General features: G+C 43.0%; 1 protein-coding gene across 6 annotated transcripts; it reads right to left on the reverse strand.

Annotated features, from left to right (window-relative positions):
• Positions 1 to 8,074: 8,074 nt before the first annotated feature.
• Positions 8,075 to 118,941, reverse strand: POU2F2 (POU class 2 homeobox 2). 6 transcript variants are annotated; one of them, XM_075190756.1, is made up of 17 exons: positions 118,427 to 118,941; positions 107,096 to 107,170; positions 31,865 to 31,924; positions 29,450 to 29,484; positions 29,324 to 29,365; positions 28,171 to 28,335; positions 26,043 to 26,240; positions 23,774 to 23,879; positions 21,316 to 21,407; positions 20,577 to 20,723; positions 16,574 to 16,715; positions 16,315 to 16,463; positions 15,018 to 15,194; positions 14,453 to 14,516; positions 13,232 to 13,394; positions 11,297 to 11,370; positions 8,075 to 10,606 (listed from the first exon to the last, which is right to left on the reverse strand). In XM_075190756.1, the coding sequence occupies exons 3-17, from the start codon at positions 31,914 to 31,916 to the stop codon at positions 10,317 to 10,319; spliced, it is 1,896 nt and encodes a 631-aa protein (XP_075046857.1). In that variant the 5' UTR covers positions 31,917 to 31,924; positions 107,096 to 107,170; positions 118,427 to 118,941; the 3' UTR covers positions 8,075 to 10,316. The 6 variants fall into 6 exon arrangements, with proteins under 6 accessions (XP_075046857.1, XP_075046855.1, XP_075046856.1 ...); XM_075190754.1 differs by lacking the exons at positions 107,096 to 107,170; positions 118,427 to 118,941 and adding an exon at positions 87,676 to 88,201; XM_075190755.1 differs by lacking the exons at positions 107,096 to 107,170; positions 118,427 to 118,941 and adding an exon at positions 35,514 to 35,580.
• Positions 118,942 to 144,179: the final 25,238 nt, after the last annotated feature.

A 144,179-nucleotide genomic window follows, 5' to 3' on the forward strand; every position in this document is an offset into this window, starting at 1 on the left:
TTTTTTTCAAATGTAGACCAGAGAGGCCTAACTCATAACAGAACAACAACAAATACCACATAATATACAATACACATTGCTTGCTTTCTTCCGGGGCTAGAACATTCACTGAGGACCAGGCGCTGCGTTAATTCCAGGCTGTGGCGACCAGGACCAAGATGGCGAGCAGCTCTTGAGTTATTAAATAAAAAAAATAAAAAAAAGCCGCTAATTGTTGTTTTTTTTTTTAAACCCCTCCTCCCCCCCCCCCCCAAAAAAAAAAAAAAACAGAGAGAAAAAATGTTTTACATCAGTTATTTCCATAAAGCCTAGAAAAACAACAGCAGTTTTCAATGAAGTCAAGAGAAGTTATTTATACAAAAAAAACAGACAGAGGTCAGACAGCACCATCAACCTCGTCTCTGCTACCGCGGCTGTACAGTGCATTGTGCCTCAGTAGCAGAGAATGAAGGGTTAATTTGGCAGGTATCTACATTTATTTGGTGAGTTTGGTACATTAGTACACCTCCGTTCAACTGAAAATGTTGCTAAACCATGCCTCCCACCTAACCCTCTGCAGTAAGTCATTCATCCCTCTATTCTATACAGAGTATGTCATTTTTGGTCTAAATTCAGCACTTGCAATCGTTTCAACTTTCAATTTTCTTTTACATTTGAATAAACTTTTACATTAAACATTAAGCTCGGGGCAATGCAGAAATCGGCCTCTAAAACAATGTACAGACATTAGTAGTGATCATAGTGTAAATATAATGTGAATGCGTTTGTGTTGAATGATGTTGATCTTTGTGCGAGAGCTCTGTTCCTGCTCTGCGGTTGTAACATTTTGCGATCTATGTATGTCAGTATGTGGATAAGGTTTACACTAGCGATTAGTCTTTGGCGAGTTCTAGAACATAGGGCTCATATGAAGCTGGCTACATCGGCGATGGACTATTGCTTTATGTTGCGACAGTAGGAGTGTGTTGCTGCATGTTTGTTATTTTACACTTTATTTCCTGACAGATCTCACCCAACGACATCAATAGATGTGATTTGTCGCAACCATGACTACAAAAGACAAACTGTCAGTGACAGATCAGATGCGGGTTCAGACAGTGCGAAACAATGAACAGATGTAGTTTGTTACATGCAACGCTAGTCGTGCGACACACATCGTTAGCACAGTCATAGAATCATGATACATAGAATGTGACCACCGTATAGGCAAATTACATTAGTGGATGGTGCTAAAAGGACATAGTTCATTATTTGGAATCAGCTTTTTTACATATAGTTTGACATTTGACTTCGTGGTCACAGTTTATACAGTCTGATTTTGCTTTGACCGTCTCCAAAATACAATCTAGAAAAGTTGATAATCACATTTTAATGCTACAGTAACCCTGAAACATAGACAGTAAATTTGTAAAAAATATTAGAACAAACATGACGTATCCCATTCGCAGCCAGTCAGTAATTAGTCTACTACAGGATACAGTATATAATTGCTCTTTACACTAGGTTATTAAATAAGCCCCAAAAAGGTATAGAAAATATAAAAACAAAAGAGGATGCATACAGTGTTATCGTTATACGTGATCAAGATCACATTCAGTACTTGGTTCATTATTTGTGGTTTTGTGTAATTATGTAATGAGGTCTTGTTTGAGGTTTTAAGACATTAATCTGACATGGAATGGGTAACACAGTGCAGACACTACACTACATTATACAGATATCATGGGCTGGTGTGCGATGCACTACACATTTACCCAGTACAGGTTAAAAGTGTTGGTAATCTGACACTGAAATGCGTGATGCAGAGTATATACTACACTATACAGATATCATGTGCGGCGCATGACACATTTATATAATGCAGTACAGAGTAAAAGTGTTGGTAATCTGACACTGAAATGCGTAATGCAGAGTATATACTACACTATACAGATATGTGCTAGTGTATGAAGCATGACATTTATATAATGCAGTACAGAGTAAAAGTGTTGGTAATCTGACACTGAAATGCGTGATGCAAAGTATATACTAAACTATACAGATATCATGGGCTGGTGTGCAGTGCATGACACATTTCTAGAACCCAGTACAGAGTAAAAGTGTTGGTAATCTGAGGCGACATCTGTTGTATACTAGAAATACAATTCACCGGAAGTGAAATATCTCACATCCTGGCAGTAAGAGGAGCAGAGCTTAATCAGTGTATATACAGCGACATATAGGATACAAAATATACACACATACAATGGCGGTCAGGCCCAGGACTAAATCAGGAACAGAATATTAAAGATCTTAAGTACCGCTCAGTGCTACTCCCTTGTGATATTAATAAACTATTGTATTATTTAAGCAGCTCCCGTTAACCTATAACATGAACAGTGAGCGCAAATTCTTCTATTTGTTAGATTTCTAAAGATAATGCAGTGAATTCCTGGAAACTGTACAACAATGCTATAATAATTCTTCTGTACTTTGTCAGAGGAAGAGTGTCAGCCTCATTTGTACCCCACACTGGGCTGTATAAATGTGCCTCAGTCTTTTATATTGCTAGTTCTGGATGTGACTGTGTATGAAAACTGACATACGGAGAAGAGGCACAGAAGCGAAATGCGTCGGACATTCTCCAGCTATAACATAGTTGCCAAAGTTGGAAATATAATATCCAGGGATATATTGGTGCTGAGCAAGTGCATCAAAACACGTCCTGTATGGTACAATCTCGGTATACATTCATGGATTACATTCCATAGCATGAGATGTTTACTGAACTTGCTTCCAACGTAATATTCAACAATGAAATTATTAAGACCAGTCAATAACAATGACTACTGTATATTGCATTTAGTATACAAACATTGCACTGTGCCGATGGTTAATATTGAAAAACCAGAAATATTTCCAGGGACAAACATTTAATAAAACTTAGAAATTTGGGAGAGTTGACAGCTATGACGTGTGTAAAGTATCAGGAAAGCTATGTGATAACTGTGTAAGATACAAATACTGGCTTGTACAAAGCTTTACTATTTACGCAACTCCTCCATAATACAGCTACTCCGTGAGCACAACCAGAATATACAAGACGGTAATAGATGGCTTTATTCAAAGTGTAGTATATATATCCATATTCTATTTAAGGGAATATTGAATTTACTACATTGTGGGGAAGGTTCTCTCTTTTCATATTGTTTATAATGAACTCGGACGAGACTAGTACCGTGAAAATCCATGTTTGCCAAACCTGTCCTGTACCATGTCCTAAGCAGGCCTGGGATGTTCTGGTTTACCTCCATACTCCCAACTAACCGAGCGTTGGCAGTCCCGGTCATCCAGTGAAGTCAACAGGCCACATTGCTATTGGCTGGGCCACAAACCATACAATCAAGCTTTCTAAATAGCTAAGAATAAGATTTCCTGGAGGGTTAAACATTACATGGGTCGTATCTTGGGATCTGTTCCGGGGCCGGTACCTCACTATAATGCCTATGGGGGGAATGGACTTCTGGTCATATAGGACAGGTATGCCAACCACTGATGTGGACCGGTTGGAAATCTGCAGAACTAAATGGTGCCTATCACTGACATACATCACCACAACACATTTAAAGGATAGCCACCACGCACCCCATCTCTCAGCCTTCTCCCCCGGCATGTCTTAGTAGTGTAGTGTGATAGTCATTCTTTTGTCTGGTAATTGGTTGTGTCGGTTCCCAGAATGGTTGCAATATAGAGACTTTTCTCTACCAAGAGACAAAACCCTTTTAAGTTTGTTCTTAAAAGGCTCTGACCTTTTACAGCAGATCAAACGCCTCTGATCACAACATATGAAAGGGTGTTAATGCTGCAAGTAGCAACGGCCTCGAAACTCTGCCAGCATCACACAAATCTAATTGATCATTAAGCCTACTCTTGCTTTGTTTATTAGCCCCAAAGCGAGTACATGGTATTTCAGCAACATAGGAATTATCAGATTAATAGGATGAATTCCTGGAGAGCGTATTACCACCAGTTATCCAGCATGTGGCTTGCTGTACTATCTATGCAGTCTTGTGTCATTGTGCAGACACTGTCCTTGATGCATGCTACTATGGTGCTAGAGTTTATATACTATTCACAGTTGTGGTGTCTGCACCATTCGTTGTGACTCCGTAGCATGCAAACAAAAGAGAGAGCCGACAGCCCTTGTTTATATTAATTAAAACAGATATCAAAGACTACTGATTCTACCTTGGAAAACTTTTTTTCAATTAAAATAAATCAACACTGTGCAGCAGCTCTTATCCATACAGGTCTGTGATGCTTGTTAATTACTACACGCAGCTGCAGAGCTATTTCTCTACTGTTCTAGACTGTATTTCTGGTGTTACTTTACTATTGGCCCAAATTGAACAGTTGCATTTTAACAATGATAAAAGATCAAACTATGACAGGAGATAAAATATTAAGCTATTTTGCTCTATTCTCATCCACCCCAGGCTCCACACATCTCCCTATAGCATCCTTCAGTAGGCTTATATGCAGGAAGTCTAGTGTGCATAGGGAAAAGACATCCGCCATAATCAAAGCCTTGCAGACAACTTCAATTTACTGATTTGCATGGTTTTCCTTACAAATTTTACTAAATAATTAAATGGAGTGCTTTATGGTTCTGGCTTCTGTTATTTGATGACCTGGTATATGACACAGAACTGCATTGTGGGTAGAGTTATATTCAATGCACAGTACAGAGCTTTTCTGTGTCACATGCGAGGGAAACTCTGCTGGATGACAGAGAAGGAAATATTTAGTAAAAGTTGCAAGAGGTTACGCACAAAACCATTTATTAAAGTGGTAACGATGCAAAACCATTCTTATAAGCTCCATTAAATATATATGTGATGGATGCTGGTAGAATTTAGGGGTATCAGTCCTAGGCTTAGTGACTCTGTACTCTGAGGTCTGGAAGGACACAAGGGATAAAAACACAGCATTAACTGTGTGTCAACAATCTATATGAGTATATTTTACTTTGCACCGTTTCCCCTTTTCCAATACTGTAATTCTCATTTAACATTCAATCATATTTAAGTAAAGATGTGTTCATGGAAGTACTGGTCTGTACTGCGCTGGGAGTGAGCAAAGAAAATCGCTCTGCTTGTACACAATGGAGGTTAATTACTAAGTGCAGTTGCTGTAACAACTAGGTAATTAGCTTGATTGATTTAGTACAAATTAGACAATGAAAGGATATAACGGCTTATTTGCACCATGTTAGCTGATTTAATCTCCAGTGATTTGTTGTGGTGTTTGTACTCCCTATATTCTACGTGCTATTTATATTTCACAGTCTGCCTATTCTGGCTACCATTCTTTTATAGTTCAGTGCCGTCAGTTTCTGACATTGCGTATATACCCCCTTGGAAAAATATGACGTGACGCACACCCCAGAGAAACAAGATTAGATTAGGGTAAAACAACGTACTCTCTGCAAGGGGCAAGAGCCGGGTTGTGGGGAGGAGATATAAGCCACTGTGGCAATGGGAGAGACCAGCAACTGAAAAATGGATTCTTTGGTAAGAGCGGCTACTGAGATGGGGGTTGAGGAGCGTTGCAGGTGGCCGGGTGAGAGGACCTGATAAAAGAAAGACAGCCAGGAAAGGGATGCCGGAGGCTAGAGAGAGAAAAGCAGCCGAGAGACGTGAGAGGACGGGTCCTGGATAGAGACAGAACCAAGAGATAAGCTATGAAAGAACAGATAACCACCAGATGGGCAGGCAGATCGCTGAGCTCTGGCTGATAGAGATATGTGCAACACTGTTGACCTTTCCATTGTATATCTACTGTATACTGTAATGTAATGTTGGTTAATTACTACACTGGAATGCATGTAGATGGATCTGCTGATGTAAACGTGCCTCTGTGTAGCGCATCCCCCTCTTTTAGTTACACATGTGGGACAGAGCATGAGACAACCTATGTACATACTGGTGTGAAAATTCAGCATTTAATGATGTTTCTAATACAAGATGAGGTCATTTAAATGTCAAAATAAAATTCACTGTACAAAAGGAGTACATATTAAACTTAACTTGTATTGTATTGCAGTTTGAAATGTCTGTTCTACCCTTTCAGTCTCTCTGACACGTGGAAACGCAGCGGAAAACTTGCCTACATCACACTGGGAGCACTGTGCAAAAGGAAATCAACATTCCCACGTGTGAATGAAAATAACTTCCTGTTTTGTCACACCATGTATCAAATACATACATAAGCACAATGTGGTTTATACTCACTGCTGATCCTGCGTATAAAAAAACATTGCAAATGCTAGTGTGTATGTAGCCCAAGTGTGTGTGTGTGTGTGGTCACTGGCTACCTGCAAAACTGTCAAAGTACTGAAACGAGATAGTGTCTGAAATGAGTTACATAGCTCTTTAGTATCGGTAAGATAGGCAATGTTCATGTTAGATTAGGTACCAGCAAGCAGTGTTGTAAGGTGTCACCTCATACCCACTCTTGCATCTGTAATTCCATAAAATATAATATACTTATGTTCTAATGACACAAATCGGATCAGTACACCTCAGCCCAAAGCCACCCACATATGAAATGATATGATCAGCCAATCTACTCAATTTCAATCAAATTGGACAGAACTCTGCACGTGCAGATAACAATCCATATGACATGAATGAAAAGCATGATAGGTGTTAAGTTGTGCTTGAAGATTCTGGTTGGCCAACTATGTCTTTGTGCAATCGTACCATCAGATCCTATTCACAGTTACAATGATCACTTTGATTTTAAATATCACAGTGTTGTTTTTGAGCAATAATTTGTACACATCCAATTTCCTTAACGAAGGATCAGATCTTTTGCAGTTGGATCACACTTCTCATTTTTCAGCAATTAAATTGGTTACACATTGTTCTGTCTTTGTGAACACACTACATCATCTGTTTCAAGATCAATGAAGCAATTAATCTGTTTTGGAGTTTGTTCCATAAAAATACTTGAGATGCACATTAATATTTGATGAACATGGTGTGGCCGCTGATTAATGAACATGAAATACACAGGCTTGGATGCAAAAATAATGGTACAGCGGCTTCCTCAAAACACTGTATTGTTTGTTAGGTGTGTGATTGTGTGTGTGACAGATGGTGTATGCAAGTGTGTGTAGGTGTGCCTGTATGTATACATGTGAAATATACAGATATACAAGGAGCCAAAACCCTGGTATGCAATAATCCTACATTTAGAAAGTCATTTTTATAGATCGCTATGGCTGCACCTCTATGCTTTTCTGATGGTCTCCTGGCCCTAGATTACTCTGCCACTCCTTGCCGTACATGTCATGGCTAACGTCAGACACTTAATAATGTTGACATTAGCCAGGCATACTCAAGTCGTTCCGATTCATATTTTCACAATGAATTTTATGCCGGGTGAAGTGCAGAAAGAAGTGGCAGGATTGAAACACATTAAGTCTGTCACTGTCTATTTCAGTAAAACCACGTCAACAGCAATCGGATCAGTTTACAACATCACAATGTCCCCGCATCAGCTTAACATCTACATTGCAGATCTCCAGGGGGGGGGGATAAAATACCCTTATAACAATATAATATCTGACATTACCCAGGTAATGTCCGTACAAGCGCTAACATTTTTGACAATATCCATAGCACACCCTCTCAGGCAGGAGTCTGTACTGTGTGACTATAAAAAAAGAAGGTCATGGGTTATACAGTAAGCGGTGACTGGACCCCCCATCGCTACAATAAAGTAGAGGTGCGCTACATCCAGAGAAAGACCTTCATGCAGTCCTCAGCCCCATCTTTAGTCTCCCCTATTAGCCACACTTCTAGTGCCTCTGTCCTCCTACAGTCAAAGTCTTGCCATTTTAATTAAAGCAGAAGGTGGTTAACCCCTCTACTGCAAGAAGGCCTGCAACACATTTCGATGCAAGCCCCACTGGCAGCTAACAGGCTAAGCAACTTTAGACAGAATTTGGTAAAAGCATCCCCCTTTTCACAGTATCATCTTTCCTTTAACCCGATTATGTTCTTCCCCCCCCCCCCCCCTCCCCGAAGTTTTTTTTTTTGTCCATCACGTCTAAAGCTAAAGCTATAATGAGGCCCATGTCCCTTTAAGAAAGTTCAAAGTTCACATTTCCAAAAAAGAACAACAGCTAAAAAAAAAGAAAAAAAGAAAAAGAAAAAAGAAAAGAAAAAGAAGAGAGCTTTTCAAATTTTTTTTTTGGTCTTGTTTGTTTCTCTCTTTTTTTCTTTTTCATTCATCTCTCAGTTATGTCCTCCCACCGGATGTGGAAATTTTTTTTGGTATACGGTTTGTTCCCCCTCATTTCCATGGCGCTTTCTCTGAAGTTTAAATAGTCTATAACTTTTTTTTTTTTGTTTTTTTGTTTTTTTAAAACACTTTGGCACAGAGGATAAACAAAAAAAGAAGGAAAAAAAAAAAAAAAGAACTTTCTTTGTAAAACCCACAAATAAAAAATAAAATGGAAAAATAAAATGAGAGGTTTTCAAAGAGGCCGTTAAAGCTTTGTGGATGAGGATGCAGGAGGGACAATCTGAGCTCCTCGCACCTCACCAGAATTTAAGTTTTTTGGTTTCAACAACACTTCCTCCTTGAGTTTCTTTATTTTAATAATATCGGCTTCTTCAGATGAGGTATATAAGACAGAGAAAAGACGCGCTCCTACAGCCCTCACCCTTTTTTTTATCTCTCCTTTTGACTATTGTCCACGGGTGTTAGGGCGCAGGAGGGGGAACATGAGATTTTTGGTAACACTATTTCTTGGTATATATCTTTTACTCTGCTAACACTCAGAGTCTGTACTTTGGCACAGTGTCAGCAAAGATTAAAGTTTTTTTTGTTTTTGTTTGTTTTTTGGTATTTCCCTTGTGTTTATTTTGGTTTAATTTTTGGTTTGCTTGTTTTTTTTATTTTGTTTGCTTTTTTTGTCCATCCGCGGAAACGTGATCCTGGCAATGTATCCCATGAGGAAGAAAGGCAAAAAATTAAAAAATAAAAGCTTGGCAGCATTATAAATAAATAAATAGAAATGAATAGCAATAGCATAGGACCAATCAAGCGAAGTAGTTAAAAAATATACAAATACTAAAAAGCTATTGTGCACAATAACACAATAAGAGTTAAAATATATAAATAGCAAAATAAGAAAACTAATTTGTTAGGGGGAGGGGGGGGGGGAGTAGGATTTAAAAATGACTGGAATGGAAAGTAAAATGTAAAAAAAATCAACCTCTTTCATAAAAGAAACAAAAAAGATTAAAATAAAACATCAGGGGAAAAAGGAAATAAAAAAAGTTTAGAATTTTCCGTTTGCTCTGCAAAAATAATAGCAGTTTTCTAACCGCACGTCGAGCTGGAAAAAGTAATATAGATCAAGTTTTCTGTAAACAGAATTGTGAACGCTTGATCGGAGTAGCATTTGTTTTGGAAGAGGAGGGAAGTTAAGGGAGGGAGAAGTTTTCTAAATAAATATATTGTAGACAAAAAGGGGATTGCAAGGGGGCGCGGGGCTCAGTGCTGGCTAAACGTAAAAAAAGGAGGTTATAAATAAATCTATGTGTGTACTTTTCAATATGGACTTCACACATATACACAGAGATACTCTGAGGTTCTAGAGATATGTTAGGCTTTGGATAAAGCTGTTGTTTTGGTACTTGGTGTAGAAGTGGGAAGTGGTGACTATATTGAAGTGGGCTTTAGTTCACCCTGTCCTCTATATATCGCCCACTCACCCCACCCCACGAGCGGACTCCGCTGCAGCCTCCTCCCCTTTCTCCTAAAATCCGTAACACTAATTCTCTGTAATAGGAGAACATAGCGCTAGAGGAGGAAGGAGGATGGAGTGTCTCCCTGACCGCCCCTGTATTCATCTCATCCTTAACTAAAAATGGCACATAGCTCGACTAACAAAAGAGAGCAGGGGCGTTCAGTCTTTGGGAATTCCTTTGGTTGGGGGAGCTCTGTAAACCCCAGAAGGGCCACAGCATCTTTTTGGTTTCTCTGAAGTATTTCCGAGGTTTGGGTTTTTGGTTTCTTATTTGGTTTAGGAGTTGGTTTTTTTTGGTTCTTCATTTTGGTTCCAATCCCCCCCTCCACGCATTTCACTTCTTCACTGGGAGGGTTGAGGGGGAGAGAGGCAGCGTCTTCTAAAATGTAGTCATGCCTCTAGCCCCCCAATGTTTCCAGGAGCCTCCCTGTACCTGGAGACTCAGCGTTGGTGCTGGTGGAGGTTGAAGGGGGAAGGGGGCAGGGGGGGGAGATGGTCGTTCTCTCACTCACTCACTCTCCCCACTGTGCTGAGAGCCTCCTGGGCTGTGCTGGAGGGTGGGAATAACAGCCTCTCCAGAGGAAGTGGTAGAGGCCGGAGAGAGACTCGGGGTGCCGCCAGCAGATGTGATGCGTCCCATGCCAGAACCGATGAGAGGGAGACCTCCGGGGTTCAGGAAGAGCGGAGGGCTCACCAAACTGGGGGTGTTGGAAATGCTGCAACCGCTGCCAAGGTTAAGGATGAGGTTACCGCTGGCATCAAGACCGGAGAGAGGCAGAGAGCCACCACTGGTCAGAGCTAGAAAGAGAGAATGGAATTAGAATAGAACATGGTGCGGGAAACAAAGAGAAGAAGCAACCACGGTGAGTACAACAAGACGGACACACTAAGTAAGGATCACTGTCTCATTCCTGCGTCACCTCAGCTGTTCTAGAATCTGTCTATTGCTATATGACAGGGATTTCACACTTCCGGTACTCCAGTTGTTACTAAAAACTACATCTCCCATGATGCTCAGCAAATGCAGACCAGCAACCGTGTAAAATAATCATATCCCTGCTCTACTATCACATATGTAATATTTGTCACCACATAAATCATTAATACTCTCCAGTCCATCGTGTATGTATATATATATATATATATATATATATATATATATATATATCTCTATCTCTTCTATCCTACAAAATAGATAATCAATACTCCGAGGCTGAGGATTATGGGTAACTGGACAGCAGCTGGAGAGAACTTGGATTTCTTCTGTTCCGTACGGTTTCTACCCCTAAAATGGGTCCCCAACTCATAACACTACACATATTTACAGATTATAGTGCCTGCTCGTGTCCACAAGTGGTGATATGGCATGGGGCTGGGATGTGGTGGAAACTTCACAGTCCATCAATACAAACAGTGATGTGATGACGCATGCCATGAACGGTCATGTGACACTGAGAACGGTCATGTGACTCATCGTGTCCTACAAACCTTGTATGGTGGCCAGTGGGTTTCCTGCCATGAGGGCTGAGTTGAGCCCTGGGCTAACCCCGAGCACTGTGCCCCTGCAAGACCAAGAACATGGATAAGATGGGAGAGGTATTCTCTAAATATAAACGGACACCTTGAGGATTGGGACACAACATATTTGAAATAAAAATACATTTAGAAATTTAAAAATCCTTAATTACCAACACGTAATCTTTTTTTTTTTTTCCAAAACGTATCTGCATCCATGTGTTTTATTATCACTTAAGGCAATCATTTTATTCTTGCCTTAATTTATCACTCACTTCTACAAATAAAAAAGTACCACTCGTCCCTTTTGTGACCAAATTACTGTAGTGAGAGCAGAAGTGACCGGTAACGGTCTGTAACTTCGTAAATCTTCATTCACTGGAGTGTAGGAGAAGGAAAGTAACACTTGCTGTATGAAAAGCACAAATTCTCATGATAAATCAGGTACGATTTACCAAAACTAGATTTTAAAATGAGCTTTAGAATTCCATGTGGTCAGATCACGGATCGGACACTCACAAGGAGTTTCTGTCACTTTGCAAGCGATTAGATAACAAACGGTTTACGTATCACAAAGGACATGTAATACTTATACAGGGCTCACACAGACAGGCACTTAAAAACAACCTTTGTTGAAAGCATATTTGGTCCTCACTTGCTCTGTATACGAAGTACGTTCATCGATGAGTCTTAAAGCTTCCCTGCAGCATAGTGTACTATGTACTAATATAGAGCTACAGAGTGTTTTTACCAAGTGTTAATGCTTCTGAATGCCGCAGGCACAGTCTAAACGCGTGCAACAGAAAGGGAACAATTGCCATAAACGTGTAAGTGTACACTCGTTGACTATCTGGGCCATCAGTGTCAAAAGAGTGTTTAATACGTTAAACACTTAAAATTAGCACCCATGTGAACAAACGCCTTAATGTGCAATTGTTATCTATACATTTTGAAAGGAGCTACAATAATTCGTGAGGATTCCATCTATCAGTTCGATAAGAGCCAGTGACATTGTTAAGGTACTTCAGGACAACTGTTTCATATACGTCATTTTGGCACTATAGTCAGGTACAGAAATGGGTTGGGTAAGTTTTTACAGTGTGGAAAATTCCGACACCGAGGAGTCCCTACACTTAAACCCCGAATCTGTGAAAAAACGATTGAAATATAAGCAGACTTACCTCCATACCGACGCTGTAGATCTCCGATCGCAGCCGGATGATGACCGCAAGTGATTCCAACTAGTCAGGTGTCCGTCACTAGACTTTGACGTCATTGCGCCCTCTCTATCACTTTTAATTTAAAGCGGCAATGTCGGGTTAAGTGTTTAAACACTTAACCTGCGGAGTCCAGACATTGGCATTTTAAATTAAAAGTGATAGAGGGCGCAATGACGTCAAAGTCTAGTGACGGGCACCTGACTAGTCGGAATCACTAGCGGTCAGCATCCTACTCCGATCGGAGATCTACAGCGTCGGTATGGAGGTAAGTCTGCTTATATTTCAATCGTTTTTTCACAGATTCGGAGTTTAAGTGTAGGGACTCATCGGTGTCGGAACGGTGGTAATCGTGAAAACAATTACCACCGTTAGAGATTTGGTGTGCTTTTGTCCAGCAGAGTTTATAAATACAAGCATTTTTCTTTTAATCTAATTATTTATTTTATCCATTCTATACTTATCACTGAGAAAACGGTGATTTCAGTAATTTCACTATTTATTTTTTTTCCAAAGGTTTGAAAAATTGGTTCGATTTGCCGATAATAAATTGTGTGATTAAGACACTGACCTGTAAATCACCATAAAAAGGCTGCGTACCTAGTAGATGTCAGCCTAGTATTACAGCAATGACGTTATTACAGGACGGGCACTTGGCGAGTGCGTCATTCCCTCTCTGCCCACCACTTACCCTGCATTTGGGCTGAGTCCCGTCAGGCTAAGCCCAGAATGGGTGCTGCTCTGTGGACTGGTGCTTGTGCTGTTGCTTGGAGGGGGGGTGGCAGACGGGGGTGCTGTGTTGGAGGGTGGACGAGGGTGGACGAGAGACCCCATTGCGGAAGTTAAGGTAGTCACTAAAACATACAGAAGGAGAGTGAAGCAGCAATGCATTGACAGAGATAGGAGAGAACGGATCAAGGTTAGGATCACGGAGCTTCTAATTTATCCTAATCCTTCTATATGTAACATATTCTGTAGTTCTTAACAAAAAAAATCTCATTAAAATGTATTTTAAAAAGTGCATGAAAAAGAAGACAGGAAACATATATATCTCTACCAATTGTGTGATTTCTGGGACAGCCGTCTAACAACGGGGGGGAATTCAGTTGACAGTGTTATTCTTGATAATACTGCAGCCCGCCCACTATTACCGTTAATACAGTCATTTTAACCAGGATTTCTGTTCACGGAGCTGCGAGCAAAAATCAGCGTTGAAATTACCGTATTAACTGTTATAAAGCGCACTATTACCATAGTAACAGTAATACTGCGCGAGCCGAGTTATTCTCAAGCATAATGCTGTCAATTGAATTCCCCCCCTATGGGTCTGTTCTCCATTAGCTAGCAGGGCCGCCATCAGGGGGTTACAGTTAATACAGCAGTATGGAGCCCCAACATCAGTAGGGGCGCGACCAGCCCTCGACCCAAAATCCACAGTGAATAAAGGGACATGGCTGGCTCTATTTCTAGGCAGCAACTCCTCCTGAGATTTGAGGGACGGGGAGAGGTCTCCCTGATGAACTAAGACACAGCAACAGGCCCCCTTGTAGGCAACAGAGCCACCTCCACTACCAAGCGTGGGTAGGGAGACCCCAGGTTGGGTGGGGGGGGGGTGTTTGCAGGAGCAAAATATTGGATAGAGGATAATTTCAAAATAGAGCTGGGGTGAGAGAAGGAAGGAGGGGGCCCTGCCTGTTACATTAGTACCGGTCGCCACGCTTTCTTCTGGCAGCCCTGTTAGCGAATATACATGGACTGGTATATAGCGGAGGAGCGGACTCTGCATATTAACGGCAGTAAGCAGGGTATGTGGGATGTGCGGAGGCATGGCGTGCCCAGTGCTCCCGTGAACACGTATTACGTACATACAGGCTGTAATATGCAGCTCAGTGAGAGGAGAACGGCTGGTTACCTGTTGTGCTGAGATTACTTGAAGCCAAGGAAGTGAGCATGGGGGCAGACACCGGGGGGGACACCTGGATCAGATCAAGGAGAGGAGGAAATATGAGACAGTGAAGGGTGGATGAGGAACAATAGAGGATAGAGACAGGAGGAAGATCAGGTTACTGCATGGTGCATGGCATATAGGTCACTTCTACCTGGTGCTCTCGGCATACATACACCAGGCCTGCTTTTATGCAAGACTGGACCAGTCCGCTAAGGGCGGCACACGTGAAGCCAGACTGGAGCCCATGGTCAAATCACAAAATAACCAAATTTTGCCAACCATTTAGCAAAATATCAAATGTGCCAATGTGTGATCAGCTTCAGATTAAATGACATACTTGTGATATACCAAACAACCAGAGGATGGCATATGGCATAAAAAGCATGCCTGGATGTTACCCAGATAACCCACAAAAATAACTGGTTGTGAAATATAATCAGCTTATCGCTGTGACTCGGAGTGCACCGCGCATGCTCCATACAGCTCCCTCGTATCTAGGAGGTTTGGGGGTGACTGACAGAGTCATTACCATGTGTGTCCCATACAGCTGCCCTTTGCACTGGTTGGGCATAAGTGGCATACTGCTGCAAGGGTTGATGCGCTTTTCCTTCTGCCGACGGTTACAGAACCACACGCGGATCACTTCCTTCTCCATGTTCAGCTGCTCCGAAATCACAAGGATCTCCTCAGAGGTAGGTTTCTGGTTCTGTACAGTTACAAACAAGCAAGGAACGGAAGAGTCAATCATATGATCTTACACAGGAGAGTAGAAGAGGAATCTAGTAAGCCAAGTTATTGGAGAAAGATGGGCGAGTGGGACAACGTCTCAGCGCCTTTGGCCAGAGTATGACATAAGGACATTAATAAATTAGAGATTGTCCAAAGAGGGCAACTAACATGGAGTATGATCTAAATCACAAAACAGACCAGAAAAGACTAAGAGGTATATTTACTAAACTGCGGGTTTGAAAAAGTGGAGATGTTGCCTATGGCAACCAATCAGATTCTAGCTGTCATTTTGTAGAATGTACTAAATAAATGACAGCTAGAATCTGACTGGTTGCTATAGGCAACATCTCCACTTTTTCAAACCCGCAGTTTAGTAAATATACCTCTAAAGATCTAAACATGTAAATAGCGCTGAGCAGAGAGGGGAAATGGATCTTTCAATTGTCTTAACAAGGTATAGGAGGAAAGTATTATGCAGAGGAAGAGGACTATTAGAACACAAAAAGGGTAGTGAATATGTAGAATATCCTCCCAACAGAGGTGGTAGAGGATAATACAGTAGGGGAATCGATATAAAATTGAAAAAAGTTAAAGGTTATAATTATGGACTAAAAAATGGGCAGATTAGATGTTCTAAATGATTCTTATCTGACATTAATTGTATGGGGAGCAATAAATATTTGATCAGCTCATTATCGGGCATCTTGGTAAAAGCTTGTCTGACCTGACAGGCCCCAGTCATTCTGGAAGTAATCCATATGGCCAGATGTCACCCAGTTTGACCATTAGACATAATCCTAACATCAGTCCAGGGGGTATATTTACTAAACTGCGGGTTTGAAAATGTGGAGATGATGCCTATAGCAACCAATCAGATTCTAGCTGTCATTTTTAGAATACACTAAATAAATGAAAGCTATATTCTGATTGGTTGCTATAGGCAACATCTCCACATTTTCAAACTTGCAGTTTAGTAAATATACCCCCCAGGCCATAATCCAAGCTCTGAACGTATCCCCAGTTCAGGTTTTAATTTTATATATAACATTCCTGACCAAGCTACAGAACCTACAGGCATTTCACCCCCTTCATCTCACCGCAATAAAACTTTTCTCCAGTGCGAATCGCACGTTGGTCTCGATGCTGGTGCGTTTCTTGCGCCTACGGCCAGGGAGCCCGTCGTATCCTCCCCCAGGGCTGCTCAAGGTGTTGGGGCTGGGCAGAGTGCTGTCCACAGACATAGTTTCTGCGCAGAGGGAATCAGTGTTAATAAGACGCATGAAGGAGGACAATAGACAAGGGAAATGAAAGTACGGTGAGGTAAAGCCTCCATTGTATCCATGCGCTCCAGCCTACCTGCGTCGCTCAGCCACTTCTGTAGTAATGGTTTTAGTTTGCACATATTTTTGAAACTCAGGTTAAGTGCCTCAAATCGGGAGATGGTTGTCTGAGAGAAATCATTTCCATATAGCTTTCCCATAGCCAGGCCAACATCCCCCTATAAGAGAAGGTAAGACTCATTATAAAATACTACACCATCCCCTAATATACTAGGTACTATAGTACTGCAGGACACCACCTCATAATAACATCCCCCAGTAACACAGCGCTCCCTATACACATAACAGTACTGCAGGACACCACCTCATAATAACATCCCCAGTAACACAGCGCTCCCTATTCACATAACAGTACAGCAGGATACCACCTCATAATAACATCCCCAGTAACACAGCGCTCCCTATTCACATAACAGTACTGCAGGATACCACCTCATAATAACATCCCCCAGTAACACAGCGCTCCCTATTCACATAATAGTACTGCAGGACAACACCTCATAATAACATCCCCCAGTAACACAGCGCTCCCTATTCACATAACAGTACTGCAGGATAGCACCTCATAATAACATCCCCCCAGTAACACAGCGCTCCCTATTCACATAATAGTACTGCAGGACACCACCTCATAATAACATCCCCCCAGTAACACAGCGCTCCCTATTCACATAACAGTACAGCAGGATACCACCTCATAATAACATCCCCAGTAACACAGCGCTCCCTATTCACATAACAGTACTGCAGGATACCACCTCCTAATAACATCCCCCAGTAACACAGCGCTCCCTATTCACATAACAGTACTGCAGGATAGCAACTCATAATAACATCCCCCCCAGTAACACAGCGCTCCCTATTCACATAACAGTACTGCAGGATAGCAACTCATAATAACATCCCCCCCAGTAACACAGCGCTCCCTATTCACATAACAGTACTGCAGGATACCACCTCATAATAACATCCCCCAGTAACACAGCGCTCCCTATTCACATAACAGTACTGCAGGATACCACCTCATAATAACATCCCCCCAGTAACACAGCACTCCCTATTCACATAACAGTACTGCAGGATACCACCTCATAATAACATCCCCCAGTAACACAGCGCTCCCTATTCACATAACAGTACTGCAGGACACCACCTCATAATAACATCCCCCCAGTAACACAGCGCTCCCTATTCACATAACAGTACTGCAGGATAGCACCTCATAATAACATCCCCCAGTAACACAGCGCTCCCTATTCACATAACAGTACAGCAGGACACCACCTCATAATAACATCCCCCGGTAACACAGCGCTCCCTATTCACATTACAGTACTGCAGGACACCACCTCATAATAACATCCCCCCCAGTAACACAGCGCTCCCTATTCACATAACAGTACTGCAGGATACCACCTCATAATAACATCCCCAGTAACACAGCGCTCCCTATTCACATAACAGTACTGCAGGATACCACCTCATAATAACATCCCCCCAGTAACACAGCGCTCCCTATTCACATAACAGTATTGCAGGATACCACCTCATAATAACATCCCCAGTAACACAGCGATCCCTATTCACATAAAAGTACAGCAGGATACCACCTCATAATAACATCCTCCCAGTAACACAGCGCTACCTATTCACATAACAGTATTGCAGGATACCACCTCATAATAACATCCCCCCAGTAACACAGCACTCCCTATTCACATAACAGTACAGCAGGATACCACCTCATAATAACATCTCCAGTAACACAGCGCTCCCTATTCACATAACAGTACTGCAGGACAACACCTCATAATAACATCCTCCCAGTAACAGCGCTCCCTATTCACATAACAGTACTGCAGGATACCACCTCATAATAACATCCTCCCAGTAACAGCGCTCCCTATTCACATAACAGTACTGCAGGATACCACCTCATAATAACATCCCCCAGTAACACAGCGCTCCCTATTCACATAACAGTACTGCAGGATACCACCTCATAATAACATCCCCCCAGTAACACAGCACTCCCTATTCACATAACAGTACTGCAGGATACCACCTCATAATAACATCCCCCAGTAACACAGCGCTCCCTATTCACATAACAGTACTGCAGGACACCACCTCATAATAACATCCCCCCAGTAACACAGCGCTCCCTATTCACATAACAGTACTGCAGGATAGTACCTCATAATAACATCCCCCAGTAACACAGCGCTCCCTATTCACATAACAGTACAGCAGGACACCACCTCATAATAACATCCCCCAGTAACACAGCGCTCCCTATTCACATAACAGTACTGCAGGATAGCACCTCATAATAACATCCCCCGGTAACACATCGCTCCCTATTCACATTACAGTACTGCAGGATAGTACCTCATAATAACATCCCCAGTAACACAGCGCTCCCTATTCACATAACAGTACTGCAGGATAGTACCTCATAATAACATCCCCCAGTAACACAGCGCTCCCTATTCACATAACAGTACTGCAGGACACCACCTCATAATAACATCCCCCCAGTAACACAGCGCTCCCTATTCACATAACAGTACTGCAGGATAGTACCTCATAATAACATCCCCCAGTAACACAGCGCTCCCTATTCACATAACAGTACTGCAGGACACCACCTCATAATAACATCCCCCCAGTAACACAGCGCTCCCTATTCACATAACAGTACTGCAGGATAGCACCTCATAATAACATCCCCAGTAACACAGCGCTCCCTATTCACATAACAGTACAGCAGGACACCACCTCATAATAACATCCCCAGTAACACAGCACTCCCTATTCACATAACAGTACTGCAGGATACCACCTCATAATAACATCCCCAGTAACACAGCGCTCCCTATTCACATAACAGTACAGCAGGACACCACCTCATAATAACATCCCCAGTAACACAGCACTCCCTATTCACATAACAGTATTGCAGGATACCATCTCATAATAACATCCCCAGTAACACAGCGCTCCCTATTCACATAACAGTACTGCAGGATACCACCTCATAATAACATCCTCCCAGTAACACAGCGCTCCCTATTCACATAACAGTACTGCAGGATACCACCTCATAATAACATCCTCCCAGTAACACAGCGATCCCTATTCACATAACAGTACTGCAGGACACCACCTCATAATACCATCCTCCCAGTGGCACAGCGATCCCTTTTCACATAACAGTACTGCAGGACACCACCTCATAATAACATCCCCCAGTAACACAGCGCTCCCTATTCACATAACAGTACAGCAGGATACCACCTCATAATAACATCCCCAGTAACACAGCGCTCCCTATTCACATCACACTACAGCAGGATACCACCTCATAATAACATCCCCCCAGTAACACAGCAACTTCTCTATCACATCACACTACAGCAGATCATAACACAGTGTACCCCATAACATCACATTACTCTTATTCAATGATTAAATAAATAGACAGCCTTTCGTAAATTTCACTTGCAATGTGACATAATGCCACCAAATATAACAAATAGTTACTCAATGAGAAACAAACAATAAACAAAAATACACCGGTCCATCAAGTTCAACCTTTCATAAATTCTACTTGCACTGATCCTGAGTTAGAGCTGCCAAATTAACCTCACAGCGGTAAAAATTCCATCCTGACCCCAAAATCATCAATCGGATACATCACCCCCATAATGCCCTCTAAAACAGTAGCTACTGATATAATTTGCCCTAAGAACCTTACGTAGTAATACTTTCCACAATCGTTAAAGTAAAGAACGGCTCCCTATGCTCATGGTGAAGTCTTTCTTCCATTCACAACTGATTTCCCCTTTGTCCTCAGAGTGGTCCTTGGTGCTTCACAATTCCCCATTCCTACATCAAAGTTACAACCACCCTGTCACCAGTTATGTTCTCACTAATACAACACAGTAGAGCGAGTGTACGGACACTCATCAGGAGTAGAGTGTGCACCAGTAGTAAGACGTAGACTCTTCTCCCACCTGAGTGAATCCCAGCTTAATTCTACGCTGTTTGAACGTTCTAGCGAACTGTTCCAGCTCCTCCAAGTCACTGGGTTCTTCGGGGTGAGACGCTGGCTCTGTATGTGACAATATTTGGGGATCCTGGGGGCCTGGGCGTGACACGGCCTGCAAGAGACAAGAAATTCCATCAGAACAGGACACATTGGAGAACGGAGACATTATGTTTTTTCTGAATATGACTTAAAGGGGATTGTCACTGCAATAAACGGGTAAAGAGAAGGTTTTGGGCACTACAAACTTATAAAGTGGCTTGTTCGCCATGTTAGGAACCAAGTGACTCCAAATAAAAATGAACCAAAAATCACAGATAACAGGGATCGTGCTCTCCTTGTTATTTGTGATTTTTGGTCCATCATTTTAATGTACTTTCTAGTTTAACATATAGTTATATAACTTTAAGATACAAGTCGTACTTGTGTAACAAGTGTAGTTTATCAATGTGTGTATAGCGTTCGTGGTGGATCTACCATGGGCGCAGCCGCTAAGGGCCGGAGATGAAGGGGGCCAGCAATGCTCCGTCCATCTCCCCCTCCAGGTTGCCCGCACACCCCCTCCCCTTCCCCCACAGCATTCCTTAAGGGCTCTAGCTCAGCTCTGAACGTGCAGAGTCCTCGTCTGTGACATGCTGAACTGCACATGCTCAGAAGAGGCCCAATATTCTTTCATGCCAGTTGTATACCTTTCTGGTCTCCTTTACCTGAGAAGGAAGGCCAGGCCTTGGCTGACCCGAAATGAGATTCCCCTGGCTTTGTTGAGGTAGCTGGAAGAGATTTGGTGCAGATAAAAGGCCTGAAAAAGAGAGAAACAGAAGTAAGTCAATAATTGAGGAACACAACCAAACTAGTAGGACATGTGGTGTATGTTGACCGACCTTCACGGGGATTTGAACCCACTCATGCAGCCACTAGTACCAATTGGTCCAAAAATCTTAATAAACACATCCACGTCCATCTGTGCACTTTCATACTAACACAATTTTAATGCACAGGCAAGATACAAGCATCACTGGAGCCAGCAGGAGTAAATGTCTCCTGAACTGTGGGGATTGTGGACATGGGACCTCCACAGCTCTACCAGTTGGGGGAAGGTGTGGGGCACCTATCTTGGAGGCCACAAATACTGAATTCCAAGATGTCACTGGCCACATCACTCCTGGGGGGGCCAATGTGTCTGGACCTTTGTGCGAGTGAGAATAGGAAAGTAATCACAAGTGGGAAATAAAGGATAGCGGTTGAGTAGCCCGAGGTGGGGAAACTGTGGGAAGATTGAAGGAGCTTTAGACCAGGCGGCTAGACATTGGTTGTGAAATGTAATATCTACTGGTAAGCAGACGAGTGCTGGCTCTGCGGGGGCATTGCCCTGAGGGCAAGCATTCCTCAGGGGCTCTTATAGAGTGTTAGGTTTACAAGTATGCTTAAATAAACATGGCGTTCACCACTTATCCCTGGAATTGTGTTGTGTAAATCAATGGGGTAGGGTATCCAACACCATAACGACTCCTTCACTGCCCTAATGTGGACTCATCGAAAGATGGACATGACTCCTTTTGAAGCAGGTGCCAATGTACAAAATCCCAATATAGGTACAAGTCACAAAATAAAAACTGGTGCTTTTGTGCACAGTAGTCTGCCCTTTAATTGTGCAATTTTGGAAATATCAAATACCTGATTTGCGGCTATGGATCACCATTAGTTAGCCATACACCGTACACCGGCAGATCCGGCTGAACGTAAAAGATCCACATACTCAGTACCAGGACTGAATGTCCGTTTCTGGCAGAGCTCCATTAGTGCAGTTTAACAGCGATAGCGGACAGGGTCAGAAGCAGCCATTATCTGACCTCATCTACCATCCATGCCATTCCCCAACATCAAGATCCGCTGTCACAGCAATATGTGAATCAGAGGGGGGATTATAAGTCTATCTCCCTCACTATTTGTCTTTGCGTATGACCTCTGGAGGTTAAACAGCTCCAGAGGTTTTTATTTGAGATACAATCATAGTTAATGATGTTGGTGACTTATTGGATGAACAAAATCTAATCCAAGGTTTATCATTTTTAAAATCAATTGTATATATGTCTGCACACTGGATGATCATAATAAAGCAATATTATAGCTGCACATACACTTAATCTAAAACCTACCACTTACCCACAATGCCACACCAGTATAAACTGATGGATTAAAACATGCTTTGGAAAAAGATAACTTTATGCAAACTCATAAGATTGTTATGGGTGTGGTCAGTTTAACGTATTGTTTTTAAACACTTAACTTTTGTATCAATAACTCTTATAATAATCTTAAAATCTATATATCTCTATCTATAGGTCTCTCTCTCATATATATATATATATATATATATATATATATATATATATATATATATATATATATATATACATATATACACACACACACACACACACACACATATATACAATACAATCTTACAGCCCTCTTCCGCTTATGATACTTAAATCATCCCCAACAATTAATCGTCCAATGGAATTCAGTGAATGAGAAGAACCTTTATTTCAGATTTCCAATTACCAACAATTCTTAGGGCTTGCAAACGAAATACAACGGCAGTATACTAAGTACAAGGTACTAATCTCTATGCTCTGTACACACAGTCCACACAGATAACACTGAAGTACACGGCAAAGAAGTCTGTCATTTTGTTGCCCCTATGAACAGGGCGCGCAGTAAAGAATAATGATCAACAGATTCCTATCAGAGCTGAACTTGCATAACGTGGACAGGATCTTGTGTTTTCTATCTCAGAAAAATCAGGGCTGTCGGTAAGAGCGGTGTTATTTAAGCAAAGCAAAAAAAGGAGTAAATGTTCTCCAGATCAAACCATGTTATAATACAGGCGGTGCGTGTTAATTTATTATTTGGCACATAAGTTAAATACTGGCTGCTTGTTCATGTAGCACACAAATACTTGATAGCTTTATTTTTACACTGAAGTGTAAAGTTGATCTAGGACATGCCCTACCCCAACTATTAATCTGTCCCCACATTTTAAATTCACCTCCCCCTCCAATGCAACATGGTTTTGCCCAGGTGCAAAGTTACTCCTTTTTTTGGCTTTGCTCTCCTTAATTACTCAGGCCCAATATCTGCAGACAGAAGTTAAACTCTCACCTTGTTGGCCTTGTCCTGCCTGGGGGAGCAGGAACTGTGTGTGGGACTGAAGGGGGTGACCAGGAACAAGGACCAGTTGTTGGAGTTGAAGCAACTGCTGGATATCCTTAGTTGAAAGAAGATAGGAAAACATGAGAAATACTAATAATATTGGTTGTTGCAAAAAATAACAGATGGATGAAGCCCTGTCATCTACACACAGAGGAAGCAGTCATTTTGTAGACTGAATCAATATTCATGAGGAAGCTCACTAGGCAGCCATTTTGTGAACTGAGCCTATGATCATGAGGAAGCTCACTAGGCAGCCATTTTGTGAGCTGAACCAATATTTGGCTTATACATTCACCAGGAATTACTGACAGAAAGTGGTTTATGCCCCAGTGATGTCAATAGTGAATTGATAAGCTTCATTCTTCGTTTGCTCAGGCCACAAAATGGCTGCTTCCGCTATTAGCAACCGGTACAATTTGAGAGCAAACGTGTTACAGAGATAAAATAATACCTAATTAGGCTGACAATATGTACGGTAGCATGAAAGCGTCAAGTAATCTATAGGTCTGCGAGTCTGACAGGAACACTACTGAAATGAAGGCTTTTTAGATACTTATTAGTCACATACTAATATAATCTAATATAGTATAATATAATCGCTTAATATAAGAGAGATCAAGTCAAGCGGGCCTGAACTGTATTATTTCAGTGTAACAGGGTAAAGGTGGATCTTCAGGTTATAGAACAGTGCAAGGATGTAAGATGTTCTCTGGGTTAGTTCAGGTAACTAGACTGACTCAGACAAACACTAATCCGCATATATAATAATAATAATAATAATATGTAGCTCGGCTGTGGGTTATAGATTGGTCTTAGTCAAAGCTGAATGTGAATGCCGCAAAGGATGAAAGGTTGTAGGATAGTTCTAGGACTCTGATGTTTTTCATATCCAAACCAATCATCCGTGTTTGAAAACTTTTTTTTTTTAATACTCATCATATATTAAATGAAGAAAGTCTAAATTTCGATGTCCTAGAGATATGGGCCTTACAATTAATCACACAATCTTAAATGTGTCATGCGGTTTTAAAGGGAAACAAACAGCTACAAAATCCTGTATTCTAGTACAATATACGTGTAAAAGTTTCTGAAGCTCATGATAACAAAAGATATTTGAGATAATTGTTATGAGGGGGGGGGGGGGAATATATTAATTTAGACAGTAGACTTCCTCTGAAATACCTTACACAATCATGAAGCCTCTCTCAGTCTGACATCACTGATAATAGTGACAATGTCATCCCACAGACTGTAAAGTTAATATATTGGCAAGTACCAACCTACTCCTTCACTAAACCCTCCCTGTTCATTATACCAGTTCCCCCTTATTGTTTTGCACCAATTTTTATAGTTTTGGGTTGTTACTCTCCCCGGATGTTATCATACTCCCTAAACCTAATAAAATTTAATAAAAATGAATTAGAGAAATACTGGCACTAAACTGAATATCAAGTATAAAAATAATGTCAAGTGGCTTAAATTCCGTCAGGGTCTGGAGAGTTCTCACTTACAGGCGTTTTGCAGTTAGCAACAGCTATATGTCATGTGATCTGTATTGTAGACTCAGCGGTTCATTAATACGCACCTTGCACTGCAATATGAAGCTGTACGACACTGCGTACTGTCATTTCTATTCTACATGTATGTATGTTTGTGTGACCTTCGTTTGTATAATTACTTCTTCAATGCACAGCGTATTAAGTTAGTGCCTTGCAAATAAAATTAAATATAATATAAGAGCATGCAATTAGTACAGTGTCAGCCAACCTGCCTCCAACATACAGGCCTGTTGTGAAGGGCAGGGTACCTTACAGCAGTGCTGCCCTCTTCAGGTCACTTACTGGATAAACCTCTCTCTCCACCATCAAATTGAATGGTCAGGGCAGCAGACGTGGGGCTAGATTTACTAAACTGCGGGTCTGAAAAAGTGGAGATGTTGCCTATAGCAACCAATCAGATTCTAGCTGTCATTTTGCAGAATGTACTAAATAAATGATAACTAGAATCTGATTGGTTGCTATAGGCAACATCTCCATTTTTTTCAAACCCGCAGTTTAGTAAATCTAGCCCATGGTCTTACAGACAGTGTAGCCATGTTATTCTACCAGGTGCCATCTATATATTGAAGTTTTTCCCGGGCAGTTTCACCACTATAAAGTGAAGAACACACATATGTAACACTGTGCGTGTTGCCAGCAGACTCCTGTATACTGCTCACCTGTGCAGTGAGGTGGATGGGCTGGGACAAAGCAAGTTGGGGGGGTTGCTGTTGGTTGGCGGGGGTAGACTGGGTGTCGGACCCTGACTGGGAGGCGTTGGCGGCGGCGGCGGCATTGGACTGCTGTACGGCGGCTGCGAGAAGCTGAGCTTGCTGGAGAAGCAGTTGTTGCTGGTGTGCGGGGAGGAGAGCGGTGAGCTGCAGCCGGGGAAGGGAAGACAAAGAAAGCAAGGGAGAAAATCAGGATGGGGGCAAAGAAGGAGAAAGATGGGAGAGAGAAACAAGGGTCCCGGTGGTCGGGGAGAGATAATAGTAATAAGTATATAGCAGAGGGAAAGGGGTGGGGAGACAAAGGCAGTGAAAAGAGGAAAACAATTGAATGAAGCAAAGCAGCAAACATATATATATATATATTTATATACATAGAGTCAAGCATGTCATAATAACATACAGATTGGGCCATTCATATACACTAGGCAATTATTATCATGGCATTGAACCATAACAACCAATCAGATGCTTGCTTTGATCGTCTATCTTGCAGAAGACAGATAAAAGCCAAATGCTGATTGGTTGCTGTGGCTCAAGTTCATTTAGCACTTATATGCAACTACTCTCCGCAACTACTATATGCATAAAACAGATTTTACCAGCGATGCACTGTATCCATTTCTGGAACAAGAAGTTCCATCCCTTTTCATGGAACTTTTAGAACTAGAGGACATGGATTGATCGCCATTCTGATTATTTAACCCACAGAGGCAGAAATGGTCGCATGTAATAAATTACAATGCAATAGATTTATATCTACATTGATAAAGTGAAATCAGGATGTTGAGTTTCTGCTGAGCGCTATGGGAGAGTTAATTTAGGAATGGCAATAAAAATGGCGTTAAGACGTGTTTGCCTCAAAACATTTGTTATACAGCATTAGGATTGGGCTTTGATGGCAATGTACTATCTTAGTTACTGAATAACAGATAAATGTTAGAGGAGACAATGGCAAAACGCATAAGGACATTTCCGAGTGGATAGGCATAAATCAGCCTTGTAAGCCCAACACAATTGCATAGAGCCCACCCAATTTATCACATACACTTCAACAATATAATGATTTTGTTTACTGTCCACTAGATTCATGGATAAGGTAACAAAAATGTGTGTGGACATCTTATGGAGTGTGCGGGGTACATGTATCAAACCTTATAAAAGGTAAAAGTGAAGGTGTTGCTCGTAGCAATCAAATTCATTTATCTTGTACATTCTAAAAAATTATAGATGCTAGATTCTGATTGGTTGCTACGGGCAATACCTTCACTTTTCCTTTTGAGGTTTGATACATCTACCCCCGTGTCTCCTGCGGACCTTATATGATCTATACCAGCTCTCTAGGTCATTCCAGACTAAGACCAGATATGGGCTCAGTGTGTTTCTGCAGATGTTGGCAAGCTGCTTTACCCAACAGCTAAAGAGCCATTGGAGCCTAAACCTGGTCGTATATGAAGTACACTCGATTTGTCCCACAATATGCCTTAGTCTAACACCAGTGCATCTTTATAGTTCTCCCACACCTACTCACTGCCTCAGATAGAGTGCACCTACGAGTGTGAATAGGTAGAAACATCACATCAAAGCCCAACTTCCTACCACCCGCCCCTTTCTAGAAATACACTTTTCCATTGTTCTCATAAATGAGGCTAAACAGAGCAGTATTTTAGGTATATAAGAGTGAGGGACATCTGGCTGTCCTTATTACACATGGCACTTGTGCGTTTACATTCTTACTACACTCCATCTCATCAGAATAATCTCACTCCGCAAAAGGAAATCTAGTTCTTGCTCTGCAACATTAGGGGCACTGGTGCCGCTACCGTGTACTTAGCTAGTAAAACCCCCGGTCCACCCAACTCCTCTCCTCCGCCAGCGCAAACCTAGGCTACCCCCACAAACGCTGCCTCCTTGCCCTGTAAACTCATGCTTCCTTCCAGGAATCTAGGCGTGCTCGCCCAAACCAACGCCGGCAGGAGCAATGCTCATTTTCATCGCGCCATGGATGTTTTGCCCATAAGAAGTTACCATCACAGGATGCTCCTGTACTAAATATATGTAGGTGAAAGTGGCTACTTACCCCAGCCAGCTGGCTGCCAGCAAGGAGAAGCTGTGTCTGAGGGAGGGAGGTAGGCGTTTGCTGAGGGGCAGAAGGAGCCTGTGGGGTGAGTGGGGCGGAAGGCGTTGGGGGAACGGGAGTGCCAGGGAGGGATGGGGAGCGTTCCCCACATTCTTCATCTGTAATCTACATAAAAATAGAGAAGGAAGACAGCGATAGTGAGGAACGAGTGACAGATATTACAGACGTGTAACATTAACCGCTACAGAACACGGAGGCGTATCCACCAAACACACTTCATAAGCCTAGAATCCGGTGTTATAAATACACAGGATGAACGTGTGAATGGATTAATAGGCATATTTAAATCTACACATGCATTTTTTTATTTTATATTTCCAGCAGGATAAGTGCCAAAAAACCTACTTTTACAAGGACGTGTGTTTTAAAACTTGCATCCCAAATCGCAGAAATGCATAAATCAGAACGTGGGAATGTTTATCAGTCATAACTAATCATATCGTTTATAATTGACACATAAATGAAAAACAAAAAGCACGCGTTTATGTACATGTAAAAAGGGATCTTAGCTGTCAGACGTGAAGCTAGAATTAACCCCTCATCTTCCAGGGGTATGAAATAAAAGTGTATGTACCCAATACTGTGTAGTATATGTATATAGGCTTTTGATATATACCATAAAATCGCACAGGGGATGAGGCAATCTCAGCGATGCAAATTTATTTTTTGTAGAATTTTACAAGCTTGCATTTATTTGCGGCTATTTAAAACTTGACCACTAAACAGCGGGCCTGGGAAGTTGACTCACTTGAGAAAATAAAAATATATAGAGATTGTGCAGAACATTGGTCTGTAGTGAGATATACAGTCAAGAGGGAGTTTATGGGGAAGTAAGAGAGAGAACTCAGGAAGCCTGTTCATTACTGAGACGGGTTCGGGGATTCCCCTGTCTTATCCCTAATGCACAGACGGTCACAGTGACTCACAAACAAATCTAAGAGAACTCCCCCCTAAAAAAGTTGTAAAAATGTAGTTTCGGCTGGTGTGCAATTGTGCTGTTAATATGTCAGTTCTCACTGCTGAAAGTGTTTGTCCCACCGATAGTGCCCGTATCTGTGCCACGGAGCTCTCAGCCGTTGGTCAGATTACATACCTTTGGAGACAGAGAGAAGGGTGATGCCTTGTTTTGCTGCACCTGGGACACACAGAGATGGAGTCAGACAAATAAATAATAATAATATAGAACAGTGACAAAAGGAATTAAAGAACAGTGTCTTACCTCGTGTAAAGCGTCTGCACCGTTCCTTTCATTGTCTGGAAGAAAATAAAGACATCAGACCGTCACAATCGGTTGCACTGCCTCCGCCTGCTAGCTTGTACGTGACTTTATCAGTGAGCCAAGCCTTCAGCTTGCACATGGATAGATTTTGTCTAATGATCGGATTCTGTAATCAATTTGGCCACACATACTATAGACCAGATTGCACAGACCAGGTTGATCGACCAGTTTGTAAAGACCAGGTTGCTGGGGAATTAGGCTATATAACACCTCATATAGGACCCAGGTGATGTGGATGGCAGGTGACAACATATACATATGCAATTGTGGACATCTGTCAATCGGATTTACCAAAATGTCCACTAAACATTTTATAAATACTAATCTGAATTTAATCGGCTTAGTTTCATTTGAACTCAACAGACAACTGTATGTAAAAACCACACAGGGTAAAACATGGTCCCTCAGCCAGTGTCTCAAAGACTCCTAGAGGTACATTTACTAAACTGCGGGTTTGAAAAAGTGGAGATGTTGCCTATAGCAACCAATCAGATTCTAGCTGTCATTTTGTAGAATGTACTAAATAAATGACAGCTAGAATCTGATTGGTTGCTATAGGCAACATCTCCACTTTTTCAAACCCGCAGTTTAGTAAATACACCCCCTAATTGCAATGTACAGTGACTAACGCAATCTAAAATGGATATATGGCATCACAGTAGAGGTTCATGACTCTGTGTTACACAAGAAAATCTCACTCACGTCTGCTAAACATTGGTCTATCCAGGATAATTGTACACATAGAAGCAAACACCGGTTCCCAGCAGATTAGTATCATAGAGAGGAGTAGACTTCCTCAATCTATCACACAGAAGACATTTCCACAGTCTGTGACAGGCACGAACAGGAGTTCCCTCAGTATATTACTGTCACATGAATAGGGTCTCCCTCAGCGTGTCACAAATACGGGGGAGGCTTCTCTTAGTCTGTGTCAGACATTCATTATTATTTATTTACATTACAGCACATTTAACATATATGTGGAGACTGTGAAGAATTGAACATATGACTGCGATAAGGTATCTACCTTTTTCTGCAGGAAAAATAACATCCTTCCTCTCTATTATATTTCTGTGTAATAACATTGGAACGGTCACGTTTTTTACCCGGCCATGTGGCAACTGGATCTACACACGTGCAGAGCGTGTACTCTAACACGCAGCTACGTTCCCATACATGTGAGAGGGGGCATCTCTACACAGTCAGTTTCAAACACAACATAAAGTAAACAGAATGTTGGCGTTCAATGACATGATATTGAAAACAAGAGCAAAATATTTAGTGGATACAGAGCAAAATTAGACAAGAGGTAATTAATGAAAACAAAATAAACTATTGGAATGAATGCAGTAATACAGTTTAAAAAACAAAACAAATAAAATGTAGAAAAAGCTAGCTAGAACCTGATTGGCTGCCATCATCCTCTAGAATGTACTAGATAAATGATAGCTATAATGTGATTGGTTGCTATGGACAACACCTCCACTTTTTCTTTTTAGGATCTTTAGTAAATCTGCCTCTTAGTGTTTTAGCAAGTTATTAGTTATTATTATAAGCGGTGGGTGAGAATTCAGACCAGAGCGTCTGTAAACGTACCTTGGGATGACCACCTTTTTCTACATTTTATTTTATTATTGAATGTTTTTTTCAGTATTCTATTCCTTTACATATTTAATGTTGTGTGATTTATTACCTCTCTATTGGCTCCATTCTATATGCATTACATTTTTTGCTCATTTTCTATACTTAACCAATTATTGCCACTATTGAACAATCACATGTGCCTACTATGATTGTCTATATTGCATTATGTAAGGGCTGGATATCCATGATATTTGGGCAAAAACAATGTAGTTCCCTTATCCTAAAAGTGCCCATACCAATTCTATTTGCAATACAATCCTTTTCAGTGAGGCCGCAGAATTATCACTACACATGTGGTACAAGAATAATATGAAACTGTGTGATCATAGTTTGATAGTTTTGGTCATGCTGGTAGACGGTGAACAATCATAATTAGAATATCTATTTTCTTCCCATGTGAACAATCTCAAATATATTACATTTAAATTGTTCTGTGGAACAGATTAAATGTATGAGATGCGATGGCAAATGAGGAGAGATTATTGACAGAAACATCCTGCGGAGACACCTCCTGCAAGATTCCTACGGGACCTCCTGGCTAATTGAATCTCCCCCTATGTGTGTACAAATTGTTCAATGATAAGATCATTCATGAGTTAGATTGATTAAAATGAATGAAACGGCTGCGCGCTTTATAGTCTGAAACTATCACATGCAGGAAACAATCACCTTTATCTGTCAAGTTCACACACAAACAATACCGGTTATTACCTGCTACACCACCTTCTGAGTGCAATTTTCCGAGATGCCCCGGTTTAGACATTCTTATTTCTGGAAGACAGAAAGGGAGAAGACAAATCAGAACACGGAAATAGGCTGATATAAGTATATCCTCAGATGCACTAAACATATTTCATTACATGGACAGTAATTATGCTATAAAAACTATTTTATCTTGGACAACCGTAGAGATTTTTTCAGCGCCATAAAATGAAATGAGACCGTCTGCATACATTGGGGCCGAAGATTTGGTGGGCTGAAGCAATATTCATTAAAAGAGTTGCTATTGAACGCTCATGAATATTGGTTTCAGAGGGTGAAAATCAGAAGGGGCGCAGTGCGATATGCTGAAGGGAGTGCAGTGCGATATGGTGACAGGGGTGCAGTGCGATATGGTGACGGGGGTGCAGTGCGATATGGTGACGGGGGTGCAGTGCAATATGGTGACGGGGTCTAAATACTTTTTACGTTATTTTGATCCAAATACTTAAAAAACGGGACTATCCGAGAATTATTTTGGCTTAGGGGTGCCTTGCAAAAATTATGGTGACCCTAAGGGTGCCTTGAACTGAGAAAGTTTGGGAACCACTGATCTACACATACATACATATGCACACACACACACATATTATAAAAAGAGATAGCAATCAGTACAAACTGTGCAGATTAAATGTCACTGGCAATTTATTAAAATACCAAAAAAAGAAGTTTACACAGAGATAAACCTGACCATTCAATGCCTCTCTCTACTTATACATAGATACTTGGATTGACATATACCAAGGTTTGTCATCCGGCCCACGAGTATTACCAACAGGTAATGTTGTGTGAGGTTACCACATGGGAAGCTGAGGGATAATTATTGTCACGGTCAAATAAGGTAATTCACCTGTCCATGACTGAGGGCATTCCTCAGACATTACCTGATGAGGCACCTGAGAAACCCTGCTAAGGACCTAGTTATATACAGGGGTCGAGGTGGAAATTTAGAAGTGGCGGTACGGACAATGTAAATGAATGGAATGTGATAGTGTTACAATGAAGACAGTAGGAGAAGTGGCGGTATGGCATACCACAGTATACCAGACCATTTCCACCACTGCTTATATATATATATATATTTTATTTTTTTTTGAAGTACAGAAAACACACACACATTAATTTATGGCACAGAACACACTCATGTCCCTTCCTGCACAATATCAGCCTTTTGGTTTTGGGTTTTTATTTGCCGAGTCTTTAAATTTTAATCTAATTATAAACACAAAGCAGAAGAACAGTGAGGAAATTCAGGGCAACAGCAGGAAAGAAATAGCAGAAAAGATGTGTACACACAATTTTGTTATGTTTTTTCCTTAGTGGAGGGGGGGGGGGGGGAATTACATTTTGATGCTTTTTCCTACTTGCTGTTTTTTCAGTTTGCTTTTCCCCCACACAATCAAATCTATAGAAAAAGCACAAAATAAAAATGGACAGGCTGCCACTGAATAATGCATAGTGAAGATAGTGTGCAAAACAATACAAATAGCTAGATAGAAGTGTGTACTGTCCTATCTATCATACTATATGGGTTCTAGGCTCATGTTTGTCCAGGTCATACGACAAATACTGGCACTTTAATGACTATTGTATAATCCATCAAAGCCGTTATAAAAGAAACAAAGGTGCATCTTTAATTTAGTCCCCTATATTTTGCTGCATGGGTGATTGCAGCTACGACAAGCACCCCCCTGTGCGGAAGATTGAGAGACAGGTTGTGGGGATTGCTGATCGAGTCAGGGAGGTTAATGAGGGGGAACTCTCACTTCTGCTTCTGGTTTCCCTGCTAAACAGACTATTTACCGAAATAAACTAAAAATACAACACTTAACCAACATTGTTGTTACATACATACTCTACATTCACACAGACAGCAGCTTTACAACAACAGCGCACACACCTCAACAAAGCACACACATAATACAAACATAGCCCACACATACACAACACTTGTGTCACATCCTTAGAACCATATCGATCATTGGTACTGTTTTACTATTTAAGGGGGGCAGAGGTTTCCCAAAAGGAGCGAGCTTTCTTCAGTTTCCATTGTACTGCGCAAAACTACTAAAGTCGACATTCCCAGCTGTCCCTGTTTTTAAACTATAGTTTAACAATATCCCAGTTTTAACAATATCCCAGTTTTGTCTTGTTGTGGTTGCAGGATACAATCCCCAGTACGTATTATCATACGTGCTGCTTAGCATAAGGCGTATTCAAAGGTCAACTACACAGACACAAAAAGTACCTTAGACTGTAAGGGCCTATATAAAGCAATACATTATATATATTTTACATTATAATCAAATGACTGTCAAATACCACATTGATATAAACCGATCCGATGTGATTAATTATTACAATTCATTAGAGTGATCGACTATGGAAACGAATGTTACTAATAATCATTTTAGTCTTCTACAATGTTAACGTGTCTACACACACTGATGTCTCCTCACAGTGTGGTTATTTTTGAACAATTAACACCAGAAAATAGCTTCATGAGAAGATCGTTAGGATAAGTGATTGCCTAGTACTTAAATGATCTGGGGTTTTTTTTCTCCTCTTGCTCAATATATCAACTTTACCCCATCAGGAATGTTCTGTAGGCGTACAAATCAATGAAAAGATCTTTAGATTCATTGTTGCTAGATTGTCAACAACCCCTTCTCAATGAGATTATGCATTCTCACCTATATTGTGATTGAGGACAAATTGAGGCATCTGGTCATCATGAAGTTTAGAGTCATAAATTAATCCAAACACCATTGAGAGCACAAACACAGATCGCCATATATATTAGCTTTTATGCTGTCTACAGAGTTGGGACAAGTTTTTTTATTTTCAAATCTAAAACTTCATAATAATGTAAATATTTAAAGTGGAAGCAATTGTTTTATCCAGTTTATTCAATCCTTCCAGGGCTGATGATGGAATGGGAAAAGAGCTTACGCTCGTTTTAATGTTATAGTCACTTGTAACGTACCGTTGTCCTCAGTAGGATTGTCAGCTCAAACAATTTAAACTTTAGCTGTGAAATATATATATATATATATATATATATATATATATATATACTGTCTAGCTGTACTGCAAAGTTCACGCAGATTTGATTGTAGTTTCACACTTGACTACAATACAATACCACTCAATCGCTTCTTCAGGTTCTCAAAACAGAGTTCTGAAAACTCCCACACTGCAGCTATCATACGAAGGTATCATACACTTTTCACCTCGTATATTACATGTGATATTCTCATATATCCCACACTTTCATTTCACACTACTCATTATTACAGCACTCTCACTTTATAAACGGCAATTCTCTGTTGTGTTCCTCCACATGCAACTTTAGCGTCCCACCTCCTATTTTTGAAGTCAGCGTACTTTGCCTTGGCAGCTGTTGTGGAACTAGAAGTCCAAGCATGACCTGGTTGCTGTACAACAGCTGGAAAACTATATAACACATGGTTTTATATACCAGCAACCTGTGTTCTCTGACCCAGCCACTTTGACCTCATACACAGTAGATTACTGCTACATTCCAGCATTGTGTCACGTACCCCTCAGTCCATATTAACCTCTCCAGCCCTCTCCTCACCTGTTGCCCAATGATTAGAGATCACCATGATGAGAGCTGCCAGCCAGCAGAGATCACAAAGGATACAAGAAAGTAATGAGAGAGAGAGACAGCTTGTAGGAACTAGCCCTCCCACACTCACTGTTAACCCCAAATCTGCCACGCTCACTGCATTAACCCATGATTGACAAGATCCTCAATGCTGCTTTGCATTATTTCTCTCACACAGTTTTATGATATCCGCCTTACTGTGTTTTCAGCATCCCTCTCTCTCCCCCCACCATACTCAAGTACTTAATCCCTCAATCAGCGATGCACTCTCCTCTGCAAAGGTTTAACATTACTGAACTGCACAGGAAACAGCCATTGTGCAGAGTTGCACTGAACAGCGGATTCTCAATGCAGCGTTTCAGTTTTCTTATTCAATTGTTAACGCTTTCTAATCCAAATATTTCGACTTAAATGAAATGCTACATAAAGTAGGAATTTCTCCTTTTCCCAATGACACAGGGCTGGAGTCCATGCATCTCCCCTTGTGCAAGAATACAGCTACAGGTAAATGCATTTCATCTTATCCAAGAATACATACATGTTAAAATGTGTTTTACTAGGTTCACGTATATATATATATACTGAATCTCCCATGGTCCAATAATACAGCTGTGGCTAAGTGTACCACAGTGTGTCTATGTATGTAGCTACATATTGCTACATCTCCCGTGGTCCAAGTATATAATTATAAGAGAGCATCTTACCAGGTCCAAGCATACAGTTATGTGTAAGTGGCAGTGTATAATTAGGGGTTAATGCATGTAATTCAGTCTGACCAGTGTCCACTAGGAGGCACTGTTCCAATACACTATCTGGCTCTTTATCTATTACAGGAAAGCAAAGGGACTGTCCCTGCACATTAACAAATTCAAATATTTACAGAAATAACTGATAACCATATGTCTTCCAATCACGTATGGGAAACAAATGAACATAATCCCAGGTATAAATAGGGTGAATTCACCCCGTAATATTAACCTGGTCCCTTTAATTATATAACGTCCACCTCTGAGTTATTATTTTTTAAGGGGTCTCAACATTAACAGTCATAACTGAGCAGCGCAAACCGGTATTTTCACAAAAGTGGACTGGTCCTTTAATACCATGCATTGATTCACAGGATTTTCCTTGCGACAATATTATGTTCCTGCTTTTCACACTTTTTTTCCAAAGCCAATAAACTGGGTTGGTGGTGATATAACATCTTTTTCCCTGAACTAACTACACATAAAGCTTCCACAATACAAAACATGTGCGTTCCCTGGGTATTAGAAGTCACTGGACAGTTCTGTGACCATATTATTTACAGAAGTTTCTACATAAACCTACCCTAGTTCATTATAACTTGCAGTATTTCTACTATAATCTTCCTAAATATTTTGGTCATTTCTATCATATATATGCTGTAATAGTCCTACATGGCTAATCTTTGTGATGGTGCTTTAGGCAGCTTATATTATCTGCTCAAGATTCTGCACCACATTGCAGGAATGTGTAATAGAAAACATTATTACACAGTCAGACTTACAGGATGATCCCATAAACATTTACTATACCAGCCGCATTGCCTGTACCACCTTAACCAAGCCCCTAATGACAGACTCCAGCCTCTTTTACACCAGACTGGCAGCATTATCCTTCATCAGCGCTAAACATTATTAAACAATAAAGAACTTTCCGCCATGCGATATTTAAAACATGCCTTGTGATTCCTGGAGATAAGGGATGATCTAATTGCCTTTATATATTTCAAAGTAAGCAAAATAATTCACATGTTTATTACGATAAATTATTATGTTTTACGGTTATAAGAAGTAAGTAGGGCGTTACAGAGCTTTGATTATATGGCAAAGCTGCAGTGTGTGCGTTGAAGCGTGGGGCAGTCCCTCAAACCACATCCTGCAATAACAGTGACTGGCCCACGCACAGGGTGGCACGATGACACAAACAGCATCTGTCACTCTCAACACAATGCTGCTGTGACATGGCCCGTGTTCTGCACATGCAGAGAAAATAACGGGGCATGTTACCAGCTGTACAATTTAGGCAGGTACTGCAGACCTCTTTCATTCAGTAATGGGTTGTAGAGGTAATTACTGAGTACTGTAAGACCTGTCCCTTTCAATCAATATGACAGGTAACACACACATACACTGTTCCTCTCAGTCAGGATGACAGGTAACACACACATACACTGTCCTTCTCAGTCACAGGTAACACACACATACACTGTCCCTCTCAGTCAGGATGACAGGTAACACACACATACACTGTTCCTCTCAGTCAGGATGACAGGTAACACACACATACACTGTCCCTTTCAATCAATATGACAGGTAACACACACATACACTGTTCCTCTCAGTCAGGATGACAGGTAACACACACATACACTGTCCTTCTCAGTCACAGGTAACACACACATACACTGTCCCTCTCAGTCAGGATGACAGGTAACACACACATACACTGTTCCTCTCAGTCAGGATGACAGGTAACACACACATACACTGTTCCTCTCAGTCAGAATGACAGGTAACACACACATACACTGTCCCTCTCAGTCAGGATGACAGGTAACACACACATACACTGTCCCTCTCAGTCAGGATGACAGGTAACACACACATACACTGTCCCTCTCAGTCAGGATGACAGGTAACACACACATACACTGTCCCTCTCAGTCAGGATGACAGGTAACACACACACATACACTGTCCCTCTCAGTCAGGATGACAGGTAACACACACACATACACTGTCCCTCTCAGTTAGGATGACAGGTAACACACACATACACTGTCCCTCTCAGTCAGGATGACAGGTAACACACACATACACTGTCCCTCTCAGTCAGGATGACAGGTAACACACACATACACTGTCCCTCTCAGTCAGGATGACAGGTAACACACACATACACTGTCCCTCTCAGTCAGGATGACAGGTAACACACACATACACTGTCCCTCAGTCAGGATGACAGGTAACACACACATACACTGTCCCTCAGTCAGGATGACAGGTAACACACACATACACTGTCCCTCTCAGTCAGGATGACAGGTAACACACACATACACTGTCCCTCTCAGTCAGGATGACAGGTAACACACACATACACTGTCCCTCTCAGTCAGGATGACAGGTAACACACACACATACACTGTCCCTCTCAGTCAGGATGACAGGTAACACACACACATACACTGTCCCTCTCAGTCAGGATGACAGGTAACACACACACATACACTGTCCCTCTCAGTTAGGATGACAGGTAACACACACACATACACTGTCCCTCTCAGTTAGGATGACAGGTAACACACACATACACTGTCCCTCTCAGTCAGGATGACAGGTAACACACACATACACTGTCCCTCAGTCAGGATGACAGGTAACACACACATACACTGTCCCTCTCAGTCAGGATGACAGGTAACACACACATACACTGTCCCTCTCAGTCAGGATGACAGGTAACACACACATACATTGTCCCTCTCAGTCAGGATGACAGGTAACACACACACATACACTGTCCCTCTCAGTCAGGATGACAGGTAACACACACACATACACTGTCCCTCTCAGTCAGGATGACAGGTAACACACACACATACACTGTCCCTCTCAGTTAGGATGACAGGTAACACACACACATACACTGTCCCTCTCAAGTTAGGATGACAGGTAACACACACATACACTGTCCCTCTCAGTCAGGATGACAGGTAACACACACATACACTGTCCCTCAGTCAGGATGACAGGTAACACACACATACACTGTCCCTCTCAGTCAGGATGACAGGTAACACACACATACACTGTCCCTCTCAGTCAGGATGACAGGTAACACACACACATACACTGCCCCTCTCAGTCAGGATGACAGGCAACATACACATACACTGTCCCTCTCAGTCAGGATGACAGGCAACATACACATACACTGTCCCTCTCAGTCAGGATGACAGGTAACACACACATACACTGTCCCTCTCAGTCAGGATGACAGGTAACACACACATACACTGTCCCTCTCAGTCAGGATGACAGGTAACACACACATACACTGTCCCTCTCAGTCAGGATGACAGGCAACATACACATACACTGTCCCTCTCAGTCAGGATGACAGGTGACACACACATACACTGTCCCTCTCAGTCAGGATGACAGGCAACATACACATACACTGTCCCACTCAGTCAGGATGACAGGTAACACACACACATACACTGTCCCTCTCAGTCAGGATGACAGGTAACACACACATACACTGTCCCTCTCAGTCAGGATGACAGGTAACATACACATACACTGTCCCTCTCAGTCAGGATGACAGGTAACACACACACATACACTGTCCCTCTCAGTCAGGATGACAGGTAACACACACATACACTGTCCCTCAGTCAGGATGACAGGTAACACACACATACACTGTCCCTCTCAGTCAGGATGACAGGTGACACACACACATAATACACTGTCCCTCTCAGTCAGGATGACAGGTAACACACACATACACTGTCCCTCTCAGTCAGGATGACAGGTGACACATACATACACTGTCCCTCTCAGTCAGGATGACAGGTAACACACACACATACACTGTCCCTCTCAGTCAGGATGACAGGTAACATACACATACACTGTCCCTCTCAGTCAGGATGACAGGCAACATACACATACACTGTCCCACTCAGTCAGGATGACAGGTAACACACACACATACACTGTCCCTCTCAGTCAGGATGACAGGTAACACACACATACACTGTCCCTCTCAGTCAGGATGACAGGTGACACATACATACACTGTCCCTCTCAGTCAGGATGACAGGTAACACACACACATACACTGTCCCTCTCAGTCAGGATGACAGGTAACATACACATACACTGTCCCTCTCAGTCAGGATGACAGGCAACATACACATACACTGTCCCACTCAGTCAGGATGACAGGTAACACACACACATACACTGTCCCTCTCAGTCAGGATGACAGGTAACACACACATACACTGTCCCTCTCAGTCAGGATGACAGGTAACATACACATACACTGTCCCTCTCAGTCAGGATGACAGGCAACATACACATACACTGTCCCACTCAGTCAGGATGACAGGTAACACACACACATACACTGTCCCTCTCAGTCAGGATGACAGGTAACACACACATACACTGTCCCTCTCAGTCAGGATGACAGGTAACACACACATACACTGTCCCTCTCAGTCAGGATGACAGGTAACACACACACATACACTGTCCCTCTCAGTCAGGATGACAGGTAACACACACATACACTGTCCCTCTCAGTCAGGATGACAGGTAACACACACATACACTGTCCCTCTCAGTCAGGATGACAGGTAACACACACATACACTGTCCCTCTCAGTCAGGATGACAGGTAACACACACACACATACACTGTCCCTCTCAGTCAGGATGACAGGTAACACACACATACACTGTCCCTCTCAGTCAGGATGACAGGTAACACACACATACACTGTCCCTCTCAGTCAGGATGACAGGTAACACACACACATACACTGTCCCTCTCAGTCAGGATGACAGGTAACACACATACATACACTGTCCCTCTCAGTCAGGATGAAAGGTAACACACACACATACACTGTCCCTCTCAGTCAGGATGACAGGTAACACACACACATACACTGTCCCTCTCAGTCAGGATGACAGGTAACACACATACATACACTGTCCCTCTCAGTCAGGATGAAAGGTAACACACACACATACACTGTCCCTCTCAGTCAGGATGACAGGTAACACACACATACACTGCCCCTCTCAGTCAGGATGACAGGTAACACACACATACACTGTCCCTCTCAGTCAGGATGACAGGTAACACACACATACACTGTCCCTCTCAGTCAGGATGACAGGTAACACACACATACACTGTCCCTCTCAGTTAGGATGACAGGTAACACACACACATACACTGTCCCTCTCAGTCAGGATGACAGGTGACACACACATACACTGTCCCTCTCAGTCAGGATGACAGGCAACATACACATACACTGTCCCTCTCAGTCAGGATGACAGGTAACACACACACATACAAGCTGCTTTCAGACACTTCGTCCCCTTTCAGGCTTCAAAATCAGTGTGAGAACAAAACGTCTCGGAGGCTGAGAATTAATCTCTCCACAGACATAAGTTTCCTGTCACAGCGACACAAATCCCACCACAGAAACCAAGATACCACCACATTAATCAGTCTGCGAGCTTAGCATCTCATCACAAAGAGCACAGTATCACCACTCAGACTTCTTACTCTAAAGAGCAGCCATGTTTACATGCTAGACCTCAATGGAGGTAACACGCCTTACACATGACTTAACATTATCTAAGAATACAAAAGATCTCATTAGAAAAATCTTCCAGATTTCTTCCTGCTACAAAGTGAAAATATTATTGGTTAGAGAGCCCTTATAATCTATAATGGAGCACAGTAGCAAAATGTATCTGGTAATGTTTATCTGTTTATAATGGCAGAATTTATGTAAAGCTATAGGCCAGTGATAGCTAACCTGTGACACTCAAGGTGTTGTGAAACTACAAGCCCCAGCATGCTTTGCAAATAGATAACTAGTTGATAGCTGGCAAAGCATGCTGGGGCTTGTAGTTTCACAACATCTGGAGTGTCACAGGTTAGCCATCACTGCATAGCCCGTACTAGCTGAAATTAAAGTAAACAACAGGTGTAAAATAATGTTTTCTGTTTGTATTTCCCAGACAGATTAAACCAGCATCAAGCAACTCACAAACACATCTAGCATCACTAAATTATTATATGTTTATGATACATATGTTGTATTTTGTACGCTTGTTTGCCATGGTGGAAAGTTCTAATATAAATATTCTGGGGGCGGGGGGGAATTAACCCTATGGTGTCTGAAAAGGTCCATTTTTATTCTGAACATGTTAAAAAACCAAAGCCCGTCATCTATCCGCTCTCCACCGGGGAGAGGGCATGACACATAGGCAGTGTGAGTTATACTCATTCCTGGGCTGAGTTCTCCTACAGTCCCTCTACAGCCACGAGGTATGGGGTCTGTGACTACCCCGGAGTGAGCATGAGACATATACACATAGTGCGCCCCAATATATATGCTCTCTCCCGGGCAAATGGATTGCTGATATTTACGTTGCGCAGAAGGCAGCATGCAGCCTGTACTTTAACCCAGACCCATACCCTTTAAACAGAAAATCTACAGGAGGCAATCTAGGTCCAAATACATAATGCATAATCCTAATAATGTTGCAATTAATCCTAGAAGTCCATCATTATACTAAACCACACGTGTTTAACTAAACAGACCAGCCTCTTCAACAGAGAACATTATTCCTGCATTTCACCGCAGCTGCTAGAATATTACCACAGAGTTATCCAACCCACAAACTGTATCCTCAAACCACAGAAACATTCCATAATGACACGCTGCCTGTTCTATGTGATAGAACATGAAATATATACTGTAGGGAATGTTTCATCAACAGATATGGTAAAATATATGTTATAATTTTACTTTTATGTGCATTTATAGTATATAACGTAGAAGTGATGCTAATATATTGATACATACCTGTAAATAATATCAGAATAATTGGTGATATCATTTGGGAAACTCTCAGGTGTGAGACTGAACACTCCTCCTAGGCCCAGTGTATACATTAGTGGCCCTCCTGTACCTCTCCAGTAGTTGACTCTTCATTTTGCCCAAATTAGGGAATGTACGAGGCATAATTATTTATATATATATATATATATATATATATATATACACATTTTGTGAAAAGTGCACTTCAACCCCAATCTGAAAGCCATGGTGACATCACATGTGACAGCGATATCTGAACAAAAAAAAGGAATCTTGCACACATGTTCTCCTGCAATCAGCTTGCTAGTCAATACAAACAAGCCAATTAGGCTCGGTTCATTTCAGAGATATAATTACAGACTGCGTGTGATTAAATGGGCACATGTGTCACTTGGAATGGAAGGCAGCATCCACATTGGTAAATCTATAAGTTGGCACAACGCCCTACCAATTTGGGCCTTATGCCACACAGCTCTAGAGTCTGGTTAGGAAGAGACTATAAACATATCTCGTGCATCCACAGAAATTATTACGGTTAGATCTTGATTTAATACAAGTTAACCCGTGCATGATACTCATGCATTCTAGTCAAATCAAGCTACTTAAGGTCTTAAAAAGGTTCTTGTCATGCATTTGGGTCATAGCCCAGGCCTCAACCACCAACCACTCCCCACTGTCACCCCCGGCAACCACCAACCACTCCCAACTGTCACCCCCGGCAACCACCAACCACTCCCCACTGTCACCCTCGGCAACCACCAACCACTCCCCACTGTCACCCCCGGCAACCACCAACCACTCCCAACTGTCACTTCTCCTTCAAGAAATATATATATATTTTTTTAAAATCTTTATAAACACTTTCAACAATTAACAAATTAAATTAACAAATTAAAAACATCTTAGTATACCAAATTTCAGCCCTTTCTGAATTTATTTTTCCACACACACTAAGAATTTAGTAGGTCAGTGTATAACTCCGCCCAGCAGGTGGCGCTGCAGCTTGGTTTTATTTTTTCCACACACAGACAGACTAACACACGCCACTAGACATTTATATTATAGATACAGGATCTGCCTATAGGAAAGTGTCCTTGAGGGTAGATTTACTAAACTGCGGGTTTGAAAAAGTGGAGATGTTGCCTATAGCAACCAATGAGATTCTAGCTTTCATTTATTTAGTACATTCTACAAAATGACAGCTAGAATCTGATTGTTACAGGTAGATATGTAAGACTGACACAAATGCAGCCATTTGTCCTGCAGAAGTTCCATTGTTTGATATGTGTCATCACAGAGGCGTCATACAACATTCCGTGTTCTTGTAGTCCATCATAGCTCCATGTCTAAAAATGTCACTTCCAAGTCCTGTCTAGTGTCACTTATACATCAGTCGCGTATTACTTACAACGGTTTTCCCTAAAACACTGATCTATATGTGAGTAACAAGGTATTAGGACTGTCTTGCATTAGTCACTTTTGTACAAGTTAATGCATCAATTACATTGATTTATGTGCGCATACAAACACGCTGTGCAAAACTCACTATGTCTAAAACCAGGAGCAGCCCTAAATGTGCAATCCTCACCCCTAGAAGTTCATTAATATATCTCACCCTGCAAAACAAAATCCTACTGTGCCCCGGAGAACAGGGAAAAATGCAAAAAAATATAAGACTCGAATGTCGTAGCAGAAGAAAGAGAAACGGCATTTGTACAGAGACGCCGTCATTATCCACATTAATAAGTGACCTTCTGTGGCTTGTTTCCTGCTTAATTCAGACAAATGACAATGGAACAACAACCTGAAAACATTGGGAGAAATTGTCAATGTAGAGTCCGTCAATTCGGATAAATTATTAATATCCGGAGAAATTATTGAGTATAAGTAGCAATTGGGTATCAAGCCATATATATATATATATTCCGGTTTTTGCCCAGTACCGTGCCTGATATCACAATCTCTGTCGTTATTGAATGGATGTGATTTATTAATTTTTCTGACTACTAAAATGATCAAACCAACCCATTCAGTGAAACAACAGTGCACAATGAATCCTCTAAATTGTGCGATCTCTAGTGGGCTCCACGCAGCACACAATGGATTTAGCTGTTCTGCACAGGTCTGGTGGGTCATTTTAAATTGTGACTTAATGTCCACACAGGTCCCTCTTTTATTGAAGACGTTACAGACATCCCAGTGACTATATCCTAGTGGTTACCATAGAGACACTTTTGTCCAATCATAAGAGAGAAGCTGACCCTTCATATACGCACATAATGACAAATATAGGCATAGAATGTGATACTGGGATTCACTTACATGCATAATGACATTTAGGGGGGGAACAATGACATAAGAACACTAAAATGTATATGTCATCCACACATAGATCTGCCTAATGTATGACATATTATATGTAAGTTTAAATTATAAGACAAAAAAAGAACCCAAACAGTCATAAATAATTAAAATCTACATATAAAATATGGCTTGTACAACAATTATTGCACTGTGTAATCAGTTATGATGGGAAATATTAATTGGCAAACGTAGCGATGCGAGGCCAGCATTGACCAGCAGAGGGCACTAGTAGACCAGCCTAAGTTTTTTATTTATTTTATTTTTTTGGAAATAGATGAGGACTCTGGTACCCACCAGCCACTTTCATACTGATCTCTCGCTGGATGTGCCAGTGTTTGTCTTCACCACCCCTCCCTCTATTATGCTATATTCCTTGTTATTGACTCAGAATCTGCTTTTATTCACTTTAATACACACCTTTCTGTCTTTCTTTGTACGTACAGTATAATATAACAAGCAGGTCACAGGGATGCAACAATGGTGCACAAAGACATAGATACAAATGTAACAAGCAGTACGACAAACAGAATGTAACAAGGTCGTGGTTACAGACAAGAGGCAACATCCATGAAGACAAAAGACAATATCTGGAGCACATAAGACACAATGCAACATGTAGCAGATTCATGCACCATTTAAATGGATACAAAGACACATTTTACAATCTGAGACTGACAGGCTGCAGAATACGGACTCTAATACTCAAGAAAACAAACGCAAGACATACAGTACGACATATAGAGTATACACTTACAATCTAACATAAGAAAGGTTAAAATAACCTGTGTCTCTTTTCAACTTACTGACTCACTATGTGACATACAAGAACATACACATACTGGGCCTAATTTATGTTCGGGTGTAAGTCCATTTACGTGCTATATATTATTAAAAACTACACGTATGTGTTCCATTAGCACAGAACACCTGTAGGCAAAGAACATAGAGTAAAAAAAAAGGCATTGTTTGTGTGTACAGTTCACATTAAGAACATGTTAATTTATGTATGTAATGCAAAAAATGAAATACATTTTTTTTTAAAACACATATTTGTACAAATGATTATAATATTATGTGTTGTTGTTTATTTATTTGGTAAATATTTTCTGCTTGTTTTCTGCTGGGAATTTAAATGGCACGTACACATGTACGTATCCTGCAGTCTGTCCTGTCTGTCTACATACGGCAAGTAACGTTTAGGCAGAACGCACTTACACCCACCAGTCATATAGTAACACATCTCGAGATCCGCTCGGAATTCCGCCCAAGTTCCGTATTCTTTTTTTTTTTTTTAAACTGCAAGTGGCGTTCAGACTTGAATTAGGCCCAGTATTATAAAGCCACATACATGTAACAAACCCCTAGGGGTATATAGTTACTAAACTGCGGGTTAGATAAAGTGGAGATGTTGCCTATAGCAACCAATCAGATTCTAGCTGTCATTTATTAAGTAAATTCTACAAAATGACAGCTAGAATCTGATTGGTTGCTATAGGTGACATCTCCACATTTTTTAACCCGCAGTTTAGTAAATATACCCTATAGAAACACACAGCAGACAGTATACAACACACTGCGCAGTCTTTCAAAACTCTACCCCATAAAATCAGAATGCGCCTAGACAGGGCCATCTTTTCCATTGGGCACGATGGGCAGGTGCCCGGGGGCCCCACGGGCAAAGGGGCCCCATAGACAGGGCTCTTAATTAGAATAAATAATCCTGCAAAAGAAAAAACCTGCAAAAAAAACCTTCAAGGGTCACTGAGCAAGTACATCTATCTATCTCTATCTCTATATCTATATCTGTATCTCTATACATCTATATCTATATATATATCTATATGTATGTAGGGGCCCCGGTGCACTGCTTTGCCCGGGGGCCCATAATGTTGTTAAGATGGCCCTGCGCCTAGATTTGAATATAAACCCAGCCACATTGTGGAAACTATATATATATCACAACAAAGTCCAATCTATTTCCATTTTAAAACGACTCGACTCATTTCCACATTTCTGTCTTCTCCTAAAATACTGTTTGGCTTATCCTCATTAATGTCATACATTTCAATTTATCAAGGGAGTGAATTGGCTGTCTTTATTTTCTGTGTAGAAGTTTTTTATGAACAGGTCAAACTGCAACTAGGAATAGTATTTCCGGCAAAAAGGCAACTGCCACCTACAAAATAAATCCCACTAAAAGTATGGGGACAAGCCCTAAAAATTCAAATTATTTGTCAAAGACAAAACGGTTGACCCCCCACCATTGCCGAGCAGGAAAAATCCTTCTAAATGTGCCTTCATCTAATTTAAATAATCTCATCCCGCAAAACAAAATCTTGACATTACATGTCATAATATGATTTAGGCGCATTAATGCATCTAATCTGTTCTCTGCAAGACATGCCACCGATCTCCCCAGATTCTGCCATCTGTAGGTGCAAACTATCACAGGGCACCACCATCTTGGCGCGAAGATCCGCTCGCTCCCCTGTAAAACCCCAAAGTTGGCGTGTGACATCACAAAAGTACGGTTCACTTTTACCATCCATAAATGCCTTTGGCATTATTACCTGTCACCTATCAAGTAGTCTTATTATCCCTCATGTATGGCATGTTATAAAGACATTTAGGGGTATATTTACTAAACTGCGGGTTTGAAAAAGTGGAGATGTTGCCTATAGCAACCAATCAGATTCTAGCTGTCATTTTGTAGAATGCACTAAATAAATGAAAGCTAGAATCTGATTTGTTGCTGTAGGCAACCTCTCCCCTTTTCCAAATTCGCAGTTTAGTAAATCTAGCCTTTAGATTCTGAGGCAGAATTATGTGCTGTGTCCTTTATACGTCGCTCTTAGGATTTCTTCTGGTGCTTATAAATGTATTATATTAATAACACAAGAGTATAGAAGTACAAGCTAACAGTTACTATGTAGAACGGTCAAATGTTTCTGGAGTGATATCTTCTGTATCATATCTGTCTCCATCAATGGAATAATTGCACCTGTATGTTACGTAATACATGTTGTCTAATTAGAAGGATCGATCCAGACACAAAACAACTGTCACTTAACCCGACGCCTCAGATTTATAATTGGAAGTACAGAAAGGATCTGAGTCCACGGACTAATGACACGTCTTGAGTTGTGCGTAGAATGGGGAGTACACAGCATTTGCCGGGACAAACCACATGGCAACAGCACAGCGAGTACATTACATGTTCCTGCTACACCCGTGTACTCAGCGTTCTGCATTTATCTTAGGGATCAATGATCTCTGTGGCTGCAGAATTGTAACTTTTTTTTCACATCTTTCCAAATGGATGAAACATGCGGTTGTCTGAGCCATCACCTCCCCCAGGGTCCGTGCAATCCAAATGTTTGTTGAGCTCTATACTCCCAGTGACGTGGGGGGAACAGCAGTGCGCTCGCTGTGGGTCTGATTCAGTAAGGCCTGGAAAACTAACGTATTATGCTTTTTTTTTTTTTTTTTTAAGAACGCACGTAATTCGGGGATACGCACGTCCATATTCAACAAGCAGCGGATGTAAAGGTACGTCTGGTGAAGAATACGAGTCTAGGTGCGCTCTGGTGTAACAAACAATACAATGCAGGGTACGTCCAATACATATGTGGAATATAAAGTCACAAAAGAACGCACAGAAAAAAACAAAAACTATTTAATTAATGTCACCTGCTAATAATTTAGGGCCTGATTCATTAAGGAACTTAGGCAAGAAATTTCTTACTTAAGTCTCATGGGCAAAACCATGTTAAAAATCAAGGGGTGAAAATTAGTTTTCTATTAAGCACATAATTTAAATACTGTGTTTTCTCATGTAGCACACAAATATCAACTTTAAATTTCAGTGTACAAATAAGCTATCAAGTATTTGTGTGCTACATGAAAAAACAGCCAGTATTTAACTTATGTGCAAAACAGAATACTAATTTGCACCCCTTGAATTGTAACATGGTTTTGTCCAGGAGACTGACGTAAGAAACTTCTTGCCTAAGTTCCTGAAGAATCAGGTCCACAGTCATTAATGACCAAAACATAAAAAATGGAAAGAAAAAGATTTTTTTCTATTATTTTTGATGCATAAAATACATTTATTATGATGTTCTTAATGTCTCATGAATATAAAATACATTTACATTTGCTCCTGATTGCAAACACATGTTATATCATGCATACACACCCGTCATCACTAGTAATCGGCACTTACACCCGACCTGTAGCTGGTGCAAGTGATACAAGGGAAAAACACGTACCTGAGAAAGACCCAAAGCTTCAATCAGACGCTGCTGCGTGCTCTCGAGCGTGGCACGCCCTTAGTGCACATTGACTGTGTGTATACGCCCAGTCCCCTCCCTGAAGTCATAAATGTCCTTTGCGCTGCGCTCGAAGATGAATTGGACGTTGCTGCGTTCTCTGACGCATGTTTTGTTTCTGGGCATGTGCAGAGCGATTTTACACAAAATACGACACGTATCTGTATTTACATTCCTTAATGAACCAGACCCTGTATGTTTACGTGGAATGAACGCATATGTAGTACAGTAGTCATCTATATGTGTATTGTTTACATTTTAATGGTATTCATGAGAATACAGCCTGCTACTTCACTAGGAATCAGACACTTCATGGCCAAATACGTTGTGAGGCCCTAGCGGCTGGTGAATAGATCGGCTGCCAAGAATATTGGAAGTGCAGCACAAATACCCTTTAGGTGGCGCTGTGCGCCTCAATCTGCGACTAGGTGTCTGCCACAGAATGGGGGCTTACACATCAAGGTACTCTGCAGGGCACGCAGCCATTTCCACTCCACTAAAGGACTTGGGGGTACATTTATCAAACCTTTTATCGAACAGTGGAGGTGTTGCCCATAGCAACCAATCAGAATCTAGCTATCATTTATCTAGTACAATCTACAAAATGATAGCAAGAATCTGATTGGTGGCTATGGGCAACACCTCCACTTTTCCTTTTAGAATCTTTAGTAAGTCTACCTGCTGGTATCATCATATAAATTTTATGGGACGCATTTCAAAGCCAGAGTTTGGCGGAGAAAGATAATGTGTGTTTTACCTTAATTGTCCAAAATCAGGCTTGGCTAACCTGTGGCACTCCAGGGGTTTGTGAAACTACAAGTCCCAGCATACCCTACCAGAAATAAGTTGCTATATATTGGCAAAGCATGCTGGGGCTTGTAGTTTCACAACACCTGAGGTGCCACAGGTTAGCCAAGCCTGAAACCTGTACAGGAAATGGTTACACTGCTCAAAATAGGAGAGTCCCTAAATGTTGGGCATAAAACCAGGTGAACTATCAATGTGTGATATCAGATTCCACAAGAAGGCTTGATTAAAAAATTAATTATTTATTATAACCCCAAATCATTATTGAGGCTAAAAAGAAATGACTTTGCTAAATATTTTGTCATGGAGAACAAAGCATTAAAGGCCGATTATTCAATCTAAACTTTTCTTTTTTTTTTTTCAAAATGATCCACAAAGCTTATTGTATGGTGATGGTCCTTCAAATATGTACAATTCGTCCCATCCCAAGAGATCGGCGGAGAAGGAAGGAATAGAAAACAAAGTTTTCGATACAGAAATCTGCCAGATGTTGTAGCTAGTCCTGACCTGTCATAGGCGAGGTCCACTGTGTGTAGCTGATAGGTACTTAATCATTATCAGTGAATTTTAGTACTGTCATAATGATAAATAATTCAAATTATTTTTTATTAAGTTGCAGAAATAAACACACATATAGATATATATGTGTGTGTGTGTATATATATATATTTATATATATATATATATATATACTGGCGCTATATAAATAATTGATGATGATGATATATGTATAAGCACCTGTTATGCTCAGCCCTGTGGGAGTATGTAGTACATATTATACAACACTGTTTACATTTTATTTTATACCTGAATATTACAGTTCTGCACCGTACCCTGAATATATCTATCTACATGTTATCATATCAGTCTACATGGTATGATAGGACAATGAGATGAAATAATGCTTCCTACATGTCATTAGATCACTCCTCTGATTATTGAATCACAGTTCGTGGCTTTCAGTGTTTCTGCATGCTGTCATATCACTATGTATGTCCTTCGGTTACAGTGCATTGTATTGTATCAGTCTTGGTGTTATTATACTGCACTGCATGCTATTATACCTCTCTGCATGTTGCCAGATTGCTCCCTGTGTTTCGGCATATACACTGTTTTGCAATGCATTGCTGGTAATCTGTCTGTGAAAGACAACTAGAGCATACAGGAGCCGAATCATTATTATTTAACAGTATTTGTCAGCCTCTGTTTCCTATTTATAGTTGTAGCTTTGACTCCACATATTCAACTTATTTAAGATAAAAATGTAAAGCTAAGCACAGGGATTGATTTTCTGCGGGGGGCGTGCACCACTGAAACGCGCTACGCAAACAAGGAGGTGCGTTTGTGCAATAAGCAAACCAGTTTGCACTTTTTAAGTTTTACAAATGACCTTTACAGTTTCTTAAAATTCAGACAGAAAATACCTATGTATTTATTCATTTGCACATTTATAAACATAGAGTTGGATGGTAGATAAGAACCATCTAGTCTGATACTCCGTCATCCGTAATACACTCAAACCTTCAGACCTTTGATTCCCCCACTGTATTAACCTCTACCACCTATGTTGGGAGACTATTCCACGTACCCCCTACCCTTTTGGTAAATTCATTTTTTCACTAATTTACCCCAAACCTACTACCAACCAGTTTCCGTGTATGTCCTCTAGTTGTAATAAACCTTTTTCATTGAAGAATATCTGCTTCCTATTATTAATACCCTTAATATATTCATACCCTCCATCCTATCCCTCTCTCCCTGTTCTGCTCAGGGCTATCTGCATGTTTAGGTCCTTAAGTTCGTCCAAGCTGGGTTTGTGATTTAGACCATGCACCAATTTAGTTGCCCTTCATTGCACAATATATCATTTATTTATGTCCTTTGGAATATTTGGCCTCCAGAAACAGCGTTCTAGGCCAGGTCGGACTAATGACCTACATAGTGGCATCACCTCTCTCTTTCTGCTCCTAATTCCTCTCCCTATACAACCTCGTATCCGACTGGTCTTCCTAATGGGCTTCTCACATTGCTAGCTTATCTTCATCTGAAATACCGACTACTAGACCCCTGTCTTCCTCCGTAGATATTTTAGTGTCATTGGTACTATACTCTGACGTTGTGTTTTTCAGACCCATGTGCATGGTTTTGCATTTTTTTGGTCTTTAACTGTAACAATATCCCATCGTCCACCCTGCCTACATGAAGACTCTTTATTTTAACCAAAACATACAATCATAAATACATTCTTGCCTAGAGAAGGAACAAACCTGTCGGCGGGACAGCATAGAGACAGCCAACACAGACTGAGAGAATGCAGAGAGTTCAGAGACAGCTTAAAGAGTGCCTAGATATAGGACAGACAGTAACGACCAGGCCTGGAGGTGGAATAGGCCCTGCGGGAACCGACGGATGACTGTTGGTGTTACTGTCACTGGTGATGGTGCAGACAATAGGGTTGTCTGTGGTGTGTAGGTGACAATGGGAATGTGTAATAGAGCTGGTGATAGGGATCTTATTGGGGTGATCTCTGTTGCTACAGGGACCAAAGATGTCCCTGGGTAGAATATAAGAGTAGTACAAGGTATGGTTTTAGTTTTTCAAAAAGGAGATTACAAGACAGAGCACAAAGCTCGCAGGAAACAAGCGTCAAGGAAAGTAAAGGAAGAGCATGACAGTGATAGAGGGGACAGGGGTCCAGGAAAGGGACTGTAGACGATGAGGGAGATCTCACCCGAGTGCAGGACAGGAAATCACCATAGACAGAACGTGAAAAGCGAGGGAGAAATCCCGTCATATAAAAAGCACAAAGAGAACGCAGAGGGAAAAAAAGGAAGTCACCATTTGTGGTGTCGGGGAGACGAGCCTAATTTGTCTGCTCCATTCTTTCCTTTGCCTTCTCTTATTTTCTCTATTTGACTCTCTCTATTTTGCTCTCTGGCTTTCTCTCCTCCTCGCTCGCTCCCCCGGGTCTGTGCTGATTGTAACTGACACACTGACTCCATTTCACACACTCATATTTCTCGCAAGATCAATACTTTTGACTCCCTACAAGACAATAATCGTGCGCTCGCCGCCCGCCAGTCGATCAAACACATTATTAGAGCTACGTCCCGAGGGAGAGAGGCACAAAGGGGGGGGGGGGGGGACTAGGAGAACAGAGGGGGGTAGAAGCTGCGAGATGCCCCCACAATGACACACACTGCCCCATGTCCCCGTGCCCCTCTCTCCATACTGCCAGAGACACAAATCCCACACGTGCCACAAGTATACTCGCAGCTTAGCATTGCAGTACATTTATTGCATTGATTTACTCATATAATGCATGGCAGCTTCTGATACAATCTTGAACCATTAACATATTATCACTTTAAACACCTGTGACAAAATATATACACATTTTGCTTCCCGTTTTCTATAACAAACTACAGCAGTGTTAAAATCCTGTGGGAGGGATCCGTTAAACCTGATACACTTAATTTTTTTAATGCAGAATTGCCCTAGACATTTAAATTTGAGCCTATGTAATAAATGTAAAACTCTCTATGAATCTGCAATAATCTCAGACTCTTAGGGCTAGATTTACTAAACTGCGGGTTTGGAAAAGTGGGGATGTTGCCTATAGCAACCAATCAGATTCTAGCTTTCATTTATTTAGTACTTTCTACAAAATGACAGCTATAATCTGATTGGTTGCTATAGGCAACATCTGCACTCTTTCAAACCCGCAGCTTAGTAAATCTAGCCCTTAATTAGAATCTTACTCAAAACACACATCGATCCCATGAGCAGAATGACCCACGTGTCCTGGGTATAGAGTGACGTGTGTTACGCCACCTTGCCAGGCTGGCCAATGTATGTACATAGGCCATATGGTAAAATCTTATAGTTTTATAATTGTTCAGCACAAATAATTATCTAACCTAAGTTTCAGTCCAGCTACTATAGAATGGAGTATTACAGCCTTGGGGTGTGTGTTATATATAAGATGTAGGTGTAGGATATATGAGTAATACAGGTATAAAGGAATGTGTTCTCTATATAGTGGGGAAGACTGCACTTTTGTTAAATGTAGAAAATAATAAATGGAAGCTGTATGTGTTGTGTGTATTATGTTTGGTCTACATCCAGGAGAAATGTATCTTACAGAGGCCACAGTTTAGCCACTAGGTCTTGTAACCTAGACTGACTTGGTTCATCATGGGTAAGACTAAATACTGGGTTAATGCATGACAGTAGTTCTACAGAGAAATGTGTTCTATGTGCCGGCCTCGTCCCACTGAAGACATCCAATCTCCCAGTGATGTCCTTCACATTGTGAACATTCTGAGGGCTGAATTGTGAACAGAGAAAAGATCTCCTTATATCAATGTCTTTCCTGTTCTAATCTCACAATTACAATTTTACAAAACCTACTCCAATCACTGCTCTATTCATTCACACTTTACAGTTAATGACATCTTTATCACTCTACTCGTATATCTCAGGTCCCTTGTCCACTCAGTAGCCATTCTCATCTTCAGTATTCATAGAAATAATTCCTCCATAAATCCTGAAGTTCTGCCAAACTCCCAATTGTACATAGTGGTCACTGTCCCCACTTGTCAAACTCTGCCCCATTGTACAAAGTGGTCACTGCACCCACCTGTCAAACTCTGCCCCACTGTACATAGTGGTCACTGCCCCACCTGTCAAACACTGCCCCACTGTACATAGTGGTCATTGTCCCCACTTGTCAAACTCTGCCCCATTGTACAAAGTGGTCACTGCCCCCTCCTGTCAAAATCTGCCCCACTGTATATAGTGGTCACTGCCCCCACCTGTCAAACTCTGCCCCACTGTACATAGTGGTCACTGCCCCACCTGTCAAACACTGCCCCACTGTACATAGTGGTCATTGTCCCCACTTGTCAAACTCTGCCCCATTGTACAAAGTGGTCACTGCCCCCTCCTGTCAAAATCTGCCCCACTGTACATAATGTTCACTGCCCCCACCTGTCAAACTCTGCCCCACTGTACATAGTGGTCACTGCCCCACTTGTCAAACTCTGCCCCACTGTACATAGTGGTCACTGCCCCACCTGTCAAACTCTGCCCCACTGTACATAGTGGCGACTGCCCCCACCTGTCAAACTCTGCCCCACTGTACATAGTGGTCACTGCCCCACCTGTCAAACTTTGTCCATTGTACATAGTGGTCTCTGCCCCCACCTGTGAAACTCTGCCCCATTGTACATAGTGGTCTTTGCCCCCACCTGTCAAACTCTGCCCCACTGTACATAGTGGTCACTGCCCCCACCTGTCAAACTCTGACCCATTGTACATAGTGGTCTTTGCCCCCACCTGTCAAACTCTGCCCCATTGTACATAGTGGTCTCTGCCCCCACCTGTCAAACTCTGCCCCATTGTACATAGTGGTCAATGCCCCCACCTGTCAAACTCTGCCCCACTGTACATATTGGTCACTTCTCCCACCTGTCAAACTCTGCCCATTGTACATAGTGGTCACTGCCCCACCTGTGAAACTCTGCCCCATTGTACATAATGGTCACTGCTCCACCTGTCAAACTCTGCCCCATTGTACATAGTGGTCTCTGCTCCCACCTGTCAAACTCTGCCCCACTGTACATAGTAGTCACTGCCCCCACTTGTCAAACTCTGCCCCATTGTACAAAGTGGTCACTGCCCCACCTGTCAAACACTGCCCCACTGTACATAGTGGTCATTGTCCCCACTTGTCAAACTCTGCCCCATTGTACAAAGTGGTCACTGCCCCATCTGTCAAACTCTGCCCCACTGTACATAGTGGTCACTGCTCCCACCTGTCAAACTCTGCCCCACTGTACATAGTGGTCACTGCCCCACCTGTCAAACACTGCCCCACTGTACATAGTGGTCATTGTCCCCACTTGTCAAACTCTGCCCCATTGTACAAAGTGGTCACTGCCCCCACTTGTCAAAATCTGCCCCACTGTACATAGTGGTCACTGCCCCCACCTGTCAAACTCTGCCCCATTGTACATAGTGGTCACTGCCCCACCTGTCAAACTCTGCCCCATTGTACATAGTGGTCACTGCTCCACCTGTCAAACTCTGCCCCATTGTACATAGTGGTCTCTGCTCCCACCTGTCAAACTCTGCCCCATTGTACATAGTGGTCTCTGCCCCCACCTGTCAAACTCTGCCCCATTGTACATAGTGGTCACTTCTCTCACCTGTCAAACTCTGCCCATTGTACATAGTGGTCCCTGCCCCACCTGTCAAACTCTGCCCCATTATACATAGTGGTCACTGCCCCACCTGTCAATCTCTGCCCCATTGTACATAGTGGTCACTGCCCCACCTGTCAAACTCTGCCCCATTATACATAGTAGTCACTGCCCCATTGTACATAGTGGTCACTGCCCCACCTGTCAATCTTTGCCCCATTGTACATAGTGGTCACTGCCCCACCTGTCAAACTCTGCCCCATTGTACATAGTGGTCACTGCCCCCACCTGTCAAACTCTGCCCCATTGTATAGTGGTCACTGCCCCACCTGTCAAACTCTGCCCCATTGTACATAGTGGTCACTGCCCCACCTGTCAAACTCTGCCCCATTGTACATAGTGGTCACTGCCCCACCTGTCAAACTCTGCCCCATTATACATAGTAGTCACTGCCCCATTGTGCATAGTGGTCACTGCCCCACCTGTCAATCTTTGCCCCATTGTACATAGTGGTCACTGCCCCATCTGTCAAACTCTGCCCCACTGTACATAGTGGTCACTGCCCCACCTGTCAAACTCTGCCCCACTGTACATAGTGGCGACTGCCCCCACCTGTCAAACTCTGCCCCACTGTACATAGTGGTCACTGCCCCACCTGTCAAACTTTGTCCATTGTACATAGTGGTCTCTGCCCCCACCTGTGAAACTCTGCCCCATTGTACATAGTGGTATTTGCCCCCACCTGTCAAACTCTGCCCCACTGTACATAGTGGTCACTGCCCCCACCTGTCAAACTCTGACCCATTGTACATAGTGGTCTTTGCCCCCACCTGTCAAACTCTGCCCCATTGTACATAGTGGTCTCTGCTCCCACCTGTCAAACTCTGCCCCACTGTACATATTGGTCACTTCTCCCACCTGTCAAACTCTGCCCATTGTACATAGTGGTCACTGCCCCACCTGTCAAACTCTGCCCCATTATACATAGTGGTCACTGCCCCACCTGTCAATCTCTGCCCCATTGTACATAGTGGTCACTGCCCCATCTGTCAAACTCTGCCCCATTGTACATAGTGGTCACTGCCCCACCTGTCAATCTCTGCCCCATTGTACATAGTGGTCACTGCCCCATCTGTCAAACTCTGCCCCATTATACATAGTAGTCACTGCCCCACCTGTCAATCTCTGCCCCATTGTACATAGTGGTCACTACCCCACCTGTCAATCTCTGCCCCATTGTACATAGTGGTCACTGCCCCATCTGTCAAACTTTGCCCCATTGTACATAGTGGTCACTGCCCCACCTGTCAAACTCTGCCCCATTGTACATAGTGGTCACTGCCCCACCTGTCAAACTCTGCCCCATTGTACATAGTGGTCACTGCCCCACCTGTCAAACTCTGCCCCATTGTACATAGTGGTCACTGCCCCGCCTGTCAAACTCTGCCCCATTGTACATAGTGGTCACTGCTCCACCTGTCAAACTCTGCCCCATTGTACATAGTGGTCTCTGCTCCCACCTGTCAAACTCTGCCCCATTGTACATAGTGGTCACTTCTCCCACCTGTCAAACTCTGCCCATTGTACATAGTGGTCACTGCCCCACCTGTCAAACTCTGCCCCATTATACATAGTGGTCACTGCCCCACCTGTCAATCTCTGCCCCATTGTACATAGTGGTCACTGCCCCATCTGTCAAAATCTGCCCCATTGTACATAGTGGTCACTGCCCCACCTGTCAAACTCTGCCCCATTGTACATAGTGGTCACTGCCCCACCTGTCAAACTCTGCCCCATTATACATAGTAGTCACTGCCCCATTGTACATAGTGGTCACTGCCCCACCTGTCAATCTTTGCCCCATTGTACATAGTGGTCACTGCCCCACCTGTCAAACTCTGCCCCATTGTACATAGTGGTCACTGCCCCCACCTGTCAAACTCTGCCCCATTGTATAGTGGTCACTGCCCCACCTGTCAAACTCTACCCCATTGTACATAGTGGTCACTGCCCCACCTGTCAAACTCTGCCCCATTGTACATAGTGGTCACTGCCCCACCTGTCAAACTCTGCCCCATTATACATAGTAGTCACTGCCCCACCTGTCAAACTCTGCCCCATTGTGCATAGTGGTCACTGCCCCACCTGTCAATCTTTGCCCCATTGTACATAGTGGTCACTGCCCCATCTGTCAAACTCTGCCCCATTGTACATAGTGGTCACTGCCCCCACCTGTCAAACTCTGCCCCATTGTACATAGTGGTCACTGCCCCACCTGTCAAACTCTGCCCCATTGTACATAGTGGTCACTGCCCCACCTGTCAAACTCTGCCCCATTGTATATAGTGGTCACTGCCCCACCTGTCAAACTCTGCCCCATTGTACATAGAGGTCACTGCTCCACCTGTCAAACTCTGCCCCATTGTACATACTGGTCACTGCCACCACCTGCCAAACTCCTTTATAATATTAACCCGGCAACCAACGCTTTCACTAAGCTCAGGTACGTTCTCTTCAATGTGAAAAGTATCACTAATATGTGCTTGCACCCTATCCCCCAACATAGTTATACTGTAATTACTACACCCAGTTTCCTTCCGACCCACATTTTCCTTTGCTCTATAACTACCCCCTCCTAGATGACTATAACTAAACAAAGACAGTCGACAACACTCCATGACATGCACTAGGTCTAAGATATACAAGAGAAGGGTAACATACGTAGTGCAGTGTGTTCTTAAAGCAATTGGTAATTCACATACAGTCATGTCACTCTCCAGCAGACATAGCTGGTGAAGCAATATGTACCAGCCGTGTTCTGTTACAAAAACATGGCTGATTCCTTGTGCAGAAAAAGGAAAGGATTGGAGTTACGATCAAACTCTGAACTTCTGCAATCAGTTTTATTTTTCTGTAAAGGGATCCAGCCATCTTCTTGTCATGCATTAGATGGGAGATATCATCATTAACAATGTCTTAATAAGCATATGTCACTCTGTTTTATGATATCCGAAGTTGAAAGGTCAACTCATGGTCTTCCCCTGTTTCTAAATGTGACGTACAGGTACAGACATTGCCAAACATTCTAATTGTGAATTAAAAGAGTAATTTTTTATAGTTGAAATAGAACTAAGTGCAGATGGTACACAAGATCATAATAGAGTACACCAACATTAAAATAGGATGCGGCACAGGACACACACAGGAAACGATGGTGTACATTAGGTTATATGTCCTACAACAGACAAGGAACTGGAAGATTGATTGAATTAATAAGAAGAAAATAGGTGTAAGGAATAAGAAGCAATAAAATGTATAGCTAATTATTAGGGGAGACAAAGAAAGATAGAATAGGATAATTGTTGTTGACATAAGGGCTTAAATTGAACCTGGTACCACATAATGTACAGCTCGCTCGTCTCAGGTCCTTGGATATTAATTTATTATAATAATCTGGTGATTCCTTCGTACCTTTGCATTAATGTGTCCATGTGACAGGTCTATGGTCCCCTGCAATTGGTCAAAATTACCTATTCACAGCAGTCAGTTGTGTTATTGCGACTTCCTGTATTGTGACCAGGAGAGAACTATCACAGGAAAACTACTAAGTCTTTAAGGCTCACTCTGAAACTGGCTTCCGCCCCAACATTCCAATGAGAACGCCCTCACAAATATGATCAATGATTTCCTTACAGACTGACTTCTCCATATGCTGCCATTTTCGACACCGTTGCTTGCTGGGTCTTGCATACCCTTCATTCTAATGTCCTCTGTGACACATTTCTCTCCTGGTTCACCTACAACTGATCCAATCGCTTCTTCAATGTGTCTACTCCTGGTACATCCTTCTCACTACTTTATCTTTTGGGTTCCTGCAAGGCTCTGTTGTCAGCCTTCTGCTCTTTTCACTTTACACCTCTTCTCTTGGTGAAGTATTTCACTTCTTTGGACTCCAATACCATCTCTATACTGATGACGCTCAAATCTACCTCTGCTCTCCTAGCTTGTGTAACCAACTGTCTCTCTGCTATACCAACATGGTTATCCCAACACTACCTAAGGCTCAATATACCCAAAAACAGAGCTTATTATCGGCCTTCCTCCCACCACCTCTCCTCAAATATATCCCAATGTCAACAACACCACAATTTTCCCAAGTTCAGTGCCGCTGTGTCTTCAAATCCAGTGTCTCTTGCAGTCCTCAACCTTCGAAATATTGGGTAACACACCCTTTACTAACCCAAGCAAAACACCTCTCTATTTTTTTACAGTCACCTTTCATCCCCACCTACAAGATTTCTCCCGTGCCACTACCCAACTATGGAATTCCCCACCACACCCAAACAGATTCTCCCCCCAGTCTTCAAATTATTAAACGCATTCTCAAACACCCATCTCTTCATTAGAGTCTACCCTACTCCCACCCATTCTATCGACACTAGTACACCCACACAACTGTCCCAATCTCCATCCTGAGTCGCACATGGCCTTTTCTACCCCTTGTTGTCAAGTCTACATTTATTGGGGGGAATTCAATTGGCCGCGTTACTGTCCAAAGTAACGCAGCCGCCGCACTGTTAATAAGGTCATTTTAACTTGGATCTCTCCTCGCGTCTCAGGGAACCGCGAGCAGAAATCAGCGTTAAATATTACCATACTAACGGTAATAATGTGCACTATTACCGTAGTAACTATAATAGTGCGAAAGTCGCGTTACTTTCGTCAGTAACGCGGCCAGTTGAATTTCAACCATTATGTCTATCTTTATATGTCCATATTTTACACATTTACCACTTTCCTTACTGTCCGGCGCTGAGGACCGCTGTGGCTCCTTACAAGTCAACGACAATATTAATATAAATAATTTATTACAGTTAAAAATTTTGTCTTGTGTTTACTCGGGCCACACCCATGTCATTACCCAACTTTTTACTTCCATTAGAGAGGGAAGTCCGTTTCCAAATGCTCCGAGCGCCGTCATATAGCTTTCTTTTCTATAGCGGATCATCGTAGCAAACAGCGCAGACGGTGTTAGAGTCCTGTGCTAAGCCAATCTGATCACATGACCTTTCTCCAATGGCATCGCAAGAACTGCTCCCAATCTGCTGATCACGGGACCTGTTTACTTCTAACACTTTTAAAAGCACATACGGCTGTTTTTCCTATAATATCCATATATATTTATTTTATTCACTATTTAAAGATTTTAGGTGATGGGTGGTCTCTAACGAGACAGAAGTCCTGGGGTGTGGAGCATACAGCCCTAGTGATGTCCGTAAATGCATTGGGAAAGGAGAATGGAGATGCTGACACACATCCCCGTAGACAAATCGACCAGCGACACCATATAAGATGCTCATTAAGATGATTAATCCTTCCATTAATTAGGTCATTCATCAGGTGTGTTATATCTAACACAGGTCATTTGCAGCCCAACCAAAACCACATAAAAAGGAATATAATTAATTATTACTATACCCCCACACACCATGCATCGCTTTATAGAGTTGTTGTAATTAACCTCCCTCTAGACCCAAGATATTGTCCCATCATTGCTCCATGAAACGTTATTGCATAATAGCTCTTTATGACGCCCTCAGTTTCTCTATATCACCAAGTGATTGAGTTACACGAACAGAGAAACGTATATAGCACATTTTGTGTTCTCCCTCCTCTAATTTCTCTATAACCCTCTCTTTCCTATTAGTCATCTCACACAACCATAATGTCCTCCGACTGCTCAATATATAAATTCTCTACCTCTTGCTCTATACAATACGTCCTATTATTGCTCTATATAAATTTTTCCCAATAAAACCATTAGTCCACATAACCCGTTCCTACAACGTACATAATAGCATTGTTCCTCTTTGTCTATAACTCCTCCTATTGTTCTATATCATTCATATTGCCCTAAATAATTCTGTGAAACTCCCCTATAATTCTTATTGTTCCATATCATTCCTTTCTTATCCTACAGTTCCACAGAACTATGCTCATAAAATCCATGATACAATCATATAACTATATACCTACTCAAGTGTCTAAGTGTAGCCATGCCTTATAGAACGTCTTATTTCCATATAGGCAATGGTATTCTCATTCTACAACCATTCCTATTATTATTTCCCCATATATTCTCAGCTTAGTATACAGTAGGTCCTAAAATTTCTCTATGTAGCCATCCTCATCCTGAGAACCAAATTAAAACCTCACCTGCTCAGATCTGACAGTTTATTGACAAGAGATGGAAATTTGCCTTTGAACATCTAGAAATGGTGCGTAGAATAAACGAATACAGGGGAAGAGGGTTAATTGGGGACAATGAAAGGAGGACAAGAGGAGAAAATATAGGAAATATGGGGTAGAAGACACAGATTAAAACTACAATACATTGAGCGAAAAAGGAAAAAAGGCAAGTCAGATACAGAGATATAGGGGTACGTAATAAGGATCGGAAGTGGGGTAATTAAAACGTAGCAGATAAGGAAGGTATAAAAAGATTTAAAAAATAAAATAAAATGGGGGGGGACGTGGAAGCAGCCTCTCCATAGAGTAATAAAAAGGTGCTAGCTCTGAATTATTGAAGAGTCGGAAGGTGGAGGCTCTGGGGGTGGGGGATGGGGGTACAATTCTGGGGGGGTGAGCTAGGCCTTGAGGGGGGTGTTGAAGCTGCAGAGCTCTCCAGCTCAGATTAGGTGGAAGGGGGGGTTATAGCCGCTCTCTCACACCAGTCACTATATGCAGGGCATCTGACAATGAAAATGCTTTATTGCTTAGTCTTGTATCGATCGGTGACGAGGGGGCTCGAGGGGGGGGGGTGTTCTCTACTGCACTGCACAATTCACTACCGCTTCCCTGAGCCTCCTCCTCTCCCCCCACACCTCTGCGGCTCTCTTCTGCTCACAGCCCCCGCTGCTCCTGCTTTCCATCCTCTCTCTTCTTTTATTCACACTCTTCCCTCTCCATTCACACTCCAACTCAGTGAGCCTCTCTCAGTTCTCCCCACTCTTCTCTCCTTTCTCACTTTTCCTCTTCCTCTGCTAGTTTCCCGTTCATCCTTTTATCACATTATTAAAGTAAATGTATTTCGGTCCTCCCTCCCTCGTCCTAGAGTGCTGGCTTCACCTATTCTATCTGACACTTTGCAATGTGTCACTAATACCTGGCTGAACGTTTGTGTGTATGTCTCTCCTCTTGGGTGAGTCAGTCTCTGTCATTGTCTCGTGGTCTATACCACAGGAGAATCAATTTACAGTTTAACAGCTTCCTAATCACTGCTCATTAAAAACAAACACAGTGCACAGTAATCTCCCTCCAATCGCTCACAGATTACCTTTCCTCTCTACCTGTCTGGGTCAGATTCTCGTCATCACTTTGTCTTCCTGTAATCCCCTGATCCCATTCCTTACTCTCTAATCCTGCTTCCCAGGCTTTATTGCTCTCGTTCTCTCTGCCGCTAGTTCGCTGATTACCCCTCTAACGACAGCGACCACTTCAATTAATGCGTGTGCTCATCAAGTTAGATTCGCACCTGAGGCACCAAATCTAGGGACTCCACACAGGCCCAACACACTGTCATATAGGACACACCTGGGGTGTCCTTACAAAGAGGTTTGGCAATCTGTGGCTTTCTAGCAGTTATGGTACTACAAGTCACAGGATGCCCTGTCTGGCCAGGGTATCCTGTGACTTGTAGTTCTGCAATGGCTGGCAAGCCACAGGATGCCTATATCTGTCCCTACATATGTTTACAAAATGAGTTCTCAAATGCAACCCTGTTTCTCAGTTTTAACCCATTCCTTTCCAGAGAAAGATGGACGCAGGGACAACAGAGATAGAAAGGTCGTTAGAGAAGAATAAGACTCGAAGGGGAGATGTGTAAGAGACTGAGGTCGAAATTACACAGGGTTGTTAGCATAATTCTGCTTGTAAGAATGGGAGGCACTCAGTAGAGACAGGTGAACTCAATCCGGGAGACAGAGAGATATAGAAACAGGTTATCAAGAGACTGTACCAGAAGTGAGAGACAATACAGGAGACACCGTGATGACAAAAGACAGAGTGAAGGAGAGAGCCTAAGAGATTGGTTTCTCCCACTGAGCTTTAAACATGTAACATGCAAACATGTTACAAGCACACGGAAGCCCCAACCACATATCCACTTTGAAGAATGATAGACACTTTCAAATCGCTGCATGATCCGGCCTTTGAAAGCAAGAAACTGCTTATAAATGAAAAAAGGGACTGCCTTTAAGGAGAGACGGTGCTTTCAAAAGGAAGAAGGTACTACTTTCTAAGGACAGAATATGATATTTCAAACCAAGAGACTGCTTTCATGTGAAAAATATTATGTAAAGAGATATCCAACAAAGGGCTACATACAAATGAAAGAAAAGAGAGACTGCTTTCCAATGAACTGATTTCGGTGGAATAGAGAGAAAAAGACTACTTTGTAAAGAAAATACTACTAGCAAAGATCCTGATTATCAAATGAAAGAGACTGCTTTCGAAAAAAGTAGGGACAGCTTTTAAGAATGACCTGCCGGATTGTTAGGAATACCAGTCCAAAAAGGACACCTTCAATTGTTTTATTGTGGTTGCAATAAAAGAGACTTCCTCCCAATGACAGTACTTAAAAGTATAAATTATTAATAAGCAAAATACGTTCTATCAATGAAAATAGGTTGCCATACTTTAATAAGCCAATAGTCTCTAAATCTAGTAGAGCATGCTGGGAGTTGTAGTTTACTTTAAACAGTTGGGTGGTCACATGTCGCTTACCCTTCCGCTATTCAAATACTCTCAATAATGAAGATTACTTTTCAAACAATGAGCCTCAATAGATGACAGCGACTTCCAGAGAGCTTCAGTGTAATTACAGAGGGAGGCAAAGATTCAGCTTCCGAAGAGACCCCTGCTCGACGAGAGAGAGACTTTATTCCAATGAGATCTATTACTTCCCATTGAAAAACAATGTTCTCTTATAGAGAAACAGACATCCCCAGCTTGGAGGATGTCTTTAAATACGTTCTGCTGGATTCCATGTGTAATTAGTTAGAAAGCCTTCCAATGACTCATCCGCCAATGGCTAACACACATTTACTGCCTCATTTCAACAACCAAAGGGCATCTTGGAACTTCTAGTGAATTATACGGTAACATTCTAATTAGTGAGAAACCTTAATGATTAATCAGAAATGGCACCAATGGTTCGACTTCCAGTGAGTACAAACGATATCACAAATGACACTTAAAAATGTTCAACTTTTAATGAGTGCAGACTACTTGTAGAAACCGTCTCCCGCCAATGGTCTTGTCTTCAGTAGGTCACGGCCTGTCCCCAACTTTATTTTAGCACCGAGGAGCATTGAGAACTTTGCAATGATAACACTTCTCTGGACTTGATAATAATCTAAAGATGGTAAAATATTATGATTTTTCACAATACATTAAAAGAGCGCTGTGGATCTTGTAGGTAGGTGAGCGATATTTGTACTACGAGGAGTAGTATGAGGAGTGACGAGAGATTTAGAAATACGTTATGCTTACATAGAGAGTACCACTACTAGCAGCTGCCATAGAAAGCAGTACGTGTGAAACCAAGATAGGTTATAGGGATATACTATTGTACTTTTCTATTCCCTGTTTAATTATTACTATAATTATTATAGTTGTTGATTTGTGGAGTGCCACATTGGGGAAAGCAGGACATATATAAAACAGTGACATACAAAGTATACAAAACAAATGCAGATATGAAAACAAGGGGTAGAAATGGCCATGCTCATGAGAGATTGTATAATCTACCTAAAATGTTAATATACATATTTAGATTATGGTGGCTAGAACAGTGTTTATTTTTGTTTTTTAACATTTGTGCGCACACGCCCTAATATTTTACCTGATTGCTCACCCATTTCACTGTGATACAATGACAGGATTGGAGCTTTGACGGAAACACATGGACTAGGAATACGCACACTGCGTGAAGTAAGAAGGAGCAGGATTCTTTATTTGGAATAGAGCATTTGCGCGTTGTGCGCCTCGTTCCACCTACCCACAGTTAAACAAATATAAACGTAACTTAATTTCCCAACCCCTATCTCAGTGTTGTTCCACCTTTCCCAGGGCTGAGCTGTGATAGGCTGTGCTTCCGTTATACCCACATGCCGGTCAGGGATGCATCTGCTTAGCTTTGAGCCCTGCCGATCAGTTAAGCCTTTCCTATAGTGTAAGAACCATTAGCATTGTTAATCCTTGGTTTAGAGTCTGCCAGCCCCTCTATTACATCCCCCCAATAGTGTCAATATCCCAACAAGAGCAGAAATGGAGATATGGATGTAAAGTATCAGACTGCAACACATTCTATTCATCAGCTTGAATTTGTGTACGTCTGTCAGTAGCTGCTGTCCTTTCCGTTTTACTGTCCTCCATCCTGTACCATATATCGGAAATGCATGTATTCACTCGTCTTTCTTCACATGATTGTGCCTCTCCTTTACCCCTAGATGTCCCTCTCTCTTTATCTCACTGTCCCTCATCCTATTTTGATAGTTACACATTTGTCACCTAAGTTCTCATCTGTATAGCTTATCTATAAAGATATATTCATTCTCTATTTTCTCTACCTATGACGGAAAAGACGCTAAGACATTCGACATAATTCTGGACTCTGTCCCCTTCACCTCCTGCGCTGTCACCTCCTTTGGGACTTCTCCCCACTACCTTTTGCCTCATTCCTCCCCTGGGTGCTCTGCTTACCCCCCGACTCCCCCCCCCTCCTCTGCTGCCCTTGTGCAATTTGAGCAATGGGCGAAGCTGTCCGTCACTCGGCGTCTGGGAGAGGGACACAAGCTGTGAGTCTGAGACACAACATGTCATTTACGGCATGGAGAGCCCAGGAGGGGTCACAGGTCAGAGGAACCCCCCCTGGATAACAAAGGAGGGACCATGGAGGAGGAGGAAAGATGTCAACAGATAGAGCGCGACAGAGAGATCCAAAGCGAGGGGAAGATACGTACACGGGGCTGATGCCTGTGGGTGAGAGGGAACGGCGGCAGAGGAGTTAGGTGTGAATTAAATAAAGAATTGAAGACAGACAGACTAAAATACATGTTTATAAATTCTATAAGCAGCAAAACAGATGGATGCCTAAATTCGGAATCACACTCCTGTCACTTGGACGACAACAATGTAACTCGTAATGTGATGCACAGTTTATAACACTGATTATATACATGTGATTGCTGATCTGGTTTCCCATCCTAAATATCAGATCTCTTTAAAACTAAAGAAATAATAACAATTTTTAGGTAGTTTCCATTTTTTGTTAAGCTCCTACAACCGACGTTTACTTGGACTAAATGTGGTTATATTGCCAAGAAAACATACACCACACTAACTTTTCTTGTAAGCTCATCTATCTGACATTGCTATTCCTCAAAGCTGATCCCGGAAGAAATAACGACAACTAATTACATTAAGGCTTTCCTCCATTCTGCCTGTGTCAGCCACTGCTTCGCCTACAAAACGTCAGGACAGAGAAATAGAGATCATGTGCCTAATGGGCCTCCTTATGGTAGCCAGATAATCAGAGTATGTTGCAGCCTGCCTCACGCCGATGATAAACACGGGTTATATGTGAACGTCCGATACATAGGACACAAGCTTCCTTTTTTATCATTTACCAGTCAGATTAGCTGGCAATCTTTGCAGCAATGATTGACAGGTCATGTGACATGCAGGAAGAGCATACAACAATAACACAACAAAGAGACAACTTTGAAAAGGACAAATCTAGCATCAAGTACAAAGCTCTTTACATGAAAGGGCGAACAAGTAAACTGATTAGTACCAATGTCAACAAATTTGCAGTTTTAGTCTATGGCCAAATAAATGTCAATACGAGATGGCACGTCATGGACAGACATTAAGGATAGGTTATCTGTAAACCAAGCAGGTGACAAAAACACTCATGATAAATGGAACCATCCACAAAACCATCAGTAATTAACGTGACCATCTCCCATTGACAACAAAAATATCAGTAAGATAAACTACTGTGGGCTAACAATAGCTGGTAGGGGCTATAAACTTGGATTACTGCATGAGTGCTCGTAAAAGGCCATTGTTTACGGATATCCATGGTCATATGTCAAATAGTCAATAGCAAAATCCACTATATATGAGAATCTAGATACACCCTTATTTAATATAGTGAGAAGAAACTACAAAAGTCCATGTTTGTGAGGAGTGGATTATATAGTTGTTCAAACCAAAAAGGAACAAAAGGACAACATCCGCTACTGTGCACCAACTCAGTAGGACGTCAGCAGCTACTGTGCACCAACTCAGTAGGACGTCAGCAGCTACCGTGAACCAACTCAGTAGGTCGACAGCCTCTACTGTGCACCAACTCAGTAGGACGTCAGCCGCAACTGTGCACCAACTCAGTAGGACGTCAGCAGCTACCGTGCACCAACTCAGTAGGACGTCAGCAGCTACCGTGAACCAACTCAGTAGGACGTCAGCCGCAACTGTGCACCAACTCAGTAGGACGTCAGAAGCTACTGTGCACCAACTCAGTAGGACGTCAGCAGCTACCGTGAACCAACTCAGTAGGACGACAGCCTCTACTGTGCACCAACTCAGTAGGACGTCAGCCGCTACTGTGCACTAACTCAGTAGGACGTCATCAGCTAATGTGCACCAACTCAGTAGGACAACAGGCGCTACTGTGTACCAACTTAGTAGGACAACAGCACCAACTCAGTAGGATGTCAGCAGCTACTGTGCACCAACTCAGTAGGACCGCAGGCGCTACTGTGCACCAAATCAGTAGGACGTCAGCCGCTACTGTGCACCAACTCAGTAAGACAACAGCCGCTACTGTGCACCAACCCGGTAGGACAACAGCCGCTACTGTGGACCAACTCAATAGGACGACAGCCGCTACTGTGAACCAACTCAGCAGGACAACAGCCGCTACTGTGAACCAACTCAGTAGAACGTCAGCAGCTACTGTGCACCAACTCAGTAAGACAACAGCCGCTACTGTGGACCAACTCAATAGGACGTCAGCAGCTACTGTGAACCAACTCAGCAGGACAACAGCCGCTACTGTGAACCAACTCTGTAGAACGTCAGCAGCTACTGTGCACCAACTCAGTAGAACGTCAGCAGCTACTGTGCACCAACTCAGTAGGACGTCAGCAGCTACTGTGCACCAACTCAGTAAGACAACAGCCGCTACTGTGGACCAACTCAATAGGATGACAGCCACTACTGTGAACCAACTCAGCAGGACAACAGCCGCTACTGTGAACCAACTCTGTAGAACGTCAGCAGCTACTGTGCACCAACTCAGTAGAACGTCAGCAGCTACTGTGCACCAACTCAGTAGGACGACAGCCGCTACTGTGCACCAACTCAGTAGGACGACAGCCGCTACTGTGCACCAACTCAGTAGAACGTCAGCAGCTACTGTGCACCAACTCAGTAGGACGTCAGCAGCTACTGTGCACCAACTCAGTAGGACGACAGCCGCTACTGTGCACCAACTCAGTAGGACGACAGCCGCTACTGTGCACCAACTCAGTAGGACAACAGCAGCTACTGTGCACCAACTCAGTAGGACGTCAGCAGCTACTGTGCACCAACTCAGTAGGACGTCAGCAGCTACTGTGCACCAACTCAGTAGGACGACAGCCACTACTGTGAACCAACTCAGCAGGACAACAGCCGCTACTGTGCACCAACTCAGTAGAACGTCAGCAGCTACTGTGCACCAACTCAGTAGGACGTCAGTCGCTACTGTGCACCAACTCAGTAGGACGTCAGCAGCTACCGTGAACCAACTCAGTAGGTCGACAGCCTCTACTGTGCACCAACTCAGTAGGACATCAGCCGCAACTGTGCACCAACTCAGTAGGACGTCAGCAGCTACCGTGAACCAACTCAGTAGGACGACAGCCTCTACTGTGCACCAACTCAGTAGGACGTCAGCCGCTACTGTGCACCAACTCAGTAGGACGTCAGCCGCTACTGTGCACCAACTCAGTAGGACGTCAGCAGCTACTGTGCACCAACTCAGTAGGACGTCAGCCGCTACCGTGAACCAACTCAGTAGGACGTCAGCCGCTACTGTGCACCAACTCAGTAGAACGTCAGCAGCTACTGTGCACCAACTCAGTAGGACGTCATCAGCTACTGTGCACCAACTCAGTAGGACAACAGCTGCTACTGAGCACCAACTCAGTAGGATGTCAGCAGCTACTGTGCACCAAATCAGTAGGACGTCAGCTGCTACTCTGCACCAACTTGTTAGGACGTCAGCCGCTACTGTGCACCAACTCAGTAGGACGTCAGCAGCTACTGTGCACCAACTCAGTAGGACGTCAGCAGCTACTGTGCACCAACTCAGTAGGACGTCAGCCGCTACTGTGCACCAACTCAGTAGGACGTCAGCAGCTACTGTGCACCAACTCAGTAGGACGTCAGCCGCTACTGTGCACCAACTCAGTAGGACGTCAGCCGCTGCTGTGCACCAACTCAGTAGGACGACAGCCGCTACTGTGCACCAACTCAGTAGGACGTCAGCCGCTGCTGTGCACCAACTCAGTAGGACGACAGCCGCTACTGTGCACCAACTCAGTAGGACGACAGCCGCTACTGTGCACCAACTCAGTAGGACGACAGCCGCTACTGTGCACCAACTCAGTAGGACGACAGCCGCTACTGTGCACCAACTCAGTAGCACGACAGCCGCTACTGTGCACCAACTCAGTAGGACGACAGCCGCTACTGTGCACCAACTCAGTAGCACGACAGCCGCTACTGTGCACCAACTCAGTAGGACGACAGCCGCTACTGTGCACCAACTCAGTAGGACGTCAGCAGCTACCGTGCACCAACTCAGTAGGACGTCAGCAGCTACTGTGCACCAACTCAGTAGGACGTCAGCCGCTACTGTGCACCAACTCAGTAGGACGTCAGCAGCTACTGTGCACCAACTCAGTAGCACGACAGCCGCTACTGTGCACCAACTCAGTAGGACGTCAGCCGCTACTGTGCACCAACTCAGTAGGACAACAGCAGCTACTGTGCACCAACTCAGTAGGACGTCAGCAGCTACTGTGCACCAACTCAGTAGGACGTCAGCAGCTACTGTGCACCAACTCAGTAGGACGTCAGCAGCTACTGTGCACCAACTCAGTAGGACGTCAGCCGCTACCGTGCACCAACTCAGTAGGACGTCAGCAGCTACTGTGCACCAAACAAATGTAAGGAAAAATGTAATAAAGTCAGTCCTGGTGTCCTCTTACTTCCATGACTTATTTAAGACATAAACAATGTTCTAGTAATCCATATTTAGGAGGTAAAAAAGAAAAGGCTGCAGTGAAGTTGTTACTCCACATGTAAGAGCAGGCAGTACTTCCAGGTGACGTTTTACCGATAGATGCATTTCAGTCACTGATCAAGCATTAGAAACTACGGACAGGCAGAAATGCACTGAGCCTTCGGAATTTGGGTTTTATTCACAAATGAGCCCCAGAGACTATGCTACCATCCTCTGCAAGTAGCAAATTGAGCCCTAGGCAGCACAAACAACATCTTCTATTTTAACATATTACAATATTGTCATTCTTGTAGTACGTTTTAACTATAAGTATATCGTCTATCAAGGCTCTTTCATATCACCTCTGTGATGATCCAAAACAAGTAACCTAGACCCTGTAGTCCCTTCCATTTAGACTCAGCCAAAAGCCAAATTCTTCATAATATATTATAATATATGGAAAAAAATAACTTTCTCAATTTTATCTTTTTTGGAAGTGAAAAAAAAAAACAGCGCCTACTCTGACACCAAAACAAATCATAATCCTCCAAAACAAAATAGTGCCTTCTATTCTACCATTCCATTTTCACTCCTCGTACTGTAAAGAATCCTACTTTGATGGAGGAGAAAATAGTTTATTCTCTGGCCTCAAAGGATGCCTAGGTGTAAACTCATGAGATTACAAATGTCAATAATACAGACTGTTTTGTTGACTATAAATACACGTTAAAAAGAAATACTTGAATTTAGTCAGCTCCTAGGTAAAAAGAGTGAAAAGAAAAGTAAAATAATTGTCAGGTTGTTATCAAGTCTTAAAAGATGAGGAGTTACAGATCTAATATGTTAAATATGGTTTATTATTAAACATGTGCCAACTGAAAGGGGACAATTTCCCTAATTCATACACATATTTGTGCCTTATTTTTATTGTGTGAATATTTTTTTTTTAGGTTTTTCATTATAAAATGTGTTGATTATTTATTTAGGGTTCTTTTCTTTGATTTTCCAACAGCTGCTTGCAATCACCACTAAAGAAAATGGTCCTACATTGTCTTTTTTAGCCCCACTATGTGAGTGCCTATTGTAATTGCATTTTTTCTTCTCAGCAACATCCGTCTGTAAAAGACGATGAACTTGGCATAGCTAAAACCAATCTGTATAAGGCCTTATAACCGCTGGAGCCAAAATGCTTCTACTAGACTTTTAACGGGAGTGTTGAAGTTGCAGCAAGGTTAATTCTGACCCCGTTTGTCCATTTACTTGCATTCACCGCAAATATACGTATTTGGGGTTCATGCAGTATCCTCCACTAATTTCCCCTATCATAAACGCAAGCGCTCATTTAATGCCACACCGGTGTAAAAGCGTTAGAATGATCACATGACTTAACCAACCTGTAGCCAATCAAAGCATTCTAATATTCACAGAGACTACCTTGCAGCAAATCAGAAGAAGTTGGGAATTGTGACACAATCATTTCCATTTATAGATTTCTGTTCATAATAAGAACATACTGGCTATCTACATATGCCATCGAAATCTAAAAAAAAAATATATCCTCATTTAAACTGATTTCATAATTGACAAGTTAATAAAAAAAATAAATCCAATCAATTCTCGGAGGTCACTTCCAGGGCTAAAACTATGGTGGCTAGCAAGTTATATCAAGGGATAGCATTAGGTTTTAGTAGATGTTGATTGTCTACAGGCTCAGACAATACCTGTTATCTTATTTCTTACATATCTGCTAAACCCTTAAAGAGTAAAACAAAAAGAACTGCATAAGATTAACTCGCTAGCAGCAAGGCAAGTATTTTAAAGAACTTAACTCCACATTTGAAATGCTTGTAAGGAGCACTGCAGCTTTGCTAAACAGTGAAATTGAATCAAGTAATTCAACTCCCATGACAAAAAGCTCAAATGATAAAGCAAAGCATGTCATCTAGCTTGTGGTGAAATTACTGCCAGTTCCTCTGTGTGTGAATCAACCAATCCTCCTAACCAATAACTGTTTTCTCTAAAAGACAGAACAGACAGCATGTTGGACAGATTTAGCTATGTATTATCACAGAAATATATAAGTTTCAATTATGAAAATTTTTCATATTATTAGTAGCATCACAAAAAAAACACCGTTTCTGATATTTATTAATGTCCACAAGTTCCAGTAATTGTTCTTAAATTATGTTCTGGCCTCTAGATTGTCTCCTAAAGAAAGGATTGTATGATTTTCCTGAAACACAAACAATGAGTAATTCTACTTTGCTTAATGGACAATCAGGACAAGTAGCTCACAGACAAAAAGATTACAACTAATTATTAATACTGTTTATGGAAGGGCACCGTACAGTTTAGGATTAGACAATAAATAATATACATTAAACAGAGGGCAGTATAAACATAGAGGAACCTTCATGCATGAAGGGCCACAAAGTAGAGTTACATAAATCGCCAGCAGAAAGAGCAGAGGCCTGAAAATGGAATTGTATTTCACTGACAAATAATACACATGTGTGCGCCGTTACTAGCCGTCTTCTGACCTCCGTAGTGAAGGTGTTGTGTCTGTAATGTAGAGGTAGGGAACCCGTGGCTCTCCAGCAGAACTACAAGTCACAACATGTGCCAATGCCAACGGCTAATAGGTCAGCGTAGTATACTTATTTTTGCAGGGCAAATAGATTGGGGAGCAGTGTAGTAGAGAAGATGTTACAAAGTAGTGGTTTAATAAATTAAAAAGTCTAACTGTGGCAGCGTGTGGAATTAGTGCAGCTGTATATTAGTCTGACTGTTGCCTTGTAAGCAGTAGGTGGAGCTGTACATTAGTCTGACTATTCAAGTGTATGCAGTAGGTGGAGCTGTACATTAGTCTGACTATTCAAGTGTATGCAGTAGGTGGAGCTGTATATTAGTCTGACTGTTGCCATGTAAGCAGTAGGTGGAGCTGTATATTAGTCTGACTGTTGCCATGTAAGCAGTAGGTGGAGCTGTATATTAGTCTGACTGTTGCCATGTAAGCAGTAGGTGGAGCTGTATATTGGTCTGACTTGCATTGTAAGCAGTAGGTGAAGCTGTACATTAGTCTGACTGTTCAAGTGTATGCAGTAGGTGGAGCTGTATATTAGTCTGACTTGCATTGTAAGCAGTAGGTGAAGCTGTACATTAGTCTGACTGTTCAAGTGTATGCAGTAGGTGGAGCTGTATATTAGTCTGACTGTTGCCATGTAAGCAGTAGGTGGAGCTGCATATTTGTCTGACTTGCATTGTAAGCAGTAGGTGAAGCTGTACATTAGTCTGACTGTTCAAGTGTATGCAGTAGGTGGAGCTGTATATTAGTCTGACTTGCAGTATAAGCAGTAGGTGGAGCTGTATATTAGTCTGACTTGCAGTGTAAGCAGTAGGTGGAGCTGTATATTAGTCTGACTTGCAATGTAAGCAGTAGGTGGAGCTGTATATTAGTCTGACTTGCAGTGTAAGCAGTAGGTGGAGCTGTATATTAGTCTGACTTGCAGTGTAAGCAGTAGGTGGAGCTGTATATTAGTCTGACTTGCAATGTAAGCAGTAGGTGGAGCTGTATATTAGTCTGACTTGCAGTGTAAGCAGTAGGTGGAGCTGTATATTAGTCTGACTTGCAGTGTAAGCAGTAGGTGGAGCTGTATATTAGTCTGACTTGCAATGTAAGCAGTAGGTGGAGCTGTATATTAGTCTGACTTGCAGTATAAGCAGTAGGTGGAGCTGTATATTAGTCTGACTTGCAATGTAAGCAGTAGGTGGAGCTGTATATTAGTCTGACTTGCAGTGTAAGCAGTAGGTGGAGCTGTATATTAGTCTGACTTGCAGTATAAGCAGTAGGTGGAGCTGTATATTAGTCTGACTTGCAATGTAAGCAGTAGGTGGAGCTGCATATTAGTCTGACTTGAAGTAAGCAGTAGGTGGAGCTGTATATTAGTCTGACTTGCAGTGTAAGCAGTAGGTGGAGCTGTATATTAGTCTGACTTGCAGTGTAAGCAGTAGGTGGAGCTGTATATTAGTCTGACTTGCAATGTAAGCAGTAGGTGGAGCTGTATATTAATCTGACTCGCAGTGTAAGCAGTAGGTGGAGCTGCATATTAGTCTGACTTGCAGTGTAAGCAGTAGGTGGAGCTGTATATTAGTCTGACTTGCAATGTAAGCAGTAGGTGGAGCTGTATATTAGTCTGACTTGCAGTATAAGCAGTAGGTGGAGCTGTATATTAGTCTGACTTGCAATGTAAGCAGTAGGTGGAGCTGTATATTAGTCTGACTTGCAATGTAAGCAGTAGGTGGAGCTGTATATTAGTCTGACTTGCAGTGTAAGCAGTAGGTGGAGCTGTATATTAGTCTGACTTGCAGTGTAAGCAGTAGGTGGAGCTGTATATTAGTCTGACTGTTGCAGTGTAACGAGCTGTAAATAAGACTTGCATCTTAAAGCTGCACTACCATCTAAGAAAATATTTTCCTAGGTGATCCCACCACTAGTAGGAGCTCACAGGCCACACCCTTTTATGATACAACACACTGTTTTGACTGTTAGAAAATGGGACTGACCCTGACAAGTCAGGACTGTTGACAGGTATGGTATAGTAGCTTCATTCTAGAGACACACAGGTTCACGATCATCTATATGCTCTATGAACACTGCTGTGCAAACACAGTGTAAGCAACAGGTTCCCCAAGCATGTGCTCTCTGAAAGCACCTGTGTCACTAGCCTGCGCTCTCTGAAAGCACCTGTGTCACTAGCCTGTGCTCTCTGAAAGCACCTGTGTTACTAGCCTGCGCTCTCTGAAAGCACCTGTGTCACTAGCCTGCGCTCTCTGAAAGCACCTGTCACTAGCCTGCGCTCTCTGAAAGCACCTGTGTCACTAGCCTGCGCTCTCTGAAAGCACCTGTCACTAGCCTGCGCTCTCGGAAAGCACCTGTGTCACTAGCCTGCGCTCTCTGAAAGCACCTGTGTCACTACCCTGCGCTCTCTGAAAGCACCTGTGTGACTAGCCTGCGCTCTCTGAAAGCACCTGTGTCACTAGCCTGTGCTCTCTGAAAGCACCTGTGTCACTAGCCTGCGCTCTCTGAAAGCACCTGTGTCACTAGCCTGCGCTCTCTGAAAGCACCTGTGTCACTAGCCTGCGCTCTCTGAAAGCACCTGTGTCACTAGCCTGCGCTCTCTGAAAGCACCTGTGTCACTAGCCTGCGCTCTCTGAAAGCACCTGTCACTAGCCTGCGCTCTCGGAAAGCACCTGTGTCACTAGCCTGTGCTCTCTGAAAGCACCTGTGTCACTAGCCTGCGCTCTGAAAGCACCTGTCACTAGCCTGCGCTCTCTGAAAGCACCTGTCACAAGCCTGCGCTCTCTGAAAGCACCTGTCACTAGCCTGTGCTCTCTGAAAGCACCTGTGTCACTAGCCTGCGCTCTCTGAAAGCACCTGTTACTAGCCTGCGCTCTCTGAAAGCACCTGTCACAAGCCTGCGCTCTCTGAAAGCACCTGTCCCAAGCCTGCGCTCTCTGAAAGCACCTGTCACTAGCCTGCGCTCTCTGAAAGCACCTGTGTCACTAGCCTGCGCTCTCTGAAAGCACCTGTGTCACTAGCCTGCGCTCTCTGAAAGCACCTGTGTCACTAGCCTGCGCTCTCTGAAAGCCCCTGTCACTAGCCTGCGCTCTCTGAAAGCACCTGTGTCACTAGCCTGCGACCAGCAGTGTAGACAGATCTCCATAGAGTTTACAGAGTCGCCATCTTTTCAGCCGATGGTTATGACAGATGAAGAGCACAGATGTGAAGGTTAATCTTGTAAAACGTGTATAATGTGTACACATGAATCTGCACACTGACCAGGACTTTCAGTAATTGGTAAAATCATTAATGATATCGCATCGGGAGAAATTTTCTGTAGTGTGCACCCAGCTTAATATCAATTTTACATTTACGGACGATGACAGTGATGGAAGCTAATTTCGCACAACATCCCCTAGTCACAATTCTTCTGTCCAGCAATTACATATAACTCACACGGGGTCAGCCGCCACATGTACGGTCACTGCCGTACCACTCATTCTACAGGTTTAGAAATAATAAAATGGACATTGTGACTTCCTGATTTTAAACTGTAAGAAATTTGTTGGGCGGTGTAGAATCCTTATATAAGATCAGAGCAAAGTATATCTGCTGAATTCATTAGGTTTCATTTGTTTCAACCCATCAAAATCAATATAATATAAAAAAATAGGCCTGTCTAACAATATGTCCGTGATATATTTCTGTGCAAGACTTTAATCGTAATAGAAAATACTGATTGCTGACTGTATACCAAGCATTCTGCAATTATATTACACCGGGTCATAAATAAATAGATGTATTTATGTATTTATGTAGCCACTTGGAAAACACAGGCAGAATAGCGTGGTTTTAGTGTTTTATTAACATATTGACTGATTTCCATAATGATTAAATGTTGGGACATGATTAAAGGAAACGATAGATCTGTCCGCTCACGCCGTTGGAAAAATGTAATGTATTTTGTCAGCAGCTCGATACATTTACACATGATTTTCTACCAGTTCTGTTTTTATAGTGATACAGAAAGAGGCTTTAAAAGCTGTATTAAAGAGGTTTATTAGTTTACAGAAAGGGAAGGTGATTTTGAAAGAAGAGCAGAGGGCTGATGGCCGAGATTTGTGGGACCCAAACGGGAAGCGAGCGGAAGATTAACCGGAGAGAAACAGACGAATAACTTATACATGAAATAGGAGATAACTGTATAGTTATGTTTTATAACCCCGGGTAGCAGACTTATGTGAAATGAGTCTAACGGATAACTTATTGCTTATGTAATGTAAATGAAAGTGATTATGTTGCCCATAAAGTAAGATAAAGTGATACCCAAAGGGGCAGGATAATGTGTTAATAATCTATGCTTATACCTGTAGTAGGAATGGATTTCAAAGCTACAGGTGCAGAGTTCTGCAGAGACAAACTAAAACTCTGCATGGCTCTGTGACAGCTAATTTGTTAGTGCTTTTGTCTAAGCAAAACAACATAAATTGTACCTTTAATACTGATTATAAAACATTGTCTGTAAAAGTCTGTCAGAATTTAATTTATCAACCCTGGCTACGATAATAAATGTATATTCACCTTGTACACTACCGATATACATATATATCACATAGATATGGATTCCATATACATATAATGCCCAGAAGACTGCTGAACCCATTTTGTTATTACTTATAATCCAGTAAGGTGAGAACCACAAAAATACCAGTTTTGCCATCTCTGCTATGTTGCTGCCCTATTAATGATTATTACTGGTCAGGTGATAACCAATGGGCCAGGTACAGGCTGGGCAGGGGGGCATCTGCTCCTCCCCTGCGCCCCTGCCCAGGCCGGCTCCATAGTGAAACTAAAATTTGCCAGCCCTCCCCTGGCTAGGTATACATAGGTTATACTGTTAGTATACACCAGTGTTGGCTAACCTGTGACACTCCAGGTGTTGTGAAACTACAAGTCCCAGCATGCTTTGCCAATATATAGCAGCTTATTGCTGGAAGGGTATGCTGGGACTTGTAGTTTCACAACACCTGGAGTGTCACAGGTCAGCCAACACTGGTATATACAATGCACACGGATTATGCATGTCACTTCCTCGTTAGTATAGTGGTAAGTATCCCCGCCTGTCACGTGGGAGACCGGAGTTCGATTCCCCGACGGGGAGACCAAATTTTTTTGGGCAGCACAGTGGCTCAGTGGTTAGCACTTCTGCCTCACAACACTGGGGTCATGAGTTCAATTCCCGACCATGGCCTTATCTGTGTGGAGTTTGTATGTTCTCCCTATGTTTGCGTGGGTTTCCTCCGGGTGCTCCGGTTTCCTCCCACACTCCAAAAACATACTGGTAGGTTAATTGGCTGCTATCAAAATTGACCCTAGTCTCTCTCGCTGTCTGTCTGTATGTGTGTTAGGGAATTTAGACTGTAAGCTCCAATGTAGCAGGGACTGATGTGAAAGAGTTCTCTGTACAGCGCTGCGGAATCAGTGGCGCTATATAAATAAATGGTGATGATGATGATGACTTCCAACATGGGCACCGTGTCCGGCGTACAGCTCAATCCGTCACAATCTGACAGTATTATACATGCAATACACAAGATATTAAAGGGCGACCCTTCTCAATCTCACCTCCCCCCTGTCTAAAGTATTTCGGAGAGTGCCCCCACCTTCTTACCTGAAGCACTGAATAGCACTCATTCCCCTGCAGCATGGCACCACTGTCGCTTCATAGCTATACAAATAAAGCTTTATTGTGACCACTGTGCCGGATGACCCCTTTAATGGTATTAACACAAACTACCCCAATTGATTTTAGTGAGCAGCAACTAGTGGATACAGGGCTAACTGGAGGGCGTTCTTGGATTTCGTAGGTGTCACAGCAATTTTGCATAACACAGTATCCCTGATTTTAATTTTAACACCACCGGGCACACAAGATAAAGCAAGCACGCCGTTATGTACACAACGTAATAGCAAAACATAAAATCAATACAAGTGATGTATGAACTATCATGAGTCATCTAATACTCTAATTAGGCTTGAATGAGCGCTACATTGGGAGAAATCTGCAAAACTTCTTGTTAGTGAGGGGGGTAAAAGTGAGAGGGGCAGAGATACAAGTAGGAAGAGCTATAACGTGATTTGTAACATTTAGAACCCGACAGACACTGAAGTTGAATACCACAAAGGGCAGTGGGTGCGTGAAATAATTAGGACAATGGGGTAAATGTACTGTTCATTTAGTTAAACACGTCCCTTTGTTTCGTTTTTGACAACTGGTGACATTTAGAGCATTCCAAATCAATTATCTGTCCGCTAATCGTTATAGTCGTGTTAATCAAAGAGTCCAAGATTTGTCCTTTTACTTATAGAATGCCCTGTAATACATATGTATACGGCAATCTTCGTCCAGCCTTCTACTAATGCTGAGTCACATGATGTAAGCGACGTTTAAAGTAACACCATGTAAAGAGGTTGCATATAATGTCATAATAATAATAATAATAATAATAATATATTCATGTTGGATAGATAAAATCAACATTCTCTCTATGTACATATATCTATTTCCACATACACAGGAAAAAAATCCTACAAAAGAGGAGACCGAGACATTTTTCCTAAACTCGTGTTTACGGTTGTCTTCTATAACGTTACATCGTCCATTTTTCCTGCCAATTCCGTCGCTATTTATGCTAATGAGCGCAGGTGGGCGTGGCTTATTTGCTGCCACAATAAAATGCCTCTTTAACAGAATACACATGATATAGTCTATTTTATGTACTTTGTTTCAAAATGAATCGGCACAACACATTCAAAACAAAGTATAGGAAATGATCCTGTCTGAAAAGTATAGAGGAACACTGTAAACTTGTCTATCTTATTAAGTATGCATGGGAATAAAATATTTTCAAAGGATCTAACAGAAAGTTTTTACTTCCGAAATAAAGACATTTTAATAGACTATGGCGTAAAATTAGATGGCCGTGATAAGACATTATGGAAAGCAGCTGAATATTTTTAAATAATTTAGGACTATAAAGTTGTTTGCATGTATAGATATAAACCTGAATTAGAGGTGTATAATGCACTAATATTTAAATACTTTACACAACCAATTCAGACCTGACAGCATTTGACCAGAGAATTTGGTTAATTGAATCCCACTTGAGTGATTTAGGAGAATCGCCCATACCGGCACAATTATATTAGGTGTCATGGTGACAGAGTGGTTAGCATTGCTGCCTCGCATGGCTGGGGTGCTCTATTCTGACCAGGGTGCGGTGTGGAGTTTGCATGTTCTCCTCCGTGTTTTCGTGGGCTTCCTCCCAGTGCTCCGGGGTTTCCTCCCACAGTCAAAAAACGTACTGGTAGGTTCAGTTGACATCTGTCAAAAATGACCTTAGTGTGTGTATGTGTGTGCAGTAGAGAATTTAGACTGTAACCTACACTGGGACTGATATGAATGATTGGACAAGCTCCGTATAGCACTGCGTCATATATTGGCATTATATAAATGATAATTGGAATAATTAATACTGATTGGTGATCTGAAATCTGATCACCTCGGCTCCAAAATAGAAATGTGGCACCCCTACAAGTTTATCGTACAGGTTATGTTCTAATTCTGAGCCCTCTATCTTGCAGGTGATGCTCGGGTGATGGGAGCTATGGATTGGCTGTTTAACCCTGCTCTGAAAGGCACCTAACAGGTGAGGTGTGGATAATACACATTTTAAGCAGCTACAGAAAATTAGTAAACGTTAAATGCCTATATTTAGTAGCATTCTAAGTGTGAAATGTATGTATACATTGCAGTGTATCAAAACTCTGCAGTAAATTCATGACAAATTTGCAGGTACGTTCCCAAAATTTCAAGGTCACAGACTTAGCTGCAAGTCTTTCAACTTCATATAATACCGTCTATATGTTGTGCTCACTTGAATAATCAAAAAAGTTTTAAATATGCATAATTAATGGTTTCCACCATGTGTAATAAAACAGCTTAATTCAATTTTTCCAATTCTATTGGGCTTAAATATATATTCCTATACTATAAACCATCATTAATAATCAGATGCACAGGATTGGAAGCCTAAAAACATGATTCACTTTTAATAAACAGTTGATACATATTTAAAAAAAAAAAACTATCTGTATGCCTCCGTTTGACAAAAATATATATATTTTTGATAATTTGTCCAGCGTAGATCTGCACAAAAACCAACATGAGTTTACATCTATAAAATGACAACAATCCCGCTGCAATTTCACCCTCAACTGTGGCAAAACTGCAGCAAAATATATATATATAGGTAACGTGTAAACAATGATAACTGTTACCTAGGTAACAATAAATATGCCACTATCATACTCCATTAATACATTTGCTGTATGTCTAATATAAACTAAATATTCAGAGGCTATAAAAGATTATTTACATCTAATGCTAAGCACCTGTAGATCTAGAGATTCCTCCAAAAAATGTACAGAACGTACACGGGGAGAGAAATGTGCTGTAAATATAAGAATAATACACTACAAATTTACAATAAAATGTGGTTAATTAATAAATGACTGTATACATATTATGTATTATGGCCCATTATTCAGGAGAAAAAGTTGCATGCCCTGATTAAAAGAAGGTATACTTCTTGAATGAATTAAATGTCATGTAGGAGCAGTTATCATAAAATATTCACAGTTAATTTATGACTATGATGAAGTTAGTATATTTACTGCTGCATGTATAAATATTGTGCAGAAGATATGTGGTCTGATAGCCTCCACTGCACAGCTAATATGCTGTGTATAACCAATCTGTGACGTACTATAATCTAATCCCACCAGCATGTAAAATGTCTCTGCAAAATATAACCAATCTAGGTGGTTAATATGTCTTCAATAGCAATAGGATTTTAAACTTAATTCAGTGAAACAAATATGTAAGTATACTTAACATTCCATTATATTTACATATACAATTATGCACTTCAAACATGCAGCAAAAATTTGCTGTGCGCTTCATACATGTTCAATACAAATGTACAAAACTATAGAAGTAAAACTGCTGAGTATTCTGGATAAACATATATATATATATATATAATTATTTATTTATGTATCTATATATATTTATGTGTCTATCTATATATCTATCTATATATATATATATGTATATGTCTATATATATCTATACATATCTATACGTATAGATATATATATTATATCTATCTATCTATCTATATATATTTATATATAGATATAATATATATATATATATATATATATATATATATATATATATATATATATATAAAAATATGTATTTAAATAAATATATATATATATATATATATATATATATATATATATATATATATCAGTAATAAATATGGAACGCTAACTGTTCTCAAGTGAGGGTCCCATGTGGCAGATGATGTGATTGGCTAAAGCAGCACTAATTCAATTGATTAGATTAATAATCAATAATTTTCACACTGCGGAGAGCAGGGGTTTTGTTCTTTGTCATGTATCAATTAATTTAAGTCAAGACAAAAATAACATACTTCATGACCCACGGTGCTGAAATGTTCATTGCATTTCATGGTATGTATAAGGAGACCGAGGAAACGCTGTACCCAACATCTGAGACCCTTAGCTACCACCATAGATGCAATCTGCAAATATATATATACGCTTATTGATCAGCCACCTCCGTATGAAAAAATTCTACCACGGCGGACCTGGCCACCGATGAAGATGGTATTTCTAGTTGAGCCTGGGCCCCCCCAAAAAAATTTACAACATCCCAAGAGATTTCTGCCAGATTCACCCACTTCAAAGTCAATAACAAGGACTGATCTGTGGTACCATTTCCCATACGCTATAAAGCCATTTTCTGACTGCGCGGGATGAAATTCTTCAAAGCCAGAAGACGATGAAGTCTTAGCATAGATTTTTTTTGCATTCATCTATTGTCCTTCTTTTCCCTTCATCCGTTCCCCAAATATTTAAAAGATGACACCCTTGCCAAGAAAATTTTACCTCAGACAATAGTCCGAGTTTAGATTTTATAGACAATTGTGCCCCTAGTTTTAAACATCTTCCCGCCCAAAATCCTGTCTCCATTTCCCATATTGCCTATACTTTCACATAGTGTATCCACACAGACCATTCACCTCGTTAAACTCTTTGACTAATATTTTAAACAATAACATACTATTTAATGGCTAACATCTTCATCTGTTCATTGACATTCTTACAAAACAGTCAGACCACGTCAATTAATTATTGCATGGCCAAAAAAAATAAAATAATTAACAAATATAACATAGGTTAACTTGGAATGTAAAATCTATAAAATATCATGGAATAGTTAATACAAAGAATTATCTTCATAAAAAAACAAAATATTTACAAACTTTTCTAATGTCTTACACTGTATTTTATGGCTGCAGAAATGGCGGTTTCAACTGAAAATCCCCACTGTTATTAAAAGGGTTTTTTCAGTTAAATCTCTATGGTGGCAGCTTTGAACCTTATCGAATATAGTAGGTTATACTGCAACAGCATGGCTTCCAGAATTGTTTGGGATTTATTTTATTTTTTTTTGTTAACAAGTATTTTGCACCGACCTGCAGTGATTTTCTTCCTGAACAGAATAAAGATGATCAGATATTAGTATTTTGGATATGTAAATGCGATCAATAGAAATTGTCACAATTAAAAGTGCTCCACAGGAAATATTTTAATATAACTGTTATAGAACAGATGTGCCAAACAGTTTAGAATCTCGGGAGCAAGTAGGAGGTGTTAAAGAGCTTGCAATCTAATAAGTGAAGTTGTCGTTGCCATATACAAAGCCTGAACCTATTTCTATTAATTAATTTCACCTTATAGTTTCTTAACATTATGTCAGTGACATGAAATCGCTGTACAGTGAACTCATGCACCGCCATCTTACTCGACACCTCTAGAGTCGTCAAATACAAGAGATGAAATAGAAAACTTTGATCTCTAATCAAAGTCTGTTTTTTTGGGAAGAAAAAAAAAAAAACCCCAACACATTTTATTCACCCCATTCCTGGACAATAACCAAGATCTTTATCTGGTAATAATCTGAAGGGGAAGGGGGGGGTTTTCCTCAAGCTTTTTCCCTAAACCCCTTAAATGGGGAGGCCGTATTCAACAACCACTGCAAAATCAAATGTAATTAGTCTATTAAAAAGCCATTTGAAGATGCTTATGTGTAGATAGACAGCCTACAGCATAGGGTCATATCTACCATTCCAAATCACTCAGGCTTCAGCCCAAGACACCAGGAAAAAATACTGCCCTTTAAATATACACGTACCAACAATGACAGGTATGTTTGTATGAATAGATAGCTAGATAGATAGATAGATAGATAGATAGATAGATAGATGCAAATAAATAACGTACTACCTATATAAGTACTTTGTGAGGCCTAATACAGAGGAGACAGGAATTCCCCTAACATGGACCACAAATAATATACTTAATGTCAGATAGTGAAAGTGCGTGTTATGTGTGTGATAGAATGTGCATAATAGATATAGATAGATAGATAGATAGATAGATAGATAGATAGAAGCATATATTTAATCACTGCCCAACATACAAGGAGTGGTCACTCAGCAGATGTGGTTGGTCCTAATAAAGTAATATAATTCACTACGTGTATGTTTGATAATGTCAGTTATAGTACAGATAAAACCAAATATTTGTAGAACATTTTACAACATTATATAAATTATTAATTTATTTATAGCAATATTGATAATAATAATAATAATAATAATAATAATAATAATAATAATAATTATTAACCCACTAGCTCCTTACATACGAAACATATATAAATTCTGTACCCCCCCTCAAATACGTTAAGGTACATACAGTGCCTCCAGGTAACAATATAGGAGCAATCATTTTTTTTTTTATCTCTCAACATTATTACGTATTTCCAGATGAGGAGCAAATGTATTATACACCGACATTTCATAACATAGCAGCCTATACCTTAATGCATACACAATTACTTATGGCAAACACAAAACACTTGGAAGGGAAAATCTTCACAGTACCAATGCCCCACAACTACAGTTATAAAAAAAATAAATCACATGTACATGAGCTATAGAAATGGATAAGTCATTGATCCATGCATTCAATCAGTTGCACCCCCCCCCCCCCCAGAACATGGCATACAAGTTGAGGTACACAGGAGGAAATGTTAAGTGTGACAAAGTATTTTGCAATCACAAGATTGCAGATGAGAGAGAAGCATTGACGAGCTGCTCGTGTAACTAAATTATTACAGAATGCTTAATAATCTTCTCTTCTTGCCATTTAACGTGAGATTATTTCACCCACTGCTTCTCTCCAACCAAATGCCACCCTCGAGCTGCCCCCACCCATGTCTCTCCCAATTACACTAATAAGCCTTAATTATTCTAAAAAGGTTGGGACTCCCACATTAGTAAAGAGGGAGACACCTTCCAGCCAACTCCAACTCTGTATTTGGTGGAGGGGGGGGGGGGGGGTCCTAATAATAATAATAAAAAAAAAAAATGTGCAGGTAAGCCTGGGGTTCCTTTTTTTTTTTTTTTTTTTCGGGGATACCCCGCCACCCCCCTAAATTCTTTCCTGTCATTTCCAAAAACATCCCAGTCTCGGAGCTCTCTCTCCCCTCTCCCCTCTCCCTCTCTCTCTATCGACCAGAAGAGCTGAATCCGCTGCTCTGACAGCCAGGGATCAATACAAACATGAATAAAAGGCAGCAGCGGGGTCTGGCAGCCAGGCACACACTGCCTCTCGCTCTCAGCTTACCGTCAGCACCTGCCAGGGAGGCAGGCGACTTAAAGGGCCATGTGGTGTGGTCGGAGCCGGCTCGCTGAAACAGAAAGGGGACGGAGAGCGGAAGAAACATAGCAGCAGCGTGCGGCAGGCAGCTCTCATCACCCGAGGAATTAGGCCAGGCTGCGCTGTGCGGAGTGACCGAGGGAGGGTGTGAGTGTGAGAGAGAGAGAGAGGGGGGGGGGTAAGATTGGGGGGTCACAGGCAGAGTATCAGCCCCGGGGAAAGGATGCTCTGCAGGATCCCGATGTCTTCTCCTCCACCTCTCGGATAGTCACCGGCTTAAAGTCTTTTTTTTTTTTTTTTAGTGTGTGTTTTGTTGGTATTTTCTTTCTTTTTTTTTTTTTTTTTGCTCTCCTCCTCTCTCTCTCTCTCTGGAGCCGGTTAATTTTACAATATGGCCCCCATGCATCCAAAAGGGCCCCCCCTCTCTTTTGCACAGCAGCACACACTGCCTGCCAGTCCTGGCTATTCCGTCTTACACTTCACAATATCTCCTCCTCTCTCTTTCCCTCCCCTCTTCCTTGTCTGATGACAGCTGTATAAGCGACCCCTTCGTCCCTCACAGACCTCTCCACCCCCCCTTTCCCTGATGCCCAGGTTCCCCCCCTCCTTTTTGACCACCTCTCACTCCCCCTTTATCCCCCCTCCACCCTGTCCACTCTTCACCCCCCCTCCTCCCCGAGGTCCATTCCATGCACACAAAAGGAATTATTTCCCTTGGAATAATGGAGATTTCCAGGAGAGAGCAGGGACAGAACACAAGGCTAAATGGAGGGGGCTCCTCCCCCAGCTATGGGGCACCCATTCCGTGCCAAAGGGTGTAAGGATGAACTGCACACCCCCCAGGCTGAAAGGGGTTAATGTAACCCCTCCTACATGCAAACAGGAACATGGTGTAAGGTGACAGGTGACACAACCGTGGGGGTCTTACTATCTCACAATGTCTCACACCGGGTCCTGCTGTCTCACATTGTACCCTGCTGTCTCACACTGTGTCACGCTGCTACGTATTGCCCCGTGCTGTCTCACGCATTGTCCCATGCCAACCCACATGGTCTCATACTTGCGTCCCCTTCATGCAGTCTTGCAGCCAGTGCTGCCTGGCTGTGCCCGGCTGGCTCACACTACCCCCCCCCCCCCCGCACTATCCTGTCCTTTGCTATGTGGCTTAGTCCTCAGTTTCTACATCTGACAACGTATAATATACTCTATGCCTTCACCAACTCTTCTATGGCTCCATTTGCCTCCATCACTATTATTTAGACTTGAGAGAGGGGCCTAGAGAGTGTGGGAGACACTTTTGCAGTTAATTCGCTTAGTATACATTGTATATCCAGCTTTTCAGATATACTCTCTCCAGCTGTTTCTTTTCTTAGTGTTTTCACATTGTCACCTTTCTGCAGTTATCTGGGACCCCTGTCACTCTCCTGTCATTATCCCCGAGCACCTCTCCATCCTCTCTCTCTCTCTCTAACTTTATCTCTCTCCTCTCTCTTCTACCTGTTCCTTTCTTACACTTTTATTACTACCAGTCCTTGTTGATTTCTTTTTAAACTACCCCCATTCCACGAACGTCTCCATTCTCCATTCCGAGCCTGTGTACAATCATTTGTACACCTGTAACATAATGTGTTCCCCATTGGAAGCACAGTCTCCCATGTTTGGTTACTGGCTTTATCCCTTCGCACCTTCCCATCACCCCCCTTTCCTAATCTCCAGATTCTGCATTTCCCCTTTCACATTCTCTCTCTGTCTCCCCTTGATTATCCTGCCCCCCTTTTTCCCCTTGCTTCCCTCTCATTAGCTCTCCCTTACTCTCCTCTCTCACTGCCTGGTTCCCTCGCTCCGCTCCTCAGCGTGCAGGAACGGGAGTTAATTCATTACAAAGTACATTTGAGTTGCTAAAAAGAAAATCAATTCTTTCATCGAGCGGCTGGTACGGAGTGATTGAGGGGGCGAGGGCGGGGGGGGGGGGGGGTTGGTTGGGGGGACTGGAAGGGAAGGAGTTAAAGGGACCTCAGCACATCTGACATTCTGTGTCACAAAATGATGGAAGCCGCATGGATCGATACTGCATCCCCTCCCCCCAGACACGGCTCTCTGCCTCTCTCTTACCCTCTGTCTATTTCTCCATCCCTCTTTCGCTGCTTTTTAGTATACCTGTCTGCTGCTGTACCTCTCTTTTTTCTGTATATTTGGCTATTTTTGGTTAATCACAAACACTCTTTCTATCCGAATCACAAACACTATCTGTTGCTTTGTACGTACACTTATAAAATATACATAAGAGCTTATCTCTTTTTTTACATTGATATTTCTACTTTCTCCCCTATTAAATAGTACTCTCTCTTCCCACTTTTTCTATTACCTCTTTACCTGTCATAATTTACGAGCTATTTCCCCACCTATCTCACATCACCTATTGCACAATGGTGTACTACCTGCCTCTCTAATGCTACCTGCATTTTTCCAAGTCTAACTCCTTAAACGCCTTTCCTTCACTTTTCCTATTATTCTATCCCACAATTTTCTCACCTCTGTCTTCATCTCTTTTCCCCCTTATTTCTCTTCCCTCCGTCTGTCTTCATTTTCTCCTATTTTTTTTTATCCCCTGGAATTTTAGCCTTTGAAATTCACTCTTTGCTTTTAGCAGAACCCAATTTTCACAATCTAAAGAATACATTGTATTTTCTAACTTAAAAGGCTGGACAGTGCGATATGGTATTGATGAGAGAAGACCATTAGTCCCTTCAGCACTAAAAGGCAAAAAGTCTTCTGAAACATCTTAAATTCTCAGGTTCCTGTGCCACAAACATAGACATTAACAGAAAATAAGATCATTAATGCAAGAAAGCAATAAAACCTTTCATAGGTGCTCGAATCCACTCATCAGAAAATGTTCACTGTACATTTAACACCAGAATGTACTGTTTCCAACGGACTAAAATCTAAATCTACCCCTTTTCCAGTTACATAATTTAGTCTAAAAAAGAACAAACACACTTGGATCCACAGACAACAAAGGTGCCTGCAAAAATCAAACTAAAATGTAGTATTCACCACCAAATATGTAAACTTGGGTACTAGTGGTTTTGTTTCAAATTGGTCAAATGAAATATAGATATAAATAGCTAAATAAATGAATAGCACTATAATATTTACATATCAAGGACAAATTGCAATGAATAAAAATAACATTAAGGGAAACATTTGAGTCTTTTCTGAGCAGGAAAGAAGCATTTCTGATAACAAAAAAAAGTGGACAGCGGTTTAAGATAAAGGTATAAAAGCCTTGAGAATGGACGTGTGAGGGAAACGGACAATAAGGAACATAAAAGGAGAAAATTAGTAAGAAAGTGAGAGAGAGGAAAACAGATATGGCAGAGAATCGCATTGAAAGCAAACAGAAAGAAATAGAATAGACACAGGGTATAAAACATATAAATAAAATAACGGAGGTATACATATATAGATAAAAAAATGGATTATTAAAAATAACACATTTAAAATAAGGTATAAAATCTCCATGGAGCCTGCGTGGTACATACACAGATTTAACGTTGCGTTCAGGTGTCAGATGTAAAGGGGGGGGGGGGGGCAATATTATATATATATGTATCTACCTTTGTTCTCAGCCACATATATAGGGATTTTATGATATATATAAAGCATCAAGGACAGCAGGAGTGGGGGATGGGGATGACCTCAGTGTCAAAAGATTTTAATAACATGGACACTTCTATCTAGTCTCCCTTTACAACCGAGCCGTGAAATGATTCCGCACAATATGTATGTGTTTAAATATAATACTTATAGGCACACGTATGGACAGCTTTACATGCTCTCCAATTAGCCTCAGTACATGCATATTCATAATGATTTTATATATATATATATATATATATATATATATATATATATATATATATATATATATATATGTACACATATGTATATACATGTTAACATGTTTGTCATAAAGGTTACATCCTATAGATATCAATTTATGTGCATATATGCATTCACCACTCAGATAGATAAATAGATAGATAGATAGATAGATAGATAGAAAGAAAAATAGATATCAGATAGATATACACAGACATATCTATCTCATATCTATCATTTTTATGTACATTTTGTAGCTCAATATCTCAGTGATTATCAGAACATAACTATCAGTTATAAAGACTAAGTACAAAGTCATGTAAATGGATAAATTACAATGCACTATCTATGCTATCTGCATTATATTATATATAATAACTGATATATACCGCTAGTCCATACAGATGCATATGTAAGGGTATTGGATATATCAATATATATGCCCATTTTTGTATATGCTTGCCAATTTATTTTTGGGATAATGCCAGCTTTTCAGTATACCTCTAGATATGTTTTGGCTTGTGGTCATAATTTACATGTCATTTGCATACATATACATACCCATAAATAGTTCTAAAACTTTCTATGTACCGAAGTGATTCTGTTTTAGTATCCACCCTTATCATAAACATTTATCTATTTGTGTTCTGTATTTGTAAATGTTTCTGGTCTCGGTTTAAGTCTGTTCTCTTTTTGTCTCTGGTTCAGTATCTATATTTGTGCATTTATATATACATATATGGCTGCATATTATTAATCTATACATGATGTAATAATGCTGGTTAATAAAAGTTCTACTTAAAACATAACTGGAAGGATATACAAATATACGTTGGCACAGTGTTGAACATGTATGAAGAGAGGAGGACATAATATATATTTGTGCACATTGGGGTACACTGACGCACGCTGTAAAAACTCCAAACGAAAAATTAAAAGTTGAATGCAAAGAGACACAAGGAAGGAGGGGGGGGGGGGAGATGGACTCAGACGTCTTATCCTAATTTACCACCACCAGCTACAACTGTCCTGTTCTATTCAGATTTCCTTTTTAAAAAATAAAAATGAGATGGGTATTTCGCCCCAAAATCGGGCACCGTGCTAAGGAACCCGTCGAGGGGGTCGGTGCGCGTGGTGAGTGCGTGTACACACAATGACCTAACACTTATTTTCACAAGTTGCTGCGTGCTGTCCCTGCAGACACAATAAGGGAAGCGGTAATCATTAACACACAGACACACACTCTGCAAGGGGCTTTGGGATGCATCCTATTGTGTGGGGTCTAATTCCTTTCTTATCCCATCACCCCGGCGTGTCCACGCACAAAGGGAGAGAAACACAGAGCATCCTGCAAACAGGCACACCGCTCTTGGCTAATGCCCCGGCAGGGGATGGCCAGCACTTAACAGGTTAACCCGTTCCCTGCCGGAGGGGCTAGTCCCCTAACAGGGAAAAGGTTAATTGAGGGGTAACCGCTGAGCTTTGTGCAACCCCAGAGTTATGCTGCCTGCAATCAAATGCAGTATACAGCCCTTGTGTGCAATTAATTCACCTCTTCTTTGGATGCCATAAGACAAAAAAAATATACCCCACATTAGACGTTATATTAACAAATAAAACTTTAGGCGCGCGTATTAATAAAAAATTATAATTTGGCACAGATACAACCCACAGAATTAATTTTTTTTACATACAAGCACCTAGGAACGCAAAACACAGTTGTACAAGTACAAAACAACGTCCAATAAACTAAGTATAACATAAACACAAAAGCATTAAACCAGCAGGAAGATAGATTGAGATATTTACCGTGCTACAGAAAGATAGATTCTTATCAGTTACAAGTACATACGGGAACAGAGAGAGAGATACACTGCAATCCATCTATTTATATGTTTATCGCTCTCTCAAATATAAGATGTATATGATAATATATATCTTTATGATCAGTGCATCTGATGTTACTGTAAATGGCTTTATAAAGTATCACAACATATTATCATATTCACAAAATCAACCAGGTACCATCCCATACAGTGAATGCGTTATACAGCAGACAGAAATATCTCCATATTATATATATATATATATATATATATATATATATATATATATATTAGTAAAATGAACCATTTCCTTTATTTGTATAATATATATTAAAAAACTGAAATAGCAATATTCAAGGGTAATTTAAAGATAACGTGACACAAGGGTAGAAGTGAAATGATATTGTCCTATGAATCTAAACTACATGATTTTTATGTGACTTTAGTCACATGGAACGGGTTGACATGCTTGAGGGGTAAAAGGTAGATTGTGAACGCATGGGCAACGGACCAAATACCATGCTAGCAAACTGGTGCTTGTAAATGATAATAGTTGTTGTCATATACATCATTTAAAGGTACGTCACTGTGCAGTCTTAATTACCTGTAGTAACCTACAAACCAAGTATACTGTGTGTACATAATATATATGTATATATATATATATATATATATATATATATATATATATATATATATTATAATTTGCCTAAGATCTACAGCATACAACTTAATACATTGAAGCAGTGAAGATCCTGTTTAACTCTTTCAGTGCCAAACATGCACCAACACACACTTAAATAAAAGTTTTTGGAATGTGCTTATCGTGGCAATAAAGCAGACAATGTTAATTTCACATGCACACAGCTTCAATTACAAAGTATTCATGTCAGCCACTAGAGCAGTGATTATTTTATATATATATTATATATATATATATATATATATATATATATATATATATATATATATATATATAAAATTGGATTTCTTGTAAATTGACGTAGTCAGTCCTTTGCCTCTACAGGCAATAGGTTTGTATAAAAAGATGCCCTTTCTATACCTGAAAGCAATATCAGAGTTTGATGATTTGATATTGCCCAGGGTATTCGCAGCTGCCCAGGGTAATTTTTTTTTGCTGCCGTTTAGTCACGTGGCCATATTACAGTGACAAATTGCAGGTCCGTACAATGTTTTAGTGCTATTTGCCCTGGCGGATATCTAGTGCATGGAATAGTACATCCACTAAAACAATGACATGTATCTGTGTTAATTCTACAGATCTCTAAAGTGAATTTCCTTTTAGCAGTACAATGACAAACACATAATGTGTTGGAATGATCTAGGATTCCCTAATAACTTTTTATTTAAAACATTCTACGTAAAGAAAGTGACATTTAGGTAGTTTCTGCTGGTGCACCATATGCCTGTAGGAGCAAAATCCACTGACGAAGATACAATTGATATTGAATAGAATACACACGGACAAGTTCAGACCAATGGTTGTTGTTGGAGACAATTATGGAATAGGTGCGACTGTTAGAAGGAACCTGGACTAATATTGTTTTGGAATATTGATGCCCTTGAAGAAGAATTATCTGCAGTTTAGATAGATTCATGCAGATGCAACACAATCTGTGATGTTGGGTCAGGTAGTTGTACATGAAGAAGGTACTTCGCCAAAAGCTGGTGAGGCGCAGAAACATGACTCAAACGAATCAGAGACCTATGAGGTTTTAAAAGACCCGAGCTTAAGAGACTGATGAGAAAAGACCTGTGAGGTTTATAACGCAAATTAATTAGAGACCAATCAGGTTTTAGAAACTCATTGCGTATCTAGGAGGTTGGTCGAGCTTTGGAGGATCGGCGTAGAGACCAATAAACCAGACATACTTTGGGTAAGGTATTTTTACCCTTAATTTACAGTGCCCAGGCTAGCGAGGTTTGGAAAGAAAATGGCGTATGAACAAGAGACTTGTGAGGTTTAGAAACCTCAGTGTAGACAGGAGGAGTTGGTACAGAGTTGGCTTGCTAAGTATGGAGTAAGTCTCAATAATAACAGTACCTGGATGTGAGACAAAAATATTTACAGAAAATAAAGAGACGTCTACATACCTTAAATTACAATATGTCTGTTCTCAAAAAAATAAAAGCACTAAAACTTCTAATAAAAAGAATTAAAAAAAATTATTGTCTGGTCTCTGCAGCATAAAACCAGAGGTAGACAAACTGTGACTCTCCGGCTGTTGTGCAGAGCATGCTGGGACATGTAGTATTATCACAGTGTGATGGCCACTATCTCTGTATTACAGCAAGGATGACCGTCTGGTAGGACCAACATCTACCACTGAACAGAACTTTCTTATCAGAACAGAACTGCGACTTAAGTGTGATGATTAGCCACTCCGACTACGGTGTAACCGGGGAAGATCATGGCTACTCAACCAGCTAAGCAGAAAACCCAGCACAGAAGCTGCTGGTTAGTAGAACTGGTGAACTATCGGATTCCTCGATTGATTCCAAATTCCGCACGTGTGGGCAAGTTTAACAGCACAAGTGTTGACCCCTAAATTTACCAGAAAACATGGTGGGCCTGAGTCATTAAGACACGCATACTGAGCGCAACGTGCGCTTGTTATAACCCGTACATAAATCATCTCTGCGTACTCCCAAAGTCAATAAGGAACAGACCTAAAGATACGCGTGGTGTCTCTACTAGACCAGACACTGCAGGGTGCGTACAATACCGATGTGGAGTATAAAATTTCAAAAGAAAAATAATAAGCAATTAATGTTACCTGTCGATAACATAGTCATTTAAGATTATAAATAAACATTTAAAAAAATAAAATTATGTAATTTTTTTTCCCCTTGAAAAAAAACAACATTTAGAAGGCTGTCCTTAATGTCTACTGTACATAATGTACATTTTTACACTTGTTATAGCATGCATATGCGACTGACGTAACTAGGAATCAGGACTTAGACTAGTCCTACATCTGGTACAAGAGATACGGCAGAAAGACAAGTAACTTTGAGACGCCCCGAGATTGATTCAGACGCGGCTGTGTTGTGCGTTCGAGCGTGGCACGCCCTCACTGTGAATTCACTATGGTTAAACTCAATTCCTCCCCCCCCTCGTTTACGCCCCGAAATCGTAGGCTGCAGTAAGTGTCCGTTGCATCCGCGCATGCAGCGGACAGTTGGCGGATGCCAACAGTTGGCGGATGCCAGGGAGATACAGCCGCCAACTGCGCATGCAGTTGGCGGCTGTATCTCCCTGTTCTGGGTATGCGAAGAGTGATTTCGCGTACGATACGCTCAATATCGGCAGATACGTGCCTTAATGACTCAGGCCCGGTAAATCAAGGTTGTAACATACAGTCTGAGATCTAGAAATGCTGCTGGTATATATACAAGAGACCTGTCTCTGAGATACTCAGTCCAGCTATAGAAGCTAGGCTTTAAGGAGTCGTCAGCAGGTAAAACGTTTCCACTGCCCGTGTAATCTCGTGTGATAAAGTAACAGTACCAGACCTTTCCCACAGCCCTCACAACGCCGTGGCCCAATACAGCTCTGTTCCATACAGCGGCGGGGAAGGGGTTAAGGGCTGTGGGCTCTGTGGGCTCTTGGGCTAATCAGATCTTGTCATCTCCCGAGTGAGGACTTGTTTAAACAGAGATTTAGAGCGGGAATCAATAGGAAATTTAAAAATCAATGTGGTAAGTATGAGAAAATCAATGCTCTTTAATCGCCTTGCCGATTCCAAGTCAAAACAATTAGAAGCGAGGAAGTGCTCCACGTGTTCCCGGGGCCAGTAGCTTCCATGCTGCGATCCCCAAAACAAGGATTCAGAGGGGGTTAACCGCTGCGGAGCAGGGGGAGGGGGGGGGGGGAGATCACTCTCTGCTCGGAGAAAGGAAGAGGGAAGGGGGGAAATAGAAGAAAGAGAGAATGGAGAAGGGGAGAGATGGAGAGAGAGTTATTAATGTGGATGTCATGTTGGATCGAGCAGCATCAAACCTTAGTGTCAGAAGGTGGAGAGTGGGGAGAATTATAGCAGATGTGGGGGGGGGGGGCTGGGGGGCAGGAACATAACAGATAAAAGGCATGTAGTAACAATCTCAGCAAAACATGTGAAGAACAGAATGTTGTACACATAACTATAGTCAAAAATGTATTATGGCCCCGTACAACCCCTCATATAACTCACTCTGTATAACTTATCACTCAGTACACCTCTGGCCATTATCTCCCCCAATTACACCTGTTCTCTAATTCTCACTACACCCCCTCCCTTTATCTCCCCCAATTACACCTGTTCTCTAATTCTCACTACACCCCCTCCCTTTATCTCCCCCAATTACACCTGTTCTCTAATTCTCACTACACCCCCTCCCTTTATCTCCCCCAATTACAACTGTTCTCTAATTCTCACTACACCCCCTCCCTTTATCTCCCCCTCCAATTACACCTGTTCTCTAATTCTCACTACACCCCCTCCCTTTATCTCCCCCAAGTACACCATACACTTGTTCTCTAATACTCACTACACCCCCTCCCTTTATCTCCCCCAATTACACCATACACCCATTCTCTAATACTGACTACACCCCTCCCATTATCTCCCCCAATTACACCATACACCTGTTCTCTAATACTCACTATACCCCCTCCCATTACCTCCCCCAATTACACCATACATCTGTTCTCTAATACTTACTACACCCCTCCTATTATCTCCCCCAATTACACCATACACCCATTCTCTAATACTGACTACACCCCTCCCATTATCTCCCCCAATTACACATACACCTGTTCTCTAATACTCACTACACCCCCTCCCATTACCTCACCCAATTACACCATACACCTGTTCTCTAATACTCACTCCACCCCCTCCCATTACCTGCCCCAATTACACCATACATCTGTTCTCTAATACTTACTACACCCCTCCCATTACCTCACCTAATTACACCATACACCTGTTCTCTAATTCTCACTACACCCCCTCCCTTTATCTCCCCCAATTACACCTGTTCTCTAATTCTCACTCCACCCCCTCCCTTTATCTCCCCCAAGTACACCATACACTTGTTCTCTAATACTCACTACACCCCCTCCCTTTATCTCCCCCAATTACACCATACACCCATTCTCTAATACTGACTACACCCCTCCCATTATCTCCCCCAATTACACCATACACCTGTTCTCTAATACTCACTACACCCCCTCCCATTACCTCACCCAATTACACCATACACCTGTTCTCTAATATTCACTACACCCCCTCCCATTACCTCCCCCAATTACACCATACATCTGTTCTCTAATACTTACTACACCCCTCCTATTATCTCCCCCAATTACACCATACACCCATTCTCTAATACTGACTACACCCCTCCCATTATCTCCCCCAATTACACATACACCTGTTCTCTAATACTCACTACACCCCCTCCCATTACCTCACCCAATTACACCATACACCTGTTCTCTAATACTTACTACACCCCTCCCATTATCTCCCCCAATTACACCATACACCCATTCTCTAATACTGACTACACCCCTCCCATTATCTCCAATTACACCATACACCCATTCTCTAATACTCACTACACCCCTCCCATTATCTCCCCCAATTACACCATACATCTGTTCTCTAATACTTACTACACCCCTCCCATTATCTCCAATTACACCATACACCCATTCTCTAATACTGACTACACCCCCTCCCATTATCTCCAATTACACCATACACCCATTCTCTAATACTGACTACACCCCCTCCCATTACCTGCCCCAATTACACCATACACCTGTTCCCTAATACTCACTACACCCCCTCCCATTATCTCCCCCAATTACACCATACACCCATTCTCTAATACTGACTACACCCCTCCCATTATCTCCCCCAATTACACATACACCTGTTCTCTAATACTCACTACACCCCCTCCCATTACCTCACCCAATTACACCATACACCTGTTCTCTAATACTCACTCCACCCCCTCCCATTACCTACCCCAATTACACCATACATCTATTCTCTAATACTTACTACACCCTATCCCATTACCTCACTCAATGACACCATACACCTGTTCCCTAATACTCACTACACCCCCTCCCATTATCTCCCCCAATTACACATACACCTGTTCTCTAATACTCACTACACCCCCTCCCATTACCTCACCCAATTACACATACACCTGTTCTCTAATACTCACTCCACCCCCTCCCATCACCTCACCCAATTACACCATACACCTATTCTCTAATACCCACTACACCCTCTCCCATTATCTCCCCCAATTACACCATACACCTGTTCTCTAATACTCACTACACCCTATCCCATTACCTCACTCAATGACACCATATATCTGTTCTCTAATACTCACTACACCCTATCCCATTACCTCACTCAATGACACCATATATCTGTTCTCTTATACTCACTACACCCCTCCCATTATCTCCCCCAATTACACCATATATCTGTTCTCTAATACTCACTACACCCCTCCCATTATCTCCCCCAATTACACCATACATCTGTTCTCTAATACTTACTACACCCCTCCCATTATCTCCAATTACACCATACACCCATTCTCTAATACTGACTACACCCCCTCCCATTATCTCCAATTACACCATACACCCATTCTCTAATACTGACTACACCCCCTCCCATTACCTGCCCCAATTACACCATACACCTGTTCCCTAATACTCACTACACCCCCTCCCATTATCTCCCTCATTTACACCATATACCTGTTCTCTAATACTCACTACACCCTCTCCCATTATCTCCCCGTTACACCATACACCTGTTCTCTAATACTCACTACACCCCTCCCACTATCTCCCCCAATTACACCATACACCTGTTCCCTAATACTCACTACACCCCTTCCCATTATCTCCCCCAATTACACCATACACCTGTTCTCTTATACTCACTACACCTCTTCCATTATCTCCCCCAATTACACCATACATCTGTTATCTTAAACGACCATATTCTTATATACATTATGTTTATAACTCCCCCTATTACATTATACAACTGATGAATCATTTTTCTGACTATGGGTAACGTGAGATAACTTTTTAATGGTGCAGTGACCTTAAACTAAAGTTATTATTGTACAATATATCCCAGTATTTACATAATCTGATTGCTTGTTGAAATAACCTCACCCAGTACATCCTATTTTCCCACCTTTCCCTAAAGTTTCTGGAATACTGACCCACATCGTACCGGAGGGGATAACACCGCTTAACCAAAAAGGCCCTTAGTAGGCAAATTATTTGGGAAAATCTGCACAGGCCAGCATCTTCCGGTAAATGTCCCACCGCTCCCCATGGAAAGAAACACACATGATGACTCTGCTGTGTAATGTCAACCAGACCAGGAATACGTTGGGAGACGGATTTAATCTCATAACCATTCCGAAGCTCTGCAGAGGAATTCTGTATACCGCACAGCTACGTTCCAACCGTATCCCAGTCATTACACACATATCATCCATCCAGTCACTTCGTAATTACCCTAATTGGTTAAACAAATCCAGATTAAAAATAAAATGTTAAAACCTTCTGTTGGAGAAGAAAAAAAACAGAGGTGATTAACGATCCTGTAAGAAATGCTGACCGATTTATCTACAGCTTTTGTCAAGAGTGACAAGGGGTCTTTTTTAAGTAAAGTAATTCTTTACACAGGGGCAAAACCGATAAACCAATTCCGTCCAGAGCAATCCAAGAACCTAGTTTTAAATCGTCAATAAAATACATGCTGGGGGAAAACAAATTGGGACGTAAAATTGTAACCCTTGGCCGCTCCCCCCTTACCCATCAGGTCAGAGGACCCGGGCAAACAGGTAGTATTGCTGTGACATTGATAGGAGATGTTGTACTAGGGTAACGGCTTGTCGTCGGGAAGGGTGCCGGAGAAAGCACTCACCCCTCCTCCCTCTCTCCAGGAAGGTGGATCAATGTTTTTCCACAGACATGTTAAACACACACAAAATCAATGGTGTTTATGTGTCCAGGGAGGGGCAGCTAAGGAGAAATTGATCTGACGGGGACCTAATCACTTTCTCAATAATCCTGACCTGCCGACCTCCAGATTAACCTATTGATAGGCTGCTGTCTGGGCTGGGGAAGGCGGGAGAATAAGATGAACTTGGACGTGGCTTAGGCAGGTACTGTGCTGAGTACAACAAGTGTCGGCTGTCTACACGCTGCGTGTGGTACCACATCCGTTTTACAGGTGTACATTTAGCAGCGTAAAAGAGAGGCACAATAACTGCGTATTACGCAATTATTCTGCTGTGGCGTTTAAATGCGGATTGTGACGAACACAGTGCTTTGCATTTAAAGAGCTGCTTGTTATATGTGAGCAGAGATCAGTGACGTTACTCACTCGCTTCTGAGATTTTGGATTATTCTCATGTCTTCAATGAAATTGCAGAATTAAGCGTTGAAGGGTCCCTCATAGTCATCGGGGGAGGATTTGTCGGCCTACTGGCTATCAAACTCCTCACAGCACAATACAGTATGGGTGACTCAGACATGAGTATAGGTGTGATTCTGTGAACAACACATTTTTCAATGATTTTCCCCCCGACTTTATTTTAATATTCATTTTGAAGGTGGGCAATAGAAGCACTTTATTTCAGCTAACACTATCGTTCAACAGGGCGTTTTTATTAAGTTTCTTTGTTTTATTGATTGACAAGAGATTTAAACCATCAGACCCTCCAACATGAACCTTCTGCCGGCTACTAAATGCTTTGCCCAGATATTTGCCACTTCAGCCGGGTACATATCTGTGCATTTATCGCGCAGGTCACACGATTCACGCCCATCTGTTCGGATATTGCAAGAGTATGCGCTCCCACGATCATGTTTTACCGCGCCAAAGCACATCGCATCTGTTGATTTGCTTTTCTAAACTTCCTAAAAATCACGATCCACGATGGAACATTGTCGGGCAAATGTGGAAGTGTGTACGCACTCACGACCAGCTGCGTAGGCAGATATCTGCAGAGGCGGCAGAGTTATGATCTTTTCAGCAGATGGTTATGAGAGATGAAGATCATAGATCTGAAGGTAAATCGTGTAGGTGTGTTCGCATGAATCTGCATGATCATCGGGACTTTCAGTCGTTGGTGAAATCGTTACAGAAATCGCATCTGAAGTAAGAGTACATAGGTGTGTACCCAGCTTTAGTATACGATACCAGTTACCTGTGCTCAGTTGCTACACATCTATTTCTTCATTCCTTCCTACGCAACTGCAATAGTAAACGGACCAGTGTATAGGAAGCTGTGTGCTTACAATAAGGATGTTTATGTGTTTACATGTGCCCTTTGCCTCTTTACCATTTAGCATTATAGCACCTGAACTGAAGGTGGCGCCTGTGCTTTACCTGTTCATTAACCAGTGAATCTCGCTATATGCATTTCACCGACAATGAGATCTTTTGATTGTCCTTGAGGACGGAATTTGGAGAACATGTGGCAGACAAAGGAGAGTCTCTTACAAAGGGCAGGCGTCTACTTATACGTACAAGGACATGATTGCAGCCATAGTGACTGCTTTGTAGCCCTGTTGTATAGGGGGCCTATAAGACCCCCTCAGTCAATCTGCAATCACATTCAGCAGATACAAGTAATGTATATGTATTCTTTCCAACACTATCAATTCCAGGGACTGCGGAGCAGACGCATGTAAGCACATCAAGTACACTACATTCCCCATCAGAATATTTTATTGCCTATGATTATAATGCAAATTGTTTGCACTTTAACAGGGACTGAATCACTTGGTTCTGAAAAACAGGGACATATCATCATCATCATCACCATTTATTTATATAGCGCCACTGATTCCGCAGCGCTGTACAGAGAACTCCCCCACATCAGTCCCTGCCCCATTGGAGCTTACAGTCTAAATTCCCCAACATACACAGACAGACAGAGAGGAAGAGACTAGGGTCAATTTTGATAGCAGCCAATTAACCTACCAGTATGTTTTTGAAGTGTGGGTGGAAACTGGAGCACCCGGAGGAAACCCACGCAAACACGGGGAGAACATACAAACTCCACACAGATAAGGCCATGGTCGGGAATTGAACTCATGACCCAAGCGCTGTGAGGCAGAAGTGCTAACCACTGAGCCACCGTGCTGCCCATACATATCTCTGAAACCTGGGACTGTTCAAAACTATAGTCAGATTAGTACAGATGTTATTAGTATGTTGGGAATTATTTTGGGGTGGGACAGTTTTGGGTGGGGAGCAGGAGGTAAGTCAGTGGTTCCCAAACAGTGCGCCTAGGCTCCCTGGAGACCTCACAGGGGTGCCTCGGCCAGGGCCAGTGGTAAGCATAGCGGGGGACTACTTGGTAATTATTTGGCTTAGGGGTGCCTTGAAAAAATTCTGGAACTGAAAAAGTTTGGAATCCACTGAGGTAAGTGATTCTCAGTGCCCGAAAAAAGTATAGTGACTTCCCTGAGTGAGACCGAGGCGCCTTGGGCACACGTCTGTAGATAATTTACCCATGAGGCTCAGCGCAGAAGGCATTGCTCTCCGTCTATAGTGCGCTTGTTCACGCTGGGCCCGATTCATTAAGGCACGTAAACGGCGATTCTGTGCGGACAATTACTCCAGAACCGGACCGTACGCCACAGAACGCAGCAGCTTCCAATACATCTTCGAGCGCAAAGAACATTTATTACAGCCTACAATTTCAGGGAGGGAACAGGGCAAGGAAAGGGCGTTTGGCCGCAGTGAAGGCGTGACAAGCTCCAACGCACACAGAAGCATACGATGCAAGCTCTGGACATCTCTCAGGTACTTGCAAATCAGCCGTATCTCAAGGTCTAGTCTAAGTGCCGATTACTAGTGATGACGGCTGTGTATGCACGCTAGGACATGTGCTTGCAATCAGGGGTAACTGTAAAAAAGTAGACATTAATTACATTATGATAAATGTATTTCATGGGGGGAAAAAAACACCATTATTTATTTTTTACTTTTATTTATTAACAATTATATTGTTCTTATTAACATGGAATATTAATTGTATAGTTTCTTTTAAAAAAATTCTGGGCATTCCGTTGTGAGATTCCACATATATATTGGACATATCCTGCAGTCTAGTAGAGCAGAACGTACCTAGCTCCGCACGTGTCTTCAGATCCGCTCTTTGGTGATTACGGACGTGTGTGTACCCGAATTACGCGCGTTTTAGAAAAAAAAAACGCACGTTACGTTTGCTTTGTGTTCCTTAATGAATCAGGCACAATAGGACTAATTGTCCTCTATGGAGACATAGCCACAGAACGGTGTACTAGCCGCTGACCACAAGGAAATACAGAAAATACAGATAAAAGTCAGCGTACCAAAGACACAAGCAGCGCATCTAAAAAACATTTCCAGAATTCGCACATATCTCACACAAGACACTGCAAAAACCTTAATTGATGCACTTATCATCTCCCGCATTGACTATTGCAATTCCCTCCTTACTGGTCTTCCCCAAAACAGACTCAAACCCCTACAACTTATTTTGCAGACTGCGGCAAGGTTGATTTTCCATGCAAATCGTTATTCCTCTGCTGAATCACTCTGTATGTCTCGACACTGGCTGCCTGTTTTCTACCGAATCCAATATAAAATACTTTTACTAACCTACAAAGCTGCACCAACATACATCTCCTCACTTGTCTCAAAATATCTCCCAACTCTGCAACTCCGTTCTGCACAAGATCTGCGTCTCTCATCCACCCTCATCATATCCTCCCATTCCCTGCACAGGACTTTTGTCGGGCTGTACCTACTCTATGGAATTCTCTCCATCGCACAATAAGACTCTCCTCTGGTCTACAAACTTTCAAGCATTCTCTGAAAACCCACCTCTTCAGACAAGCTTATAATATTCCTCCACCACCCTCTTAACCTCACTACATTACCCTATTACCATCCGTTACACAATTTCACACAATACAACTACCCCCTGACCAACATTGTTGTGTGACGGGATCATTTAGCTTACAAATCACTTTTACCTTTGCAGTCTGGCTGAACAGAAATGCAAAATGTAGACTTAACCTCATGTATCAAACTCCCATTGTCCCATATATTGTAAGCTTGCGAGCAGCCTTCTCACCTCTTTGTCTGTTTTACCCAGTTTGTTTCTTACTGTATTTGTCCCCAATTGTAAAGCGCTACTGAATATGTTGGCGCTATATAAATAAATGATGATGATTATGATAATGTCTGTCTGCAGCCGGTATGTGGTACTAATACGTTTATCTTTGCAGGTTACAGGGTGCATTCTAAGGGTAACCTCTGACCTCCATCTTCACATTAAACAACTTAAATATCTGTTCTCCAGGCTTAGTAAATGTAAATATCAGGCTCACACACTCTGTGTATGTTTGTTCTTTTTTCATTACAAAGTTAGTCCCCATTTATCTATTGCACGGTCAATTCCTGTGCAAAAAAAAAATCCCTTTACTCACACAGAAGCCATCATCATAACAGACTGGTTACAAATGCACAAAAAGCAGGTGCATGACACAAACATCGTGCAATCGTGCCTTTTGTAATGTGCTCGGCCCCACATCATATATGACCCCCAGTCTGTGTATTATACAGCTCTGCACAATGAGGCAGTGTACAGACAGGACCAGCTCTGCTTGATAAATCCTGAGCAACTTTATAGATTAAAATAAGAAAATGCATTGTCTGTGGAAAAGTGGTATAAATGCTTACACAGGTCATTGTGTATTGTGACAGTATAAGTGAATCCTCATCCTCTGATTATCAGTCTGCTGCCACCTGCAGGCAATCTGCGGTAGTGTTTCTGTCGCTCCTTTGTAGACAAAGGGACAGTAGCACCGTGGCCTTTGTCCTCTCTACCTCCCCTTCCCCCTACAGTCCCGAGGGCCAAAGGGCTTCTGACCCAGCCCACCCCCCTCATATCATTAGAAGAGATGGGGATGAGGAAGAGAAATAGTGGAAAAGAGACTAACAGAGGGAATTATTTAGAGGACAGAATAAGGGAGGAACAGAGAGGGGGGAGATAAAGAGATTAAATGACAAATAATGCGCAATATAGACACGGACAAGAGTCCATGTTTGTGTGACTCAGGTGAAAAATACATGGTGACATTGAGTTTTACACATCTCAGGGAACAGATTTATAAAACATGACTACCAAAGAGTAACTGTCTACCGGTAAATATATATTTATCAACAGAGTAGACAAAAGTAATAAAAAAAATGACCTTTGTAATGCAAGCACTGGCTGGGGATTTGTACCATATTTACTATATACTTCAGCCATTATATGCATCATAAGATGGGTTCAGTCTTGCTGTCTTGTAACATTAGAGCAAATCGGCCCGCGGCATGACGTAACTGGGGGTCCTGGTACTTTCTACATGTACGAGACCTTTAAACGACTCCTCAGGCCTGGAGCATCTACTCACTGTAGGCACGGACCACGCTAATTCGTGCAATGCAAACATTTACACACTCATCACATTTCCACTGTAGGGTCCCTAGCCCAACATAACACAGAAATGTCAGCAGAAAAATAGATAGAAAGGACAATAAACCTACCAGTGCATCGCTGGCTTCTCCGACAACTTCAGAGCTAAATGCACAGAGATTAAGTGTGCACGGCAGATGCAATATCTAGGGGTTAAAAATACATACGTCATCAAGGCTCATTTATGGACATGCAAAAATGCAGTGTAAATGCTGTTTTATGATGTCACATGCCTACAATAGTGCAAATGCACCTAGACTATAAGCGAATGGATTTGCAGAACAAGGTGGCAGCGTCGGCAGGAATAAGTAGGACACGGCGGTCCTCGGTGACACCGTGTTAAGCACATTTGCTTAGCGTGCAGCGTGGTGTCTTAGTGGTTAGCATTTCTACCTCACAGCACTGGAGCCATTTTCAATTCCAGACCATGGCCATATCTGTGTGAAGTTTGTATGTTCTCCCCGTGTTTGCGTGGGTGTCCTCCTGAGGCTCTGATTTGCTCCCACACTACAAAAACATACTAGTAGTTTAATAGGCTGCTATCAAATTGACCCTACTCTGGTGTGTGTTAGGGAATGTAGACTGTAAGCTATAATGGGGCAAGGACTGATGTGAGTGAGTTCTCTGTACAGCGCTGCAGAACTAGTGGTGCTATATAAATTGATGATGATAATATGCTACTTTTGCTCCCACAGGTACAAACCTGTTTTTTTTTTACCAGAATAAGATAGTTTAAAGGGTAGATCTATCTATGTAGGACTGTTCTCTACCTCATTTAGGGGTACATTTATCAAACCTTCTAATAAGATAGAGTGGAGGTGTTGCCCATAACAACCAATCAGATTCTACCTATCAATTATCCAGCACCCCCTAGAAAATGATAGAAAGAATCTGATTGGTTGCTATGGGCAACACCTCCACTCTATCTTATTAGAATGTTAGATAAATCTGCCCCTGGATGAGGCAGAGAGCAGAGTATTCCCTGTACACAGCCTATCTCTATCTACAAGTAGACTTGATTTTTAAAGCACCTCTTAGGTGGTGGAGATCGTATCTGGTCTTATACTTTCAATTGGATGCACCACACATCTTCCAATTACAAACCAGAAACAAAAAAAGAATGCAAAGGCCGATTCTTCTTAACTTGTATCACCAGACACCTACTGCTGGGCAGTTGGACCCCTTTATACATAAACACACAGATTAGCAGACGTTTCAGATACTTATGATGTTAGGAGCCGGCCACACAGAGCAGTAATGAATCTGCTTCTGTGCATAAATGAAAAACAAGTTTATTCACTGTTCATAAATGACCTCCAAGTTCTATCAACCCTGAATATATAAATCGAAAGAGATAGAAGCAGCTGTTTATGAGAAAGCGAAGAGAACAGAGGTGTAAGAACAGCATAGGAAGAGTGGAATGTGCAGAGGTGTAAGAGAAAGGGGAGATAGAATGGGGGAGACAGTAGTGTTATTAGAGAGAGGACAGTGCGAGACAGAGAGAGCAGAGCACTGGTGTAAGAGAGAGGAGACAGTAGTGTTATTAGAGAGAGGACAGTGTGAGACAGAGGGAGCAGAGCATTGGTGTAAGAGAGAGGAGACAGTAGTGTTATTAGAGAGAGGACAGTGTGAGACAGAGAGAGCAGAGCACTGGTGTAAGAGAGGGGAGACAGTAGTGTTATTAGAGAGAGGACAGTGTGAGACAGAGAGAGCAGAGCACTGGTGTAAGAGAGGAGACAGTAGTGTTATTAGAGAGAGGACAGTGCGAGACAGAGGGAGCAGAGCATTGGTGTAAGAGAGAGGAGACAGTAGTGTTATTAGAGAGAGGACAGTGTGAGACAGAGAGAGCAGAGCACTGGTGTAAGAGAGGAGACAGTAGTGTTATTAGAGAGAGGACAGTGCGAGACAGAGGGAGCAGAGCACTGGTGTAAGAGACGGGAGACAGTAGTGTTATTAGAGAGAGGACAGTGTGAGACAGAGAGAGCAGAGCACTGGTGTAAGAGAGGGGAGACAGTAGTGTTATTAGAGAGAGGACAGTGTGAGACAGAGAGCAGAGCACTGGTGTAAGAGAGAGGGGACAGTAGTGTTATTAGAGAGAGGACAGTGTGAGACAGAGGGAGCAGAGCACTGGTGTAAGAGAGAGGAGACAGTAGTGTTATTAGAGAGAGGACAGTGTGAGACAGAGGGAGCAGAGCACTGGTGTAAGAGATGGGAGACAGTAGTGTTATTAGAGAGAGGTCAGTGTGAGACAGAGGGAGCAGAGCACTGGTGTAAGAGAGAGGAGACAGTAGTGTTATTAGAGAGAGGACAGTGTGAGACAGAGGGAGCAGAGCACTGGTGTAAGAGAGAGGAGACAGTAGTGTTATTAGAGAGAGGACAGTGTGAGACAGAGGGAGCAGAGCACTGGTGTAAGAGAGAGGAGACAGTAGTGTTATTAGAGAGAGGACAGTGTGAGACAGAGGGAGCAGAGCACTGGTGTAAGAGAGGGGAGACAATAGTGTTATTAGAGAGAGGACAGTGTGAGACAGAGGGAGCAGAGCACTGGTGTAAGAGAGAGGAGACTGTAGTGTTATTAGAGAGAGGACAGTGTGAGACAGAGGGAGCAGAGCACTGGTGTAAGAGATAGGAGACAGTAGTGTTATTAGAGAGAGGACAGTGTGAGACAGAGGGAGCAGAGCACTGGTGTAAGAGAGAGGAGACAGTAGTGTTATTAGAGAGAGGACAGTGTGAGACAGAGGGAGCAGAGCACTGGTGTAAGAGAGAGGAGACAGTAGTGTTATTAGAGAGAGGACAGTGTGAGACAGAGGGAGCAGAGCACTTGTGTAAGAGAGAGGAGACAGTAATGTTATTAGAGAGAGGACAGTGTGAGACAGAGGGAGCAGAGCACTGGTGTAAGAGAGAGGAGACAGTAGTGTTATTAGAGAGAGGACAGTGTGAGACAGAGAGAGCAGAGCACTGGTGTAAGAGAGAGGAGACAGTAGTGTTATTAGAGAGAGGACAGTGTGAGACAGAGAGAGCAGAGCACTGGTGTAAGAGAGAGGAGACAGTAGTGTTATTAGAGAGAGGACAGTGTGAGACAGAGGGAGCAGAGCACTGGTGTAAGAGAGGGGAGACAGTAGTGTTATTAGAGAGAGGACAGTGTGAGACAGAGAGCAGAGCACTGGTGTAAGAGAGAGGAGACAGTAGTGTTATTAGAGAGAGGACAGTGTGAGACAGAGAGAGCAGAGCACTGGTGTAAGAGAGAGGAGACAGTAGTGTTATTAGAGAGAGGACAGTGTGAGACAGAGGGAGCAGAGCACTGGTGTAAGAGAGGGGAGACAGTAGTGGTATTAGAGAGAGGACAGTGTGAGACAGAGAGAGCAGAGCACTGGTGTAAGAGAGGAGACAGTAGGGTTATTAGAGAGAGGACAGTGTGAGACAGAGGGAGCAGAGCACTGGTGTAAGAGAGGGGAGACAATAGTGTTATTAGAGAGAGGACAGTGTGAGACAGAGGGAGCAGAGCACTGGTGTAAGAGAGGGGAGACAGTAGTGTTATTAGAGAGAGGACAGTGTGAGACAGAGAGAGCAGAGCACTGGTGTAAGAGAGAGGAGACAGTAGTGTTATTAGAGAGAGGACAGTGTGAGACAGAGAGAGCAGAGCACTGGTGTAAGAGAGGGGAGACAGTAGTGTTATTAGAGAGAGGACAGTGTGAGACAGAGAGAGCAGAGCACTGGTGTAAGAGAGGGGAGACAGTAGTGTTATTAGAGAGAGGACAGTGTGAGACAGAGGGAGCAGAGCACTGGTGTAAGAGAGAGGAGACAGTAGTGTTATTAGAGAGAGGACAGTGTGAGACAGAGGGAGCAGAGCACTGGTGTAAGAGAGGGGAGACAGTAGTGTTATTAGAGAGAGGACAGTGTGAGACAGAGAGAGCAGAGCACTGGTGTAAGAGAGGGGAGACAGTAGTGTTATTAGAGAGAGGACAGTGTGAGACAGAGAGAGCAGAGCATTGGTGTAAGAGAGGGTAGACAGTACTGTTATTAGAGAGAGGACAGTGTGAGACAGAGAGAGCAGAGCACTGGTGTAAGTGAGAGGAGACAGTAGTGTTATTAGAGAGAGGACAGTGTGAGACAGAGGGAGCAGAGCACTGGTGTAAGAGAGGGGAGACAGTAGTGTTATTAGAGAGAGGTCAGTGAGAGACAGAGGGAGCAGAGCACTGGTGTAAGTGAGAGGAGACAGTAGTGTTATTAGAGAGAGGACAGTGTGAGACAGAGGGAGCAGAGCACTGGTGTAAGAGAGAGGAGACAGTAGTGTTATTAGAGAGAGGACAGTGTGAGACAGAGGGAGCAGAGCACTGGTGTAAGAGAGAGGAGACAGTAGTGTTATTAGAGAGAGGTCAGTGTGAGACAGCGGGAGCAGAGCACTGGTGTAAGAGAGGGGAGACAGTAGTGGTATTAGAGAGAGGACAGTGTGAGACAGAGAGAGCAGAGCACTGGTGTAAGAGAGGAGACAGTAGGGTTATTAGAGAGAGGACAGTGTGAGACAGAGAGAGCAGAGCACTGGTGTAAGAGAGAGGAGACAGTAGTGTTATTAGAGAGAGGACAGTGTGAGACAGAGGGAGCAGAGCACTGGTGTAAGAGAGGGGAGACAGTAGTGGTATTAGAGAGAGGACAGTGTGAGACAGAGAGAGCAGAGCACTGGTGTAAGAGAGGAGACAGTAGGGTTATTAGAGAGGACAGTGTGAGACAGAGGGAGCAGAGCACTGGTGTAAGAGAGGGGAGACAATAGTGTTATTAGAGAGAGGACAGTGTGAGACAGAGGGAGCAGAGCACTGGTGTAAGAGAGGGGAGACAGTAGTGTTATTAGAGAGAGGACAGTGTGAGACAGAGAGAGCAGAGCACTGGTGTAAGAGAGAGGAGACAGTAGTGTTATTAGAGAGAGGACAGTGTGAGACAGAGAGAGCAGAGCACTGGTGTAAGAGAGGGGAGACAGTAGTGTTATTAGAGAGAGGACAGTGTGAGACAGAGAGAGCAGAGCATTGGTGTAAGAGAGGGTAGACAGTACTGTTATTAGAGAGAGGACAGTGTGAGACAGAGAGAGCAGAGCACTGGTGTAAGTGAGAGGAGACAGTAGTGTTATTAGAGAGAGGACAGTGTGAGACAGAGGGAGCAGAGCACTGGTGTAAGAGAGGGGAGACAGTAGTGTTATTAGAGAGAGGTCAGTGAGAGACAGAGGGAGCAGAGCACTGGTGTAAGTGAGAGGAGACAGTAGTGTTATTAGAGAGAGGACAGTGTGAGACAGAGGGAGCAGAGCACTGGTGTAAGAGAGAGGAGACAGTAGTGTTATTAGAGAGAGGACAGTGTGAGACAGAGGGAGCAGAGCACTGGTGTAAGAGAGAGGAGACAGTAGTGTTATTAGAGAGAGGTCAGTGTGAGACAGCGGGAGCAGAGCACTGGTGTAAGAGAGAGGAGACAGTAGTGTTATTAGAGAGTGGACAGTGTGAGACAGAGGGAGCAGAGCACTAGTGTAAGAGAGGGGAGACAGTAGTGTTATTAGAGAGAGGACAGTGTGAGACAGAGGGAGCAGAGCACTGGTGTAAGAGAGGGGAGACAGTAGTGTTATTAGAGAGAAGACAGTGCGAGACAGAGGGAGCAGAGCACTGATGTAAGAGAGAGGAGACAGTAGTGTTATTAGAGAGAGGACAGTGTGAGACAGAGAGAGCAGAGCACTGGTGTAAGAGAGGGGAGACAGTAGTGTTATTAGAGAGAGGACAGTGTGAGACAGAGGGAGCAGAGCACTGGTGTAAGAGAGGGGAGACAGTAGTGTTATTAGAGAGAGGACAGTGTGAGACAGAGGGAGCAGAGCACTGGTGTAAGAGAGGGGAGACAGTAGTGTTATTAGAGAGAGGACAGTGTGAGACAGAGGGAGCAGAGCACTGGTGTAAGAGAGGGGAGACAGTAGTGTTATTAGAGAGAGGACAGTGTGAGACAGAGGGAGCAGAGCACTGGTGTAAGAGAGGGGAGACAGTAGTGTTATTAGAGAGAGGACAGTGTGAGACAGAGGGAGCAGAGCACTGGTGTAAGAGAGGGGAGACAGTAGTGTTATTAGAGAGAGGACAGTGTGAGACAGAGGGAGCAGAGCACTGGTGTAAGAGAGGGGAGACAGTAGTGTTATTAGAGAGAGGACAGTGTGAGACAGAGGGAGCAGAGCACTGGTGTAAGAGAGGGGAGACAGTAGTGTTATTAGAGAGAGGACAGTGTGAGACAGAGGGAGCAGAGCACTGGTGTAAGAGAGGGGAGACAGTAGTGTTATTAGAGAGAGGACAGTGTGAGACAGAGGGAGCAGAGCACTGGTGTAAGAGAGGGGAGACAGTAGTGTTATTAGAGAGAGGACAGTGTGAGAGAGAGGGAGCAGAGCACTGGTGTAAGAGAGGAGACAGTAGTGTTATTAGAGAGAGGACAGTGCGAGACAGAGGGAGCAGAGCACTGGTGTAAGAGAGGGGAGACAGTAGTGTTATTAGAGAGAGGACAGTGTGAGACAGAGAGAGCAGAGCACTGGTGTAAGAGAGGGGAGACAGTAGTGTTATTAGAGAGAGGACAGTGTGAGACAGAGGGAGCAGAGCATTGGTGTAAGAGAGGGGAGACAGTAGTGTTATTAGAGAGAGGACAGTGTGAGACAGAGGGAGCAGAGCACTGGTGTAAGAGAGAGGAGACAGTAGTGTTATTAGAGAGAGGACAGTGTGAGACAGAGAGAGCAGAGCACTGGTGTAAGAGAGGGGAGACAGTAGTGTTATTAGAGAGAGGACAGTGTGAGACAGAGGGAGCAGAGCACTGGTGTAAGAGAGGGGAGACAATAGTGTTATTAGAGAGAGGACAGTGTGAGACAGAGGGAGCAGAGCACTGGTGTAAGAGAGGGGAGACAGTAGTGTTATTAGAGAGAGGACAGTGTGAGACAGAGGGAGCAGAGCACTGGTGTAAGAGAGGGGAGACAGTAGTGTTATTAAAGAGAGGACAGTGTGAGACAGAGGGAGCAGAGCACTGGTGTAAGAGAGGGGAGACAGTAGTGTTATTAGAGAGAGGACAGTGTGAGACAGAGGGAGCAGAGCACTGGTGTAAGAGAGGGGAGACAGTAGTGTTATTAGAGAGAGGTCAGTGCGAGACAGAGGGAGCAGAGCACTGGTGTAAACACAGTAGTGTTATTAGAGAGAGGACAGTGTGAGACAGAGAGAGCAGAGCACTGGTGTAAGAGAGGGGAGACAGCAGTGTTATTAGAGAGAGGACAGTGTGAGAGAGAGGGAGCAGAGCACTGGTGTAAGAGAGGGGAGACAGTAGTGTTATTAGAGAGAGGACAGTGTGAGACAGAGGGAGCAGAGCACTGGTGTAAGAGAGGAGACAGTAGTGTTATTAGAGAGAGGACAGTGCGAGACAGAGGGAGCAGAGCACTGGTGTAAGAGAGGGGAGACAGTAGTGTTATTAGAGAGAGGACAGTGTGAGACAGAGAGAGCAGAGCACTGGTGTAAGAGAGGGGAGACAGTAGTGTTATTAGAGAGAGGACAGTGTGAGACAGAGAGAGCAGAGCACTGGTGTAAGAGAGGGGAGACAGTAGTGTTATTAGAGAGAGGACAGTGTGAGACAGAGAGAGCAGAGCACTGGTGTAAGAGAGGGGAGACAGTAGTGTTATTAGAGAGAGGACAGTGTGAGACAGAGAGAGCAGAGCACTGGTGTAAGAGAGGGGAGACAGTAGTGTTATTAGAGAGAGGACAGTGTGAGACAGAGGGAGCAGAGCATTGGTGTAAGAGAGGGGAGACAGTAGTGTTATTAGAGAGAGGACAGTGTGAGACAGAGGGAGCAGAGCACTGGTGTAAGAGAGAGGAGACAGTAGTGTTATTAGAGAGAGGACAGTGTGAGACAGAGGGAGCAGAGCACTGGTGTAAGAGAGAGGAGACAGTAGTGTTATTAGAGAGAGGACAGTGTGAGACAGAGGGAGCAGAGCACTGGTGTAAGAGAGGGGAGACAGTAGTGTTATTAGAGAGAGGACAGTGTGAGACAGAGGGAGCAGAGCACTGGTGTAAGAGAGGGGAGACAGTAGTGTTATTAGAGAGAGGACAGTGTGAGACAGAGAGAGCAGAGCACTGGTGTAAGAGAGGGGAGACAGTAGTGTTATTAGAGAGAGGACAGTGTGAGACAGAGGGAGCAGAGCACTGGTGTAAGAGAGGGGAGACAATAGTGTTATTAGAGAGAGGACAGTGTGAGACAGAGGGAGCAGAGCACTGGTGTAAGAGAGGGGAGACAGTAGTGTTATTAGAGAGAGGACAGTGTGAGACAGAGGGAGCAGAGCACTGGTGTAAGAGAGGGGAGACAGTAGTGTTATTAGAGAGAGGACAGTGTGAGACAGAGGGAGCAGAGCACTGGTGTAAGAGAGGGGAGACAGTAGTGTTATTAGAGAGAGGACAGTGTGAGACAGAGGGAGCAGAGCACTGGTGTAAGAGAGGGGAGACAGTAGTGTTATTAGAGAGAGGACAGTGCGAGACAGCAGGAGCAGAGCACTGGTGTAAGAGAAAGGAGACAGTAGTGTTATTAGAGAGAGGTCAGTGCGAGACAGAGGGAGCAGAGCACTGGTGTAAACACAGTAGTGTTATTAGAGAGAGGACAGTGTGAGACAGAGAGAGCAGAGCACTGGTGTAAGAGAGGGGAGACAGCAGTGTTATTAGAGAGAGGACAGTGTGAGAGAGAGAAACCAGAGTGATGGTGTGAGAGAGGGGAGACAGTAGTGTAATAAGAGAGAGTAGTGTAAAACAGAGAAACTGGTGTAAAAGTGGAAAGACCTGAAGAGTTTAATTGGAAGTAAGAGGGGTTCTGGAGTGCTTGGGGGCTGGTTATTTACACATCATCATCATTTAATTATATAGCGCTACTAATTCCGCTGTGCTGTACAGAGAACCTCATTCACATCAGTCCCTGCCCCATTGGGGCTTACAGTCTAAATTCCCTAACACACACAGACTAAGGTCAATTTGTTAACAGCCAATTAACTTACCAGTATGTTTTTTTGGAGTGTGGGAGGAAACTCACGCAAACACGGGGAGAACATACAAACTCCTTACATATAAGGCCATGGTCGGGAATTGAACTCATGACCCCAGTGCTGTAAGGCAGAAGTGCTAACCACTACACCACAGTGCACCTCTACATATTACCCAGCTTCCCCTAGACATACATATTGCTTGTGTTGTCTGGCAAGAGCGGTCTATACCTTTATATGTGCTGGGTGGACTAGTTAGCTCAGGCATATTATGCTTTGCATCCAGTGCACTCTGCAAGTGAGGCCCTATGTGGGCACATTGTGGACAGCAAGAGGCAGATTTATTTTTTTGTGTATATAAGGCTTAAGCTGTTTTTGCTAAAATAGGGGTGATTCAATTAGTGCATTGGTTAAAGTCAATCCCAGTGATTGTTTCACTAATTGAATTACTGGGGCTTTTATAGAAATATCCTTAAATGGTGAATATCAAAACATGCAATGCTGTGTCTGGCCACTCGTGCTGACTGAATGCACTGGCACATTATAAATGGACACAAATTAAATATAACATTGTGCAGACAAAACGAGACATGTTTCAAGTTTGTAAATCACCAATACGGAGGTTGTAAAGTATGGAAAAGGAAGTTTTAACAGAAGAAAGTTGGTGCAAAATGAAAACGGAGCAAGCCCACGTTATTTGCTGTCTTATGAGTTTTTGCCGGAAAGATGTTGCCTATAGCAACCAATCAGATTCTAGTTATCATTCATTTAGTACCGGTCCTATAAGTGCAGGAGACTTGGGATCCCGGTCTCTCCTGCTTTTTGGTAAGAATAACTCACTGTTAATAGTGATTTACAACAAACTGACATTCCCTCATTTAACTCCTTTCTCAGCCCATCAAGACTTTGTCAACCCATTCTTCACAACACAGATGCATTTTGCATGAGTGTCCCCCACCTTCCCGGTCCTATCTCCTCTTCCACCCACTCTAAGGAGTTTCGCACCTGTGTGCAGATGTGCGTATCATCGGGTGGGGATCATGTCTGCATTATTATGGAAACAAACATGGAAAACTGTATTTTTTTTCCACTTCCCTATATGGAATACTTAGAAAATAAAAAAATACTTCTGTTTCCTGTCAAAAAGAGGGCCAGGTGAGTCCCAGAAAAAAAGACAACATAAAACTCTTTTGGGTACACTAATAAAAAAAAAAGAAGTTATTTCCCATATTTAAAGAAGCATCTTAAGCATGGAATTTGGTCTGGTCACGAAGGGTTGAACACCCTCTGGTCATTAAGTGGTTAAAAAGACATGCAAGAAACTCCCACAGTTTTCAATTACAAAGCAATAGTTTGACTTTCTTCACCTCAATCCATTTATTTTTATTTATAATTAAACAAATATGTTTACATATTTAAAAAAATATAAATAATGCATTACAATATACATTTACTATATTTGTTATTTTTGATGGGTGGGTAGTGTTCTATCACATTTGATGTATTAAACAAAAAATGTTATTGTCAAACATTAATTTGTTCCATATTCAAAAAATCCATCAGAGTGACCTTCACGAGCAGCTTAGATTGCTGTGTAGTTATACCGTTATACGTGCTCTCTATTACAAATCTTTCCTCTATTTCACTCATTAGGGACGGAGAACAAAAAATGTAAATTCAGGTAAAGTTGCGAAATTTAAAAATGGAGGTTTGGATGCAGCACTCTTAACGCAAAAAATTTAAAAAACTAATTTTTATTTGGTTTAAAAAAAATAAGACTTTATTCTGGCTAGTTGACAGATTCTAGTAAAATAAGCATTATAATGGGGGAAAATTGACTACACTTGTAAAACTGGAACACATTTGAGATCTAGGGACAATTCTGTATTTAACACAAATGACATACATTATATAAGCCCTATATACTACACAAATCAACCTCAGCCCTGAACATAATACATAGGTAGCCTCCTACATGCAGACTGCCCCAAAACCCAAACCTCCATTGTACATAATGGCCACCTTGTATATAACATTATAGAGCACATATTAAAAATATATACTGTATACTATACACACAAGCTATACTATATGCATAAAATACAGATATCCAATAGTTTCCACAGCAAGCAGTCTACCAACATTCTACTCAACAAAATTAGGAATCTGATACCTTCAATAACAAATCTAAACTCGTAATTTATATAACAAACTTATGCTATGTATATAGATATGAGAAAGATGATAGTTTTACTTATATTGCATGTGTGCCATGCATATTTATATACATCATATTCTGTGCATATTACTATATATATATATATATATATATATATATATATATATATATATATATATATATATGTATGTATAGATATATATTTATATAGCCTACAGTACATACCTCTCTACTCTTAAAACGTCCACCGACCAACATCTACAAAACACATAATTTGAGTATTATATAGGAGCTAAGCACTGATTTGACACTTTTTGCAACTAGATGATTGATTTAGACAAATAAATGTACATTTGAACCATTTAAAAAACACTGGCTTGGGGGTAGGAATAACTAATTTGGATGCAAAAGTGGTAATACACATTCACTTGTTTAGCACGCATGTTACATGTTATTATGCATTGTGCACACACTGACAATTCACACACATAAGCACACGTTTATATAATGTCTGTATGCCCGCACACTGCAATACAATTCACCTACATAGACAGCGCGCACTAGGTCTATTGGTAAGCCTACATTTATATGCATCATACACTGATTAGATCCCTACATAAACATCTATATAGCCTGAGTGCTGCATACCAACCCCCTTCCGGGACCCCGGTAGCCCCCCTATGTGGCACAGAAGCCAGCGCTGCCGCTTAGCGCACCCGGCAGACGCACGCAGGAACGCATTATGCAGAGCGCGCCGCTTAATATGCAGAGTTTGCAAGCTAGTTAGACGGGGAGGGGCGGGAAAGGAGGAGGGAGGGGGGTGCAGGGGGAGACATTACCGGTCCCTTCCATCGGTGGGCGCATCTCCTCTCCAGCTCAGCCGCTGCGGGGCCTGAGTAGGGGTCACTATGGCAACGGGTGGAAGGGAGGTGAATATTGGGGAGGGGAGGGGGGCACCTGCCAGAGAGCTGTAATATCCACCGACCCTGACTCATATATAGAACCTGCTGCACAGTGCAGGCTCCAGTGTCTGTCATTGTTAGCAAAACCTAGTACTGAAGTACTGTGACTCTCCATTAGTTTAGGAAACTACAAGTCCCAGCTTGCCCTGTTGGCAGGGCATGCTGGTTATTTTAGTTTCACAACAACTGGCTATGCTCAGGTTTTCTAGTTCTGCCCTAGATGAACAAATAATTACGTCTTAGATGCCTAATAATCAAAATCTCATCTAATTACCTCACTAGGGAGACTTTCTTCATAGTTTCCATCTGTCACAGACACTTCCTAGATGGGGGTTTTCTTTTAAATAATATCAGTGTGATTTTTTTATTTAATAATGACCAGCTACAGAATAGCATTGCTCTAGTGTGGAAAATATGATGCAATTCTCAGTATCTGTTTCTGAACTACAGCTCATGACCACTTCTGCTGTTCTGTGTGTAAGGTGCAGTTCTTGGAAAATGTTAGTGTGCAGGTTAAGTTATTATATACTGATGCTGAATGTGTAAAATACATCATATTATTATTATACTCTAGACTGCTGCCGACCAAGGATTTAAATGAGGGCAGCATATACACCGATCAGCCACAACGGTAAAAGCACCTGTCTAATATTGTGTAGGTCCCCCTTGTGCCGCCAAAACAGCTTTGACCCATCGAGGCATGGACTCCGCAAGACCTCTGAAGGTGTCCTGTGGTATCTGGCACCAAGATGTTAGCAGCAGATCCTTTCAGTCGTCCTGTCAGTTGTGAGGTGGGGCCTCCATGGCTCAGACTTGTTTCTCCAGCACATCCCACAGATGCTCGATGGGTTTGAGATCTGGGGAATTTGGAGGCCAAGTCAACACCTTGATCTCTTTGTCATGTTCCTCAAACTATTCCTGAACAATGTTTGCAGTGTGGCAGGGCGCATTATCCTGCTGAAAGAGGCCACGGTCATAAAGGAATACCGTTGCCATGAAAGAGTGTACTTGGTCTGCAACAATGTGTAGATAGGTGGTACGTGTCAAAGTAACATCCACATGAATTCCAGGACTCAAGGTTTCCCAGCAGAACATTGCCCAAAGAACCACATTACCTCCGCTGGCTTGTCTTCTTCCCATAGTGCATCTTGGTACTATTTGTTCCCCAGGTAAACGACGCACTCAAACGTTCATGTGATGTAAAAGAAAACGTGATTCTTCAGACCAGACCACCTTCTTCCATTGCTCCATGGTCCAGTTATGGAGCTCACATGCCCATTGTAGAAGCTTTCAGCAGTGGACAAGGGGTCAGCAGGGGCACTCTGACCGGTCTGCGGGTACGTAGCCCCATACGCAGCAAGCTGCGATGCTCTGTGTGTTCTGACATCTTTCTATCATGGACAGCATTATTTTTTTTCAGCAATTTGTGCTACATTAGGTCTTCTGTTGGGTCCGACCAGACGGGTTAGCCTTTGCTCTGCACGCGCATCAATGAGCCTTGGGCGTCCATGACCCTGTCGCCGATTCACTTGTTGTCCTTATACTTTTGGTAGGTACTAACCACTGCATACTGGGAACAGCCCACTATTCCTACTTTTCTCCAGCTATGGCATTAAAGAATTTGACCAGATTAAGGGTGGTGTCACACAAGCATTTCACACACCAGAAAAACAACTATGGATAAAAGCTTTCTAATATTTCAGTGCTGGCAGGGAAAAAATAATTTATATTTACATTAAAAAATTAGTATTTCGAATTAATTCCCTTCATTATGTTGCCGAAATTTGAGCTACCTCATGTTGCTTCATTATAAGCATATTCCTGATAACAGGTACAGTAATTACATAGACTTCTTTGAAGCTCTTTTTGTTTGAGTTGCGTTGCTGCTGGTCCTCAACGTTGCCCATAACTCTATAAAAAGTGTCTAAGCAAAAACATCTGCTCTGCATGACACACAAGGCAAAAACAATTTATTTTAATAGGACAACACCTTTAAAACAAAAAAGCGTTGGGACAAAAAACGAGTATAGATACAGCACTGGGGTCATGAGTTCAATTCCCGACCATGGCCTTATCTGTGTTGAGTTAATATGTTCTCCCCGTCTTTGCGTGGGTTTCCTCCAGGTGCTCTGGTTTCCTCCCACACTCCAAAAACATACTGGTAGGTTAATTGTCTGCTATTAAAATTGCCACTAGTCTCTCTCGGTCTGTGTGTGTGTATGTTAGGGGATTTAGATTGTAAGCTCCAATGGGGCAGGGACTGATGTGAATGAGTTCTCTGTACAGCGGAATTAGTGGCGCTATATAAATAGATGATGACGATATATATATATTTATTGATGGGCCTCTTATATTTACATTACAAGAAGTTCCATATTCCAAAAATTGTAGTAAATAGTAATATCAAGCTTGTGCACATCTAAGTTCCATATTATTATTTACCAGGTGGATTGTGAGCATACATTTTACTCTTTATTAAGGTAGGGAAATGGGGTTTACTATGGAGGTGAGTTTTGGGTAGAGGGGGACTGCTAGAGGGCATGAAACAGGCGAACAGAGCTGAAAAGCAGTCTCTCGGAAACACTATTTCCCGTGAAGTGGGATTGACCTGGGACAAATAAGGTTTATACCAGCCACTGGTATTCCGGATCATCATCATCATCATCATCATCATCATTTATTTATATAGCGCCACTAATTCCGCAGCGCTGTACAGAGAACTCATTCACATCAGTCCCTGCCCCATTGGAGCTTACAGTCTAAATTCCCTACTATAGACACACACTCACACACAGAGACAGACAGACAGAGAGGGAGAGACTAGGGTCAATTTTTTTGATTGCAGCCAATTACCCTACCAGTATGTTTTTGGAGTGTGGGAGGAAACCGGAGCACCCGGAGGAAACCCACGCAAACACAGGGAGAACATACAAACTCCACACAGATAAGGCCATGATCGAGACTTTCCCTCTCTTCCTCTGATTAACCTAAGACCTCTGCTTTCAGCAGCCGGAGTTTCTAAATTATCTCCAAATAGACACCAAAGATAAGTGCAACTACTCTTTCTAATTTGTGTCCATCACATGTATTATTAGAACTGCTTATTTGTGAGGTACGTTTGAGACATAAAAGAAAGATAAACAACTATTGTCTAATAATAAAACCTGATAGCAGTGACGTGACGTTAAACAGTAATAATGACTTTAATATAATTAGTGGAGAGGGCAAGTGTTAATATAGGAACTTAATTAGCATCATAGGTATACACTGACCAGTCACAACATTATAACCACTGACAAGTGAAGTGATAACATTGATTATCTCGTTACAATGGCACCTGTCAAGGGGTGGGATATATTTGGCAGCAAGTGAACAGTCAGTTCTTGAAGTTGATGTGTTGGAAGCAGGAAAAATGGGAGAAAGGATCTGAGAGACTTTAACAAGGGCCAAATTGTGATAGCTAGATGACTGGGTCAGAGTATCTCCAAAACGGCAGGTCTTGTGGAGTGTTCCTGGTATGCAGTGGTTAGTACCTACCAAAAGTGGTACAAGGAAGGACAACTTGTGATCCGGCGACAGGGTCCTGGGCACCCAAGGCTCATTGATGCGCATGGGGAGCATTAACTTTTTCAGCAATTTGTGCTACAGTAGCTCTTCTGTGATGCAATCTCACAGAAGAGCTACTGTAGCACAGATTGCTGAAAAAGTTAATGCTGGCTATGATAGAAAGGTGTCAGAACACACAGTGCATCGTAGCTTGCTGCGTATGGGGCTGCATAGCCACAGACCGGTCAGAAGGGCCATGCTGACCTCTGTACACCGCTGAAAGCACCTACAATGGTCACGTGAGCACCAAAATTGGACCATGGAGCAATAAAAGAAGGCTTTATCTGATGAATTTTCTTTTACATCATGTGGATGGCTGGGTGCGTGTGTGTTGTTTACCTGGGGAAGAGATGGCACCAGGATGCAATATGGATAGAAGACAAGCCGGCGGAGGCAGCGTGATGCTCTGGGCAATTTTCTGCTGAGAAACCTTGGGTTCCGTCATTCATGTGGACGTTACTTTCACACTTACCACCTACCTAAACATTGCTGCAGACCAAGTACACTCCATCATGTTAATGGTATTCCCTGATGGCAGTGGCCTCTTTCAGCAGGATAATGTGCTCTGCCACACTACAAAAATTATTCAGGAATGGTTTGAGGAACATGACAAAGAGTTCAAGGTGTTGACTTGACCTCCAAATTCCCCAGATCTCAATCCAATCAAGCATTTGTGGGATGTGCTGGAAAAACAAGTCCGAGCCATGGAGGCCCCACCTTACAACTTACAGGACTTAAAGGATCTGCTGCTAAAGTCTTGGTGCCAGATACCATAGGACACCTTCAGAGGTCTTGTGCAGTCCATGCCTCAATGGGTCAGAGCCTGAGGGGGACCTACACAATATAAGTGGTGTTAATGTTGTGGCTGATCACTATATATGCTCACTGAAATTAAAGTAATTTTGGTCTGGTCCCAGAAATATTGATATTTGATCAGAATTCCTCTGAATAATACGAGTACATATACCCACTCACTTGTTTTTAACTTAGAAATATTTCACATTTTTGATTCATATTTTATGGGCATGTAATAAAAGTTGATTTTGTCCAGGCCAACCACTAAAACTGTCAACAATAATTTACATATTAAGGTAGACACTGTACCTCAGGATACTAGTACCCCAGGGGGTATATTTACTAAACTGCGGGTTTTAAAAAGTGGAGATGTTGCCTATAGCATCCAATCAGATTCTAGCTGTAATTTTGTAGAATGTACTGAATTAAAGATAACTAGAATCTGATTGGCCAAGTCATAGCCAATCTGGATCAGAGGGTAAACTGCTTTCCCAAACTCCAGAAACGATATCCTGGCCTAATCCTCCAGTAATGGAAGTCTCTTATACCACTTTCATCTATTCATACTAAGCAAAGAATTACAAACAGAAGTTATTCGTCTTCTTACCAATAACAAGAGATCCAGGGGAGGAAGGTGTCTATAGGACTGTAAACCTTGTTCGTGGAGATTATTGGTCATTGTGTCTAGCATTACATATTGGCCGACCCATCTTGTGCCCGATCTAAGCACCTAACCGCCACCAGCAAGTTTCTTTAAAGCTCTGACTTTATCATTGAATGTCCGACATGCAAAGGCCATGACACCAATTTTCGGGGTCGTAGACTGGTTTACCAAATTGCCTATTTTATACCATTAAAGGGTCTATCTTTGACTACCCTGCGGAAATCATCTTTGATAGAGGTTCCCAATTCACCTGGAGATTTTGGAAGGTCCACCGTCTATCGTCCAAAGACCAACAGAATGAGTGGGTGGAACAAATTATTTAACAATACAAACAAGTCTATAACAGCTTTAGGCAAGACAACTTGACTCACCTCCTTAATTTGTATATAGTAGTGGTCCTGGTAACCTCCCAATGCTATATTCTTACACACTGCATTTTATTAATGTGAAACTGTTGGCTAATGAAACACCTAAAACAAGCATTAATATATGTAGCTCACTTTACTGAAATGTTACGTATGTCACTTTCAATAATAAAATAAATCATGACTATTTAAGGTCCTGAAAGCAACTCAAAACTTCTATAAATTCATTAAATCTGAGATCTATTTATACCTCATTATATTCATTTTAAAATGTATGTCAACTTAAATTGTAACAGTAGCTGCAACCATTTTATTGCACATGTATGTAAATATTACATTAGCATTCATGACTCTAAAATTGAAATTGCACCTTGGGCGTCATATTGAGTGAGTGCAATGGGAAAGGATCGCCAGTACACAATATATAACGGACAACGTAAGAACAAACACCAAAGCTGGAGCCGAAACACTGAATTCATTAATTCTTTATTTACATTCCAGGGAATTGGAATGTGTATGTAAATATGTATTATATGACCCTGAGCCTAGTGGGATTTTTGGTCCTGTTTAGATATGCATAGGGATTTGGAGTCTGGAATAATATTAGAAAGGTGAAGTCGTAAGTCTGGTTCAGCATTACGTCTGTTACGGTATTTAGTTTTGCAAAAAACGCTTTCTCGCAATATTATGATGGAATCTAGTGGAATACACATAACAGCTAATTCAGAAAACAGAGAATATTCATTTTTAACTTGGGACTCAAAAGTTGACTAATGTCCGATTCTGGAAAGATGTTTTAAGTTGAAAATGAACTACAATTTCAAATAACGCTTCTTCCCCCATCCCGGTCCTTTGTGGAGCTAAGAAGATGATGGTCTCAGCAAAGGAATTATGAATCCAATTATTATCTTCTGACGTGATTATACAGAGGTTTTGGAGATGTTAAGAATTGTTTATATTTCATATCTTGCTTAAGTTGTAGCTCATTTTTTTGTCTGAAAAAATTGTAAAGAATCAATTTAATTTTTTTTCTAATACTGCTCCCAAGACTAATTTGTATTAATATAGACTGATGTTGGCTTATTTAGTGAACGCAATTTGTGACTGCGATTTGTGGTGCAAATGCGGCCACCTCTGCACCAGTCCCTAGTAATTCAGATCTAAATTCAGATAAACGGATAAGAACACGAGAGCCACCTTAAATACCAAGTTATGGTACCAATACTACCAGCATTTCTATGTCAGCAACTTCCATATACTTGTCTACCTGTATGGCGTAATATGGAAAAAAAAATCCTGTTAGCCAGTGCACTCAACATTATCAGATATGTCATGATATCACACTGACAACCATATTTGTTTTATCTTCTCCTCTTTCCCCAGACATGCAACAAACCGGCGGTAGTCATCTTACTTACGTACCTTTCCCTGAAGCCGGGTGGTCGCATCCTTCCCCCTTAAGACCAGCAATTTCACCGTCAGAAACTTAAGTGATGAGAATTGTCAATTCCACTATACCACTTATTGGCATTGTAGTGTCTACATCCCTGTTGTCGGAATTCTGCTTGTCGCTAATTCATATCCCACCCCAACAAACAATATCTTTTGCACATGGAGCAATCAAAGTTTCTGCTATTGTGTCCGTTTCAGCAGTTTTTGACACTCGATATGATGCCTGAAGTGCACTTAGGAAAATCAACAGGTATGTTCAGGATCTAGGTGTTGGTGATGTAGACATAGCGTCATGCTTAAGAACAACAATACTGCTAATGCTTAATTGCGCCATAAATTAAGAACTTGGAGGATTTTCCTTCTAAACTGCCCATCAGCAGAGGATCCAGAAGGTAATGTCTGGTAAACGTGTGAAGAGATGATGATCCAGCTGCTTTATAGAAATCAGCTGCTGAGGCCTGAGCTTTGTCTGCCCAGGAAGTTCTCACCTTTCTTGTAGAATGTGCCTTTAACATTTCAGGCACCTCACACGTCCGTGTGCAATGACATCTCTAATCTATCTAGCACGAGTAGGTTTGGATGGAGCACACCTCTTTTGGGAATCTCCGGTAAGGACACAAAGCTGATCCGTCTTTCGGAATTCGTTCTGGAAAGATAAACGGAGATTGCTCTAACAAGATCCAGAGAATGTGATTGTTGTTCCTTATTATTAGGTAGCTGCAGACAGAGAGAGACAGTTGTATAATCTCTTGACTGATATGGAAACTACTTTAGGTACAAAAGTACCATTAGTTCTTTATACCATTTTGTCCTCATAAATGTTTAGAAGAGGTTCTTTACACCACAAGAAATGGAGTGCCCCAATCACGACAAGCAGATGTGATTGTTACAAGAAATTGTAAGTGTGAAATAATACAAGACTTCTCCCGAGCTGCCCCCCTTCACTGGAACGACCTCCCTCGCTCCATCCGTCTCTCACCCAATCTGTGCTCCTTCAAGCGGGCACTTAAAACTCACCTGTTCCTTAAGGCCTACCAACCATCCACTTAACCTCTCACCTCTTCTGTTTCTCCCCTGGCTCCTTTTTACTCTCCCCTTTGCTTCACTGGCTCCCTCTTGTGCCTGATTTTGTTTACCCTCCCTTAGGATGTAAGCTCGTATGAGCAGGGCCCCTCTCCCCTCCCGTCTCCACACCTGTTCTTCCTCTCCGTCTTTACAGTATTTGCCTGCCTGGAGTTTCTGAAGTTCTGGTACTTTGTGTTTATTGTTCTGTATTGTTTTATCCTGTATAGTCTACTGTTTGTACCATGTACGGCGCTGCGGATACCTTGTGGCGCCTAACAAATAAACGATAATAATAATAATAATAATAATAATACAGTGTGTGACTCCTTTTAGGGAGATATCTTGTAAATCAGTCCCTGATGCAGAAGGTATGAGCGGAGTAGCAGAGGTCCAGAAGAAACTACTGTTCTGTTGCCAGAAAAGATCTTCAGATATTTATGTCGTAGGAAAGACTGAAAATGCTGAATTGCATTGAAAACTGCTCTCATTTCCAGAGTATTTGCATGCACATGTCTTTCGATCTGTAGCCATGTTTTTTGTGTCACCACTGCAAGTATATGGGTGCCCCAACCTATGGAGATGGAATCTGTAATCCAGTGTAATCCATTCTGGTTCTCAAAGAAACATTCCTAGATTTTTAAACCTTGGATCTTGCTACCAGCTGCTAGACTCTCTGGTGACCTTGTATGTCTGATGACATGATCCAGAGAATCTGAATTGTCCACAGCGAGTGTATAGATACAGCTGAACGTCCTGCATATGCCATCTTGCCCATGGAATAATGCCAATGGCAGATGAGAACATACTCAATAGATGGAGACAAGTCCATATCGAAGTTATTTTTTTTAGATTAAGGCTGGTTTGCCAGAGCATGAATTTTGAAGGAGTAAGAGGGTGCCAGCACTGGACCAGCACATGCCCAGAAGAGGAGGGAGGCTGGATTGGCATTGCCAATTGCCTCCCCCAGATTTTGCTATGGGGCCTCGAGATGTCCCACCCAGGAAGTGGACCTATAGGCACTATCCCAACATTTTGCCAGATTATTCAGATATTGATCGTAATCGATAATTTTCTTCTTCCCAAGTTCCTGAGTTCCCATGTTACTGTGTTCCTGTGCTCCTGTATTCCTGACCTGTATCTCTTGAATGTAACCTTGGTCTGTTTCCTGACATTGCTTCTGACTCACCCTCAGATTATATATCCCTGATTCAGAACTTGGCCTGGGATTGACTACATTCCAGGTTTCAGATCCTAAATCTCAGTCTTAATTCCGCTGCTTCTATTCAGCGTTTCAGCCAATGGAATCCTCTCCTGCTCACACATCCCCAGTGCCCTGACACTAATCTAATATTCATGAGAATGTAGCTCAGGAATCAGAGCCTGTTGGTCATGAAAGACTCATGAAATACATTTTAACATAAATGTTGACACATCCCACAAAATAGCTGCCTTTACTATGTGTAGGAGACAGGAGATGTTTAATTCGTTACTGTAATTAGTGTGGTGTAATCCTTGTAAAATAAAAATAAAAAGCCAAACCAGTCACGAAGGTTAGCATATTGTGGCATGCAAAGTGACTAAGAGCGTTCAAGCAAAATACTGGGTGTGATATTGTGGATACATGCAGGGTGAGTCTGCTATGATTAACAATTTCTCAAATACCATTAACTTATAAATAGGAATTGTAAATAATATTGTGCTGACTCATAACTCATTATACAGAACAAGATAATTGACACCATGCTGTTGTCAATAAAGAATAAGGCTCAACAACATATATCTATTTGTTTCACTTTAAGTATTAATTGCGATCTGGCAGCTGCACCCTGGCTCGTACTTACCTGATTACGCCACTGTTAATAAGTGAATTGAGAGATGCATAGTCACGGTATACAGCAGCTATGTAGTTGTGGGGCAGCTTAGAGGGTGTCATTGTCTCTTATCATAACTCAATGCAGACTTATCCTTTACAGCTTCAGTAGTGGAAATAGATGTAGCCACAATTATCCTATAGGAGCAGGTGGCTATTATATCAGGGGTTTGTTGCTAGCTTAGAATAATGTATGTCGGGTGATACTGCTACATACATCTAGATATATGGAACTGTGTCTACGGCACGAAGTACGTTTATGGAAAATAGAAACTATTCCGAAATCAATGCATTTATATTATAGACTCTGTTGCCATATCTACCGCTTGTATTATTCTCTATGGTATAGAGGACCCTGTCAGATTGCTTTACTGTGCTCAGTTATTCCATATTGTGCCTGATTATCCAAGAAACATATTCTACAAAGACAATTCTGTGTACTACGCGTTGCACTCTTCCTCCAACATTACTTGTGCTGCTGTTATTTATTCTAGTTATCTGACTTTATATCCCATAATCCTCCTGTTGGTTTGGATCAGTGTGTTTTGTCATTTTGTGTAATTTTACCTGTTCTCTCTACACACTGATCCTCTTTTATTTCTTTCAAATTCAGAGAATCCCCCGGGAGGTGAAGGAAAGTCTTATAGGTTTGTATGTTTTTTATTGACTGTTGTTTACAGACCATATACTGCGTATGTGGTCATTTCACCATTTATGTATGTTGTACATGGATAAAAGCTGATATTTTTATTTATGACTATAAAATCTTTATCAGGATTTCATATATATATATATATATATATATATATAGATATATAGATCTGCATATCTATATATATATATATATATATATATATATATATATATATATATATATCTATGCCTATATATAAATATCTATACATGTACTGTATATAAAGAGAGTTTACATTAATTCTACTACTTGTGTGTAACATAAACCTGATCATATTTTAGTGATGTGCTGCAATAGACCCTGTTATTTGTGCACATATATAGCTGCTAACTATCCCTGATATTTAGGGACAACCCCAGGGTTTCAATTTTTCTCTTAAAAGATCTTAAATCCTGACAGTGTCATTTATTCATTTTTTTATAATGGACCATTTTTCAAGTAATCTGTTCTTTAATTTGGGTCCTAGAATTATCAGAATTATGAGTATTATCAGTGTCCTATGAATATTTACAATCTGATAGTACTTTATTATGTCCAATGGTCAGGTCATGTTGGGGGTGTAGTGTCCTATGTCTGTGACCCTGACCCTTTGGCCTGTACCTTGGACCCCGCTGTATTGCCTGTGACCCTGACCTTTGGCATGTTATCTGACCATTCTGCTTGCTAGTGACCTCTGACCTCGGCTTACAATCCGCTGCCATCTACTCTGTTTCCTAGCCTGCCGCTACGGTTCTGTATTACAAACTTGCACTACGTCTGGAGTTAAGTCCTGGGGGCATCTGAGTACTGGTGAGCGTATAAAGCTCTATGGGAAAGGCAGCTGCTAAAGGTGAATACCTCCGCCAACTAGTTCTGTTAGTTTATGAACAGACAGTCAGCGTAACATTGTCCAGTTAGAAGATAATAAGAGAATGTACAAGGGTTTTGGTAACACCCCAAGTCAGAAAGGAAGCACAGGGGGGCTGGGGGCCGTGGGATGTTGTCATTGGTGAGGGAGACTTGAAGGAGGTAGTGACATTAAGAAGAGGGACTATGATGAAACCAGTTTTGGACATATTAAGCTTTAAGTAGCGTTGGAACATCTAATTGGAGGTGGCATTCGGACACACATGATAAGAGAAGTAAAGAGGTCAGGGGATGAGAGGTAGAGAATACTGCATCCATCTAATTTTCTTCATTGTGTCTGTGTCATCCTCTTTTAATGGTCAGCTAAGCAGCTATACAAGTTGGACCAAGCATATTAGGTTCATGTAAACATTTGTATTGTCCTATAGTGTCAGCATGGAAAACTGAGGGTAAGATAGTAGCAGCAGAAATGCCTTTGATGCACCTTTCATGTTTTAACCAGAACTTCACTTGAATAAAATGAAAAACGTGCAGTAATGCAACGAGCACGCTGCATTTTGTAATCTTAACTCCAATGTGAAGATTTTAAACTGCAAAGGTGTAAACTACACCGGTGGAAGTAATGCACTTTTCCTGCATGAAATAACCCATTCAAGCGGCTTAGATGTGAAGGAGCCCATACTTTATAAAGATCAACCAGGGAACAAGACAATCGAATGCCTACATATGCAGATAGTGTTTGTTATGGGGACTGGGTACTCTTTTTTTTAAAAAAAAAAAACTTAAACTGCACAAATCAATTTATATAAATGTGATATAATCTTTGGGTGAAAAACCTGACTTTGTTTTCTATTGTTGATAACACTAGTATAATCCTACTCTAAACTAATATTATCAGACTCGTGCACACACCGCTACATAACAAGGATTCTGAATTAAACGCTGTGCTTTCCCCCCACATTACGCCGCACAATCAGATTACAGAAGGACCGGCCAATCACCAATGAGCCGCTTATCAAGAGTCATTTGAGACTATAATCATACCTCGCTGAGGTCTGACGGGAAAGCAAATGGCTGCTGCCTTTAATTCGTATTTCCATCACTTTCCCAGTAAATAACATAAGATTTCAACTATGGTTCAAAAGGTATGATCGTAAGAAATACTACAAGTTTTAAAAGCAATAAAGATTAACTTTTTTTTTCAGGGGGAAAAAAAAACTTCTCTTTAAGAGTGAGTCTCTCCTGCTGTGTGTATAGAGGGGATAGCAATCTCTAGTAGTCTGTTGTAGGGCAGCGTTGGGTGTTTCAGTCAGGCTCCTTATCACAGACTTGGCTGTCATACGGCGTGAGATCGTGCTACACCTTGCTAAGGGGAGAGCTCAAATATCTCTCAGCCAAAACATTAATTAAAAAGCATTAATAACGCACAGAAAGGTCCCTAGTCTGTTCAATAAGCGGCCACCTGGTTATCCAGCCTAGCTGGGCGATCAGGGATCCCCCGCAGGGAAACATTTCTGCCTTGCTCAAATGAGGAACGGACTTATTAAACCCTGGGAGATTGCCTGCAAGCTTCACACATGTGGGACATCACAAATTAACCCCTCTGCAGCATGCTGTGGAAACTTCCCCATTTATTTCATTTATCCTACATGTATTGGTTTACATCAATATATTAAAAGTAAACTATCAAAATAAGTTTTCCTAATCGAACATTGAAATTATGGTGTTAAATTGGTCTTTAAAAATGTCTTTTAGCAGTAAAATTCAGTAGTAGTTAAAATCTCGACAAAGGAGAAACTTTTATGTGTAGGTATAAAATAGATATAATTTTGTAAAAATGTTTTCCTTGTTTAAGCACAATAAAAACAATATTTTAATACAAAATTTCCCCGAAAAATACTTAATCTGGTGAATACTAAGTGACCCTGGCTTTTTACACTCACTTTCAACAACATATATATGCTTCAGGGGGGTAAAAAATGCACAGAGGTCATTATAAAACAATTTTGGTTTAACGTTCATGTTTTTTACAACCATTTTGTGAATTTGATGCATTGTATTTTTGTTTTGTATCAATAGTTTTATTACATTTTAAGAAAGAGGGATACAGAATGAAGAATAGGATAAGAACAGCATAGTCACAATTGAGTATATATTTGGTAACATTTTAGTCCAATGTATCTGGTTAGAGCTAAGTAAACATTCTAAACAATAGAACTTTAAACTGTTGGTTGTGTTATAACAAAACAGTCATAGTTTATAAGAAGGGCTTTACGAACCTAGTAATAAGACTTGATTTGGTTGTTGCAAATATTTCAAGCTAATGAACTATAGAAGTTAGTATTTTCAGTTTTTCATGGCACAGTTAGAATAAACCCTATGGAAAGTGGGGAGATCAAGAAATCGCCAAGTTTAGGCTAGAAAAGTTGTAAATCATCATCATCATTTATTTATATAGCGCCACTAATTTCGCAGCGCGGTAAATATACCTCCATATGTCTTGTGTGATTTTGGGTAGTGGGGTCAAACTTGTACCCAGTCTGAAATATACAGAGAAAATATCTAGATCCTTATAAGACCCTACATGAGAGGTAATATCTTACACACAGTTCTTTAAATGTAATAAAGTAAGTTAGAACCAAAGAGGTCTCTTTCAGGTAGGTTATACAATGAGATACCCAATGTATGGTTGCAGAAAGCGAATCCGATGTTTATCTGAGACCTTTATGGCATAGAACATGCTAGAGTACAAGAGCTCTGCGGAAGGCTTGTTACCCACGGTTATCTGACCATGAATGCACACCATGTGAAAGTTGTTTTAAATAATACTATGCAGTAGTCGGTAATATTAGGAAGTGATAGACCTGCGTACTGGTGAGATATTTTATTAGAACATTAGCTATACAAAGTGTGTTATTTTTCCCCCCCTAAATGAAAGCAGCTATGAGACTCTGAACTTGTCTAAAGAAGGATTGAGAGATTGACAGGGGAATGCTATGGACTAAATATATTTGGAGAGCAGGGCCGGCGGAACGCGGTAAGCGGAGTAAGCAAGGCGGAGGGGCGCCATACCCAGAGAGGCGATTCCCCCGCCATGTCTTCCCTGCTGTCCACTGGCCCAGCAGAAAAAAGAAATCATTGGCTGCAGTCCTCCTCTGTGCTCCCTGCTAACTGACAGTGTCGGGCGTGACGTCATCACACAGAGAGGAACAACTGAAGAAAAGAAGACAGAAGATAGAGAAGAGAAGAGAAGGTCATAGAAAGGTAAGTAAAAAACAGAGGAGAGGGAGATAAGAACGGAGGGTCAGTGTGATAGTGAAGGGGGCAGTTTGATAGTGATGGAGGGCACAGTGTAAAAGTGAAGGGGGCACAGTGGGATAATAAAAGAGGACACAGTGTGATAATTGAAGGAGGACACAGTGTGATAATGAAGAAGGGCATAGTTTGATAATGATGGGGGGGCAAAGTGTGACATTGAAGTGAGCACAGTTTGATAATGATGGGAGGCACAGTGTGATAATAAAAGTGGGCACAGTGTGATAGTGAAGGGGGCACAGTGGGATAATTGAAGCGGGGCACAGTGGGATAATGAAGAACGGCATAGTTTGATAATGATAGGGGGCACAGTGTGACATTGAAGGGAGCACAGTTTGATAATGATGGGAGGCACAGTGTGATAATAAAAGGGGGGCACAGTGTGATAATGAAGGGGGGTACACTATGATAATGAAAGGGCACAGTGTACTGCTGAAAGGGGATGATGGGATGATGAAGAGGCACAGTATGATGGAGGCCACTGTGAAATGAAGGGGGCACAGTGTGATTATGAATGGGCACAGTGTGTTGAAGGGGGCACAGTGTGATAAAGAGGAATACAATGTGATGAAGGGGCAAAAGTGTGATGAAGCAGGGAGTACAATGTGATGGTGGAAGGGGGACAGTGTGATGATGAAGGGGGGAACATTGCGATGAAGGGGGCACAGTGTAATGAAGGGGATACAGTGTGATGAAGACGCTAAAGTGTAATGAAGGAGGGGGCACAGTATGATGGAAGGCACTGTGTGATGAAGAATGGGGCATATTTTTCTCTTCTATACATGTAGAGGACTTACCTGTCCGGGGCCGTCGTCATCCCTCGGGCGGCGGTCCCCTCCGTTCAGCCGGGACGGTGAGCCAATCAGGGCTCACCTCCCGGCCATTTCAAAAAGAAACATGGCGACGGACCAATCCGGGCCCGCCATGTCATCACGTGGCGTCGCGTCGACGCTACGTGATGACGCTAGCGCGGCGCCGACTATTTAAGTCGGCGCGCGCGCCGCCATGTTCAGTTCGACGGCGGAGAGAGTCAGAAGAGGACGTGTCGCGGAGAGCTGCGGGATCAAGACCAGAAGACAAGCCAGCGGAGACCAGCAGTGGCGGCAGAGAGCCCTTGTTAGGGCTAAGAGCGCCTCTGCTGCCTGAAGACCGGCGGGATCAAAAGCAGAAGCCGGCGGCAGAGCAGAGAAGCAGCGGCAGGCGGGGAAGGAGTCCAGGAGAAGCTCCCCGAAGACAGCCCCAGGTAAGGCCTTGCCAGGCAACTCCTCTCCCGGGCCCACGCCCGCAGTACATACAATAAAGTCGGGCACAAGGCCCGTTGGCACTCTATAGTAGGGGCACAAGGCCCAGGGACCTGGGCACTAGGCCCCAACGTGGTAGTGGGCCAGTAGGCCATTAGCATATCTATATAAAGGGGACAAGCCCCTGTTAGTTAGAGAGGGGGACTCTGAGCCCCAGGTACAAGGGCACAAGGCCCTTAGGTAGTTAGTGGCCTAGAGGCCATAGGAAGGCCATAGGGCCTAGTTAGGGGCTGGTAGCCCATCTCCTATTAAGGGCACAAGGCCCTCAGTTAGTAAGGAAGGCCACAGGCCTCAGGCAGGGACTAGGACCCCTAGGTAGTAGGGCACAAGGCCCTAGTGAGTGGGCTCAGAGCCCTGGGTTAGAGAGGGGGCTGAGGCCCATTAGTCAGAGCAGAAGGCTCTGTGCGTAGCTGGGCAGAGACCCATGGTGTGTAGGGCCTAAGGCCCTGGTGGTGTGAGGTAGAGGCGTGGGAGCCTCGTGAGAGTAGGCGCGGTCCTGTGTGAGGTGAGCACACGTGGTTAGGAGGTACGGTCGAGCGTAGGCTCCCGTGGTGCTGTAGCAACCTGCTGGTTGGCTAGCAGCGGTGTGTTCGGGTAAGTAGCGGCAAAGTACTGTAGACTGTATCTATTTATTCTGTCTGTGTGGCGAGTGTAGTTTACATTACAGTATTTTGGTGTGCTTTCTAACTGTGTCCAGGGGCAAGACGTCAGGCCCCCATTAAAGGTAGGCTCTTGTTTCCTGTGGTTTTCCTGTGCTAACCCGTGCTGTGTGGGGACAAGGTAAGTAACAGCATACACATAGTCAGGGGAGAACACACGTAGTGTCCCTGTCCCTTAGGTCCCCGGGGTCACACTGGTACCCAAGGGGGGTGGCTGAGTGAGTTGGTGGCAGTGCAGCACACCTTGAGGCAGTTCCAGGGGCGGCCGTGGTTCTGATCAAGGGTCCTCAAGGCCGGTTCCGTGCAGGTGGACCTGTGGTTCCGGACGAAGGGACACGTGTGAGATACCCGAGTACAGGCAGTCGGGCGGTTCAGTTCGATCGGCTGTTCCGTGCGGCAGTCGGCCCGCGGGTTAGTGTGCTGTTTTACTGAGCCTCAGCCGGGCTTAAAGAACCCGTACTTAGGGCCTGTGTGTGACTCCATAGCAAGAAGGCAGCTTCTTGGTAAGACCTGGGTGAGGGGGTTAGGAACCGCCCTCCGGTTTAGGCTGTGAACACCGGCTGGTGTTCCCCGTAGCGTGTAACTATTAGTTCCGTTAGTGCACCACATTTAGTAGTCCTAGTGTTTGACGTAGTTGCGTTGCCGACCATTAGAACGTTGTTAGGGTCGGGTCGCCGTTTGTAGTTAGTCCAGTTTGTGGGTGCCATCTTAGTTCACGGAGAGCGTAGAGGGAGGCTGTGTGTCTTGTCATCCGCAGGAGTCGGGAAGGTGCAGGAGAACCGGATCGGAAGTGGGAGTGTCCCGGTGAGTATCACGCTCGATTCCTCCTTTCGGTTAGGCCCTCACCGGCAGGTGTGTGAGGCACTTGAGGCGGGATTAGTCCTCGGATTAGTCTTGGCCTTCAGTGCCTGAAGTCCCCCGCGTCTTGGCAAGAACAAAGTGAGGAGGCGGCAAGGAGCTTGGACTGACCGTGTCTTCGTCCCTTGCCGTAGTCTCGGACAGCCCTTACTTGGTAGACTCGGTTTAACTGTGTGTTTCCCTCTTAGGCGTTACTTGCGGGCGTCCGGAGAAAACCCAAACCGGGACCGAGGTGGGATCCAGTCATCCACGCGGATCGTGGTAAATTCGGAGGTATTAGGAGGTAGTCGCCCTGTGAGGCACATCTCCTTTAGGGACCTTACATTTTGGCGTAGTCGGCAGGATCCGCGTTCGTGATGACGGATTCACGACCAACCACGCCTTCCCCCGAGCGCAACCCGCCTAATGTGATGGCTGTGGGTGCCGCATTGTCCCACCTGCCGAAGTTCGATGGAAAGAATCTTGCTTTCGCCGACTGGCAGGAACGGCTGCATGGCACTGCCCGGTTGTATCATATCACCGGTGCCATGAAGGTGGAGCTGGCTCTGAACGCCCTGGAAGGGGATGCCAGGAAGACGGTTCTTCTTCGACCCAAATCAGATAGGGACACCCTGGACGCCATCTTCAAAATCTTGGGAGGATTGTACGGTGACACCTCCTCTGCGGCAGTTCTGAGGAAGAGGTTCTTCGGGCGTGTGCAGAGAGAAGACGAGAGTCTAACCCAGTTTGGCAACGCTCTCCTAGAATTGGCGGGAGAACTCTGGCAGAGAGACCCACGGGGGTCGGCCGCCATGGGAGACTCGGATGTGCTACTGCGAGACCAATTTGCCCTGGGGCTCTGGAACGTGCCACTCCGGCACATTCTACTGGACAAGGTGCGGGACCAACCTCACCTGGCGTTCCAGGAAATACAAGCGGAGGCTGTGTCCCGGGACAGAGATGATCACTACGGGCCTTATGCGGTAGCGCCCCAGCAAGTCCTGCTCACCAGTAGCCCATCCGAAGCAGAGGCCCAACCGTTGGAGAGTTGTGTGAAAGATCTAAAGGAAGCTCTCTTAGCCATAAAGGAAGAAGTCGCCCAACTGCGGCAGGAAGTCCGTCGGCCGAGGGATCGCCGAAGTGAAGGGGGACCTATGGAGGAACGGCGAAGCGCCCCCAGGTCCCAGCAGGGCCCAAGACCGGGCGTTCGCTGCTGGAGATGTCAACGCGTGGGACATTATGCCCGAAACTGTCCCGAACCTCCAAACCAGGCACCGTTAAACTAGAGTCCCTCGCGGTGAAAGGGCCACCCGCGGGGGAGATGGGGGCAAACCCCAACTTCACCAACTCTGCTGATTTGGTGGGGGAGTGCCCTACCGTAGTAGCCACGTTAGGGGGTAAACCACAACAGTGTCTGCTGGATACGGGGTCTCAGGTGACCACTATGTCGGAGCGGTGTTTCCTGGAAAACTACGCTCACCTGCAGAAGAGCCGGGCCCAAACGTGGATTAAGCTGACCGCCGCCAACAATTTGCCCATCCCTGTCGTGGGAGTAGTCTGGTTGGAAATTGAAGTATGCGGACAGACCTTGGGAAAGAAGGGCATTCTGGTGGTTGGTGGAAAAGAGCTTCGTCATGGCCCGGTGATCCTGGGGATGAACGCCCTACAAAATTTGGATCAGGCCTTATTCCACGCCAAAGGGGCTCGATACTGGAGAGAGTTGGACGTACCCCGGCCCGTGCAGCAGGTTTTCCAGAGAATGGTACGACGGTGTGATGAAGAACCGACTGAGTCGGGACTGGAGCTCCTTGGCTACCTACGGACCAACTATCGACAGACGGTCGAAGTACCCCCTGGTCAGGAGGTGCTGCAATATATGGAAGTGAGGACAAACCGGAGATTAGAGGGAAGAGTGGTGTTGGTGGAACCGGTCAGTCCGGAACGAACGGCGGAAGGACCTCTTGTAGCCCGTGCGTTGGCCAGGGTACATCGAGGAAGGGTACCCGTGCGGTTATGTAATGTGCAGGACCATACTCAGACGATGGGGCCTGGTACGACTGTCGCTCGAGTTATCGCCGTAGAAGCAGAACAGATTGGAGATGACCGGCAGATACGTCTCAAACCCGCGTCAGGACAACAAGGGGGCCTGGCGGTCCAGGTGGAGGGTGACGATAGCCTGTCCCGCGAGTGGAACGGCAACACCATTTTGGAACAAATGGATGTTTCCTTGGAAGGGATCGAGCCTCGAGATGTTACCCGTTTACAGCAGATATTGTGGGCCAGACAGAAAGTGTTCTCCCGAAGTGAAGAGGATTTTGGGTACACGGAGGAACTGGAACATAATATCCGTACCGGAGACAGTCTGCCCATTAGGGAGAGATATCGGCCAATCCCGCCCAAGTTGTACCAAGAGGTCAAGCTGATGATTAGGCAGATGTTGGATAGCCACGTGATTACCGAAAGTAAGAGCCCGTGGGCAGCTCCTATCGTCTTAGTACGAAAAAAAGATGGCGCTATCAGGTTCTGTGTGGACTATCGGCGGTTGAATAGTTGTACTGTCCGCGACGCGTATCCATTGCCCAGGATTGAGGAGTCGCTAGCTGCGCTAGGAAAGGCGAGATATTTCTCCACTCTGGATCTTGCCAGCGGATACTGGCAAGTACCAGTGGCGGCAGAGGACCGGCCGAAGACGGCCTTCATCACACCAATGGGTCTGTTTGAGTTCTGTAGGATGCCGTTTGGGCTCACTAATGCTCCCGCCACTTTCCAACGGTTAATGGAGAGATGTCTGGGAAACCTGAACTTCGACGCTCTCCTGATCTATTTGGATGATATCATCATCTTCGCTCCCACGGTCAAGGAACATCTGGATCGTCTCGACGTCGTCCTACAGCGCTTGGAGAAGTTCGGCCTGAAGTTGAAGCCGCGAAAGTGTCATCTTCTGAAATCTCGGTTGGAATACCTGGGACATATTGTGTCCCGGGATGGGGTGAGCCCCACTCCGGATAAGGTTTCTGCGGTGTTGGACTGGAAGATCCCTCGAACGGTGACGGAACTGAGAGCATTTCTGGGGTTAGTGGGCTACTATCGGAGATTCATCAAAGACTTCGCGAAGGTGGCTGGCCCGCTACACGAATTATTGAGGGGCGTTGCCACTACGGCTAAGAATCAAGCCATAACCTGGGGAGACGCTCAGGAAAAGGCTTTCATGACGCTCAAAGAAGACCTGACGACGGCTCCAGTGCTGGCGTACGCTGACTTCGAAAAGCCCTTCGTTCTGTATACTGATGGAAGTCTCAAGGGCCTGGGGGCCGTGCTAGCACAAGTCCAAGACGGCAAAGAACGGGTCATTGCCTACGGAAGCCGGAGCCTGCGGGATTCAGAAAGAAACCCCGATAATTACAGTGCCTTTAAGCTGGAGTTGTTAGCAGTGGTTTGGGCAGTAACCGAAAAGTTCACGGAATACTTGACCGGCGCTGAGTTCGACATAGTGACCGATCACAATCCCTTGGCCTACTTGGGCACGGCCAAGTTAGGGGCGCTGGAACAGCGCTGGATGGCTCGGTTGGCCAAGTTCGGATATAAGATCCGGTATCGACCCGGAAAGGCTAATGGAAATGCGGATGCGTTGTCCCGTTATCCCCTGCAAGGGCCGGAGGGGCCTAGTGATGAGGACAGAGAAGGGGAGGAGATCCCGGATCTGACCCAGTTGACATCTCCTGTTTGTGCTCTGAGTGTGCCCAAGACGACCGTAGATTGGGCCGAACGGCAGGCTCAGGATGCTCCATTGCGGTGTGTCCGCCGATGGAAGCAACAGGGACATTGGCCCTCTAGTGAAGAACGGCGTCGACTGTCCATAGCCGGACGACGGCTATTGCACAGATGGGATCAACTGGCAGTGAGGGAAGGGGTGCTAGTTCGCCGAGCCTACCTGGAGCAAGAGCTCCGTCCTGTATGGCAGGTGGTGGTGCCTGAGTCCATGGCGCGGGACTTGGTACTGGAAGCCCATGAAAAAGGCGCTCATCTCGGGGCGGCCAAGACCCATCAATGGCTACGCAGACAGTACTGCGTACCTGGCGCCAAGGCGTTGGCGGAAGAGGTCTGCCGAGCCTGTCCACGATGTGGGGTAAGTAAGGCTGGAGAGCAGCATGCGCCCGTGCAAACCATTCAGACGGGGCGACCATTGGAGCTGCTTATGATTGATTACGTCCTGGTTGGGGAGTCAAGTAGTGGTCATAGCTACGCGTTGGTCATGACCGACCACTTTACAAAGTTCACCGTCGTTGTGCCCACACGAAATCAGACGGCGGAAGCAGCTACGCGCGCCATTGTGGAGCACTTCATTCGGAGGTATGGGTGCCCGGAGCGAATTCACTCGGATCAGGGAGCCTGTTTTCAGGGACGCCTCATGGAGGGTCTGTGTGACACTTATGGGGTACAGAAGTCCCGGACCACTCCTTATCACCCTCAAGGTAATGGCGCCTGTGAAAGGTTCAATCGGACCTTGCTGCAAATGCTCAGGGCTCTGGAGGCTGGGCAAAAGAACCGCTGGCCGGAGTACGTGCAGGACTTGGTGTGGGTATACAATAACCGGGTACATAGTACCACCGGTTATACCCCATACTTCCTTTTGTTTGGGCGGCCTGGAAGGGAGTGGCGTGATTTGGACTTGTCCGTCCCCGAAGAAGCGGACAGATGGACTCCCAGCGGCTGGGTGACCGAGCAGAAGAGGAAGCTGAAGATTGCCGGGGACGTGGTGAGGGGGCAGCTACGGTCCAAAGTCCATCACGGGCCAACCAACAGCACGGCTTCCCCCTTCGTAGTGGGTCAGCGGGTACTGGTAAGAGTTAAGAGGTTGGGAAATAAACTCAGCGATCGGTGGGAAGTGTTGCCACATGTAGTGCAACGGCGCATGGCTCCTGACCTTCCTTTGTATGAGGTGGTTCCTGCGGAGGGGACTGGAAGACCGCGGGTGCTACATCGGAATATGTTACGTCCCTGTGGTTTTCTGGATTTGCCTTCCGACGTCCAGGAGAGAAGTGAGCCAGATCCTATACCCGCCCCGACGGGGGTGGATTGGTGGGCACCAATGACCGCCGACGACGTTGTTACTCCAGATGCTACTCCAGTGGACCTGGACCTTCCGACACCGCCGCTTCAACCCAGAAGATCGCAGCGGCCAAACTTGGGCCAGCCTGGAGGACGTTATACTGACCCGGATTTCGTGTGGACCAGGGTTTTGTCGGCAGGGACTGCCGACATTAAAAACGGGGGAAATGTAGAGGACTTACCTGTCCGGGGCCGTCGTCATCCCTCGGGCGGCGGTCCCCTCCGTTCAGCCGGGACGGTGAGCCAATCAGGGCTCACCTCCCGGCCATTTCAAAAAGAAACATGGCGACGGACCAATCCGGGCCCGCCATGTCATCACGTGGCGTCGCGTCGACGCTACGTGATGACGCTAGCGCGGCGCCGACTATTTAAGTCGGCGCGCGCGCCGCCATGTTCAGTTCGACGGCGGAGAGAGTCAGAAGAGGACGTGTCGCGGAGAGCTGCGGGATCAAGACCAGAAGACAAGCCAGCGGAGACCAGCAGTGGCGGCAGAGAGCCCTTGTTAGGGCTAAGAGCGCCTCTGCTGCCTGAAGACCGGCGGGATCAAGAACCGAAGACAGCGGAGACCAGCAGTGGCGGCAGAGAGCCCTTGTTAGGGCTAAGAGCGCCTCTGCTGCCTGAAGACCGGCGGGATCAAAAGCAGAAGCCGGCGGCAGAGCAGAGAAGCAGCGGCAGGCGGGGAAGGAGTCCAGGAGAAGCTCCCCGAAGACAGCCCCAGGTAAGGCCTTGCCAGGCAACTCCTCTCCCGGGCCCACGCCCGCAGTACATACAATAAAGTCGGGCACAAGGCCCGTTGGCACTCTATAGTAGGGGCACAAGGCCCAGGGACCTGGGCACTAGGCCCCAACGTGGTAGTGGGCCAGTAGGCCATTAGCATATCTATATAAAGGGGACAAGCCCCTGTTAGTTAGAGAGGGGGACTCTGAGCCCCAGGTACAAGGGCACAAGGCCCTTAGGTAGTTAGTGGCCTAGAGGCCATAGGAAGGCCATAGGGCCTAGTTAGGGGCTGGTAGCCCATCTCCTATTAAGGGCACAAGGCCCTCAGTTAGTAAGGAAGGCCACAGGCCTCAGGCAGGGACTAGGACCCCTAGGTAGTAGGGCACAAGGCCCTAGTGAGTGGGCTCAGAGCCCTGGGTTAGAGAGGGGGCTGAGGCCCATTAGTCAGAGCAGAAGGCTCTGTGCGTAGCTGGGCAGAGACCCATGGTGTGTAGGGCCTAAGGCCCTGGTGGTGTGAGGTAGAGGCGTGGGAGCCTCGTGAGAGTAGGCGCGGTCCTGTGTGAGGTGAGCACACGTGGTTAGGAGGTACGGTCGAGCGTAGGCTCCCGTGGTGCTGTAGCAACCTGCTGGTTGGCTAGCAGCGGTGTGTTCGGGTAAGTAGCGGCAAAGTACTGTAGACTGTATCTATTTATTCTGTCTGTGTGGCGAGTGTAGTTTACATTACAGTATTTTGGTGTGCTTTCTAACTGTGTCCAGGGGCAAGACGTCAGGCCCCCATTAAAGGTAGGCTCTTGTTTCCTGTGGTTTTCCTGTGCTAACCCGTGCTGTGTGGGGACAAGGTAAGTAACAGCATACACATAGTCAGGGGAGAACACACGTAGTGTCCCTGTCCCTTAGGTCCCCGGGGTCACACTGGTACCCAAGGGGGGTGGCTGAGTGAGTTGGTGGCAGTGCAGCACACCTTGAGGCAGTTCCAGGGGCGGCCGTGGTTCTGATCAAGGGTCCTCAAGGCCGGTTCCGTGCAGGTGGACCTGTGGTTCCGGACGAAGGGACACGTGTGAGATACCCGAGTACAGGCAGTCGGGCGGTTCAGTTCGATCGGCTGTTCCGTGCGGCAGTCGGCCCGCGGGTTAGTGTGCTGTTTTACTGAGCCTCAGCCGGGCTTAAAGAACCCGTACTTAGGGCCTGTGTGTGACTCCATAGCAAGAAGGCAGCTTCTTGGTAAGACCTGGGTGAGGGGGTTAGGAACCGCCCTCCGGTTTAGGCTGTGAACACCGGCTGGTGTTCCCCGTAGCGTGTAACTATTAGTTCCGTTAGTGCACCACATTTAGTAGTCCTAGTGTTTGACGTAGTTGCGTTGCCGACCATTAGAACGTTGTTAGGGTCGGGTCGCCGTTTGTAGTTAGTCCAGTTTGTGGGTGCCATCTTAGTTCACGGAGAGCGTAGAGGGAGGCTGTGTGTCTTGTCATCCGCAGGAGTCGGGAAGGTGCAGGAGAACCGGATCGGAAGTGGGAGTGTCCCGGTGAGTATCACGCTCGATTCCTCCTTTCGGTTAGGCCCTCACCGGCAGGTGTGTGAGGCACTTGAGGCGGGATTAGTCCTCGGATTAGTCTTGGCCTTCAGTGCCTGAAGTCCCCCGCGTCTTGGCAAGAACAAAGTGAGGAGGCGGCAAGGAGCTTGGACTGACCGTGTCTTCGTCCCTTGCCGTAGTCTCGGACAGC

Source organism: Mixophyes fleayi, chromosome 11 (assembly GCF_038048845.1).
Source record: "Mixophyes fleayi isolate aMixFle1 chromosome 11, aMixFle1.hap1, whole genome shotgun sequence".
In the NCBI taxonomy this organism is placed as follows: Eukaryota; Metazoa; Chordata; class Amphibia; order Anura; family Limnodynastidae; genus Mixophyes; species Mixophyes fleayi.

What these genes read in the sequence shown, in the direction of transcription:
- POU2F2 (XM_075190754.1), bottom strand. Translation starts at nt 87,775, where the DNA reads ATGTTTCTTCCGCTCTCCGTCCCCTTTCTGTTTCAGCGAGCCGGCTCC. An exon ending in CTCAGAAGGTGGTGTAGCAG is followed by an intron (nt 29,485 to 31,864) that starts GTAATAACCGGT and finishes ATTTTCTTCCAG; the next exon opens with ACAATGAAAGGAACGGTGCA. An exon ending in AAGTAATCTCAGCACAACAG is followed by an intron (nt 13,395 to 14,452) that starts GTAACCAGCCGT and finishes TGTATGTTTTAG; the next exon opens with TGACTACCTTAACTTCCGCA.